The sequence below is a fragment of the Dendronephthya gigantea genome, unplaced genomic scaffold (assembly GCF_004324835.1).
Source record: "Dendronephthya gigantea isolate DGI-Jeju-01 unplaced genomic scaffold, DenGig_1.0 000000F, whole genome shotgun sequence".
Classification (NCBI taxonomy): Eukaryota; Metazoa; Cnidaria; class Anthozoa; order Malacalcyonacea; family Nephtheidae; genus Dendronephthya; species Dendronephthya gigantea.
Window position 1 is genome coordinate 881,785 of NW_021163010.1, and position 101,033 is coordinate 982,817.

Below are 101,033 nucleotides of genomic sequence, written 5' to 3' on the forward strand. Positions count from 1 at the left end.
AGAATACAAATATAAAATATTATAAAAATTAAAAATCGTCTCTCTCTCTCTCTCAATCATAATCACTCTCATATAAAATATAATCATTCTATTCGTAAATGCTTTGCTAACAGTTTCTTAAAGGCATTAATATTTTTTGCATTCTTTGACTCTGGGAGCCCATTCCATAGTTTTGATCCACGGAACACAAAAGATCTTTGTCCCGCGGTCAATCTACATTTAGGTAAATCGAAGTCTTGGGCATGCCTTGTAGCTCTGCTGTGAATATCAGATCGTTTCCTGAACTTCTGTGTAAGGTAGGTTGGAGTGCTCTCATGCATGCACTTATACATCATAACGGAATCATTGAAGAAAAGTTTTTTGTCAATATTGAGCCATCCCAGAGTTCTTAAGCCTTCAGAAGCTTCTTAAGCCTTCTTCTTTACACACCTTGCGCTAAAGAAGAAATTCACTCAGAAGAGCTGTGTCGCACCCTGGGTTATATCAAACTAGAAGAAATTGTAACTAAGCTTGCAGATGAGCCACCATCATATAGTCGACAGACGGTGCCAGCCTACATTAATATCCTTCAAATACAGATCCATTAGTTGATCGTGAAGGCAAACAACAAGATCATCAGCCAACACATTACATTGAAACCTTGTCTTCCTGATTCTGTCTGCAAGGCGTTTGCAAAGCTTCCTCAAGGTGGAGGGGGCCCCAATGATTTTAGCACAAATGCCGATTACTAAGTACGAATTGCGCGACTTACAGTTCGCCAGTTTTCATTGAATTGTTGGCACAAAGCTGTTTTATTCTCTGTATATTGTATAACGCTTGGTGCTGATAAGTTGCATGAAAAATTGCAGCGTATAACAGGAAAGTGCAGAGCGAACACGGAACACTGCACTGACGCAGCTGCATTTTTTCTCTCCAAGCAACTCGTCCCCAGATTCTTTTGAGAAACGGGTCACTGGTCCTACTTGACTGGGAGGGGGCGCAACTCGAATGGGAGGGGGCCGGGGGGAGTGAATTATGGAACAAAATTATCTCTCAATCTCGATAATTTCTTGGACGGAAACACGCACAGAAAGAGTGATTTAACGACGTTTACAGCCAACATGAATTCTCTGAAGCTTACTGGATTATTGTTGTCTATTTTCTTCTTATTAGACAATGCGGAAGCAGGCAAAGGTAAAACTAGAAACGATATTTTAGATAATTTTAGTGTATATTCCGTCTGAAGCAATACGATAAGTTTAGATTCGTTCTGACATATATCGCTTCATCTCTGACAAGCGGCCTCAAAACCTCTGCTCTTACTGAGGGTAAACAAATTAAACAGTATATAGTGTCTGTATAACAGGGTGAATGTGTTGACCATTGGTTATCAACTATTTGGTGAATAACAGATACAGAGTTGGAACTAGTCTACATGCCCTTTGTGCGCATGGTCACCCAGGTCCTTTTATACGACACAGTGAAAGCACACTTGCTACAGTATTTGCAAAGCATTTCCTGTTTATCAGTCACCTAACCCATAATACTGTAATGTTGCCATCCTTCAGCATCTTTATGCCTGGTGATTCTGGCTCTACATTTTTTTTTACATTACGTTAACTTACGATTGTCAAACAATATTACGACAATGAATGAATGTGAAACAGTTGAAGTGTCTGTTCTATATAGTTTATTATGTTGTAATAGCAATTCAAAACAATTTTTAAGTAAAATTACACTCGATTTCACATCAACCCTGAGATGGCTCACCGCGTTGGTTTATCTAAAGTCAACAACAACTTTGGTAAGACACACAGTTTAATTTTACCATTTTGCCTTTTACGAATACACTCTCACGCAGGTTTGATAACTTTAACCTTGATTCTCTATGATTCTCCTACAAACACACACCACTTTTACTCACTTCTTATCTTCATTGTTCCTTCACACAAAGCCAACCCTGCTCCCCGCTGACGAGTCCGCAAAAGGATGAAACGCCGCGTACGGGGATACTGATTCGCACGCTTGCCTTCTTGTCTTCTATTTTACTTTTCTACCTACCTCCTTACATAACCTTGACTTAAACACCACCAATAACGCTACACAACCTATTACTACAAACGCAACTACATAGTTTCTTGAAGAACTCCATCATAAACAAACAAAACCCCCTTTTTAAAAAAATTTTTATTTCATACACACCACATGGTTGGCAGTTGTCCAACAAATTCCAAACTACCCCATCTGGTTATTTTTATTTCTATTTCTACGCCCCTCAATTCGCAATTAACCATTCAACAAATTACTCATTATGTTCCCCTTTAGCCCACATACACATAACGTCCTATTTTTTTCTCTAGTTTGTCTAATTCAGACAATTGTTACAAATTAACTTATAACTATATAAGAACTACAATATGGTTCCAATTACCTATGTCAAAATATAAAATAAACATTGGCATTGGTTTGTTTTATCAACTATGCAAGATACTGTAGGCAAGATTTCTTGATGGCAGGCATCTTATACTATCTTATACATATAGTATCTACAGATGGCATCTTATACATATATGTAGCTCATACTAGTTCAACCAAACAGGATGATAACAGGACAATATGAGGAAACAGGGGCTATGTTTTGTACATAGATTGCAGTGCTATTCTACTGCAGCAAGTAAATCTTTTTATTTTTTTAGGAAACTGTACAATTTTCACATCATGTAATCCATGTCTTAAGGGCCTTAAGAACAATGTAACAATAGACGTAAGTACCCATTATCGTAGTATGATGCTTGTAGTGTGAAGCAAAACATCTAGGAATTTTATTTGGTTTAAAAAATGACGTACAGCATTCAGGGATTAAATTTATAAGTTTTGCAAATTACATGTATTTATAGCTAGAATATATCTATCTATGTTGATGTCTGTTCTAATCAGGAATTGAAAAGAAATTGTAATTTATTGGCTTTTTTTCTTAGATGGTTAGTCCTTTCTAATCCAGTCATTTTTTCTGCAAGTAGCTTGTTTTGATATATCTCAGTTACCATCTAGGCTATGCCCGAAACAGCCACCTTTCTAATATCAATTAATAAATATCCCAATACATAATTTCGTTATTAATTTTCTATTATATTAAACATTGCATAGTGTTTCTGGTGTTCTTCCACTGAGGAATGCATAGAAAAGGATGGGCTTCTCCCAAAAGGTTGCAAATCAGTTGACTGGCGATATTTTGATAACTGCACAGGTTTGTTCAAAACTAATTGTCCTCCATATGCATACGAGGTGGGGTAGGCAGGGGGAGAAATACACAAAATGTCAGCAAAGAAGAAACTAATAATCATTATACTAAGAATCAACATAATAATAGCAGGTCAAGATTAATTTTTGTATTTTTACTATTTTTGTTGTAGTACCTGGCTATGTATGGGTAATTGTGTTTCCTGTTTTGGGTTTTGTGATTCTTGTTGCTATTTCCTGTTGCTTTTATTGTTGTTGCTGCAAATGCAAGTCAGGCGGAAGAGGGTAAAATTGCAAATATTGATTTTTGTACACACAGTCTTACAGATTAATTACGATTTCCAGATGCTATTTCCTGTATTTTCTGGCAAAATTCTGGAAACTTTACAATGGGCACACCATCTTGCAACTAACACCCTGCAAAACAGTATACTGTAGGCTCCCCCCAGGTAATGGTGATACATCCTCCCTGTGGACAAATCTCTGTGTGATAATTTCAACAGTTTAGTTGGGTACTCCAACTAGGTGATCATTTCTTTATGATAAACGTCAATGGTTTCCAGACCAAACCTGATTTGGGGGAAAATGAAATATATTAAAAAAACATTTTCTATTTGTTATACAACAGTTTTTTTAGATGCATGCACTTTTGCACAACACTGAAGGGTAATATTACTAGTGAAATGGTTGTCCAGTTAACCCTTCCTGCTGTTCCTGGGTTGATATGTATAACCTTGTACTATATACCAGAATATTTCACACAAAGTTCTACTTTCACGATTCCACAAATGCTGTTTGGATTTAAAAACGTGTCATTGTCATTGCATGGTTTCAGATCCAACAATGAAGAAGCAAAGTTTCACCGCAAGCGACTGGAACTCAAACAAAAACACGCAGAAAGGTAAAGTAAAGATGGAACGATGATCTTTGTAGCCGTATGTAGATCTGTGTATTTTCCTGCCTATGTGAGAAGTAGAAGAAAATGCAAGAAATGTGATCCCTTTTCGATGTTCTAACGAATAAATGTGTATTTATGCATTGCAGAAGAGCAGAAAGAAGGGAGAAAACAGATGAAATTCGCAAGAAATATGGTATTAACTAAAATGTAGTTGTTTTTTTTGTTGTTTTCTGTAGAATTTTATAACATAGTCATAGAAAGTTTAACTTTCTTACAATAGCACGGCAACTGTAAACCCTATTTTTTTAAAACACTGAACAGTAAAGCCACAATTAGTAAACGCCGGCTCCCCAACGAGTAAATACAGTACCAAGAAATGAAAAGTGAGTTACTGTGAATACCCAGGATGGTCCCTGTGTTGGTCCCTGTGTTGGTCCCTGAACGCTTAATTGGGAGGGGAGGGGGTTGCATCATCAATATATTCGTCATGCGCCCGGCTGACTTCTTTTAGGCCGCGTTTCCACTACGTAAGCCTGGACCAGGTCTAGGTCTTAAGTGTAAACGCAGCTTTAAAAGCAATTGTTTTTACGATGTGAACATGAAATCCCGCAATTGAGCGACGAGCCAGGAAAGCAATGAAACTACAGTAGAAATGCCGTTGTAATATGCTTGCAAAGGCTGACTTTCGTACAACCCCAGGCCATTAGTGAATTGACGCAAGTGAATTGAATCTTAACTGCGGGACTGTTTATTGTTCATTATTAATACTTCCTTTTTTATTTCTTACTAAGGATTGGATAAAAGTGATTCTACCTCTAGCAGATACCAACAGTTTGAAAATGATCCGGAAGTTTAGAAATTTTGGATTTCAATTTTAGTGATAAGAATGTGCACGGAACCATTCCATATAATGTAATTAATGTATCATAGTAGAGTGCTTTTACAGCTTGAAAATCATCATAATTTCTAAATAGAAACTGAAGACGATTTCAGGTTTTTATTTAACTACAGCGTAATAATAGAATGAAACAATGCATAAGTGATAAATTCATAAATAATTTGATTAGTATACTTATTTTCTTATAATTGTATTGTATACAAGAAATCACGAAAATTACGTTAATTAGATATTGTATCCTTTTTATTAGTTTTCACGATTGTTGCTGCACTAGTATAGTTTACAAGAATATTGCTAGCGTACTGAAGAAATACACAATTTGTAATGTGTGCTGTGGTTGTTTGTGTTTAATTTGCTCAACTTTTATATATTTTTTTTATATGTTCTCACCTACATACACTACCATGACTACCAGTTAGTGGTTCGCCATTTCGTTTTGAGATTTTAACAAGCAGCTAAATCCCAGATTTTCTATCTAAGATTTGCACATTGGCGTTCATGCAACGTTCATTCCCGTTGCTCCCAAATTCATTTTTGAGCCAATTTTTACAGAATTTGACTTTTTTCGAAATTGTCACAATTTTATGGAAAATCCAAAAAAAGAAAAATGAGCTTTTCCAACGGCAATGACCTTTTTTACATGTAGTTTTCGATTGAAGCTAGTGAATAGAATATCCTACTAGAACGGAGAAAAATTATTAGCTTTATTTGTTGCAGATTTTTATGTCTTGGAATGAAATTTTTAATTTTATCAATATTATTATTATGATATGCGCGCGCAGATCAAGTGTTCTGGGCAAGAGGAGCAGTGTTCTGACTTCTGAGCAGTCAATCATCGAGCCAGTTGCTGTATGGGATTTCAATGGTATTTTTAGTTTTGACAATTTGAATAATTTTATGTGATTCTCAATACGTTGTAAGAATTGTTGGCGGTCTTTTCTTTAGCGATAGAATCATGGCGTGAGAGATATTTGTTTGCTGTTTATTTCGCCTCTTGCGACGTCTTGCTGGTAAAAATTTCGTCATGTGTTTCGTATAAATGGAAGAAGTTAATAGCGATGGCAGTGATGAAGAAAGGTTATTTTACGGTACAGTTCGTGAATATACGGTACGTTTTTAGCTGCCATTTGGTGTATTGATAATTGTAGCTAATAACGACCATCAAATGATAGTGTTTTGTTGTTACAGACCCGCAGTACTAATTAGATTGACATTTGTTAAGAAAATACTGTACGTACACAGTTGGTATAATATATTTGATATCTAGATGGCATTGTGTAAAAAAAGCCTTGTTGTTTTTTGAAGTCTGTTTGGCCAGTGATTATATATAGTGGAAAGGCATTCTTTGACCAAAATAAATAAATCATCCTTATCAATATTAACCCATGCAATACTGCAGTATCTACCTCTAACATATAAGTGACAAACCTTGATATGTGTCCACAGCAGACATTTAAATATATATAATGCATATGTATTCCCAACAATTCACAACTACCGCAACAGCAGCTATGTGTGCCAGACAAGTGACAACTCAAATTTTGATAATATGTTGTAAAAAATCAGTTCCTAATGCTGCGCTGTGCTAATACAGTCCATGGTCAATCAATCCATTTACCATAATACCATTAATATCGAATGTTACTGTTTCATAATTTTCTACATGTGAACATTTCAAATTCAGACAATTTCCAGCACTTATTTTATGAATATTCTACTTTTTAACAGATATTTTTCTTGACGTTTATCATCCTTTATGTGGTTTCTTATTGTGTGATCAATATATTTCGACAAAAAAGAGATGTCATTGCCTTAGGTAAGAAATATATGAAACATGAAATATATTGAGGGATTGTATGTTAGTATTTTCATATAAATGAAAACTTAATAAACAAAGTTAGCATGACACTTGTCAAAAGTCAAAACATTTCTATTGTAACCAGCCTGGTTATTTCCTAATTTGGTCATATCACATAATTTTGTATGATTTTATTCGTCATCTTTGAGTGAATATTTTCAGTCATTTTTTAGAAAACCCCTACTAATTATGGCTTTTAACTTTGGCTTTTTGTAGATGTTGAAGATGATTGGGTCTATCGGATTTCGTAAGTTGACTTCATCCCGTACAATAGACACTGATGCAAACAGCAAACATAAATTTAGGTTCATGGAATATGAACTAAGCTGTTGAAAACCTATTGAGTTTTGAAATCTCTAGTGTATGACCTAGGTCAAACATTGCACCTCAAATGCACCAAACAATTAGATAATCATTTATTTTCTTTAAACACATTAATGCTGTCAGATTAGTCAATAGTCTAGAAGACAAAACATTTGGAATTAAGAATGCTCTGACTGGAACATAAATTGTTAATCCTTACCCTTACTATATGTAATATGTCTCATTGTGGCCAATAAATGTTTTTTTAGTTTATGGCTGTGTACATTTACCTTGAGTGTGTCAATTGGTGCTGCATTATTACTGCCAGTTTCTATTGTAAGCAATGAACTTCTTTTAATGTACCAGAGCAGCTATTATGTGAAATGGTTGAATAGTTCTCTAATTCATGGTATGTTTACACTTTTTTATTTTATGATTCATTTCCATCTGAAAAAATAATAAACTATAAAAAAGAGGAAAGAGCCACCACTCTGCAGCCCTGAGCAATCTATAGTGTTTAGCCTAGTGTGTGAAATACAGTTTTTGTATACTGTACAGCCATAGTTTATATTTTGCCTTGTTTATCTATACTTCTAGGGTTTTGGAATTTTGTTTTTCTTGGTTCCTATTTGTCCCTGTTTGTGGCCATTCCTTTTGCATATTTCTTTATTGAGTCTGAAGGTTTTGCTGGCTCAAAAAAGGTACTGAATGGAAACACTTTATTTGATTTTTTTATTAAATGGTCCTCACATTGCTATGAGCAAAACCAATATCCCAAATGGACTTGACTTCCATTTTAACTATGTTCTTTTTAGTTAGGAGTTTCAGCTGCCACAGCAATCAGTTTTAATGCATGTTGAATTTACATGATATATAGGATTAACATTGAACATTAATTCTCATTGCTTTTTCTAGGGTATAAAAGCAAGAATATATGAAACCTTCGTTGTACTGGGGTTGCTTGTTATAGTTGTGACAAGTATTGTTTGGGTTGCATTAGGAATTGTTAACAGTGAATACGTGTTTGGTCCCAAGAAAGAGAATAGTAAGTTATGACAATAAAGCCATTTATTCTTTTTTATCCCTTATTTTATTTGGCTTCTGTCTATGATGCAACAATGAGTTGGGCCACGTGCACATGAGCAGCTAGGATTCCTGAAGTGGTTTCATTTTACTTATAGTTAATTTTCACTTATTTTGTAGGTTTGTGGTTACCATATCTTCCTTTTATTTATTCTTGTATTTCATGCATTGGAGTTTTCTCTTTATTAAGTAAGTTTGACATCGTCACATTGTCAGAATATCCTCATAGTTTTTGACCCCACATGCAATGGATCTTCATATCTTCTGTCTTGTCAAGGAGCAACACTCCCCTGAGTACAGTATCCTTCCCCAGGGTACAGTATCCTTGCGCTTAAAAATAGCCAAAATTGTATGTTTCACAGCAGCAATTATCTTTTGTAGTTTTCACTCCGGTCGGCCTAACCAGAATGTTCACTGTACTTGAAAAATATGTTGTTAAACCTCAGGTATATAATGCTTGGTAAACCGCTTGGTAAATAAGTCTGTATGGACGCTGGTATTACACGTACGCATTGACTTTAAAGATAAAACGCTTCTAAACTTTTTGTTATGTTCTTTCAATGGATTCTGTTTATAGTTCGTAATTTGCGTTGTATTAAATAAAAACCCGAAACAAAAATATGGCTTATTTTCTTTATTTGTCAGTTTCTTAGCGATATTGACGAGGAGTTGTACATCATTAAGATGGAAAAGCAGATAATCAATAAAAAATTGAGGAAAACTTTAAGAAAACGGGGGACAGATGTTATTCCTAATGGTAAAGGTAATTACTCTCTGGTTACCATATACCTGATATGATACCTCTGAAAGGAATATTTTCTCGGAGTTTCTTACTTAAATATTGGCATGTTTCGTTTAAACTGCATGCGTATATTTAAGGTACTAAGACATTAAACTTGGAAATTTCAGGACAGATTATAACATTGGTTGTTTTAGGATTACAGAATGGTGAAAGTCGTTCTGAAGTGGATCGCGAAGAGTCCTACAAACAGTTGGATGAAATGGAACTAGAAAGAAAGAAGTTAGGTAGGCTGAAAATTCTACACAGTGGAAGTGGAACTTGGATCCATCCAGTTCTTTTTAGTTTATACTGCATCAATAACCTCATTACACTTGCAATTCTCCTGTGATTTTCGTTCGTCTAATGGGCGAATAAGCATGAGAGATACACTATATATGTATAGTTATATGTAACTTAGTATGATTTTATTAGGGTAGTTATCGATATCGTTTGATGTCTCAGTAGATTTTGGTGGAATTTTCAGTGGATAAGATCCTATATATACAGTATACAGTATACAGTTTATAGCTAGTTACTAACTATTAGAGGTTTATCTCTGTTTTTATATCAGAGCGTCGCCGTGATGCGTCTTCATGGCAAAGAAATCTGGTTTACCCGTTATGCTTTCTGGTCCTTCTTCTACTTACTGTGAGTTTTATTTCTATTTGTATCTGCGCAGGATGCACACGTGCACCGCTTACATTTCCTTTAAAAAATATACCTTGTTTTCTAATATATTTTAAAATATCCTTCAACAGGCAATATCAATGGCAATGGTTGCTCTGAACTTTTTAAGTTTACTTTTGATGGATGAAGCTTTGCCTATGAGAGCTTCGGTAAGTGAATGAAAAGGGGTTATTTACAGACAGCCAGTTTCACGTATATATATACATTGCTATATTAGCTAGAGAGAGAAAAAAAACACATTACACAACTACAATTACTATAGTACAGGCATCGCAAACATGTTCTATAAAGTGATGTATAATGTGTTATATACTTTTCAAGGAGGTGGTGATCGGGAAGGTTTCGTCGTCAATGATGGGAAAATTTGGAGCGGTCTTGGAAATCATACTCATTTTGTATCCTTTAAAGAAATGTGAAAGAAAATTGCAACGATATAAAAATAAATACGACAAGCTCCTTCATTGCCGAATTTATCACTGAATACAATATCATTTTTTTATTTGTTGCAAAATAGAAGAAGAAGAGGGGTGGGGTCTCCAATCTATCTCAATAATCCCATCCACGGAAAGGCACGCATCATGCGTTTCTCAGAAAAAGAGACGTGAAGTTTTATAGTAAAGACTGATGGTTTAACGCAAAATATGTTAAATTTCTTAACCAATTTACAAAGTTATCTTATGGCTGCTTCGTTAATGGGTTTTTATAGTCTTCCATGGTTTACTAAACTTACACCAATTGTAAAAAATACGCCTATGACACAGGTATATATACTGTTTTTCTTACATTATGCACCCTACAACACTGTGGCTAGTAAAATATATATAACTCTTATGTAAGATTAACTTGTATTTGTCGGGGCAAGTGTCATTAAATAAATATTATTACAAATATTTTTTCTATATTCTTTGTCTTCCGTATTTTGTAGGTAATAGCAAATTGTGTTGTATTGCTTGTTCTTAGTTCCGCACTTCCTGTACTGGCAAGAATGTTAGGTAAACATATTGTGTAATGTATACAAGTTCTTCAGTTGTTTTAAAGTTGATTACTGTAGAATCCGTAGCATTTCGATAAGATTCGGTTTTTTTTCAATTGTAGGAATCACGACATTCGACTTAATGGGAGAATTTGGTCGATTTGATTGGCTTGGTAACTTACAATTAATATTACTTTATAACTTGTGGTTTGAAGTTGCATCAGCTCTTTGTCTCATGAAGAAACTAACGGCAACTGTACGAGAAGCGCTATTTGAACGCTTTAAAAAACCGTGGAAGAAGCTGAAGTCCTTAGTCTGACGTCATTTCGTATTTAATGTAAATATAACATTTATATACATACATAATATATAGTTTAATTATATTATAGTATCTAATTGATTGCACGTAGTGTAAATAAATCATTTAAAATTGATCATTGTATTTGATAAATCGGAAGTATGGGTTTACTTGTGTCTCCAAAGTGATATAGTTACTATGCTGGGAGAGGAACGTTTAAGAGTTCTAACTCGCCAACCGTTGAAGTCTATGACGTCAAGGGTCAAAAGCGTTTACTATCAATGATGGTGGATCATCATGGATTGTCCAGCCAGTTGATGTTTCACATATTGTTTCACATAAGAACTTTGACAGATGAGAAGAACTTATATTTGGTTTTATTACAAAATTTCAGTTTCTTACTAGTACTTTAGTTTCTTTTTTGCTCATGTTTCAATCTCGTTCGGTCGTGTTTCCGACTCTTTTCCTGGAAATACGATGTAGAATTCCAGGAAGAGGAAATACACTAATTACGGTTGTTTGAATTTGTTATTTTGTTTCAGCAGTTTCGAAATGGCAGGTGTTCAAAGCGGACAAGACGGTGCCAAGCAGAAGCGAAATGTTGATATTGAAGTAGAAATTTTAAGAGATGTGGTCGTCAGCGAAGGTGGTAAAGTTGACGCCAGCCACATTAGAAAGAAATATAAGGATAAATGTGGTAAAAGTATATCGAAAAAAACAAAAATCGCAAATTTCGTGAAGGAACATATGAGTGATGATTTCGAAGTTACTCAGGAAAGAAGTGCTACCTTTATCAAATTGAAAACGAAAAATAAAGATGAGTCGAGGAATGCTGGGTTACCGAGTTGTAAACGAAAACCGCCGGATAAAACTAAAGAAGTTCCTAAAAATCGTATGGAACGTGATATCAAAAAAACCGGAACTGACGCAGTTGTTGAAGCTCTCTCAGAGTCACACCTAGAGTCACATCAGGATGACATGCAAACTTCTATGAAGATAAATAGGACACCTCTGGCCTCAACACACATTGTGCCAAATTTACCAACTTCATTAAAAGAAAATCCAACTAGGTGCTACTCAAAGAAATCATTGGAAGAGGATACTGACTATCAACATGAATTTCCAAGTTTGCAAAATTCAGTCCAAACAATTGCAGCTAGTCATTCGCCCACATATCAGCCCTTACCAGACCCAAAACCATTACGTAAAACCAGTCGCCAGGTGCATGATATATCCTCAAAAGCAAAACCTCCAAGTGAAGCTGCAATAAAATCTGAGGTGACTAAAATAATAGATGAGTTATCAAAGAATCATTATGTTGAAGTTGATATGGTCATAAAAAGTCTTCATGAAAGATTTCAAGTGCAGTCAAAAATGGGACTTGGAAACTACCGTAAAGAGGATATTCCCGGAGTAAAAGATTTGGTGAGAAAGCAACGTGAAGTAAGTGGAATATAGAATATCAGGTCATATATTGCTTGTGATCTAACCCATCAAAGTCTTCACTCTTGTGCAATTTGGAGTATTTATTATACATTCCAACAATTTTAGAGAAAAATGATTTAATTATTGAGAACTTATAATTTTCTAGTAGCTAGGTTTTTGTAATAGTAAAATAAGATGAAATGCAGAATTGCCTCACTGACATTTACCCCCAATACTCCCTTATGAAAAGTATCAATAAAATGGTTTTTCAGGAAATATTGGACCTTGGGTTAACTTAACCAGCCCCCATTACCCCCCTTCACTACAGCTCTAATTAAGCTCTGGCTATATGTTTATGATTTGCAATGATGCTCTGCCTAATTAACAGCCCCAGGATGGATAGTTCCACTACTGTGCATGTCACCAAACAGGAGTAGTGTTTGTTGGTTATCAGTCGACATTAAGTAACAATACTTAATAAATTATTATACTAACCAGTATTTATAATGAATATATAGAAATGTGGGGCTATAAAGAGATATTTTACAGTCTTTTATATTTTATTTTACTTCAACCCTGAATTGCACACTGCTATGGATGACTTTTCCTTATCCTGGATTCTCAAGAAACAGTCACCTGTAGCCCTATTATAATGGAAAATTTCTAAACTGATTACTTCATTTTCAGATCAATGCATCAATTCAAGCATTTGTTATGGTGCGTTCAGTTTCAACTCTTCATGAACTTGGAAAATATCTAGCAAGTCTTTATTCTGGAGCTGAGGATTATCAGGACTTGAAGCTTGGTCCTCTGGTTAAACATCCTCTAGTTTATGAGCATTTCAGATTTCCATCCAATTTGGATCCACCTGAGATCACGACACTGAGAGTTATGAAATACTTAAAATTGTTTATGGGAAGGAATGGCTGGACGAACAGAGTTGATACAACCAAGTTTCTTGAATACTTGACTGAACAGATGAGTTGTGAAACACCATATGAACTTGGCGTAAAAATTGGTAGCGTTGCGTTGATAATTAAGGTAGGCCTCTGACTCTGCCGAGTCTGACTGTTTACGTCAGTACAGTAACTTTTAAACGGAGATTTCTCCAGGACCTGACGATATAAGAAATGTAGAAAATATGGGTTAAAAGAAAAAACTTAGCATCAAATGTGGTATAACAACTGCCTAAAATAGACAAAACAGACATTTTAGCCAGTTGTTATAAAACATTTGATGCTAAGTTGTTCGAAGACGCTGCCACGCTGCTCCCTGGTTATATTAAAAGAAAAAAGGCCAACTTTAAAGACTCTAAAGATTTTAGTGAGCATTGAATGAAAGGAAAAAAAACTTTGAAAATGAAAATGAGTAGTTAGGCAGCGTGTTATATTATGAAGTTTACACCATAACCATTCCCCGTCTCGTATTAGATCGAGCCATCTCGAACCGTCTCGTATCAGTCATTATGGCACTGAGAGTAAGACTGAGAATGTTTGTGACGTGAAGTATCAAAACGTATTAAATGATAATATAACTTTGTTAATTCAATTTGAAACTTTGTATGTTTCTTTATTGTTAAAGTGTATTAAAGGCTGTTGCTCCTCTGAAAGTGCAACAAGAAGGGAAGCAGAGAAAAAGCTGATGGATGAAATTGCTGACGATATAGAGCAACAGATGGCAAAAAAGAAGAAAAAATTACTTGGGTCTTCGAAAAGCGATCCTGATGCTCTAGTAAACAAATTTTTAGATCTTTCTCCAGTTGTAATCTTGCAAAAACTCTTTGCATATTGTGAAGATTTATTTCAAGGAAAAGTTAAGAAAAAAGTCACTGAGTTTGTTATGATGTGTAACAACGATAGACCAAGCCGCAAACTGTTTCAGTTAGCATTACACAAAGCTTGCAATAATTTGGTAAAACCTGTCGAGGAATTTCCACAAAAAAACGAGGCAAAGAATACAGTTGATGTGGACAAAGAGGCATCGCAGACTAAAATGAACGAAAGCTTATCTGGCAAGGCGAGGGCGGGAATTTCCTGCCCCAAATACGGTAAGTACTACATGTTCATAACACTCCGGCTTATTCATGCAATCATACGTATGTTTGGAAAATTGGAAGCAAGAAAGCTGTGGAGTGACTGTGTGGACCACAGCGCTTTATTTCAGGGACTTAATTATAGTATTTTACTTGTTTACAAAGTGATAGACGTACCTGAAACAAAGAAAGACTTGGAATTTTTATGCTGTGTGAACGTAGCCTATATAATTTTGTATACGTATTGGACTGATGCATGTGCTAAGAAAAAAAATATATCACATAAAGTATATCATACAATATTGTAGTATACATGGTAACAAGGAGTTGGATTCCAAACAATTAGTTTGAGTTTAAAAGATATATTTTCTCGCATTTTTAGAGAAACTATTCAGTGAAGTAAAGCGGTGGTTAGTTGGAAAATCGTCAAAATCTGTTGATGTAAAACAACTTGCAAGAGTGGAAGAGCGTATTCTTCACTGTTATAAAGGATTTACAACATTTAGTGAACTTGGTCACGGCTCTTTCATTCAATTTCTCTCAACGAACAAGGAGTTGGAAGCTCTAATCTGTTTTTCTGTTCAGTCTGATGATAAATTCCTTGGTATAAAGAAATCAGACGTCATCGATCTAATACAACAATGTGGTGTTGACTCTGAAAAGGTGAAGCTTACAATATTAGAATGTTTATAGATATCATGGTTCGAAATATATTCGAAACAATGGTTTGCCTTAAACTTTACACGATGTTAATCTCTCACACAGATCTCACCGGATATATTTTCTTTTTTTAAAAGAAATAAATATTATATGTACATATCAATTAAGTACTGTGAATGCTTATGAGAGGCTCCATTCGAGACTCACCGAGTTCACATCCACTGTCAACATCTCTGTTTATTCAGTAGTGAGTTTATTAGGAACTTGAAAACGCTTTCCTTATTAAGTTATTTTTATCATTCCAAACTTGGATTTCATTCCTGGATTATTGTATAGAATTAACCCGTATGGCAGTTGAAAAAAGCATTTGAATTTGTTTCTGTTGTTTGATTCAAGAAAAAAGCAACCAATTCATAAAAACAATCTTCTATTAAACTGTACTGTCTACAAACATAAAATGAATTATGAATATTTCAATTCAGAAAAAACTACACAAGATTGTCCATGCGCAATACAGAAACCTGAGTACTAGCCTGGATGAGAAGTCATTGGATGCTTTGGTTGCCCGAGCACGTGAACAAGGAATTCCACAGCATGATAAAATACCCGTGGTCTACGAAGCATGTTTGGTCGCTGAAACATTAGACACTGCTCACGTGCAAGGGTCTGACAACGACAAACACAAGAAATTCAATCAAGTCGGAGTTCTGGGGCATCAAAATTTAGATAATGTCCTCGTATGCCTGTACCAAACACCACTATTGGAAGACTTTCTTACGTGGTCTGAATGGCTTATGGTTTTTGAACCTATATATGGAAACATCAAGTCGTTTTTGAGAAAGAATTTATCTGCTCCCAACCCAATCAAAACGGGTGAAGAGATTCATCCATGTGACCTCGTTGCCATAGAGACGCCGTCAGGGTCTTTGCTACGTATTACGCGTTTGACGTCGACAGATATTTTCCTAACATGTGCCAAACGTGGTGATGTGATTGGAACTTCAGGTCATTTAGTCTCATTGGTTTTCCAGTACGGAGGAGTGAAAAAGGCGCCTTTAGCTCTGCTAGCCAGCCACATGAAAGAAGCTTTCTTGTTCTTATACGCAGAGGCTGATGAAGAATCAGCCAAATATGTCATACGTTTTGCAATAAGATGCTTATCACGTGTCCCTCGCATGATTCGTTGTGCTCTTGCAATGGAGGTAATGATTTTAAACCTGTTTATAAATCGTTATAAGATTAAAAGGCATCCAATATAATATACGAGCACGGAAGCTAGGGGCCTGAGCACTTGGGCAGTTTGACCTGATTAATAGATGTTGCTTGGTTTATATATGAAACTATTTTTTTAGATATTTATTGAGCCATTGAAGTTTGTTTTTGGAAATACTCAAACTCAAGAAATGGTTCTAAAATATTGTGAGACGTTTGATGAGAAAGCAATGTTTCATTTTTTTGGAATCAACTTCGGTGTCTTGGAATGGAAGCAAGATTTTATGAAGAAATTTGAATTTATCAAGTCATTTGACGTGGAAGAAGAGGATGGCATCATCGTGGGAGAGGAAATCAAAGAAAAGAAGTTGGAACATTTGAATAATCAGGTCAAAAAGGTAGAGTATGTTTTACACAGGGCTGGAACTAGTGCGATAATTTGTGCGTATGGATTTCTTTTGAAAAGGTATAAATGAACAAAAGAATATTCAGCCCCCATTCCAATTGTCGCAGCTAGTTTTGGCCCTGGTTTTACACAAAATTTTATCAAATACAGAGTCAGTGCGGTGTTGTGGACGAATATGATCGTATAGTCCTCGTAAACAGGGACAGTTGCGAAAATTTAACTATTGCTGCGGCCTCTGGCAGGAATTGAACTTATATAAAGAGCCGCAAAAAATATTAATATCACAATCTGCACGTGCAAAAAATCCTTAAAATATCCAACACGATTTATGCATTTTTCAGGAATCACTTACTGATGAAAAAAATGTTCCTCTCGTTGACGAAATCGTAAGCAATAATGATGATACATGTGAATTTCCCCCTTCAGGTATTGTCTGAATTCAGGCATTAATATTGTTTGGTTGTTTACCTGATAGTATTTCTATTGAAATTTGTTTCGTAGATGAATATACGGAGTGCCCAGTGAACTCAATTTCGAGTGCAAGAGAACAAGAATGCCAGGCTGTTGTTGATTCGATCCGTCGCGATGAGTTTGGTATCGGCATTGAATTTCCTCCAGAACATAGACAAATGATGGAAAACCAAAGATCTCGAGAAGGGCGTGGTTTACACAGATTATCCAGCGAGTTGTACTCAAAAGACACTCACTTTGTGCTTGAATTGGTGCAAAATGCTGATGATAATCGCTACAACGATAGTCTGACGTCTCCTTCCATCGCCTTTTTTGTCAACGTTGATCGGATCGAAGTTTTTAACAACGAAGTTGGATTTGAGGAAAGAAATATTCGTGCATTATGTGATGTTGGGAAAAGCACGAAAGGGAAGCAACGTTTTGGTTACATCGGTAAGTATTTTCTTGTGATTATATACTTTGGTCACTGCACGTGTGATAGCAAGTGTTTTGTCTTGAGATGAATATTAATTATTCAAAAACTTTCTACTGCTAATAATATTTGTGTGTTATTATAATACACGTGATTAAGGAAATTCCTTCCCGCGATTCTTCGGTATTATGTTTGAAGCTTTTTGAATCTTTATACTTATATGGTTTCATATTCTTTGATAAGGTCAAAAGGGAATTGGTTTCAAATCGGTATTCAGAATTACTGACACTCCAGAGGTTCATTCAAACGGCTACCACATTAGATTTGATGCTAAAAGTGGCCCGACAGGTTACATTCTTCCTCACTGGTGGGAAACGAAGACGGACCCTGCTCTGAATGACTGGACAACAAGAATTGTCCTGCCATTAAAAGACGACATGAAAGATGCCCAGAAGAAAACATTGATCGCTCGTTTTCACGACATTCAGCCGTCGTTGTTGCTGTTTTTAAGACGACTGAGGAAGATTAAAATACATGACGAGGTGTGCACTACATCCAACGTGACTTCTGTTGCAAGCTCTAACTTTACCAAATAAGAATACGAAGTTAAAAATTGCACAGACTATCTTATTAATTGACAATTCCACAAATCTTATTAATTGACAATTCCACAGACTATACCACAGATTATACCATACTAGACCACAGACTATACCCGCACAGATTATACCATACTACACCACAGTCTATACCATACTATACCACGGATTATATCACAGACTATACCATACTATACCACAGACTATACCATACTATACCACAGATTATACCATACTACACTACAGTTTATACCATACTATACCACGGATTATACCACAGACTATACCATATACTATACCACAGATTATACCAGAGAATATACCAGACTTATCACAGACTAAACTACAGACTATACCACAGATTTACCACAGACTGTACCACAGACTATATAACAGACTGTACTATAGATTATACCGTAAAATCTATTTTTATCAGACTATACCACAGACTATACTAGATTATACCAGACTATACCACAGACTATACTAGACTAGACCACAGACTAGACCAGATTATACCACAAATATAATCAGCTTCATGTGTGATTGTTTTTTGTTTGTAGGCCTCCAACACAACTCGTGAGATGTCACGGCGTGATTGTGGTGATAAATTGATTGAAATTACTCATTCTGAGGGGGTGGACCTTTGGTTTGTGGTAAAAAAAGAACTCTCAGCTTCAGCTGTAAGTCAGGATTATTGGCGTTTGTGAAATAAATTAAAGTGTACTATACCTAACGTATTACGTACAACGCATGATGGAAAGACTTGAACATGTTTAAAAAAAGAAGAAAATCCTTTAATTCAATTCTATTTATTTTTGGGGTTTTTTTTGGTTTATTTAGATGAAAGACGATATTGAAAGTACAGAGATAGCTATAGCATTTCCTTTACCACCTCGTCATTCAGGAGCACCTATATCGTTGGAGAATGTCAAAGCTTTCACTCAGGGAAAGGTGAGTTCAAATCTTGTGCAAATTCTGTAAATTCCTGACTGACGAGGCTTTCATGCACACGAATTTTCTACATTTATTTCTTAGTCGCTGGCCCATCATCCAGTGTTTGCGTTTCTTCCCTTGCGAAGTTATGGTTTTCGTTTCATTATCCAAGCTGATTTTGACGTTCCTTCATCAAGAGAAGACGTGGATAAGGATAGTGCTTGGAATCAATGGCTTCGACAGGAAATCGCTGGCCTTTTTGTTCAAGCTTTCGATGATTTTAAGGTAAACAACATCATTCGTTCTTTCATGTTTTTGATATTCGATTTGTAAATGTGAAAAACGTTTGTTTGGTCAGGTCGGGGGGACTTAAAAATATAACGAGAACTTCGAAATGCTGCTGTTTTCCGCGCGATTTGCTCGATATATTTAAAAATTTTGTGGTAATATATGTATGTAAGCAAGTCTCGAGAGAATATATAATCACACAACGCAAAGTTCACTACAATTTACTTAATCTACATCCCGAAAAAGTATATTACAATATCGGTGGAATTTTTATCAGTGGTATGTTTGTACTGAGGATACTGAATTATTATCATCAGGATGGCCAATTAATGGCTCTGACGTGCATCCTGGAATTTATGTCACTTTGAAAGCAATAACGTCTTACAGAATAAATATAGAAATACAGCCAGTGTCCCATCTTTGCAAATACTCTTCATAATAGCCTTTGTTTTCCAGTCTCACGAATGCTTCCTTGGCGTAGCCTCAATTGTGCAACTGTTGCAATTCATCCCACTGAAAGAAGAAATCTTAGACTTCTTCAAACCAGTTACACACACCATTCATTCAGGATTAGCTCGAAAACAATGTATTCCAGTCCTTTCCAAACATCCAAACAACAACTCCATGTTTAACTTCGGTGGTAAAACGCAGCATCCAGAAACGACGGAAGACGATGAAGTTGAAATTAAATGGGTTTTTCCATCTCAAGTTGTCATTGCTGAAGATTATTTGATAGAAGAACTCATCAGTGACGAGATTCTCAACCGTTATCTCAACAAGTATTACCTTCATCCTGACCTTAGGTTATATCTTCATGCTCCATTGTGCAGAGTTCTTGGGATTGAAACAGTTTCTTGTCAACATTTGATCGACATTGGGAAAATCGTCGCCAGCGAAATCGAACTTAGAATTGAGACACAGCCAGAGGATACCCCACAATTCTTTGAAGAATTTACAATGTGGGCTGCAAAATGGTTGTGCGGTGTTTATCGGTGTTTAGAACGCGAGAGAGATTGTAGTGATGAAACGTTGGAGAAAATTGCTCAGATTAAAATTTTTCCATTATCCAGAGGACAGTGTACGCCAATTTTTGGTCAGTCGGTATTCTTACCGCTTCAAGACAAAATTAAAGGCGAAAATGCAAAAAACAAGGGTAGGAATTTCACGAATAGAAATACTTTTGATTACAGTGTTTTTTTACTCAGTTAACGTATGTTCTCTCTGAGAAACACCGTCAAGATTTAATTTTTATAATCTCCTGAATGTAGCTTCAAGAGGAGCGTCAAGATTTAATTTTTATAATCTCCTGAATGTAGCTTCAAGAGGAGCGGCCGACATCGTGCATAGAGAGTTGCATTCACTTCATCCACTGATCTTAGAAAGTCTGGACGATATTAGAAGATCCGAAGTGAAAAAACTTCTTGAGAGATTGCAAGTCAAATGTCTGACGTCATATGATCTGATTAAACACCATATTATACCTGACCTAAAGAAAACCCAAGATAAATCGGTGAGAGAGATATACATATTAACATTGTTAATAGTTGATTGCTTCCTATGTAATTGTTGAAAAGTATTTACCATGAGCAAACCTAGGAGATACAGCTTTAGCAGAAAGCTTTGGATCGATGTATCTGGAACTACATCATCGACATCAGCTCCGTTTGTTTGAGTGAATTTCGTTGCATTTTTTAAGGCATCCCAATAGCAATTTTATTGTTTGATACTTGCAAATATTGAGATCAGTATTTTAATATTATATAGGTCAGCCGTCCAGATGTTCTTTTCAGCTATATTGTTTACATCAAAGATCAGTGGGATTTAGACCCAAGTGTATGTGATCTGCAAGAATTGCGTTCGTGCGCGTTGGTAAAAACTAATAAAGGATTTGTGAACCCTAGTTTGGAGCCTGTCCATTTTACTGTCAAATATGGAAATAAAACAAACCTTGAAAAAGACTTTTCAAGTAAGTTATGTTTGATTTAGGTTCTGGTGTATTCACCATAATTTTCGGGCCACACATTTAAACTAACTATTTGCATTGTTGGTGGGAACATCGCGTCACATGTTTGTAGAATCGAACCTCTACAAGCCTCCACAAACTGAAAACGAGTGAATTATTAACAAGCAGAAATGCAGAACTCCTAGATTGCCTGTATTTAGAACAGTATCTGGCAGCCTTAGCCTGTACACTAATAAAATTTTACATTATCTTATTACACGCGCCCAAATCTTGACTTGTTATTAATCATGAGTACATTCCAGTAAACTTACTGCGCCTCGAAGCTTCCGAAAATGCTCAGTGTTGTTTTCAAACAAAGAGATAACTATGCAGTTGTGTACCTCCACAAGGAAGATCTAATATCAATTTTATTTGCGTCAGGTGTTACCTGGACAATGATTGATAATGGCTACTTTATCTCCGCGAAAGAATTACATAATTCTTGGGAGAAATTTCTATTAGCACTGGGTGTTGTCCACTTTCTTGCCATAGAAAGAAAAGATGTTACATTGAGCAAATCCATTCAGGTGAGCTATGTTTATGGTGACATTTCAGATACTTATAACTATATAATGTGTATAGTTATCACTATTCTAACTGAAAATTCTAACTTTCCTTTAGTCTAACTCAGTTTGGTCATCCCTCAAAGAATTCTGGTCCCAAACTCCTGGAAGTTACATTGTAAAAGATTATGCATCAAGTGAACTGGAAACATTGTTATCTTTTGGTTCAGATGAGGAGTTGAAGAGGTTGGCTGAACTACTTGATCAACACTGGGATGAGATATATTCAAAATACGCCAAAGATGTGCCCTATCTTGATGAGCAAGGTAAAGTTCTTGGACAAACGTCCTCTTCTTTCTTCCTAAATCTTAAGGAGAAATCCTGGTTGCCGACCAAATCCCAATCTGGTTCTAAGCAACTCGTTAGATGTTGTCCGCGTGATGCGTTTATGCACAAACCTGAAATAATCGAATTACTTGGTGACCACGCTTTGTATGCTGGTCCTTCGCTCGTCAATGAGAATTTCCTAAAAGTTCTAGGAATCCAAACTAGTGTGAAATTTGATACCTTAGTCGCCGAACTAATGAAATGGATTGGGAAAGATCATGAGAATGAGGACAGTGGTTTCGTCACAACTCTTGACCATATGACAAACGTCTACATATTCCTGGATAAACAAATCAAAGCAAATGACGAGCGAAAAAAATACCTCGAGGTTGTCACGAAAAATAAGTCTGTTGTGTTTGTTCCCAGTGTTGATGATCCCTCTCATTCTCCATCTCAAAGCAGCTGTTGTAAGATTCGTGGAACGTTTCTGCCCTCAAAACGCATGTTCTGGGAAGATCCTTCCAACTTGATGCAAGTTTTTTGGAAAGGAAAATTTGTTGCGACCGATCCTCGAAGAATGCTCAATAGTTACTATCAAAATGTTCTAAAAAATTTTTTTGTTGATTTTCTTGGAATCGACGAAAGTCCTAATTTGAAAGAGTACTTGAACTTGCTGGAAGAAATCGCCTCTGAGAGTTCTTTAGCCAGTGGTCCAAATGTTGATAATATTATGCGCGTTTATGACGTAATTGCAACGAAGTGTCTGGTCCAAGGCTCTACAAGAAGTACAGATTTTGTCAAGAGTCAGCTTCTTAATTTGAGAGTGTTTCCAACTGAAGAGGAGAACTGGGTGTCATTGGAAGACAAGCCACTGTTTTGTGATGATAAATTTCTCAAAAAGCTATTTGGAGAAAGTAAATCCCAGAATAAAGAAGATATGAGTGAAATGAAAAAGAAAGAAGAAAAAGTTCACTTCGTGAAGATGGGTTTACTACCGAAACGTAAAGAGAAAAGGAAAGAATTTCAGAATGAGGAGAAGAAGAATTCCCGCATTCGAAATAACGTTGAGAAGTTCTTTAGAGAAGTTTGTGATATTTGCAGTCTCTCAGAATGCGTGACTTCGGAGATCATTTCAAGCTTGTCGTCGGATTGCCCCGCCTTACAGTCGTTTCTGTTTCGCTGGATTCCGTTCATCCAACGATTTATCTACACAAAAGATCCTGTATGTCACGACAAACTTCAAGAGTCCGGAATGGCTAACACTCTATCCAATGTAAAGTGTTTCGCTTCTAAAGAACTAGAAGTTGTCTATCGTCTGCGAACGCATCCGAAGATAACGGTTTCAGTCAAAAAGAATTGTGGCATTGAAAACAGTAATGGTTTAAAAATTTATGTGATTGACGAAAAACTCGGGGACACAAAAGATCTCATTAAAGAACTTGCAAAGTTTTTTGTGCCTCCAGAGAATGTTGGGAACTTGAGCAATTTTCTTGATGTCCTGACACAAAAATCGGAAAAAGTTGTAGAAGAATTCATGGAAGACCAGGAACTAGACTGTCTTCCAGACGATCTTACAGAATGGATGGTTCCCGAACCACCGCCAGTTCCAATTTCCATGACAACTGAGTCATATGACGAAACCCCTTCTCTTGATACTATGATCACTCCAGAGCAACCCACAGTGACGCAGCAAGAGACCAGTGGGGAACTGAGGGGCCTTCAATGTTGGCCTCCAAGAGCTCCAGGTACCCACATAGTTAGTGGATCAGGAGACAAGAATCCTGCAACAGAACAGGTTTTAGCAGCTTGGCCACTACCTGCTCCACCCGATGCTTATGTAAGCCCCAGAGCGGAAGCGCAGGCTCAAACTCAGCATGATCCCAGGTTGCTTCAAGACCCAATGACACAGTACAACTCAGCGATACAGCCAAAATACGTACCTGCTGTGGCGTTTGACGAAACGACGGTAGACGAGAGCCACTTACAACCTAGTCAACCCACAATACATATAGTACAGTCTCAACCAGACACCGCGGAATTTTCTACAGAAGTTATTGCTAACGTCACCTATAATACTGCTAACAACTCGATGCGAGTGTCTGGTAACGACGTCACGCACCTACCGCACCCTCAATATGTCCGTCCATTAGAACTTAATGACGTCAGGGTTGAACTGGAGGAGATTGAATTGAAAACTGCATTTAAAGGTACCGAGTTGGTCTCTTTGCCGCAAAGTGCTAACGCTGAAGAGATCGGTCGTTGGGGAGAAGAATGTGTCTACACTTTGCTGAAAAGCAATGAAAAAAATGATGAAGTCACTTGGGTTAATGAACGCCATGAGTCAGGACTTCCGTATGATATTGTTATCAAAGCGGACAGTGTAGAAAAATTCATCGAGGTTAAAAGTACCTCCACGTCAGAGAAACGTATCTTGGAAATATCATCGAAAGAAATTATGTGCGCTTTCCAAAAGAGGGAAAATTATCATTTATACCGCGTGTATAATGCAGGTAGCCAACACTATTGTCGAGTAGCAAGGCTGTGTAACCTGGCATCTAGCCTTGATGCAAAGTCCGTCTCTTTATTTATACTTATATAAAAATCCCACGATTTTTTAAATAATATTCGTATTCGATTTTTTAATATGTTACTAGGACAATCTTTATCATGCAATCGATATAAAACACAATTAGATAACATTGTATATCTCTCAGGTGCAACATAAAATGTTGGCTCTGTTTTAGAATTTTACTGGACAAATTAGTATTTTAATTATTTCAATTAGAGCCCAAAAGAAATAAGCTATTCTCTTTACAGTTTACCTTTTATTAGACTACTATGTATCAACGGTTTTTACTGAATAATTTCATTAAATTTTAAAAATTTTCCACGTTTGCACCGTCTTTTTTAAAACAGGTCAATCAAATGAATAAAACTAAGACCAAGTTGCTAACTTAGAAAATGCGAGAAGCGCGCTTTTTTAACCGTTTTCATGCTATTTTGGACCATTTGGAGGTATCCTTCCATCCTAGAAATCTGCACTAAGCCAGTGGCTCCACTGGTTGTATGTGTATACTCTGTGGTCACGTGCATGTACGGCGCGCTGCTTAAATTGAGCGGGAAGAATTTCGAAGGAAGACGCTTAGGTGAGTTTGAATTTCCCTGTTAACCAATAAAATATTCTTTCTAATATTGATAGATAACTTCATACTTAACCCTCCAAAAACATGGCGGAATGTTAAGGGCCTCCTTTTCATGGCTATACATGAAAACTACCAGAAAAGTTATTAACTTGAGAGATGTTTCTGACTTGCAGGATTATTCGATACAAGGCATTGCATGGAACTCATATCAGAGCAAAAACATGCTCACCGAATTTGATATTCTAATATAAAAGGATGAACTTCTATATCATTTATTTAAAGTGTTAAAATGGCGAGCTTTCTTTGTTGCTTCAGGAGGTTTGTTAGTTCGAAACGTTGAAACGAATTCTTATAATCTTGTACAGAAATAGTCATAAATATTTTGGCTTGCAGCATGCCAGGGTTGCATGTACAGAATCAGGCAGTGTGGGGAGGTTAACATCTCATCCCTTTGAATGTCTCAGTATTAACATTGCTTTCTAGGTATTTAAGTGGTGTTTAAACTAAAATATGTATAATTAAACATTTGGTGACTCCGCGAGGAAATGAGTATTTACATTCAGTATATTAAAGTCAATTTGAATATGAATTTCAGTGTTGGATCCAGCAAACTGAATGGTGGGATGCTTGATAATTGCCTGAAGCAACAGACAAATCTAACACTTAAAAGTATCATGATTGCAATATGGCACAGTTACATACAAACCTTAAAACTCAGGGTGACTCAAACCCCCGTATAAATCCACCACACTAAATAGTCTACCGCATTCAGAACTCTGGCTTACTTGTTACAATCCACTTTTAGTAGGTGAAGATGTAGTTAGGTACTAATTAAGATATCATTCCCCAGTCATTTCTTTTTTCTACATGATAAATACAGCCCTTCATAGCAACATAGTGATGGTTTCTTTTGAATTTTGGATGAACTATCTGTGGTGTTTTTGTAGGTTCAACATGATTGGTTTAAAGTATGCAAGAACTGCAAACATCAGCAAAAGTATGCCTCCTATAGAAACATCTAAAGAGATTATTACCCCAAAACAAAGTCATGTCATCATTGTGGAAGGCAATATTGGAGTTGGAAAAACAACTTTAACATGCCAGCTGGGTAGAAAAATGAATTACAGGATTTTTCTTGAACCAACATACAAAAATCCATATTTGGCAAAGTTCTATGAAGAGCCGAAGAAATATGCATTAAAGATGCAGTTATGGTTATTTAGAAAAAGATGTATGATGTATTTAAGAGCTGTTAAACATGCAGTAAAGTCAGGTAAACACTACTTGCAAGCTAGAACATTGTGTTTATCAACTGAAGTGTTAAGGTGTAGGAAATACAGTTGACAATATTGAATGTGAACATGGCCACTGGATATTTGGAATTACCAAATGAAATCTACCTTTCAATTTCTGTGTAGGTCAAGGTGTCTTGCTTGATCGTTCATTATTCAGTGATCAAGTTTTTGCAACAGTAAGCCATGAAGATGGCAATATATCTAAAGAAGGTACAGCTTCTACTAAGTAATTCTTTAATGAGAATGATTTGTGTTATCATTATAAATCTTTAGCACCAATGCATTTTTATTAGGTTATGATCGTTACTGCAAATTAAGAAGTCAAGTGCTAAAATTAGTTCCACCTCCAGATGTTGTAGTTTATCTTGATGCTACTCCTCTTACATGCCATGAGAGGATCAGCAAAAGAGGAAGGGTAATTTATAAAATATAAATAATTTTTTTAATTAATTAATTTATTGCCTATTTTAAATGAAATTTTTAATGGATGCTAAAAGCAAGTAAATTGAATTCTTCACTATAATATTGAAAAACACACTTTTATTTTGCTAGTATGAAACTATATGAATAAACATGTATCTCTCGAATAACCACTTTTAAATTTTGTGTTCCAGGGTTGTGAGAGTGGTATCCCAATAAAGTATTTATTAGAACTTCAAAAAAACTATGGAAATTTGTTGAACGAATTGCAGTAAGTTTGTAATATATTATATAATATTAATGCTGAATGTATCTACATATTTTTTTCAAGCACACACACTTTTCCTTTACAGAAACCACGGTAGTAAGATCATGAAATATGATTGGTCAGAGTTTGGTTATTCGTTCGAGGTACGTATGTATTAACTCACTTTCACCCAGGCCCAGCACATTTCTTGATTTTCTTCACCATATTATATATTCGATTTCCATTGCGATTTACGGGCTATTTTCCTATTTATAACGGGTTATTTAGTCTTGCGACTAAGCACTTGCAACTAAATCCATCACAGGAATACAAAAAGTGAATTCGCAGAGAATTGCCTCGGCTAATCGCGCCTGAACGTTGTTTTTAGGTTGATGAAGACATAAAAAATCTGAAAACGTGTTTACAGTCAAAGGAAGGGAAATACGAGGAAATGTGAGTGAATTATGTACTTTTTCCAGGAGTATCATCATATAGTTTTTCAGTGCTTGCTCAAATAAAAGTTTGGGGAAGATAGTTCGTAGACGTACACTGTAGAATTCGTAGAATTTCTATTATAGGCAGTTTAGTTTTTCCTTTTATATGAGAGAATACGCAAGAGAAAAGGTTTTGACATTTCGTGTATATGTCAGTCGACTGTGAAAAAGAAAATGAAGCCCCTCACGACGCAGACAAGCAAAGTTTCTTGACAAATACTTTGTCTACATTATGACAATATTTTACACCTGGCCCGCATTTTCTTTGATAAATTGTGGTATTTGTTCGTCTGCGGTCTGTATGCAATCATTCTACATACATTAGCTTAGCTTGTATGCCTGTCTTTTCAACAAATGCATTTGTCATAGAAAATTTTGATAAATGATTGTATACAGACGAGCAAATAAAATTTGTCATGGAAAATTTGTCATAAAAATATTTGTTCGTCTGTAAGGCCAAGGAGAATAGGAAAAATGAAAGAGGCCGATTATACTTACGCATAATTATAAGCAATCAAAAGATTGTCTCGCGGCAATGGAATGTAATCAACTGTGAAACACAAATGACATCTGACAATAAACAATTCAAATGAACGAGTACTTGACTTTTATCTTTGAAGGCAAAATGGATTTCAGGAACAAAAGATTTTTTTATCAACAATGAAACTTAGGCCTAGGTCAAGCTATACGTCGCATTTTGGTCGCGTCAATTCAAACAATAGATAATGAGATGGCAATAAAGCTTAATGAGGTTCATTTCCTTATCAAGTATCTTTTGTTTGAATTGCTGCATTCGACGCGACGAAAATACGACGTATATTTGTGGGAAAGCACAAGAAAATCATCTCGCTTATATACGAGTCTACATTTTATATATTTTAACCAATTTTATATTTCCAGCCACCGAGAAATATTGGATATTTTTAACACGGATGCGAACATGTGTGGAGAAGAATTTAGCGAGGAAGAAATCGATGTGAGTGTAATGAATAATTGTTAGAGTATTTTTACCTAACTATCATTGTTTTGACAAGCCTGTCCTGTTGTTTCAGGATGACGAGTTAACAGATCAAGAATTCAAATCACATAGCGTGGAGAACAACGAGCAATTTAGGAAGAGTTGAATCTTGTAATTCCTGGAATATCGCCAGAATCAATATGCATATGCTCCGAAACTCTATAAAAAATTTGACCTGCCAGCAGACTCGTTAAATACGCATATTAATTTTTATTAGAAAAGATCGCGTCCGATCAAAATACTTCCGGAATTATTTTTAAGATGTGACTTGAATTATTCCAGTTAAACTGTGAAATTATGAAAGAATCTAGAGCGCAATTAAAACGAGAGAGAAACGGTAAAAATAACATTGCCTTCGAATTTTTGCTGCTTCGTAGAGACTTAAGTAAACTCCGCAGTTCACTGGTTTCCAGGCCATATCTACCTCATTGGGCAATTTTGCTCTTCATGTTTGTAAATAAATTGCATGCCATGGATAGACACTGGAATATTTTCATGATGTGATGTGAATATTTTAATGTATACATTCGTTTTATTAAAGTTTTCAAAATATTTGCTGTTGACGTTTGCCCCAAAATGAAGATTTTCTCAGTCATTGTATATGTATCTGTTTCCTACTGGGGACCTTCCCGAAAACAACAGTACCCAATGCATGCGTAATTATTTCAGGTTATCCCGAAAAAAACCCGTAATGAATAAATGCTAAAATTAATTGGCATTAATGATCGCCTTTTATTGGGCTAAAATGCGCTCGCTATTGTTTTCAGTTACTTAAGATACTGCAAATTAGAGAACATATGTAAATTTCGTAGTCTACTTGAAAGCCGTTGTCATAGCGAAGAAACACAAAAATTGTGTTTTGCTTGAGCATAAATTTATTACTGTCGTTTCGCGTTTTGTTTTCTAAATAAAGTACTACAGTCGTCATGTCTGATGTTGATTCTGAATTCGAGGAAGATCCTGGCATTAACATTGGTGTAAGTATTAAAACGTGCATCTTTTTTATCTCAAGAGAATCGAGGAGCTGCGTGAATAGGCCAGCCTCTGGAAAAGATCAACATCTGCCTGAAATATACAACAACTTCTCGTTTCAATCCAATGCCAGATTACCTATTGATCGTGCAAAAAGACAGCGTTGCATCTTCGCCATAATTTGTATAGATTAGTATCGGTTAAGTTCTGAGATTATAAAACAAGATACACAGAGCCAGGGAAGAAACGTCTATTGACATACAGGTTTAAGTTAACTCAATATTTTCTCAGGAATATGAAGGTGGTCGCAACAACAATGATGAACGACATGGTGTAGGCAAAGCAACATTTCCAAATGGTGACACATACGAAGGAAAATATCACAACGGAAAAAGGAGTGGAAACGGAACTTATCGCTTTAGAAATTCTGCAAAATATGTTGGCGAGTATTCCAACGGGCGAAGACACGGTCATGGAACATTTTGGTATCCAGGTGTGTTGCTCGTAATGGCTCGTAAAGTTTTCTTGAAACGATAGTAACCTGGCTGAAATAGTACAAGTATTCACACTGTTTGAGGCAATTTCTAAACCTACAAGAGCCATTTTAAGATACAGATTCACCATTGTCGTTGTCAATAATTTATAATTAGAACTATATGCAGTTTGTTTTATTTTTTGACCTTTATATTGTCATCTTTCAAAATATTGTCAGGTAAAATTGAGTACTGCTAGACCACAACATGTAAGCCGTATTTTATTTCAGATGGTTCTCGGTATGAAGGTGGTTGGATTGACCATCAAAGAAATGGGTTTGGAATATATTTTTACATTAATGGTGATGTATACGAAGGAGACTGGTACGAGCATCAAAGACATGGCCAGGGAACGTACTCATATGCAGCAACTGGTACAAAATATAAAGGTACAATATGAACCATGCTGAACCATTATGGTTTGTTTTATGAATACTATGATATCTATGTTTGCTGTTTGCAACGCTATGATAGTTTTCAATTGTCGTAATGACGGTTAGGTACATTGAAGTAAAGTACGTGTAGACACAACAATAACTATCTCCAGATATGTTTTTTTATCTCCCGACAAAGCCTTGGCTTGCGAGTCTGTTGTTTAGTTTTCTTCATTCTTGTTGTTAGGTATGTGGGTACGAGGTAGACGCCAGGGATCTGGGGAGATACTCCACTCCAATCACCGTTTCCTCGGAAAGTTTCTGGACGACTTGACTGTGGGCTCTGGCAAGTTTCAGTTCGATGTAGGATGTGAACAAGTCGGTGAATATAAATTAGATCAGCTTGAGATTCCTGGCGAGACTGAAGAAGATGAAGTTATTCATTCAACTACGTCTAAATGGAAATGTTCCCACATTCAGGATATTCAAAATGCAGAATGACTTGGCCATATCACACAAAATAAGAAGAAATATTCACAATAAGTCAACAGGAAAGGATATGAAGTGAAATTTGAAAAATGGTTATATTTAGTTTAGAATCACACTCTATACTTCTTTGCCTCTGTGAAATATTTTGAATACCATTTTTAAAGCAGTTAAATGTGTGCATGATGCAGTCGTAAAACATGGTGCTTGGTTTTATGATTAGGTTCTGATCGACAAATATATTTTTGCTTTAATTTACTGAGGTATATGCAAGAGGTTTTTGAAAAAACCGTCAGTAAAAGTCTCTCATTTCCTCTGTTTCCTATACGCACCTTGATCGTATCCACAATAGTCCTGATGATGAATACTTTATGATATATCACTCATTGACGGCAATTTTTAAACCAGAGGGAAACGAATTTGAAATACCATTCACTTAATTAACATGACATTAAGATATGCTTTACTGAGTGAAATGCTTCTACACCTTGTTCTATTTTGGTCACATAAGGGAAGTCAACCTTCTCAAACTGATCAAATATAATCTATTTTTTGACTTTCATGTACGTTTTGGTGGAAAACGTTAATTATTATGAGCCAGCAAAACGTTTTTATACACCGCAGTAGTATACTTTCTATTAATCGTTTTGAATATTCCTTACTTTTCCGAAAGATCGTTGTGCTGATAGCATATTTTGCGCCTAAAAGGCAAAGTTGAAAGTCCCTATAAGAATCCAAAGAAGTTGATACAGCCTATAGTTCTGCAGAACTATGCATGAGAATACAAAGAAATTTTGATAGTTTGAAGAACGAATAGTTATCATGCACATACATCAGAAAATTCCCGCCTTCAGAACAGCGAACAAATAGCATTTGATGACCTTATTACCTTTTACTGAATTGTTGGTTGCAACACCTTCAATTGTGTAAGGGGAAAGTGCGAATAGATATGCAATTGATTTCAAGTAGCCATTTCAGTCATTTGGTGCCCATTAAACTATAGAACTGCAGTATCTTGTAATCTTGACATTTAGACTTTGATTCCATAATTGGAGACAAATTAACAACCAAATCAGGAAAGACTATTAAACCAAGATAATATACACATGCATGCTTGACCTCCTCAGTATATCGCTGTGTGGCTTCACAGATATTCAGATGAAAAGATGAGTTTAATCATTTTTCATTTGTAACGCTGTAGAATTAAGATTTCTACATTGTCTAGAATGATTTTCTGCCAATCAGTGTCTTACTCTATTAACTATATAACGTTTGGTTCACCCCCTTCCATATTTAACTGTAGTTCACCTGGTCCTTATCGATAGAAATTAATTATACCGCTATAATCTTTATATATAATTACGTCGTCGATAGCGTGCAGTGTTTTTGAAGTAAAACGCTGGATCGATTGACAAGATAGCTATTTTGTTGAAAATTTTGGTGGAGATTTCAGATGTTGATATTGATAACAATGACAATTATGACTGATGAGTCCAGGAAATACATAACGATATCATAAGACAGGAACACCTTGTACCTAAATAACAACTGCATGCATACACCTTTGCATTTCATGTTTTCTGAACTAAGTAACGTTACTAAATGAAACGGAGGAATTTTATGCAGTTGCATGCATGCAATTTTAATTCACTGGGCTCTGATGTTTGGAAACAGCTGGGTTTCCCAACAGTAGCAACGTGAGATCAGCGATGATTGTTATGTGAAGTAGCTCATTCGAATAAGCAATGACATGCAGGTTCAAACCATGAGAAAATAGTAATATACATGCAGATAAATGTAAATGAAGGCGCACAAATATATTTCTTGTCATAGTGATTATTAGTTTGTTCCATGCCCATTGCTTTTAAAACTGGGTACCAGTACTTGATATAAAAGATGAATACTGAGTTAACAATTCAAATGGGTCATGGGTTTAGTGCAAGAATATACAAGCATATCTAAGAGATCAAATCATTCAGGAGCGATATGCATATGTAAAAGTGAAAAAATATGTGGGGGGGGGGGGAAGAAGAGGCAACGTCCCAGTCGTCCCTGGCCTCATGAAGACGGATTAAACACTTCGATATATAATTTTTGTTCTAATTGTTGGAAAGTTAAAAGCGATGCATGTAGTAATCTCAACGAAAATAACAGACACGATTTTATCTTTAGTGTAGCATTTGGTGTAAATCCGGTAAATATCTGTCTTGACTAACCAAATCAAATAATAATAAATAACTGTCGTCTAACTGGAGAAGCGGCTCTCCCCAGGGCTATAATAAAAGCCCTCGGATTAACTCTAAGGTAGAAATTTATGTAATTTTGAATTGGTCAATTGTATGTTCGACTTTCAAGCAGAGACCGCGCCCCCTCCAAACTGCATCATGAGAATTTTTTTCTTTTCTTTACTGCATGATTTCTTTGGATTTATCTCACATATTAAACAATGCCTTGGTGCTGGTTTGCATCAACTGAGTTTCTTAGTTTTAGAAAAGGCATTTGGAATCAGTATATATTGCCATAGGTTACATAGCCGGAGCTGTATTGCCAGGCCAGCCCGGACATATTATCCAGTACCACTACAATGTACCACGACGCTTGTGATTTCGTGTTCAATGTAGCAATAAATTGATTACTTCCGGTGCAGAAATGTTGCAATACAGGTATTCATCAGGCGCTATTTTTATAGTGTTTGGAGAACACTACCACACAAGCACAACCGGAAACTGTGATATCGTTTCATTAACTGATACTTGCTACCATAAACACATATTCACTTCGCGTTGTTTTATTTTTTGCTCACAGGGTCTCCGGAAAGACGCGAAGGCAAAGAAGGCAAATTTTGTGTGAGGGCACTTCTTTCGTCACGCATACTAGAGAGTGTTGCAAAACATCGGCGTTTGAACTTTGTTTGATCGTATTTTCTCTTTGTTGCATGATTAATGATTTCCATGTCTAAGGGTTTTCCGCCAGACAATTGTGTTACTCAGAAACTCGTTAGCTGTGTGTTGCCTAAGGTAGATTTGTTAAGGAATTCCAGTACGATCCTTCAAATTGAAGTCTCATTTGTCCTCCTTGCCCCTGCTGAAAAAAAGCAAGACTCAAGAGGAGCAGCTGCCCCCGTTCCGGTGACCCTGCCTTTCTGCCTACACATTCCCATGCCCCCACGCGCAGAAGAGCTTCCTTGATTCTTAAACGTGCTTAAACACTCTTCTACAAATGTCATTTTATCATAACAATCTTATAATGTTATATGACAATATTGACTTTGTACCAACGTTTTTTTCAGTATATCAATCGTGCTCACCAGTTCTGGCACGGTTGATCGTTCAATCATTCATTTAATTAGTGGCGCCAAACTAGCTATTTTGCTATTATCTCTGATTAAATCTGACGCTCTTGTGACGAGGAGCTTGTTGTTGCCAGTGAATTAAAGAAATTTATGTTTATTGTTATTTTTGCTGACTGGAGTAAAATTTCGGAGCAAAAATATTGGTAAGCGTGCATTTTTGCGATAACTCTTACTCTAGATGGATAAAGCCACCTGCTTCCTGAGCTTTGAAACGCCTACTTTGTCACGCGTGTTTAGTTTTCAACACTCATACCTTGACTATCATTGTCTGCGTGGCTAAAAATGTCATATCCGTGGGAAAATAATTAAGTACACAATTTACAGCAAGGGGTATGTTTAGCCCATTTTATTTGATACATAAAAAATACATTTTAAAATACAAAACACGTAAAACGGTGTTAGTTTAAAAAAATCGTGCAATACAGTTTATCCGGTATGGTACGACACCGCAGAAATTGGTGTTTAAGACGTTTCAACCCGAAAATCTAATCGCTGGTTCACAATTGTGCATTTCTGTATCGCCCTATCAAAGAGAAACCTTTTGAATATCTTAAAAAAGTTCAATTTTTCTTCTGAATACGCATTCTGCAATCTTTTGACAGCTCATCATACACATCTGACCGCTGTGAAATGGCCATTTTGAGGCTTAAAGTATACACAAGGTTATTAATTCAGACGATTCGTTTTTACCGTGAGCAAGCTTCAAATCTTTTGTGCAAGACATATTTTCTTGAATATTTATAAATCTTTTTCCTCACCAAGTTTGAAGTCTAAGTATCGAGAATTGCGGCTAAGCCTATACCAATTTCCGCGGTGTCGTATGGTACCTACCTGATCGGGTACCAGTGCTTTGCGATCGCTGTACAAAGTCGCCAGTTAATATATACCATGCATAAATTATACTGATGATTCAAAAACGAAGTATGCGCAGAGGATAATGTGGATGTGACGATGTGACCCGCGATGAAACAACAGCTATATGATTACTTTATAAAAATGCAAAGCACATATTCGTCGTAATAATTTGAGCAGGGAAGCGATATGTTTGCGGGAGTTGTAGGCTAGAATAATGGGGCAAAGTCAGTCAGGAGAATCACGAAGTACACAAGGTTAGTCTACACTTTATTTATAAAAGAAAGCATCCCGTACAAATATGCAATGATTTCAACTTAAGCGACAATACCAGTGAAAATCTGGTGCTTTGAGTCCTGCCGAGTTTAGTGAGTTATATATGCACAATACATACTATAAATATAGAATTGTTGATGGAAAAGTATTTGGTAATCAGGATCTTCTGTTTGCTTCGAAATGGAATTTTTATCGAAAGTGCGACACTTGTTTGGATTTTCGGATTCCGAGATTATAAAGTCAATTGCTAAGATTGCCAAATGGATAACAAAATAGAGATTCCAACTTGTTAAAGGCGAAGATCTCATTCCAAACAGTTTGTCTCACGAGTCTTGTACATACCATGTACGTGCACAAATGTTGAACGAGGGGAATTTACGGAATAGAAATACTCAGTGTTGTACAATTAAACTTTGTACTTATAATTTTAATATCTCTTGTACGAATCCGATTGGCGACTAAAATGTTGATAAAGACAAGCGTTACAGAAAGAACAATTCGCCAGGCTTTCCCACTTCCCATGCCTGTTCATTAGATGTTATTTGGCATAAGATTCGAATGAATATTTTGTAAATTTTATTTACATTTGTCTCATTGTTTACACGTTCCCTCCTAGTCGGAAATGGTATTACTAACAGATGAATTTAGAAATAATTGTCAATGCTTCGCTATGATAGCCTTTGCTTAATTATATAAACATGGTAAAAGATATTTTAAAAATAACCTCAAAAGGGGGAATAAAATAAAACACTGTTGATATCCTATGCTGTCTATATGGTTATATATGCTGGGTACCATGTATTTATTTCTCCTAACACATGCGATGAATCATGTTTTTAATTGATAAATTTAAATTGGGCAATGAACTGGGTGGGAAGTAGGCTATATATTATTATACCAAAATTATCAAAGTTTTCTCTTTGGGAGTCAATTTTCTGCTTTATAATTATGATTTCATAACACTGTAAAAATCACTAGCTCTCTGGTGGAAACATGGTGTTTCAATTTACATGCATTTAATATGAGATAAATGATGGCAAGTAAATGTCAATGGTTAATACAATTTGATGAAATTCATTTGCAACAAAACATTGTTTACAATCTGAAACAACAGCTAACTATTCCATTGTAAGGCCTGCTATTGAAATGCTAGAAGTGATTATTAGCATATCAACAAGCAGTGATTCTTTACTTGTCTAAGTAAACCCTTTCCAACATTGAAGTCCTTATTTTCATTTGGTCAAATTGTATATACTAAGTTATAATGTTCTTAAAGTTTTGCATAATGAATTTATGATTTAAGTTATCAATTTGTAATAAACCCTGTGTATTTGTTATATGAAGAGCTTTTGGTCGGTTAACCAGGGTCATGTGGTGCTTATACAAGTTGGTGATTTAAATGTGTTAAATTAGCATGGTTGACTATAGATTGCGTTTTTGGTTGCACTATGTTGTATGAAGCTGTTTGTTTTCGCTTCTATCACTTTTTATTGTATATTAATAGTATTTCTATTTACAAGCTGATGTCATCAGTTTATGCAAATGCTCTGTTAAGATTTCTATTTAGGAAAAATTCCTCTTTAAAAAATTAATTTCGTAGGACCACTTAAGAAATGAGTCTAGGATTACATGTCCAGCCTTTGATAAACTAAAAAAGATGATTTATTATCTGTTTGTCAGTGCCACATAGTCTACTAGATAAAGGGTGGATAAAAGGAATTTGGTAAAGACATGAAGGCAAATAAGTATGGTGCAGTGGATGATATCTTTGTGTTAACATTCCATTTTCATGATAAACTGGAACCTGCCATAAACCAGTGGTCATGTTTTTTGGGGGGGAGGGTCACACCCTAACTGTATGATCACTGTAAACCTGTGGTGGATTATTGCAGATCTCTCACCTCTTTTTTTTAGCTCTCTTTTTTAGCTATTCCCAAACCCCTAGTAAACTAACAGTGGCTGTAGTTTTTTGGGGTATCCATTATTTTGCAGTTGTTAAACCACTTGTACCCACTCCACTGATCTCCCATGGTTTTGAAAATGATTCTAAAATAAAGTTTATTTATTTCAACTTGTTTAGAGTCTTTCAACCAAGTATATAATAATGATGACAGGAACAACAATATGTCTATGAGCTGCCTTAAAAGTCCCGATCAGGTCCAAACAGCAAGAAAACACCGAGTCACATTTGATCCAAGTTCTAGAAATAGAGATGAAGATAAAATTTTATCAAGTAATACACCTCAGAGGACTTTAAGTATCCAAACACGAGAACGCCTTATTGATAGCGGTGGGAAGAGTCCTGCTGCCAGTGCGTCGTCTGTGTTGACAAGGGCAACGGGTAAGCCACCAATTTCGACCAAAGCCGTGAATAAATCATCTTCAAAACCAACGAGAGATCTGAGCGAATACAGAAGAAGTTTGCGTCTCGCGTTGAGCAGTGATGGACAGGCAGCAAAAAAGGAGAAAGATTTTACAAAAACAAATGGATTTTTAGAAGAACTTGTTGAACAATCTGTCGATGATCCCCCGCTCCGTAGTCCCCGTCGAGCTGTAGGCTCATACACCTCTACATATCAAGTCAATGATGATGAAAACAGATGTTCATCGACATCAGATAAAAGTTTTTGGTCCAGTGATTACTCAACCAGTGTTGGAGGAAATAGTGAGAAAAGTAACGATAGCAGTGAACAAGCACAAATGAACCCAAATGAACAACCTAATCATCTCAAATTGAAACCTGAAAATTTTGAGCAATTTTTGACGAAATGTTCGAAAGGAAACCCACATGCAAACGAGTCTCTTCAAGAGAGATTAAGACAACGACTAAGTATTTTTCAACACCTTGTTCCAGAGGCCAGGACCACACCAACAGATATAAACAGCCTGTCAGAAAATATCTTACTTGGCATTTTCTCGTATTTGCCCACGAAGTATCTCTGTATTGCTTCTGGCGTGTGCAAGAAATGGCATATGCTTTGTTGGGACCCACAGCTTTGGCGAAGTATGAAAATTTCAAAGTATTCTGGAAGCAACATTGACAAAGTTTTGTACACAATTCTGTTCAGGTTAGCTCGGAGTACTCAAGGTCTGTGTCTAACACTCCAGTATATAAGAATCGTTCAGTGTGAATGCCTCTCGGACAGAGGTCTTAGTTACATTGCAAAGTATTGCATTGACTTAGAGAAACTAGAGATTTTGGCATGTCCTTGTATTATGAACCGTGGAGTTCAAAATGTTTTGGAAAACTGCCTGCGTTTGTCGTGGCTCGATGTGCGTGGCTGTTCCTGTATCAACAGTATATGCCAAAGTATGATTACAAATATTCAGTCCAGTAACGACACGTGTTTTCGCCTTACATACTTGGATATCAGTGACTGTGTCGCTGTGGATGATCTAGGCTTACGAATGTTAGGCTTTACCTGTAAACGTCTGGAAACATTACACATGAGACGTTGTCCAAGGGTGACTGATGTAGGAATGCAACATCTCGCAGGTCATTGTACGTCACTTCGTGAACTAAGTATCAGTGATTGTCATAAAGTGAGGGATTTTAGTCTAAAAGAAATATCCAGATATTGTCCGTCACTAAGATACTTGAGTTTAATGCGGTGTGCCGTAACAGATGCTGGGATCAAAATGATTGCCAAAGGTTGCAGCAATCTGCGATATTTGAACGTCCGTAGTTGTACAGGTGTTACTGATGCTGGAGTGGTGTACGTCGCTCAAAATTGCCTCAAGCTACGATCTTTGGATGTTGGTAAATGTGAAATAACGAACAACACATTGAGTGCTTTAGGCATCCATTGCCCACAGTTGAAGCGATTAAGTATTAAAGGTTGTCGAAACCTTACCGATGTTGGTATACGAGCAGTTGTTGCGCAATGTTGCTTACTTCATTATCTGAATGTCGAAGATTGTAGTATCACATTAGATACATATGAATTCATAAGAGAACATTGTCAAAGCTGTGTCATTGAACATACCACACTCGATATATGAGACCCGACAAGAATTCGTAACTTGTCGAGAACAAAACTTGCATGTAATATAAGTTAAGATAACTAAGACTAGTTAGATCGCTCCTGCGCCCATAACGAAATCACAGATGTGAATAGAAATCAAAGAGTTTGGATTTTGACGGTCAAACTAACGCATGCGGTTAACATCCGTTGCCGTTGAGACGGATTCGTATATATCTAACGTATGAATAATTATACTTTAATGAATAATTGTATATTTATAGTTGGCGATCCAACACTTGGGATAATATATTAGAAGCCTATGGCTATACTGATATACTGATAGCCCGGCAACACGTTAGGACGTGTGACTGTTTGAGTGCAGTACGAGTGCCAGTCTTCTAAATTTATTAACATACTATTAGCCTGCTAATCTCACTTAACGTTCGTGTTCAAGTTTCAACCGTTGTTTTTAATCAACTAAGTTTAGAGGAGGTATGTCCAAGTGGAATCCCCCATCTTAATGTTACATGAAAACATCTGACAATAAATTAATTACATAAATTAATTACATAAATTAATAATTACAATAAAATTTAAAATGACTATAAAATAATTACATAATTAACGTCCGTTCGATTTTTTAAACATTTCCAAATGCGTGTAGCACCACACCAAACTGATACGCCTTGAGTATACATTGCTTGGAGTTTTAGCATAGTTAGGATTGATTACATAACCATAGACTTTAGTACGGCGAACTATATGATAGGCTAAAAGTATAACAGAGTCTTGGAGGTAGTGATTCGCTGATTTTAATTTCAAACCGTGTCGTATCGATTTAAACATTGCATTAAATAACAACATCTTATTGACCGAGCACAAGGTACCTACCGAGAAATATCTGACCCAAAGAAATGAGTGAAATTCATGTTGGGAGTGTGGTAGGCATATCAGTAAAAACTGAACAACCACAAAGCATTTCAAATTTTCGCCTAAAATCATTTTCCAGTGTTGGTGAACTCTAATAAACGTTTTAGAGTTCACTCCACTGATCAGCGGAGGAATCGCGTAATCCAGATGCTTTTGTGTTGTGTTTAGCCTTGATTATTACTTGTTTCCCATTTAAATTTTACCATGGCACTAATGGCAGTGGCAATTTATTTTACTATTCCTAATATGCAGTCGGGTCACCTTTGGGTCGCCCTGTCCCAGGCCAGCGACAGGCGGCCGTGGCGTTGTCATGGGCGTGGCTTGGCGCCATTACGTTTCTCGGCTAATGCTGACCGCGAAGAATGCTGGTATTTCCCGCGTAAACATAATTTCTAAACAAGACACGCTTTTATAGTTTCCTGTCATCGTATTGTGTGTTGTCGTTGTATATAGATAAAATATTTGGTTTCTCCGTATTTTAAACCACCTTTTCTTTGGGCTTTGTATATTTGGTGTAATCTAAATTGGAAATATTCACAAAAGTAATGTCTACACGTCGATCCAATGTGAATGTTGCCAAATCAAAGCTTGGCAACCGTGAACGACACAGTCCGAGACGCACCAAGACTCCTTCTGCCAACGAGGTTAAAAACAAATTTAGTAAGTAAAAGTGTTGTAATGTATCCTTGAGATAGGATATACTTCTATACAGCTGTGGAGCGTATTGTATAAATGGTTATTCCGTTTTTTCTTACTTTTCTACACATGGTGTACATTTAAACAGGCAAGGCATTTAATTACTCCGTTGGCGTTGCTACTGTGTCCCGAAGACTGTGCTGCGTCACTATGTATATTATTTGCCAATATCAAAATAATGCTTAGACTACGTTCACACGGGACCGTGCTTGAACTTGTGCGGTTTCCTCGTGTGAACAGGAAGAACTGGTCAAATTTTCATTCGGTTTCCACAATGTGGACACCTGAACCGCACAAATTCAAGCATGGTCCAAATTTGTTCGCTCCTGTGTGAGCATAGCCTATCTTTAGCCCTTTCGTATGTTACTTTTGACCATGCTTTTATGCAAACCTCCAGGCTATATATACACATGCAGGGACCGTGGAGCCGGAGTAGGCTAGGGGCTTCAACCCCCCCCCCAATAATTTGCAGACCGAACGTTTGGGTGACCTATGGCAATCATAGCGCCAGTCGACTTATGCATTTATTTTCCATGAGCCCCCCAATATAAAAATGCTATGCGGTCCCTGACAAGAAAACATTAAGTGATCCTCAATTATAGTTCCTTATCATTTATTATGTGTAACATGTTCTTTTAAGAATTCAGTCCCAAAGGAAAGCGCAAATTGGATTTCCCCTTCAAAGGAAAAAAGCCTGGACCTCTTACTGGAAAACTATTTTATCTTGATCTTAATGGCTCCCGTTATTCAAACCAGTTAAAAAAGGCAATTGGACAACTTGGTGGGGTAAGATCAACCTCAACTCTATGGTTGTGCATCAACACCTGCATTTGTGCTTATATTTCAAGTTTTATATATATTAAAATATTAAAATCTAGACGATTGAAGAATTCTTTCGGAAGGAAGTAACTTACCTTGTTACAAGTCGTGCAGAATGTGGAAAATCTCCAAGCAGCCAATCAACACCCAGTCCAGGAGTACCAAGTCCAATAACACAAACAAGAAGGTACAACACACAAAATATATTGTATTTTTTATAGTATTTCCTGGACTATTACTTCTTTATCTTATTGTCAGGTCTGCTGCTAATGTTAGTTATGTTATCTTCTCGGTCTTGCAATAACTGCAACATTACTTTTATTATTTACAACACTGATCAATTACTCCTCAAAAAAACAGTAAAAAGCCTCAAAACTTCAACCATGATTTATATTATTACATCTTTAAATCTACCACACAAAAGAGTTTGAGGTAACATGGTTTTTAAAAACTGGCAGAAAAAACACAAATGGCACAAAACAATGTATCAAATAACCATCTTCTGACCTTACTGTACCTGCAAAGTTTGTGCAAATTAGACAAGACAGTCTTTCTATTTTACAACTGTTATTGCTAACTTCAGCTCATCAATAAAAAATTATGGAACTGCATCGGCGATGAGCACAGATTCTCCTCAAGTTATGGATCAGGTACCTAGTGGTACCATGAGAGGTAAATCAATTGCACAAAGATCTGCAGGGCTAAAGAAAGGATCTACTGATATCCTAACAATTGCCAGTACCTGGGGTGTGAATATCCTTCACGTTGATCATCTCATGAACTGGGTTTCTCAGTTGATGTTAAAAACTAAACAGCAACGTATGACAAAAGAAAAGACGTCACCTTCCAAACGTGTATCTCAAACAAGACTTCCAAAAGTTTCAGCATTGCGAGAGACCTACATCAAAGTTGAAGATCTAGGATTCAAATATCGACCTATTTTTCACGAATTCAAACTTTGGCCAGAAATTACATTTTGTGGTTTGAATGTTTGTCCTTTTGATCCTCCAAGAGGAAGAACGTCTGAGAATAGTGTTACCAAGCGAAAGATCGGGGAAAGAAATGTCAAGTAAGTAAAATGTAGCTAAAATATTTGAAAATACTGCAATGAATTGTCTCTCAACTACGTCTTGTTTTATGTCTCATGCCACGATAGTTTAAGGAATAAATAAATACACATTGTACATAATTGTGCGTTTTATAGGAAACTGCCAATACATGAGCGCCCTAAACATGGGTATTGTGAATGCTGTGAAGTTCGGTACAATGACTTGAATATGGTTAGTATATTATTTAGACCTCACAGACCTCCTACACACAGTATGTAAATCTTTGTTGATATCTTATTATACTATATATAAATATGAATAATTTTGTGATAAAATCACGCCTTGTATATTTTTTCTTTTTTAAGCACTTGAGAGGTAAACAACACAAAGAGTTTTCAAAGAAGAGTTCGAATTATACGAGTTTAGACAAAGCCATTGATGAAGGTCTCAAAATTGAAAATCTTCTGAAAGAAGTTCATCTTAAGAAATCAAGCAGTCTTTTAAACATTGATCTTACTCAGGAACAGAGCAGTTTATCTACGAGGTGTGTTCTCTATTGTATGTGCAACTGTAATTACGAATTACGGCTTGTTAATTCTCCTCGTGTTCCTTGCAGCTGTGATGACACTGGTGACTCGCTTGATGATGACATCTTTTTGTTGTCATCACCTCGCGTTCCCCCACGAAATAGGAATAAAGTTTCAAATCCCAAACTTCCAAGCGAAGAAAATCTAAACAACGACGAAAAACATGAAAAGATGGCACTCGTGGGAGATGTGGTTGTAGGCCATGGCAGTATTCAAGAAACAGCTGATGTTTCAGTACGTTCTTCACCAACAACGAGAAAAGCTAAAAATACAGAGCCTCGGCCAAATACTGGCGCAGAAGAGATGGAAAACCGAAAGTCGAGACCAGTTACACGGTTGCAGAAAGCTTCTAACCTTTCATCCCCGTGTGAAAGCAAAAAGATCGAATTAGCTAGTCATAAGTCGCCGAATAAATCGAAGAATACTATTGATTATCTAAAACAAAGCAACGATTATATTGGGGGAAACAAAGGAAAATCAACTGAAGTCGGTAACATGGAGGAACTCAATAATTTTGAAAATTTAGAAAGTTCAACAAATGGGACGCTTGATAATTCCAACGCAGTGTTAGGAGAGATGAAGAACGAGGACAATATTTCACCTCGGAGATCATCAAGAACTAGAAAATCGATTTTAAATTCGCCCATTTTGGGGAAAAAAGAAAACGAAAGTGAAACTAAAGTTCATTTATCTCAAAAAGGAGAGAATGATGGAATTGAATGGAAAAATAGGTTGAGGAGTCAAACAGTTGAAGAGAAAAACAATGGAGAACAGCCGTTGAAAGAAGCAAAAGAGAAATCATTGACCTCTAACCAGAATTCAAAATTTGCAAATAAATGTAAATATTCTGCCAATACCAAGGATAGAAAGTGCGAAGAAAGAAACAGCGGGACCAAACGACGGAAAAGAGAATCGATTAACAAGATAGGTGACAGAAATCAAACAAGCGTACCGGTGTCGGAACACAATATAATTGAGAATCGTAGTAATAGAGAGAGGGAAAACAACGACATGTTAAAAAATACTGATAATGACAAGAGTTCGTGGAAAGAGGCTGATAGACGTGGAAGAAACGAAGAAGAAAAATTAAGAGAAAACAGAGAAATCAGATGTGAAGTTGGTGATACAGATGAAGAAATGCAGCATTCCAAGGATTCGCCACGTCTTAAAACACCGTCCAAAAAGGTTTCCAACAACAATTTTGCAATGTGCCCTGGTGCCTTAATTTATGAGGAGTCAGGGACTTTACGCAGTGCTCGAAGAAGACAAAGTGCTGTAGGTGACTGCAAACTTTCGCCAATCACACCATGTAATTTAGACGGGGAATACAGTGTGCTCTCGTCTTGTTCGGAGGATATCGAGTTTCTACCGTCAGGCTTACGTATATATTCATCATTTGGCTCATCACTCGGTGATGTTTATAAAGATATAAATCACAGTGTTGATCAAATAGAGGATGGGGATTATGAGAACGAGAATGTATTTGATCCTAAATCAGACGCACCAGCAGGTTGTAGTGAAATTGCATGTAGTACTGAAATGCAAGTTTCTCTCACGTTTATGAATGTACATGCCATCTCTGCTGGTTGTGTTGGGAAAGACGAGGGCGCGAGTGCGACAACTGCAACTACTAAGAGAAAAAGAATCCTTAATGAAGAAGAAGAATCCATTACGGGAAGAAAATGCAAACGGCTATCAGTTGCTTCCGACGGCGAACAAGTTGCGCAAGAGGAAAATGGGCTCACATTAGAAATTGGAGTGAGCGATTCATTTCGCTCTTCTGTTGCAGAACGCGTCAAACTTAATCGTGCAATTTGTGAAAGTCTTCTGCAGCACGATTTACTTGTCTCGGAAGGGGATTCACCAGTGCGACCACTGGTGGGACCCATTGGTCGAAAACGTAAGAATGTATTGCAGTCGTCGCCTTTTGTTGAAATTACAAACACGGGTAAGAAACGGAAGGAACGAGCAAAATCCGAGAGTAGGGTACGAAGGAGTGTTTGTTCGGTCGTCAAGCAAAATAAAAATGGAAGAAGTAAACTACTTTCTGCATGTTTGACTCCAAACGATCCGTTTAGCTTTGACGACTATTAATTGACTAGTCTTAAAATGAATTTTTTAAGAATTTTAAAGAGTTTATATAATAAAGCATTTTTATGTAACGTTAAAGAATTGAGGTAATAACAATATGGTATCATTTTTTATTCGTCTCCCATACTCTTTTTTATTACAACGAAACATGAAGTGCAGAAACCATTTCAAAACAATAATATCTAAATTGTTAAAACTGCAGGAATTGGATAGTATTGTGAAAGAAATATGCTTGTCAGTTTCAATCGTGGTTTGCAGTACATTTTTCAGTGTCTGCTTTTAACAGGTTTATTTGGATTGCTTGAAGTCCAACTCTACTTCTGCAAGAAAATATTTCCACAAGACCACATGCAAAAATATGTACTCTGATTGTTTGAAATGAGCGCTCTTTTCCCGCAGCAAACCTAATGCAAAATGATTAAAGCCTTTGTTTGAGCTCATTTACATAGGCCTAAGTCAGCGGAACAATTTTGAAATGATGAACAATTTAATCCGTAATTGCGCTGAATAAACCATGTTATTTCCCAAAACATAAGATTCGGAAGTTTGAACAAATATTAATGATAAAGTTTAGAACTACCTATATATAGCCATGAAAATTTGTGCACGTAAGACCTTTTTAAAGCTTTACTGGCAGCCTGTGAATCCCTCCGAAATAAGATCCCACCTTTATTTCTACCATTATTAATAATTGAAAACAGGGTGGAGCCTATCAATGATCAATCAAATGATGAAATGTGCCTTGCTGTGCATCTCACTAGTCACTAAGTTCCATAAAAGCGCTTAATTTATTCTATTTCCTATTGTTATGATATTACTTCTTATATGTTTCAGAAAAACAATTGATAATATTGCATGCATTTATATTTTTAGACATGTTTAGCAGTTTTACAGCAGTATGTAATATATTTTACGACGCATGTTAACACTTTGTCATTTATATGCTAATTTGCGCTTAATGTTTTTGATATATAAATATTTATCACTCAGTGTGGACTCCCATATCAAATGTTTATGTCGAAAACTGTAGAAAACTCATTATTATTAACGTCGATTGCCCTGAATATATCAGGATTGTCAGCGTCGAAATCAAGACCGTTTTATCGTGGACATGTTTGTGAAGTAGTTGGTAAGACTAGCATGAAAGATGGCATTGTTTACACTTCCAAATTAGCCTGGCTTCGACCCAGTTAGTTTTTTCATGTGTGTTAACATGAACCCAACGTGCGTTGGGAACCGGGATAGTTTGCACAGTGCACGTAAACAAATCTTTTTAGCAATGCACAATATCTTTATACAGGCGGCCTGGGGCCTAGGTCAGCAGGAACGGGCACGTCAGACTTCAGAGAACTGATGATCAACTTGATCAACATGCACGAACAATAGCTATAAGATATAATAGAGTTGGTGCTGTAAACTTGTGCTGCTATTGAGTAATAAGAAATTGTGAGATTCGGCACCGAGCCTGTACTTCGAAGCGAAAGCGAAGTTGGTGCAAGCAGGGTATAGGCATAGCGCTAAAATTGGGGGAAACAAGTGAGTTGCTGACTGGTTTTGAGGAATTTTAAGATCAGCTTCACCCCGAGCCATCACATGCAATAATGCCTTTAGCGATTGTTGGTATATGTATCTATCTATACCCCAAGGCAAACCGTGCAGTTCATTTAATACTTATGATATGGGCCTTTTCAATAAACGCGGAGATATATGCTAATCTTATTAATGCATGTGCTTTTAACGTTAATACGCTAACAACATCAAAGACGGCAACGCCACTTATAAACCGGTTTGCATGGACCTCTGGGCGGCGAAACTAACGATGACTTTGTATGGTTTAAACTGTGGTTATAAATCATATAAACGGCTATACATAAACATGCATGAATGTCTTTTGAACGACCTTTTGACTACCTGTTGACTTACCATGCGAGGATACTAGAAGTAATTAAAATTTATATATATACATATATACATATATATACTATGTAACATTTATGATCCGTCATTGTACTGAAGGTTTCTAAATAATACACTACGCAGCGAATACATTAGGCAGAATACTTCTTAATCCTGCAAATCGAAAAGTTGGAATTTTTGAAATTTAAGATCTGGTCAAGCTGGAAAAAGGTCATGCATGCATTCATGATGATCTTTACCGCAGCTCTACGAAGCCTACACGATATTTGGGTTTCTTGGAGTAGCTTTAAATTGGTTATAAAATACAACTATACCTCTATGAATTAACAACTCGACTGTTTTTACATCTGCGCAATTTTGCTATATTCGAAACGAAAATGCGGTGAAGGCCGGTTACAAATTACACGAAAACAATGCTAGTGACATTGTCTCGCTATTTTTCGACTATAGGTATATATAGTCGCGTGACTACTGTGAATAAACCCCAAATTTTCCCCTGCCGACTCCTGCGTGTGTATAAGACAGCTGATTTCTCTGTTACGCCGGCTTTCATCGACAACTTAATTGCTAAAGGACTTTTCCTGAGGACTGCAATCCCTCTGCCACAAACTGCCGAAGCCTCAATCCTTTACCATAAATCGATACGTTATGTTCAATTATTAGCCACGGACAATTCATTCGTTGCAACTGCCAGTTCTACTTCACGCTTGCTTACATTCGTCTAATTAAACGTTCAAATGAGATGGGATCACCTCATTAGATATTATAGCCTACAGGACGTTTATCTATTAATTATTTATTTAAATTGGCAAGTCAAAAATATTATCTGGCTGGCCTCGTTTTCGCGCGCACCTGCATATATAGTTTATTGATCTTGAAATGAATATCATCTGATAGCAAAAGAAACTAGCCTATAAAATCGCTTTAGATAATCATAAATTGATTAAAATAATTCATTCTCTATATATTTTCTTCTATTATTGTCAACAAAGGACTGTAATTCCACAGATTTTCAAGACGGAAGGATAAGACGTATATGACGACCTTTTCTTAACGGAGGGTAAGAAAAATTAGAGACACGTGCCATTTCATTTATAATATTGTAAAAAATATATTCCATGTAGCTAAAAACCTGTTAGTATAGGATATTTTTCCCACAAGTTGTATTTCACTACCTCTCTAATCCTTTTTCTTCTTAATTTAACTTAATATAATCTTCATGTAACTAAATTTGCACGATATTGCTTGATACCTATTCGGCGCTGGTTTAATTTGCTCATGCACATTCATGAGAGTTTTACAAGTATTTTATGATCGTCCTCCTCCCGCATGAAATTCGCGTGTAAACTGAAAGTTTGATATATTATGGACACGTGCATGTTAATATCACATAGACCTAGACATCGTCGATGTTATATTTGCATACTTTCGCGTTGCAAGAAAAAATGTCCAACCTTAAAGATGTTTACTTATGCTCGAGTGTCCGAATATATCGTCGTTGCCTACTCCAATGGCAACGTGTTTAAATTATTCATTGTGTTACAACTTCAGAATACCGTTTTATTGTTTTTGCTTTCAGTTTTGAATAGAAAAATTGTATGTTTAATGTGTGAACCGATGTTTTCATGTATCGTCCGAAGCTATATTCAGTATTGTTCTGGGGGTCCAATTATAGATATTTTTCGTGTGCATGCGTTGTGGTTTGCCGCCAACCAAGGTTCCACTGTATTGAAATTGTGATATGATTTTTTCCCTCAGTTTTCATAAAGGTGTTTGATTAAGATTTTAACATAAACATAACCTGGTGTACGGATGTTTGCAAAATGTCGTTCATAACATTTTTTTGATAACAAATATGGCTCTTTAATTGAAGGACGTTGAAAGCAGCTGCACTCTATACCGCTGTGACAATGAAACCTTTCTCACTTTAGGAAATAATTTATACAACGAGCTGTGTTTCATAATTATAATATATAGTAATATTTGTGTTGAAGGGGGCAGCCTTGTGTATGTATATACTTAAAGATATTTAAGAACTTGTCCGTGAATGATGGTTTTCATTAAATATAGCATCTGCATGAATAACTGAACCTAAAGCCTTTAGATGAAATGAAAAAGGTTAGTATAGAATGGTGACTACTGCTGAATTCTATATTTCATGATTGCATTGCGTTATAAGATCTGTGCAGAACATTTGTTGTCAGTAATCTATCTTATCGGTATATTTAGTATATAATCATCGTTTTATGGCTAATATATTTCCTCTTATAGTTTTATGTGATATTCGGCCGCCGTGCCGATGGAGGCACATAAAGTGATATAGGCCCGAATATATCTGCATGATATGCTTTCCTTATTGAAAGAATAATGAAAGTATATGACCGAGTATAGATTTTTTATACGAAAACAACACTATACTACTATTTAGCAATGCATGCATTGTCGGGTTTGCCTGCATGATCATGGTAGAAAAATCCTCGTTCAAAGAGGGCAACTTAGCTTTAGTATGTCTTCAATCTGGGTTGTTAGAAAAGCTCAAGAAAGTTTTTGGCTTTATGGGTGTTAAAATATCGCTTATATTATGTATGCACCAGCATAAGATGTAAACTACAAAATATTATGTGTACAATGCTTTTAAAATCTGATTTCTTCATTGTTTAGTTTAAATATATCACTTAAATATTTAATTTCAAACAAACTTTTCTTACCTGCGATATTCAAAATTGTTCAATGTATCTATAGTCGTATAGACCATGTCCATGCACTTTAGAGAAAACATTTTTTAGGCAGAGATCATGCAAGAATCGGGTTTAAGGCATCGTGCATGCATGCATGTGAAACATTGCAATATCAGTTCAAGCCAGGATCGCATCACGCATGGTATAGCAAGCGATTTTGCTGCGATCAAATGCAGACTAAAAAGTTATCGTGTAAAATATTGCCTCTTTACTATAGCCCGAGAAGCCAGCTATATGACTATTTATGATTTATCAAAAAACAAAAGCAAAACAATCTTTGTCATTGATGATATATATTTGCCATGTTTCGGGCATTTTTTGCATAAGTGTACGCGTGAGTAAAATATATAGTTTCTCAGTAAATTGATTGATGGAATAACCATATTCTCAAAAATATATAGTTATAAATCGCATGGACTTGCTATATATACATATATATATATATCTATACATGCGTAGTTCAATAAAGTTTATAAAGTTTAAAATTTTGATCTTGTCTGCCTGTCAAATGTGCTTCCTTGTGTGAAGTATTAATTATTTTTATTGTCTTTTAGTTCGTATAATATTCATTTGTTGCAATTTTCATGAAATTTCAATCGCAAGCCACCCAATGTCACACAGCGACCTAAATTGTGTTTATTTTATTTATTAAAATTCTAGTATCATATCTTTTCATTTAGTTTTCGGCTTTAGTTCAACGGCAATAAATACAAAGCCGAGATGATGTATACATTCCAACTTCCAGTCCTAGCTTTTTCTGAAATCTACGAAGTATTCTCTTCTATATTATATTTGGAATATTGAGCATGCAATATCGAAAAGTAATAAAAATTATATTTCTCCGCTGCATGTTTTCTGTGTTTGACGTAAATTCAACTAGGAAGGAATTGTCCTGCTGGGGCAAAACCTGATTCAAGCAGATTCTGGACCAGGCATTAATTGTAAAGCTACGTATTTTGTCAGCATGGGGTAATTTACATGCATATATAAAAGTTTGGCAATGCTGTCTCAATGAATCAGTCATTGGGGCCACAATGGCATTACCTCATATATAATTCATACGAAGATTGTCCCATATATACATGGCGACAAAAAACTTATATAGCTACGTATAGCTGCGTGCGTGCATGTGAATTATAGGTTAACAAGAATGACCAGGCATTTTCGGACCAAATCAGTTTCTTGCTAGCTCTCACTTCAGATGTATAACTCCAGTTATAAATATCAATAATGAATAATAATATAGCCTAAGTTTATACAGCCGTTTATACTAAAATGCGGTTTTTATTGCATGGCCCACCTCCGTCAATGGAGGGAAATCTAAAATAGATATAAAAAGGAGCCATGATTTATATATTGTACGATCAGAAGTTTAATAAAAATATTTTTCACTTGACTCATTTTGAGAAGGAGGTTGTTTGTTATATATAGCTGCTATTAATCTCAAGGTTTCATCGTACGTGCATGTATGTAGGTGGTTCATGGTGCTCCAAGTGGCCCTGCGTACCTACATATAGCTCCTCCAACTCGTGACTCATGAGTAATGGTATACGACATGATAAATAAGCCTGATAAATGTTTTATATTATTGACATTATTTGCTGTACTGTTCAAATGTTGTTAAACCAGCGCGTTCTCTCCTTATAATCAAGCATTGACATGTATGCAACATACGCTAAACGCTGCCTCGTTTAATATTTAATATCATATTAACATTCTATATAGTTACATTAACAGATAACATACAGGTGTAGCTGAAGTTGTGGTTACAGATAAAAGATTATAGTTGTGGTACAGTTCATTAGTGCAATATATTACACATTGCAGTATACGTTGACAATACATCGCCTACGGTAAACGCTGAAAGAACTGCCAGATGACATGTTCATTATAGCTTAGACTGCTTAGACCTGCTTAGAAACTGGTGAGCAAAACATATTTGCATGATTTTTGAACTAAAATTCTGTTTATGACTATATACTATAAATAAAAAGTACTATACCATGACGAAAATGTAAAATTCTAAAATTTAGAGCTTTTTTTGCTTGAAAAATGTCTGAAATAATTTGCCAATTTTAAGCCATCTCAAATGAAAAGTGGCTTGAGCTAGCCTGATGCTGTATGTGACTATACGTGTAGCTACTACTGCATTTTCTACTATTAATAATAAATTAATTAAGCAAACATGACGGCCATGTTGAATGGCCCTCCCAAATCTAAAAAGCTTTTCAGTCGTTGGTGCATATGGGAAAATGTTTTCCTAAAATTCAAGAGTATTTAGGAAATATGTTTCCCAAATAGTTTGTTATCAATATCTTAGCTCTTAATATACCGGCTTTAATTAGGTCTCTATAACGTCTCGTAGTTATGAGTGTTGCTTTTTTTAGTGAATATATTATTAGCAAACACTAAATACCCGTTACTCGCGTATAACTTATTATATGCACGATATTTGCAAACCTGAACGCAGCGCTAGTTAATTAAAAAGCGAGTTTCTCAGCAGAGCTAAAAATCAGTAAATTTACATGGCCATAATAATTTTTTGGCTCCCGATCATCATTATGACCAGAACCGATGCATAATGGAATTGATATTGATTACGTCTAGAATTTTTATTTTTGGTATATTGTACGAAAAGTTATATATTCTCATGTATAATCCATGCATGACTTATAGGTATGTACATATACTCTTAAAAACAAATATTATATATATAGGGCGCTTCCTTTGAACGAAAACCGGTCGTTATTTTAATTTATAGTGTGTACATGCAGTATACTATGCTCTATAGACCAGACATTTGGACATATTATCATTTTTTATATATCTATAAATATAAATCTACGTTTTAAAGCAAATATTACAGCGTCGGCGGCATCCCGCCATCCTCCATTATCATGCAGTATACTTGTCCGCGTGGGAATGAGCAACACGCGACATGCTGCATTATAAATCTTTGATAATTTTAAATTTGCGGGTGTCAGTTTTTCTTGCCCTATGCGCTAATACTGCATGCTATATCAGTATATGAATTCGCTCTGACGCCGTGTTTATCTTTTTCATCCCAGAGGGTGCTTCACAATATTAACATTTGCAACTTTATGTCATCTTAATTAGCTTTTATAAGTGTATTTTGCGCGTTTGTTCATGCGCACGAGCTATTAATGTGTATATATAATGACTGTAGTCGTCAGTCGGCGTGCAAACATTTACATGCATGTCTGCATGGTTGTTCAAACGACGCTTTAGTTGGCTGCCCTTGATGAAAATTATACAGGTAAAAAAAGAACAGTGTAGATGATTCGTGTTCATTTTGGATACTTTATATATAATGTTGTATAACATACAACCGATAAATATTTGCCGGTGTGGTTTATGCTTATTGGGAAGTTATAATTAAGAAATAAGTGTTTCAGCGTGTGGATTTACCTGCGTAAAAAACGCATTTGAGACAGTAAAATAGCATTCATGTAGTGCTACGAGGCTATGACCTATATATATATAAGAACTGTGTTAATGAAAGGGTTTTCTAGTGTTTTCATCTTCATTCTCAGGGTTTTATATTCATGCACTAATTAATGTCTATCAGTATATATATGTAGTAAAAATGGTCGCACAGTCTATTCGGGTCAGTGTATTACATAGCCAATGACAGATGATTATAGCATGTGAATTAACCTACACATTTGTAAAAGGAAATTTGATATAACTAACGAAATCTATTCTATATACCACTTCAGTGCTAAATTGATATCTCGAGTAAAAATACTCATCCAAAACTACATCTGTGATAGCGTTTCTCAAATCTATATGAAGAATCCCTGAAAAGGTTTGCCATCTTTCCTTCTTTTTACTTAGGTTAGCCTGAGGGCTGATGCTGTATAAAATCAGTTGAAATTCGGTTATACATGCATGGCAGAGTATGCAGCGTGTGCGTGCGAAACTGTGAAACTCATGTGCATGTGATGTGAAAGATCGCAGCTTGCATGGTAAAAGTATGATTCAAATCTTTTCCGTGTGTTTTATATATGTTGTGTATTTATGGTGTGTTGAATATATATATATTTATATATAGGCCATTTTTACTAGGATGTAGCTATATATTCGTTCAACGGTCCGTTCGTATTTGGATTTCATCTTATACCATGGGATGAATGAAATATAAGAGTATATCGTAAAAGACAGTTTATATATATGTAGCATGTAATATAGAATTATTTTGATTTTTTATTACCACTTTACAAATCAGAAAGTTGCTACTATACTGAAGTTTTATGCAACTGGCAATCACTGACCAGGCAACACGGTCCGTGTCGATAAGATATAAAACATTGCGATATAACTCGGTATATACCCTGAAGGCCTGCATGGGGAGTCACATGCAGCGGCTGCTCACATGCTACATTATTAATATGACCACAAGCTTGATTTAAAATTGCTAAAATTCGCATGTTTCCTATTCAGGCTATTCTCCTTAGCATGCGTATACTGAAATAGATGCGCACATATTCATCTAGAGGTATATAACGAAACAAAGCAGTTGTTCTTAGTACGGACTGCATGTATACCTAAGCTCGTTTTTTAACAAGAGAAACATCAATGCTAACAAACTCAGCTGCGGGTCAACTGAAAAAGTATGAAGATGACTCTTTTATTAATCTCTTTTATAGTTAAAAAAACGCAGATTAAACTTATTTCACATATACCTTTCTAAAAAGTCTGCGTCATTACGAGGGATTTTGCAGACAGTAACATGATTCTGATTGGCTCAATTTCTGGCCAATCAGGAACATCTTTGTTTATCTGCAGGCTACGTCACAGCGCACTTTTTATAACAGTCTAAGACCAGCGTCCACACGTATCCGGATATTTTTAAAAACGGAGGATTTTTAAAAAAAATATAGCGTCCACACGAAGCGTATTCGAATCGTTTTTGCCTGTAAAAAACGAAGGAAATTTGATATCGCCAAGCATAGAGCATGCGCATTTCCAAGTAATATGAGCGCTTCCAAACGATCGACCGATTGTACACGTCATCGAATTCGAGAACCTCCGTTTTCGCCCGTCCACACGTAAACACGAAACCGGCGTTTTTGAAAACATCTGTTTTCGGTTGCCGAAAGCATCGGTTACGTGTGTGGACGCAACGCCGAAACGGATAAAAAAAGCTCCGTTTTTAAAAATATCCGGTGCGTGTGGACGGGGCCTAAAGCTATATAATAATATGAGCATCACTATAATGCTCGAATTATATAATAATTTAGGATTAGTTATCAGCTTATAGTTCCCCAACCCTAGTAGAATGATTGAACTGTCATCAGAAATTTTCGTAAAATCATAATCTTATATATCTGTATTTCGATATTACTTATTTTATTCAACTCATCATTTTCGAGTTTGTCTATACGATAATCATTTTCTTTAACTTGTCCTGGTAATGGTCAGTTATTTCGGTATAGAACTGCACTTGTATAATCCAAGTCTCTTGTGTTTTAATGTTTTTGTATTGAAGAAGTGCGCGCATGTTCATGTTTCTGAACAGAACATCACTTTGTCTCGAGTTTTCCAAAGCCCTACAGACGATGCATGATTCACTATTTAGCTAATTACATGTACGCATAAACCAAATGCAAATATTTTGCATAGTAACTGTCATGCGAGCATGTATGCATGGATATTTATATTTATATTTATATGCACATGATTCAAAAGCTTAGTTTCATTCGTGTTGTTTTCCTACTTAATACCGACGGGGATGTAAATTGTATAAGATAGTGGTCAAAATATTAGAATATATAGAATATTGTAAATCAATAAATCTCTCTTCACGTCGTCCCCTGAATCGCCTGTAATTTAATACTAGTAATATAATTGTAATATATTTATTGAATCTTGTTAGGTTCATTAGGTTGGGATAAAATGATGCGAATTAAGGTAACTAATTGCGAAAATGGAATTGCAGCCTAGTAAATTACTGAGAAATAAATTGCACAAAACATGCAGCACAAAGTTGTGCTATTTTTCCAATGAAATTAAAAAGCATAAAAATAGGAGAATTAACAGAAAGCAGGCTAACAACAGACTCAAATCAATATTGATTTTGTTCAACTTTTTTGCTAATATAGCGACCGCTGATAAGTGTTAAGTTCATTTGCCTACGTCAAATTTGCCTCATGAGTCATGACGGTAAAAGGCTGGTTTTCATTTCAACCGTATCGTACGGAATTACGCGTAGTACGTTTCTTTCATTGTTTCCCCAGCATCCAGGTGGAACCAATTGAAGTCGCCTACAAATGAATTTAGACATGTTTCAACCTATTTGTACATCTGTCATTTGGCTATTACGCAGTAGAGGAATGACAATATAGCAAGATTGTCGGTGCATCATATGCATGGGACTGTTTATACAAGGCGCGTATGTGTTTTCACTTTTCAGAATGATCAGAAGTCGTACGAAATATATTCACTGCATGATCGTACCCAGGGCCTTTTCGTAGGAGGGGGGGGGGGGGGGGTAGAAGGAGTATTTTTGGAGTATTCAGGTACTAGTTTGACCGAATGCTGCAAAGAACTTTCCTCCCCATACGAGAAGGCCCTGGTTACGAAGTTGATAGGTGCATTGAAATGTCAATATCGAGCCATTAGATCGATCTCTATGAAGTCGAATTGCATGTTAAACTTCATAATATTTGATGGTGCAATGATATAATTTAACTGACCTAACGTTAAGGAGGTCATATAGTCATAAAACGCCCAAATTCTTTCATAATTCATACCCTAAAATACTCCGTCTACAAAGTTGCATTCATCACTGTCTCAGTCACACATGCATGCAAGATCAGTTTATTTTGAAGGAGGTCCTCGGTCGATTGAAATCTGTTTCCTATAAATATAACATTATCTGCACAATGTGGTAGCATGTAGTACTTGTATACACAATGAAATTATCTATTAAAAAGGTTATCACAAATGACCTAAAAATTGTTGAGAATAATAAAATTCTGATTGAATGCAAGATTGAGAAAATGGACTCTTAAAAATAGACGAATATATTTAGCTATAATTATGTACAATCATGACTTGAAGTGTTTCTACGAAATTGAAATTTTTTCAGCTTTCCTGCATGTATACTAAAAATTAAGTTATAAAATCAACTTTCAGACCCACTAAGTTCGATTTGCAACAGTCAATATAATATGTGATTGTGCATGTTACTTATTAAGCCGTTCTTCCACTTGGTCTAGGCGGAATTTTTCGACAGAACGAAACTGATTTTTCGTCAGATATTCTTTTCAATTGTGAGAACTCGTTCGATCGAAAAATTCCGCCTAGTGCATGGAAAACCGGCTTCAGACATTTCCTGAGCTGTTTTCCATTTCTTATATGAGGAGGGGTAAGAACCCAGAAGACAAAAATGTTGCAGTCAGCAACAACAACATCGAACGGCAGTGAATACACGCATTTAGATAAGAAACAGCAAAATTCACTAACATATCGAAAAGCAACGATTCAACAACACAACTGAACAGCAACGATTCAACAACAATACTGAACAACTGAACAGCAAGCAGTCAACGACAGTACTCAACAGCAACGATTCAACAACAATACTGAACAACTGAACAGGAAACAATATTGAACTGCAACTAGAGTTTGAACTTCCCAATTTATATTTTGATATCGATTTTTAAAGATAAAACAGAACACAGATGTCTGCCAAATGCCGTTATGCCGGCAAGTGAGAAAAATATGACAATATATTACCATGCAGTTGTGACAGGCAACTGAAGAACAATTAACGTTTAGGTACGGAAGAGCATGTGCATGGCATGACTGATGGGCTAAATATGGATGAGGCAATAAACATGCGAATAACTATATGCATTAACGTCTGGGCACTAATTGGTAAAGGCAACAGATACTATCCATGATATATTCACATATCTATTGAACGAAATATTTTGAAGACCTAATGCATGTGATTCCATGTGTGCGTGACTTTATTGGCAAGTGGAAGTGATCAAATTAAATTACCCACACGAAGTGCGGTTTGAATATTTTCTCTATAAACAAAAGGCAGCTTATATCAAGTGTTGTTGAGTTTGGATTGTTTTTATTAAGCAGGATATATTGCACGTGATATGCACAAATGGAATTTTTATCGTGGGTTTTGTAACAGATGTTCACAGCGTAAAAGCTTTGGAGAATAATATTATTCTTAAAACAGGAAAACTAGACTTATCGCTCGTTATATAGGAAGACGAGAAAGATAGAGAATAAAAAATATGGTAATGAAATATTTATCACGTACCCTGAATGTCTTATGTCCGCTTGTGTATCTTCCCTGCATGCATGCATGTGATGAATTTAGACATCCAAATCATTACAAGTTTACCGATATACTAAACTGCACAAACGTATTTTTACTTAATAGTTTTTAATGTGGCCTCAGTATATATCTAACTATATATACATGCATGCAGCTAGATCTATATAAACTTAGGTGTTATGCAAGGCATGCATTCAATTAAAGAAAGGCAGTACTGAATAAATGTTCCATGACGATCATTCATTTTGAAATATACAGATGGGTACATACCACTGACCTATATACTAGAACCACTATACCACTAACCTATATATCTATAGTATAGGTTTGTGGTACACACTAAAGGGCTGTTATGTCGCACCTTTTGTCGATCTTATGGTTTTACAGCCTCTTTTCAAGTGCAGGATTATTTTCCGCGTTAGCGAAATTTCAGTTTCGTTAACGTGTTAACTTTACTATACTTGAATTAAAGTTTTTGGCCAAAGCTGACATGCATGCAAGAAGCAAGACATGCTCTTCCACTGTAGAAACACATGCATGCAAACGCGGCGAGTAATAGCTTCGCTCAAACATATTTTTTGATACTGAACTGTACTGAGAAAAAAGTAATGAACGAGTCAAATGTAAAGCTAATATCTCCATGCATTCAGTTAGAAAAACAAACTATAAAAATCATGCAGGTTTTTTACGAGGAAAACGTCACATGCACTGTCGTGCACAGAAAAGAAATGGGCATGCACCTGGGAAGATTGGCTGGTTTGTCAGTTAAATGTGATTTTTTGTGTGTCAGTTTTAGACCACTGAAATTAGGTTTATGCGTCGCTAGAAACGTTTGTTTATGCAAAACAACGGATGCTCAGCAAAAGTCAGAGAAGGAAATTTCTTGTCATCACGGTTCATCGCGGTCTTTCTTCATTGTTTATAATCTTTTTGCTTATTCTGTCTATCTTTGATCTTTTAGTTGTTTGGACTTATTATGGCTCCTTGCGTGGCTTAAGACCGCATAGAAATCTTAATCACTGAGTCTGATTATAGACGAAAATAGCCTGAAGCTATATAACATAAATTATTCTGTCTATTCTGCACTTGTCTAGGAAAAACGTTCGGAAGGAAATTCGCACTAAACTGCAAACGCAGTGAATATATTATATCAATTGTCATTGTTCTGAGTGTTACTAATGGTAATGCGTGCATGCATGCATTTATATATAGCTACAATAACAAACCGTTACATCGGAATACTCATCTTATATTTATGTGTTAATCATGCTAGCTGTCGCACCTACAAATTAAAGATGAAGTTGGAAATTTAAAAAATATCATTGAAAATATCATATATAATAAATTCAGCAAGATTATTTCCGTGATTACGAAAAGTCACAAAAAACAGTCGTATCAAAAATGATAAAATTGTATATAGACTATAATAGTCTATATATAGAGCTATTAATTTCTACCTTTTTTCTTTGTTGCATGGTATTAGTGCGGCACGCTTTTCTTTCTGTAACGCTGAGATTCCTATCAGTGACTGCTTGATATACTTGAATTATATTATACTTCTTTATAATATTTTTTAAGCCACGAATCACACATATACAGGCATATGCATGTACTCGTAAACTGCATGCCAATCCTAATTTTAAAATGCTTTTATCAATTTTTCATTGCTTCATCTTCGATTGGTTTGAATTAACCTCATTCATTTTGTAGACATCGCTTTAAAAAGGCGAAAAATGATAAATGACTAATGACTAATGAATGCGATTATCAGTGACATGAGATAATATGTGTTCCTTTTCTTATGCATATGACCCCCCCTGCATCGCTATTGTTCAATGTACAGTATATATGGCAATCAATATAAATTTTGGTGGATTTTCATGGGAGAATTCTTCCTGTAGGACTGAAATGCATCAAAATACTCCAATATTAAATTTTAATCAAGGTGTGAACTTGTTTATATTTCGGCTTTGTTCAGGCCGTATAGAGTTAGGGTGTCGAAAAGGTGCTAACGCAATTAAAAATTTCTTTCGGCGACTGAAAAAACGCGATGTTCTGATAAAACAGCGAAATTACTCATTATGGGGTTTTCAAAACATTAGTTCGAGTGATAAACTTTGATAGCTGAATGTGGATAGTTTTATCTCCATTCATTTATCACATTTTTGAATCTTTTGTACATACAGGATTCAATTTTTACATACAGGATTCTATATTCCTATTTCCTGTCAATGTTTAGATAGTCTGTGTTATTCAAAACCTGAAGTACTGCATAACAAACATGGATCAAACGCCATAGTCCACACGAGGTAATTCTGAATAATAATTTATAAACATTTAAGTTGTTTTTTTGCTTCAATAGTGTTTTTGTATATAGCGTGTCTGCACGTATCAGGCTCACAAGTTAGTCAGTTGTGTTTATCACTTGCATGAAGACAACATGTCCATGAGAAAATCTCATTATCGTTTGTCATCTTGAAATATTTTGTCTTGTGGCCTTCTTACATCCAAACTAAGTAATCCTGAGTTTATATAAAGACAACTTTATTGCCAGCCGTGGGTATAAATTGCATGGGTATGAAAATTTTATGAGTACACACGCATTAAGCATACTTGGTTTATATTTCTGCTATTTCTTAAGGGTAAAGGACGTGCAGGCAATAGAGAGATGATTATATCGAAAGTATTGTAGTGGAAATAAAGAGCCAGGATACTATACTGTTTTGGATCAGGTAAGGCAAAACAACAAACATCTTCATCAAGAATTATGAACACCTCATTGACATTAATATATTAACGTCGAAAATGAGCCAATATAAGTATGCATGCATGTTAAACATGTTTGCAAGATGTGCTGACGATTATTTTAATTCATAAGTTATCCGAGTCTCTCGGCCATATTGTTGTTCGTATGAACATATACATTATTCTTAATCACACACTACAGTAGCGATATATCGAAAGCATTAAAATTTAGGAAGACCTGGTTATTTCACTCAACGAGAGTGGAATTAGAACTTTCTACAACTATGGCACCTCATTAATATACGTCTATTTATTCCGGTTACTTAATTAGCACCTGTTTCAGGCTAAGCCCTCAAATAACGCCGCATCATTTTACTCTTCATACATGAATCAATTTATATGCTTCAAACTTGGTCGTATTACTGATAATCAAAGTTTATAATAAACGAGTCTCCAGATTTTATTAACACAACAATCTTAAGCTAGCTCACATTTGAGCTTTCTGCTGAGAAAAATGTCATTTGTGACAGCGTGCCATACCATCTCTCTAGTGCGCGGTGAACATTGTTCAGGCTTCGACCCTGTCCACATCAGTGGTCCACACATGCATATCCGGATATTTTTATCTTGTTCAAACTTTCGGAACAACGTGCACTTCCTCAAGAAATTTAAAGGTTTAAAATTAACTGTCTTCTGTGCTTTAAGGCCGTTTTCCACTTCAATTGTATCGTAGCGAAACGTAGCGTATCTCATTGTTTTAAAGTCATTCGTTCTGCTCGAATACTTCGGAAACAAAGAAATTCGCTACGTTACGTTATTGTTTCATCAAATGCATGTCTCCGAGCCGGTCTGGTTTCTATAGAACTACATAACAATCACTTTTAGTCCATTGGGTTCTCCTTCATAATATCACCAGAATGCATGCATAAGATCATTCATTAATTCCTAAATATTGTGCCGTCCACCCACGTGATTCAAAGAAAGATTTCAAAGAAATATATTCAGACGCACTAAGCATTTTGTCTTATTTCTTAATGGTTTAAAACCTATTCATTATTTAATGATGTTTTAGCTCATTATAACCTTTCTGACGCACACCACTGATCACACAGGATAGGAGAATATTTTTATTATTACGTCACACTCAACGCATAACATCTCCAGCAATATAAAAGCATATGGTTTCATGCCATAAAACTAGAACTTTCCTTCCCAAAATATTTTGCCTGAACTCTCTGTGTCTTGATTTACTCGCATTAATTAGGGGGGGGGGGGGAGCAAAATCACGAAATCTGTAAAGACTCGTAAATCTGTGTTTGAATCTGTAAATTTGTGTTCAGTCAGTGTGGCAATCTTCAAAGGCGTGAAGGCAACTCACCACGAGGAGCTTCAAACGTCAAACTATACCGTCTTTCTGATAAAAAAAATTAAACAGACATCATTACACATTTATAGACACGAATATACGTCAATTATGCGTCAATAATATATATATATATATATATATATAGATGTTTTGGACCCTTGGGGTCAGACTATAATGAATTAAATGCTCATGCTGTATAACTGTTACGTTATTAAACGTGTATAACTGTTAATTTATTAAACTGCAATAAACATGTCTGTCAACAACACAGTCCTTCAGGTCGTTCGACAAAGCAAATTCCTTTGTTAGGCTTATAGGTCTTAATATGTATGGTCTTCGATCAAGATCGCATTCATCGTGTTATCATTAAATATTTTGACGAGCATGTTCTATGGCCATTTATTGATTTGGCGCACACATGTAGACCCATGCATGTCTCCAGCTGTTATTAGCGCTATCTCTTTTCGAAGTAGATATGGACAGGCACATTAAACCTCGCTAGAAATGACGTCATGATTCATCAATGTTGCAGCTGCTTGTTTTTCAAATAATGACTCAGTCTATTTTACTGAGAAAGTATTTTACATTTGTATATCGCTGATCAAAATTAGTAAACGTGTATGTTAACATGCATGTCCAATATGCAGATTGACGTCAAGTATTCATACAGATTATAAAAATGAGCTCAGCTATACAAGTTTTGCTTTTCGTGTGAACAGCACATTAGATGCAGGTCACGAGTCTCATTTACTCTAATTAAATGCAAATTATTAACCGATATATCAAGCAACTACGTAATTAAAGGATATAAACCGCTCACTTCAACTATATACATCTAAAGGTCCGTGATAACACATCGTATCGAAAAGCAAATTGTATCCTGAAGCAGTTTCATGGTGTTTTCTCGATGATTTTTAAAATCATATATAAGTTGATACTTGATAGCATAGAATTTGCCGGGTCATTGTTTAAAAGGTAATACTTGTCACATTTTATATATTGATTGGATGATTTTTCTTTACTCTATTGTGTTTGGAAATTTTTTGAACCTAAAACATGTAGACTACATTATGACCGGAATATAATGTTATAAATGGATAGTAATTCTAATATGATGCATGTAATTATTTCAAGTAGTGAACTGCCTCATCTGCGCCTCTTAAGTATTTTGGTACCATGCGATGGGCATAGAGTTGCCATGCTTCCCTGTATATATTTTCTTGATTCGTATTTCCACAGTCAGTGAGTCGGGCTAGACTGACTTACCAGCAAAGACAATCCTATTATATTCAAACAAACTGATCTAGGTATATATATTTTTGCTAAAAATACTGAAGGGAAAATCGGTTCAGTATAACTTGACGTGGCCATCGAGACACTTGAAGAGTTAACACGCAGTAATGTTGAAAATATTGGGGTCTTACATTAGGTTTACACTTAACTGCTATTTTACTGGGCAAGAGCGCCACTTATGAATAGCATATGACTGACACTGAATGATATGATCTGGCTATCTAGTCCAAAGACGGTGCCATTACTGCATGCTCAGACAATTACCATCATTAAGACAAGTAACTTGTAAAAGCGAAAATTTGTTCTAGACGCTCATTTTGTTTTTACACTTGCCGACAATTATTATAAGGTTCCAAAACGGCGAATTTTCCACAAATATTTCCACTTAAACTAATTGTTTCTGCTAATATTTCCATTAGTGTAACACAATAAAAGCTCATAATTTTAACATATAAATATCTCAAAATAAATTAATCATAAATCGTAATATTTAACCACCTGATTGTAGTAAAACGTTATTAACTTTAATCACGTGGTTGGCCGTGTGCATTATAAAAGGAGTTCGAGTTAACGTTAAAAGCTGATCAAACTTTAGTTGATATTAACTATTTTCATGCCAATGGTTACATTAACACTGACGTGTTCACAAGGCGACAGCTAGTTTGAAAATGTGAAGCCTGAGAACTAGTGCCAATCCCTATTTTCTATTCTGTTTTTCGACGCAATCGACGCGACCGAATTATCGTTCACATTCATCGGGTGACTCTGAATTTATATTTCTTAGTGTATGATTTTGTAAGCGTTAGATTACGCAAACATTTCTGTAATTGTAAAAAAACAAACGATGCAGCAATCTTGCAATGGACAAACTGAGTGAAGGCGCTTATTAGTAGTACTAGGTTGAAGTTTGCAATATATTCAAATTAGTAACAAAATAACAGCACGGTATCTAGAAGTGTTATAATTGTGTATTGCGACCGAATGACTGACTGCTAAAAAAGTGAAATGCGCATTCTTCCGTAGGCCTTTTTTGTGCGTTTTTCTTATAATATTTTTATAAGAATAATGTAGAAAAGGATTAAATAATATGAATTACTCATGCCATTAAAAACGTTCTGGATAGTTTGCGGATCAAAACAGTAGTGCAATTGTCTGGGAAATTTCATCAAATTTGGTTTAAAAAAACTGCCTATATAATAGACAAATAAATTTCTCGACATTTCCACCTAAGGGTCTTCGACTATTATTCTAAAGAATAAAATTGCCAGATCAAGGCGAGCGTGGGCTGCAATCGCCGCCTTTTCTCATTATTTCACATAAAGTGACAAGATTTTTTAATTGTTGATGCGGCGATTTTTTTTCTTCATCTGCCAATTTTTTAAACACCTTGCAAATTCGAGCGCTTGAATTTCTGTCGATATCGCTCGAAAAAATAAATTCTCATATTTCAAAATGTAAGTCAATCGTTCATGAATACGATGTGTTGATTTTAGCAAAACAGTTTTCAAGCCTGGTTTCGATGTCAAGGTGATTGATGTGATAGAATATTTCTATTTGTCTGCAGTCAACGATGATTGATTTGAACACAGAAATAAAGACGAACATTTTCAGGATGTTATAAAAAGCTGCATATTTGATATAAACAAAACGTGCGCACATGTCGGAGACGGAGCGTTAACGTGGAGCGGTGTTTGATTAACTTTCTTGAAATATATCAGAAAACCCATCTTCTATTGGATTGTGAACGTACAATTTGCCACTGCAGAATATATCATTATTGTTGCACATAGTGCATGGCATGCATTTTCTTTGTGAAACTAAATTTATATCATAAATGCGTCACCTCGTGTTGAAACACATTTCCGCATTTATTCGTCAAAATTAAAACTTAATTCTGATGCATGTGTTGAAAAATCATATAATCAGCATGCTTTTCTTGCATGGATGCACTCCGCGAGGTAAAAAAATGGAGATCCATTGTTTATGAAAAGGATTTACAGGTAAACCTTACTTACCAATAAACACAAAACCATGACGAAAATAACTAAGGGCAGACTGCAAATCAAATGATCTTCGGCTATGTTTTAGAATTTTGTGATGAAAATTATATACCGCTGATAATATTTTTTGTTTACAATTCTTGTTGAATCATTGTCTGACCTTTTTTTCTTAATATTCTTTGAGTTCACCGGCTGTCTTCATTTTGAGACGTGATGTACTTACATACACAGACTATTTTTAATTGAAAAGCTTGGTTATCCAGTTTGATATCAAACACAACACACATGCGTATATCTACTTTTGTTTATATTCCTCCTGATTATTTCCATTTATTTACCGATTTTCATTTAAATTAACAGCACTTGTCTTGGAAAACGTGTTAAACTAGTTTAAGTTTGCGTTGATTTAGATAGACAAATATGGTTTGAAAAACACTCTGTTGTTGCCCACGACTGTCGTAAATGACGAAAGTACATATTCAATATATGCATGCAATGATTTAATAATATTCATGCAGTAATATACCTGGCGTATAATTTGATTGGTAACACTTCAAAACAGCGACGCATGTCGCATCGTGCATGTGTGATATTGTGTAAATACACTTAAAGACTATAATGATTTTCTGCATGCATGACTCTATTTGAGATCAACAGTTATAACGGCTAGACGTCGATCAGCTGTTTTCAGAAACTTATCAAGTCAAATATTCACTATAATTATATAGTCATATACAATCCATTTGTTTCAGGTGATTAAGTGAAAATCTCAAACAACCGTAAAATGATTGGAAAATATCATGTCAACCTTGGAATGGCTGTTCTTCTCGTTCTTCTCCTTCTTATGGTAAATAAATTAGTTTGTTGTATAGCTTGAAAACTGTTCTGTTTGTTTCTGAAACATTTTTTAGGAGTTTGTGTTCCTACCATGTTTTTTTCAGCCTTGCAGGGCTCCAAATAAAATCAATGCAGGTGTGAATTTAGGTTGTATGGCTTAAGAAGTTACGGATCAGGATATATATGAAAGTTGAAATGACCATAGAACAACGGAAATCTATACTCGAAACACACATGATTGCACGCTAAAACGGAATTCGTGCATGAGACTATATTTCAAGTGATCCTAATGCCCAGGAATTATATCATATTATGTACGAAAAGTTTATTGAAAACTGGCCGCCAATATTTAATGTGACATATTATATATGTACGTGCTATATGTTAAAAAATTAAGTTCCATGAGTTGATGACCGTAACATTCAGTGGATCATTGCATGTTATTATTATTTTTTATCCTGCTTGCTTGATTATAATTATGTGAACAAACTTTCATCTATAATATAATTTTGAACTTGTGACAGATCATGCCATACGTTAGATTTCTAAAATTTCATACTCATGCAGTGTCTAAAAAATTGTCAGCGATACAGTAAATTTAAAACGGAATAAAACAGTAGATTATAATATAGATCTGATCTAAAGAAGGACTGAAGGCGAAATTATGATAAACGTTCATGTGGCATAAAAAAGATGGTGTGTCATAGTGCACATATGCAGACATTTTTTTACCCGCCCGGCAAACAAAACTCCTTATCTATTAAATCTCGCATTTTGTAACTGCATGCGTGCGCGGTCAATAAGACGCCAGCAAAATCTGATAAAGAATCGGTACCTGAACGTTGAAATCACAGAGACAATTCTGAAATTATTACGGTAGTAGACAGGTGCATGAGGTTATAAATCAAATGAGTTTTCATGGCACTTCACTTGACGCTGCATTATTTCTGAACGATGAAAGAGAATTGAAAGCGGAAATCATACACATTTATGACTTCACACATTTTTTAGTTGAAGCTTTCTTCTCAACTTTTTCTGGCTTTAAAATTAAAATGTGTATGTTTTACACTTAAAAATTAAGAGCCTTTAACCCTTTAGATATCACGTAAATACGCGTAATTATTTTGACAAGGATAACAAAAATGTTTCACGAAACGGCGCTCACTTAGCAGACTATTTTTAGGTCGGAAATCTTCCCTATAGAGTATAGAAATCTCCTCGACATAAAGGTTGGTCCAAGGGGAAAAGACAGGACACCTTTCTTCAAGACTCCACTGAGTGATGGGACGGCTCCGACGATAACAGCCATCCAGATTTGATATGCAAATTTCGTTGTTTTCTTAGTTTTACTAATATTTGACACCGGTTTTCTCAATTACACAGGGTTTGCCAAAAACATGGTCTAAGCGTTTGGATTGGGATCGTGTCACAGAAAAGCTAAAAAGGAAATGTTTTAGCAAATCGAACGTAATGAAAGATACGCGCAATTGTAAGTAATAGAAGTAATTCACGTTGATCACTTCGACCAACCATCACGCGCATGCGCCTGATAGTTACAATTTAACGCGCAAACGGGCGCAGTTCAGGTACTGCAGGGATCCAATCGACACCTTGAGATTCCTGAGCAATGCTCTCTCGCCAACGGCGAGAGAATGTACTACCATAATAAAGCCGTCCGATACAACAAACAATAAATCACGAGCCTATCTACGTATCGTATTTTTCTAACAAGTCGAAAATCGTATCATCGTTTTTTTAGGTGAAGGAAGACTTTCATGTCCACGTACGTTTCGGGAATCGACAGATTGTTGGGCTAAAACATGTGCAGGAGAAAGTGCCAACTCTTCTTGTCCCGTACTTTTTTTCTATACCAACGGTAAATAACTCTACCAGAGAGAAACAATTTATTCATTATCAAACCATCACCTTGTTCAATTTGATCTTTAACTCACAATTTTTTTGCTAACGAGTGATGAATGTGTGTCTTACTTTTCATTTTAGTTTCCTTTGAAACCTTTTGTGATAAAAATGGAAAATGGAATTTCACTCATTTGAACTTCCTGAAAAGATGTACAAAACGCCCACCAGATAATTTGAGAGAGATTTTCGACAAATTGCTAGAGAATAAGGTATGTATACTATTCTAATCTATATTGACAATTTTCATCCGTGCTCAGCCTTTGTATTGGTGTCAATTTTAACCGTCCTGGTACATGTTAAACGGGCTTTATAGTCCTTCAGAGGTCTTGTATCTAAACCATGCACCACCATATATAGAGTCAATTCCGCGATTTCAGTAGATTGCCGTTAAATTTGGTATTTGTTTTATCAATTGTTAAAATTTCGCAAAGTTTAATAAGCTCAGGTCAATCAAACCAGCACACTATTATGGGAAACAATGTTTTCACCTTCTTTTTTTCAGGATTTAACGACGAGGCATAAGCAAATGAAGGTTTATCTTACATTTAGTTGGATATCTTTTTCATTCATGATACCTTCTCTCACCATGTTGTTTTACTTCATGTATGTTTGTTTGAATTTATATTTTAATTTTAAAAATTCTATTTGAAGCCTTTGGGCTCCGAGAAACAACGCATGCGCATGCAGAAAACTGTTGAAGCATATCGTTGCATGCATTGAATGAAGTATTTACATTGAAATGTTTATTATCGTACCGGGAGAAATTCTTATATTGTAGACATTAACCATCATGCAAAAAGTTTTCTTTCAAAATCTTCCGCTTAACATTAACTTACACCGCGACTGGGTCTAAATGGCTTGAATAATCTTAATCTTAATCTTTTTTATATAGTGATAGAAAGAATGTCCGCTTTAACTTACACAAGAATCTCATTTCTACTTTTTTGCTTCGGGTGGTGACATTTTTCATAAACTATTACGGAGGTCTTGATACGGTACGAGTTTCTTCTCTGTCAATATCCCTATGATTTTGGGCGTAATTTTTTCTATAGCTCCTTGCATGGTACGGAAATAAAACTTCGCCAAGGAAAGAGTAAAGAAAATAAGAGTGAATAATTTGTATTAATGTAACGCTGCTGACGCTGTTCTCTATCTATGTAATGTTGTTAGCAATTTAGTTAATTTGGTTAATTTAGTTAATTTTCTAAAACGTTTCAAATGGTTTTATCCTTTAGACGGCTTGTAATGTGTTCTGGGTATTTAACCGCTTCTTCGCGGTTTCAGAAGTAACGTGGATGTTGAATGAAGCTCTCTTCTTGTTGAAACTTTTATTTCGAACATTTGATGCGAAGTCGTATTTTTGGGTTTTCTTTGCATTTGGCTGGGGTGAGTTTATCCTTCCGCCAATCAATAAAATTGCACCGAAATGGTCGTAATTTTCATTAAACGTTTTAAAATGTAGTAAATGAGATAACTTAATTGGTTTCGAAAATTATACTAATGAGCGGGCAATACTTCGAGTTTTCTAACAAAATCGCCCTGTGCTGTCTGTCATCTACATCTCAGTTATCTTTAATTAAAGGAATGTAAGGTGTGTTCAATGAAAAAAAATTTTCTTTCTACCAAATATTTTAGGACTTCCTGCCGTTTTAGTGTTTGGTATTTACGTTCCTCTTATGTTGAGAGTCGTGGATACAGAAATAGATAAGTATGAAATTTGGGGACTTTTAAATATTCTGGCACTTTCTGCTTTGGTTTTTGGAATACACTGATTGGAACAATTGCATGACGATTCAAGATTTCATTTGTTTTGGGGGAATGTTGCTCCGCCGAAAAAAATTAAACGTAAAAATGAAAAATAATGAAACGTAAAACGTAGCAGAGGGAGCTTGGGAGCAACATATTGTTCACTGGTGGTCAAACATGGAATTGAAGTAACGTAATACTTTACTCAACTTCTTTAGGTGCTGGGAAACTGAGAAAGATTCATATTATATGTTCATCCTGTATGGTCCCATGACGTTAATGCTTCTGGTAAAAATTTTACTCTGTATATAGCGATGTTGTTATTTACTCTGTTCCTACTTAAAACGACCTTAATCCAAACGGAATCTTTAGAGCAATTAAAACGCAACCTTCTTGAAAATATGCGTTAAAGAAAAGAAAATCTAATTCGATAAAAGGTGGTGCCGAGTGAAACACTTCTCATGACTTTTGATAATTTTTGTTTATCTTAGCTATGCGAATTACCCAGGAGAATTAATCCCTTTTCGTTCTCCTCAAAATGACCAAAACCATTGCGTTGCCATAACTAAAATGATCCATTTCAGATCAACTTCGTGACGCTGATATATGTCATTTATGTACTTCTTGATAAACTGCGGATATCAGCGACATCCGAACTACTACGACTCAAGTAAGTTATAATTTTGTTCAAAGAGGTCGGGACTGTCTCAAATGTTTGAGGAAGGGTCAAATGTCTGAGTGTTTTAAGCCAACATGTTTAAACATTATCCACTAGTGTCCATAGCTTGTATCGTCAATACGCACAGGTGTAAGTACGGCTTGTAAAACGGTCATTGAGCCAGGCTAACGAGATAATTCAGTCAAAATATGTATAGGAAACTGTCATATTGATATTTTGCTTCCCTGTCAGTTTTCTTCATACATTTTTTCTTTTTCTTTGATTGAAGGAAAGGCATAAGGGCTGCTTTAGTTTTGATGCCTCTGCTTGGTGTTATTTATTTAATGATACTGTATGTTCCTGGTAATCCTCCAGTATGGTACAGTTATCTCATAAGGATACTTTACCCCATGCAGGTGAGGTGAAATTTAAGCATTATCCAAATCAGATGAAGGAAAAATCATGTAGCTAATGTAACTATGGTGAAAAAAAAACACTGGTATTTTAATTCCAGTCAATGTTATAAAAAAATTCGACCACAGCTACTGTATATAAGGGTGCTGTAAATATATTAGGTAATTGGTACATATATGGACTGTAGGAGACGCGTAATGTACCTGTCATAAAGTTCTCAATATACATAGAATATCTCTCATATTCATAGATTTTTGTTGATTATTTTTCATTTAGGGAACTCTTGCTTGCCTTGTTTATGTCGTGTTTAATGGGGAAGTAAGACAAGCTATAAAAACGAGATGGAATCGGTGGTTTCATACAAAGTCGGAGTTTCTGGAAAGAGTAAGGCCATATCGTGGTATTACTAGTGTATTTTTCTCCACAACAGATAGCAATACAACAACATGTGAACAAATTACAGATTTTGAACTCTTACCAAACGCTTCACCTCAAGAATATTGCACTGTACAAAACACTGTCTAAATATAAACACATAGTTTTAAAACACGATCAGCTTTCAACACACCGTTCAAAACGCTATCTGAAGTCAATTATTCAGTTTCAGCGCTCTAATATTGTACAGAGCGAGCCTGTGTTCCTTGTCAATGAACTGTAATCAGATCGGTGTTTACGTGATATTTGTGACCAATCGATTATAATAGTTAGCGCGATCAATGCGCGTCAGATCAGTGAACGAAATATATGTATGCATATTATAGGCATGCGCTTTAAAGTATTCTGAGGACTAATTAATAATTTCGTAGTAATGAAAGTACTTGAATTTCGCAAAAAACGTGTTTATAACAGGGAGTTTTTTGGGGGACTGAGTCGAGAAAATTTCCCTTTAAATCTAAAACATATATAATTCAAATATTTATGAGTATGTTAGTTTGTAAAGGCTCCATGTATATAACGTGCGAAGATGTAAACGCTGTAGCTATGTTATACAATATGTTATATTTATATTCTCATTGGATAACTGATATTTCTGATGCAATGCTTGCATAAGAGTTTTAACATTCGACATCATCTGTGTGGATATTCTCTTGGGAACTGCATTATGATAAAATTAATCCACACAACATTCTAAATGATTTTTTTTACCTCGAACTCGGGTTTCGTGTTATTTTGGCTGATTCTTTAAAGGTGCGTTGTGGGATTAAGTTAGACTAACTGAAGAACAAACTAAACGTTTGAGGAAAGACCTGACTGAACGTCGTTGTTCCCCATTATTTGTTATTCCGGCCTGATCGCATAACTTTTCTGTATTATAATTTAAATACGACTATATATAACCAGCTCTTTCAGGTACATGTATATTGTAATATTCTTGCTCTTTATATAATTACACATAACTAATCTCATGTTTGTCTTTCATCTCTTTGCAAACTAGTACCTGGGAAATTTTGTTTAAGTCCAAGATACGCATGCGTGGTAGGAAACGTTCCGTGCATGGACATCATGTGACTCCTGCCATATCATTTGAGTTTCACTATAAATACACTTACTTAGCTTTACCTTTGTCTTCCACGTTTCGTGTCCATTTTCAAACTAAATGTCTCATCGTGAAACGGTCGTCCCTCACATAGCACCATAAACAGGGGCCGTAACTAGAACGATAATTGGGGGCGGGGGAATATTCATATATCCATGCAGTTCTGCCCGACGGATTTCTTTTGTAAGCCACTGACCATAAATAACTAATTGCAAGAGGCCGTATTGAATCATAGTCATGAAATGTATCTCCGTAGAGGAAGATGCAAAGCACGGTATTTAAAAATAAAAACTGATCCTTAGCGGGCTTTTATTTATAAAATTCACTTTGTTTAAAATATTCACTCATTTGAAAGTGTTTCTTTGATGCTAATAAGTTCTTAATCACCGTGATCAACTGTTTTTTATGCTAATTTCAAAATGAACGCTAATTATGTTCGTAAAGAAAGAAGAGAATTAATATGAATGTATCTGAATTGATTTTATAAAGCACGAGAATTACATTTAAAGTTTTAAAATTACATGTAAAGCTTTCGGCCGTTGCAAGACACGACCGTTTATTTTTTCTGTTTAAATTAAACGCCTGTCTTGTCACGTTTTGCTACCAACAATGAAGGAAATGTTGCAAGACATACAGCATAGCAAATACAGATAAATTTTACATTACAAACTGACTTTTTTTACAACTAGTAAATCGACAGTCTTGTTCATGCAGTCTTTTCTACCGTGAATGATCTTCTCCACGAATCAGTTCTTCTAGAGCGCTAGGATCATTATACCGCCGGTTAACTTCATTTCATTCCACTCCGTAACGGATAGGAGAAATTGAGAAAATTTTCGAAAGAGAAAATCCTCGGCCTTTAGATCTAAAAGACATATGGAAAATACCAGTCATCTTCATTTAAGTGTCAACAATACAAATGAGCACTGCATGAAAAGCATTCAGATATTTTGTTGGGAATGATTAGGATGTTATACAAGAGATGATAAATCGTAGAGCTATGCAATGGCGTTCCAATTCTTTATTATATGTTTCCCAGCGACCCGGGCTCGCGTGTGGATTATTCAACTCAGTAACACAACTAATACACTACTAATTTACACTACTATAATTAAGAAACAGCGCATGTAAAGGACCTTAGTTATAAATGGCGGCAAACATCCGCAATGATGAACAAAGCAACCGACAGCTTTCTTTAATTGCTGTTTTTTAGCCGTGCGGTTCTTTTTGGCAAACACAGCTGGCATGATAATATAGTCCGCAATATAGGCCATGCATTAACTAATGTTATTAAATAAAAAAATGCAATGAACAACGATGTGGTTTTCTTATATAGGTTTATAAACGTTTGAGATCATTGTAGAAACTTATCTGTCTTCGTCCATTGTATTTTATACCGCTTATGACGACTACCGGCCAAGTATATATATTCCATGGCGTCATTGCTAGGTATTCTTCTAAGAGTTTGCATGATCAGTGCATAGCACGGGAATGATTATGGTCTATGGAACGAGCAATAGCTAAAAAGCATGTGGATTTGAAGAGAGACGATGAAGCAGCGTGAAATACGAAATTAATGTATATCGTCTCCTTAATAATAATTTTCTCTCAGCATGAACAACGAATATGTAATTACTGCATGTTACATTATCATATTATCATCATTACCTCGATAACTATAGTAAACGATGTATACAAGTATACAACATATTGAATTGAAGTCAGAAAATTCGTTTCAAAAAAACAAATGCGCGAGTTTTGGATGGGTGTCAAAGAGAAGTTATGGTTATCAAATGTTATTCATTTAATTATTCTTTGTGAACAAGAAATTAGTATAGCTACAATGATACTTCGTTTTATATATATATAGTGGAGTAAATGAATTAGACTTATTTTCTTTAGTGCAAACTTAGCATTTCGCATTTTGACTATCTAGTTAATGCCATAATATGCGAATATGTAATATCCTCTTACCTGCATTTATTCATATATAAATATACATACAATATACGTATATATATACGCTCATTCAGCCACGCCTCGTTCGAGAGTAGATGTGTGCGAACTATGAAAAACAATGAACAGAATGTTACTGACATTTTGAATTTTAGTAGGAGGTCTATCTATTTCTAGGAGATGCCTATTCGTTAGTAGTGTTGGTATATGCGCTGTGAATATCGAAAAATTTCAGCCTCCAGCATGCAAGTAGCAATGATGAGTACTAACACAGCATGCATGATGTCCAATATAATGATGAAACATTAATTATGGCTGCATTTTGCCTGGCATTTTTTGCATATATAGCCTATATATATGGGATTTAATTCTTTCTGGCTTGAAGAATATATCATGCAAAGTCATCAAGATGAAACCAAATTCGATACAGAGTTCATATTAGTATACGAAAGCTTTTATTGAGCTATTTCGTGTTTATAGCGATATTAGTTGAAATGCATGATTAATGATTTATTTAGAACGAAAACATGGTGCGCGAAGTCTCCTAATATCAAAACAACACGTCAGATACTTTACCACAGAAGGAAAATTCATTAATATTTTATAAAAAAGTGAAATATCGACTATTTCCACTGTCAATTAAGCTGTATATAGACTTTGCATGATTTAGGCAGAAAATCACATCGGCTGCAGGAAAGAACATTGTATGAACTCCTAATGTTGTCATGTTGGAAGCTGTTCAAAGCTCAAATGTTGTATATATTTATTTACATCACACGCGCAGAAAGAGAATAATGATGATGCTTTTTCCAGCTGAGCCTGAGGTCTTAGTTTTGTTCTTCTTGCTTAGAATAAAATTTAGCTCTAGTCTACAACTTAACTTATTTATCCAACGTATAGCTTGCATGCGTGCATATTAAATTATAGCCCTAGCTATCTTTCCCCTCATACTATATATAAATACCATGCATGGATTCTATATAACTCTGACGACTGATACAACTGACTAAATATAAGTTATGGATGTTATATATAAATTTTTGAAATATTCGTTCATCGTTGGGCGTGCAAAATGAAAACGAAAGCTAATTGCATGGCAAATTAACTATATAAGGCAAAACACAACCTTTTTTTTGAATTGCTCACAACAGAGATACGACAAGGGTTATATGCCTGAAACAGAACGTTTAGTTTCCGTTAAAGCTCGAACCTCACCGCGATCAAAGATGAAATGTATTCTAACCATTAACTCTTTACATTTATACTAATATGTTTATACTGACAAGTAATTTCTTCTTTCCTCCAATTAATCTATTTGGATATTGTATAATCGTTAATGGACTATTTGTATGTATAGATAGCTAATGCATTTGTAATTAATCGTTCCCATGGAAGATGTTGACGACGACACAACAATAAGCCTCTAGTCATGCAATGATTATTTTATTTTTCAGTACGCCAAAAGTTTCTCACTGCACCGCTGACGCATGGCTGTTATTTTGAATTAGGTTATTTCATATACACTGCTGCTGCTATATATAACATATACTATGTGCAAATAAATACACTATACCTGCATGCGTACTCCCATGCAGTGCATGTGCTATTTTCTTTAAAGAAATCCTCACAATTCATCAGCTATATAAAGCAGTCAACAAATTCAAATTCGAACTCAAAGAGAATCGAAATAAAAAAAAACATTCTCGTGTTAAAAATTACTATAGCTAAATGTCAATTTATGATTATTTATACGTGTAGAGGTCGTATAGGTACCTTTGTTGCATGTAACGCGTAAATGCGACTGTATATAAGGAGCATTCCATGATTAACATATAATTCGTAGTACTCTTTGAGCAGCTCCCTGTATAGATGTTCTTCTGAAACATATGTTCTTTGCGTGGCATACGGCTTACTCTGCTATCAAGCCACCAGCTCATTAATATAAAAAACTGATAATGAAAATTGAGATAAACAACTTTCATTATTAATACAGCAAAAACTTTTAGGACAAAATGTTCCATGCATATATTACAGCCATAGATTTTAACAATGCTTTATGTATATATGGAAAAGTTGTGGATGCAACATATACAAATATAATTCAACTGTACAACGAGGTATATGGTGAAAGAAGAGTGAAATGCTGCATCATTAAATCATTCATACTTCCATCAATACGCGAGTATTCCTCATGTGTATGCATGCATGTTGTGATTAATTTAAACATGAATTGCGGGAGAGATTGCTGCTTTAAATTAATCGTTCTCGTTAGAATTTTTGTTATCCCATTACTTCATGTGCAGGGTTGCACAAGAAATTTATAGTAAAAATATTTCGCCGATAAGGTAACATATGTTTTCATGCGAGCTGCTCACAAAACATATTATAACAGCATTGATTATTCTTCCCATAACAGTGAAAAACAAGCGTGATACCATCGATGAAATTCTTTAATTCTCATATTGCGCTAAAAATAAATTTTGTTTTTGTGTTCGCTAATTACTTTACGAGGAAAAACACCTGCAAATTGTTGTGCAAAAAAAAGCGATAGGAAACCTTGAATGGGTGCATTGTGTCTCAGTTCAACGCCAATTAAGTTTTTCTTCTACGACCCTATGGCAGAATGACTTGCGTAACTTGCAGTCCATCTGGCAAATCTACCATTAAGCTCGTAAGATACTAAATATAATGTGTCATACGTCTAAACCTGCATGTCGTGGAAATTGATTTGATTTATCACCCTATACGAAAACGTACTTTTAAGGCTTCTCACACAAAAAAATCAGATCAACTGAACTATTTAGTAGGCATTTAGCCTCATCTTGACTACAGTCGATATTCTGGCGACTGCATAGAAGATTGTCCAGTACCACTGAGCTGTATATGCTTCTCCCGTCGGTCGTCTGTGGAAAACAACACGATGCTCTGCTTCGTTACTGTGGCTTGGTTAAGTCATTTATATATATAACGAAATAATTAGTAGTATGATTTTATGACAAAGTTTATTTGCATCATTATAATTTATATATTTTTAGAGACTTGAAGTTGCAAACTTTCTGAATGGTACCCAGTTCGTCAATGATCAACAACGAGTCAATGGAAATGATATTACCAAAAAGACAGTTGTGATTAACACGGATTCTCGTGGCTTCGTTTCAAGTCATCTTACAAAGGATTGTACATCATATCAAACTAAAGCTTGCGATGAATTGAAGATGAATATTTCACCGACATCGCCTGTATTGTCTGATGGTGGAGATCAAGAAAGACCGCTTTTTCCAGTGGAAAACTGTAAAAGATAATATGTTACAGTTAGAAAATGCTGTGGTTGCGATCTTACGTTCAGATGGATAATTGCATGCAGTGGAAGCAAAGAATGCTTTTTTGAAGAATATCAAAAATACCTTGTTTGTAATAATGCCGGGTGCGGTACAGTCCTCAAGAACTGCTGCAGAGTACATCCATTATCATCACACACGCAATCTCCCTTCAGTTCCACTCCTGTCTCTTCAAAGTTTATCATTTCGTTGCTATATTTAGAGCTATGTAGCTACAAAGCGCCTACTATATACTGTATATCAGATAAGTTTCGTGTTCCCTCCGTAACTGGGTGGAAATTGTTTTATTTTTTACTCTATTTATTTAAGATTTTCATAAAAATATAAAAAGCTATTTCAGCTCCAAATTTTAAAAGCCGTAGCGTGCCCGTCAGCCAGCCAACCCAGGGTTTCCCGTCAGTCTCGGTCGCCTTCATTTCCCAGGTTTTCCTTCTCAGTCGCCTTTCCCTCGTTCCCAGTTTTTTTCCCGATTACTGAGGGATCGCCCTATAGCCACCAAGCCAAGACTAACTACGATGCCTCAAAAGATACAGTAGCTACTCGCTATCAATAAACTCACTAGTTTCTAGAATCCAATCTCAATTTGTTTCACATACGCCCTGGACCGTTTTTTTTTCTGAACAGTTTTACTTTGCATTACCTTGCATGTTCTCAGTTCGCACTGAAGAAGCCCTAAACAGATGGATAATCAAAAATACCAAGCAGCACGAATTTTTGAATATTTCTAGCACTTCAGGGTTCTTTCTTTAATATTTCAACGCCAGCGACGTATGAAGGGTTTGAGTACAATGTTTGATAGCATCCGTGTTTATTTAGCATCGATAATAACCCTTAACCTTATCTCATCTCTGTCGCAGCACTTCTGTTTGGTTGATATTAATTACGATGATTCAAATTGAAAATGGTGAAGTGACTGAAGTCTTTCTGTTTTGGATAATCAAGGTGTGTATAGAATAGGTGTATCATAGAATATCTGCGGCGCTCAATCATTCCAGACACCTTAAGGTCAGGCGCTTCACCGGAACCGTGCATGGCCGCAGACTTGATTCTTGTCAGAACTAGTCACATTTGTTGCCCCTAACCCGTCCAGGGAAGGTTTACGATCAGTATATACCACAGAGAATTTCCATCCACGTAAACATTCTACCTTCATATGAATCAATTATAGGAATTCAAGAAGAATGAATGAAATGAACTACGGCCTAGAACTATACGTCTACGAGCTGACAGCTTGTAGTTGACACTATGAAAAATGTAAATAGTACCGGTTTTACTGTTTTTTCAACAACGTTCCATTTTCACGTGTATCATGTTACCTGACAAATTGCACCCAACGGAGTATTAATTGCACGAACATTTCAAATCAAACCTTTTGATGTAGGGCAGGTGTGCTCAGATTTGATTTCTATCCTTGGGAATTACCTTCCTCCAGCTTGAATCAACATCATTTAGCGTGTGTTAAGAAACAACTGAACGTGTTTGTTGGAGCTGACATTTATTAAGGTATTGACAAAATGAATGTTGAAGGCCATATGAGACTAAAGATGTCTGCAGCGGTGTTATGTTTGTATTTACTCATCTCAATTATCTCTCTCCGAGAAGTAAGTGGACAAGGTGAGTCAAATGCATATACCATCATCTAGGAATATCATGCACAATATTATTTTATGCTCTCTACTTTTAATCCATTTGCCAAATTCATCCACGCAATATAGAAAACCACCTGAATCGGATATTCAATTCTCAGCTCCTTAACTTCAGGAATATTACGCGATCAAAGACACACACTTGAATAATAAAATAATACGCATGCATAATATGACTTTAAGCCGGACAGTGACCTTGATTTAAAATCTAAATAACGAAATCGTTTTTTGAATATTCGACATTTGAAATGAAATAATTAAGTCGCAAATATTGCCGTATGCATGTGACTTGTAAAACAATGCTCTCTTGTTGTCCTGAACTAACTTCCGATTTTTATAAAACATCAGGTGTCTCAGTCTACTCCTAACAGTTCCATGATTCTGATGATATTTACACGTGTAAGCGATTGTCTCGTGGCACTGATACCTGTCTTCATTTTACTCGTTTTTACCCGTATTACTTGGAATGCACTCGTGTAGTTGTGTAACCCTGATCAAAGCTGACTGCATAGATTTTTATAATTCTGAAAGAAAGTGGTCAAAGCCCCTTTTACACTACACTCAATTTATCGGCACGGCACGGTTAAAATTGGTATCCGTACCTAATTTTATTAGTGTTCAGGCTACCACAGATGAAATGGGCACGGGTACCCATTTTAGCCGTTTCGTGCCAATAAATCGAGTGTAGTGTAAACGCAGGTCCAGTCTCATGCATGCTTTTCCTATTTTATATTCTAGCATGACCTTATGAAGGAACATCTGGATTTTATAATGCAGCTCGGGTCAAAATGATGTATTTATAATGTACTAAAAGAAGCGTGAATTTATTGAAGCTTTTAGCCGAAATCCAAATATACTGACAGTTAAATCAATTAAACTCACAAAGGGTAGTCAACTTAGGGCCTCCTCCCCATGCAGCTATATCCAGTTTCGTTGGCCGCAAACATCAGTTGCTGCGGTTACGCTGTTAGCATATACACACAAATCTGGAGAAATCGTAGACCCCATCCGAAAACTTTTGAAAACACTCTCCGGAGTGAAAGCTTTCAGTCATTCGTTGCACTTTCAAGTGCAATCTGTATACGAGTGAACGCACTTCAACCACATGCAACGATTTGGAATCGATGACATACATCGGTGAACTTGATATACACCCACTTAAAAGTCAAGACCTACTCTTAGTTTCTAGTAATTTCTAAAGCAAAATGGCAACATTTTTAAATTTTATTTTCTATATTTACTACCTTTTCTACGAAATTTGACATGTTCACTCTCAAGACTAAATAACACTGAATGCGCGCCATTTTACATGTTGCAAGTTTTACAGCAACGAGAATTTATATTGTGGGCTCATAATTTGTTTAAGAAATTCAAAGCTCCAGCAAAAAAAGATATTCCTGTTTTCTTGATGCACTTGCTCACGGGTCAGGGTTTTCCATGCATTTAAAGTGCAAGATCATTGCGTAGATAAATTCTTAGCATACCTATCTCTTTTTCTTTCAGAGGACACACGAGTGGTGAGTATAACGACCGATAAAGATTTTTTTAACCTTTTTTTTGACAAATACTTTTCATCGCCACATTACATGAATATTTTGATGAACTTATTACTTAAGGATTAGCAGCAAACTGAGCACAAGATTGGGTTATTTATAAAATCATTCTGTTTTCAGATCAAAGGTCCTAGAGGAGAAAATGGAGAACCTGGACTCAAGGTGATGATAACGAATCATCTGGCCAGTCCTCGTTTGAATGCAGTAAAATAGCAAAGCATGACTCAAACTTGTCTTGGGATCCGGCCCCATACGATACATCGCCGCGACTTCAGGACAAGTGTGCACGTGGCTTTTTGAGGGAGCTTAAATTTACGGTTTAGAAATTTTCTATTTAGATTATTAAAGTTATTTTTCTAGGGAGTCAGCGGAGAGGATGGAAGACCTGGCGGACGAGGAAGTCGTGGAGGACAGGTAGTTTATTATATAAATATAATCTAAATAAAACATGTCTTCGTGGTATTTCTCTCCCCGCATATATTTCTTTGTTATAGAAATGATATCACTTAATTTTTTCCAGGGAGAATCAGGTTTATCAGGCAAAAATGGGAAAGCTGGATTCTCAGGTTTACAGGGTGGTCAGGGGTGGCCTGGAAAAATAGTAAGTACTGTACACGATGTTTATTGTGACAAACTGTGTATTTATTATACGCAGAACTTTCGGTCAGTTAACTCGGCCTTCATCATCGCAATTATAATTCATTACTTTGTTGTTTTTTTAAAGTTTCACTGATGAAATCCCGGGTTAACGGACCGAAAACTCTGCATATAATAACAGATTGACGGTTGATAATAACAGATTGATTATAAACTCACCATGTAAAATCTCAAGAGTACTATTTTATTGTTTTCATTGTGTATACAATTTTATTTAGATTTTACGGTTTAGCAATATTGCTTCCAAAGGCCCCAGGACTGGAACACCGTCCGTTGTGATTGGGGTAGGCGGGTTTTTTTCTTTCAAAAAATGTTTGAATTTACAGTGATAATGATATTTTAGTAAATACATGCATGCTTTAATAATAATTCAGCTAACCCTAAGGAGATGTAGTAGTACTTTGTGACCTTGTCTTGAAGCCCATAGTACGTACTTCACGGAAATATTTTCAGGAAATGTTTCCATTTTCGTCATAGTTTTGAAAGTTCGAGACAATATTATCGTCGGTCTACTCAGAGACTGCTTCTCTTGAACGGGTTTAACACCAGGGGAGGAAGAAAAGGCAGTTTTTTTACTTTGAAAATGTGTTAACCGTATTACATCAACTGGATGTTTTGTAGGGTAACTACTTTGCCCCGCGTGGACCAAGGGGAGCGACTGGTGTGAGGGTATGTAAACAGTCGAACCAGACAATTCTATTTTTGCATTTCTTAACACGTATATCTTTCTTGTAAAGGGTAAGCATGGATTGGTGGGAGAACCAGGTCCAATCGGTAGCCCGGCACCGATGGTAAGTATAAATATTTTTATTTGTTGCAAGGCGGTAACTTATTGGCTTGTTAACCAAACTCTTTTGGTCCCTGGACAGTTACTGCCGGTACAGCTATATCCACCCTTATCACATGTCCATTAGTTAAACGTAAAACTCCTGAACTTATTGTAACCGGTATAAACTTTCCATGTTGAAAATCTGATAATTACAAAGAGATACTTGGGAATTTAATAATATTGGGAAATTTATTTAACTGAAAACTAAATTCAGGACGATGTTAATATTTAATTTATTTTAGGGACCACCTGGTCCGTCAGGCAGAGTTGGATCACGGGGGTATGGTGGTCTTAAGGTAAAAAACCTTTGTATTTACCAGCTGCAAATGATGATAAAAGACGCAATAGTACCAATAAGCTCTTTATTCTATAAATCGAAAATAGTTGTATAACGGATAAGTACATTATTTTCCAGCCTTCCACTCAGCATCCAGTAAGGCGACTACGAACACATGCGTGTTGAAATCTGTAGGGGGATATACATAAATTACTGTAAAATAATTACGTTGCAGGGAAAACTAGGAAATCGAGGACACAGAGGTCGCCCAGGAAGATATGGAAAAGCGGTATTAATATCTTAATTTTGTGGGTTCTTTTCCCCATGTGTGGGAAACACGATGAAAATCACATAAGCACTCAGTGACATCATGGTTCAATGTCTTTTTCAAGGGACGTGATGGAGACCAAGGATCACAAGGCGCACCTGGTACACTCGGAAGAACAGTAAGTAGCATATCTGTCTAAATTTTTTTTCAGACGCCGCTAAATTCAGTTCTCTCATTTAGTCGTTGATATAATTTTGCGTAGGGATATGATGGTGAAATTGGTAGGGATGGTTTGAAAGGAACCCGGGGGGAACAGGTAATCAAACTATTTGAATGAATGATATAATAATAAATACATACAGCAAACGTTCAAATGGACAGGAATCCGGTGATTTCATGAAGCAATTCATTACGTCATTTTTGTGATTAATAATGGAGTTTAAAAAATCTCCTTTCATAAGTTGAAATCCTTGATGAAATCTTTCGAAATTTGCTGTTTTACAATTGGTAATACGTAGTTACTAATACGTAGTTACTGTACGTATTTTGCGTTTGGAAAAATCTGCTTGCTTGCAGTAGGAAAAATCTGCTTGCCTGCAGACAATTGAACAACATGCACATTGCATTGTTTTGCAAGGGTACTAAAGGCCGCAGCGGAGGACCGGGACCCAAAGGAAGACCGGTGAGTTTCTGGCGTATCAGAAAGTATAAATAATATGGCGTATATGTCCATTATTCTATAAACCAACTTTTATTATAAAGTATTGCATGATACTGTACCCCCTGCATCAGAAATCGACGAGGTCATACGTAACCCTGCCCACCCTATGATCCCATTTTTATATGTGAGCTGGAGGTGTTGTCCTCTCCCAATTAGTGTCATAATTATGGTTTCTCGTGAAGATTATAATTTTTTATAAATTTAAGGGTAAGAATGGTGAAACAGGACAACCCGGAGGATTAGGAACCAAAGGTGATAAGGGTTTGAAGGGACGTCGAGGATTTCCAGGAAGGTCTGGACAGGAGGTAGTTATTGACGTTACAGAGCAGTATTTTCAGTGAGTTATTGAAAAATGTTCAATCTGATAGCAGGTTAAAAAACGTGGAAACGGAAAACGAACCTGCGCTAACCAATGTGGCGTCGAAAAGGTTTCCCTTTACATCTCCCACAACGGGAAATGTTGTAGTATTCTAGTAAGATAACGTGCTCAGATAAAAAATGATCACAAAGGATTCGAAGTTCCACCCGATCTAGAGTTGCTTGAAATTTTAAACACTCATATTACCAAGAGACTGCAACTGTTTTCAAACCTATAATTAAATAATAAATTTAGTATCATTTTTGGGTTATTCAGTATCTTATTTGTATTTTCAAAACTTCAATTATTTGCTTAGGGACATCAAGGTGATCCAGGGATGCCAGGAGATATTGGCTCACCAGGGCTTGCCGGATTTACAGGATGGTGGGGAAAAAAGGGTGAAAATGGTAGTGGAGGGAAAAAAGGAGATATGGGACCTCGGGGTAGAGATGGAGACGGAGGGGTAAATGGTAGACAAGGGGAACCTGGAATGATGGGACCTAAAGGAGAACAGGTAGAGTAAATATATTGAACTTATATGAATAACATAGAGATATACAGTTTATAATTATATCTATAAAGAGAAGAAAATTGCAACACTCAATACTTTAAAGTATCTAATAAAATTCTCGTGTTTTTTCTTCGAAAGGGTGATTCGGGTGCTTCAGGTTTGGGTGCACCGTCTTCTGCGCCAGTTGGAGAACCGGTAAGGTCAACAAACAACGATGTTATATTTGTCGAAGGATTTAAACAATTTGAATGAGATTTTCTAAACCACCAACAGAAAACTACTAATTGCACATAGGTTGGTCATTAATTGCTAATATACGTATGAAACTGATTTTATCTACAATTCTAACATACAAAATTTACTCAACTTGCAAATATACAGGGAGCATATGCTTTGTCTTGTAAGAATGATGAACTGTATCAGAATGTGTGAATGGATATTAATCCATGTAAATAGTTGTATAGTGAAAATTTTGAGTGTGATACGACATAAATGTTCTGCAGACTAGTGGGAGAAGTGCTGGGGAAAATGCAAATTTGAAACCTGGGTTTCCGGGACAGGGCTTTGGTCAGGCAACCGAATATGAATATTGTTCTTTACTTTACATATAGGGAACCACTGGAGCTCCTGGTATTTCTGGAGCGTCTGGAGAGAAGGTGATCAACTGAAATTGCAATTTGTAGAAAAAAAAAGCCGGTTTCTCTTTTTGAAAATATTTTGTCCACCACAGTGGCCATAGACTTCCCACGCGGGTAAAGTGCGGTTTCTGCTAAAATAAGCCACATGTATTGTGCCTTAGATTATACTTTTAGATATATGGCCTGCGTGGTAAATGAAATCGTCTCCGAGGAGAAATTATAACTTGAACGTGAACTTTTATGCCATCATGCTATCCACAGTATTAGAAACTGAATGGACGATTACGTCTCATGAAGCTGTGTAAACGGAGCGATCTCACTGCTTACTGTTTATTGTTTCGTCACCGATAATATTGCTTTAATATTATTCTCTCAGGGAGAACAAGGTGCCCCAGGACCTCCTGGAAAAAAAGGCGAAAAAGGACCAATGGTATATGCATTATTGCATTATGCAGTTTGTGCTTGAAAAAAAAAGCCAAAAAATTACACACGTTCATTGTGCAAATAGAATAAATAGATAGTTTGTTCTATGTTCTAAACAAATCGTCATTACCCTGAACTGAAAATAGAAAGTTTAATTTTATCTTCAGGGAGATGCTGGATCTCAAGGAGAAAATGGACAAGCAGGCTCAGATGGAAAAACTGTGAGTGTTGTAATACGATACGACTGAGATTAGCCATCGTAATAAAAGGTTTACAACAAAGGTTTATTTTGCAATTTTGCAAATTAAAATATTCTCCCTGTGTCTTCTTACAGGGCACTGACGGTGATCTAGGAATTGCAGGAAATGTTGGCGTTTTAGGAACGAAGGTTACTTCAGGCACTGCAGTTTGTTTTAATGATATCATTAGATATCAATCAACCTCTTTCTTTCTGTGACGTATTTAGGGTTTCAAAGGTGATGCGGGTTTTCAAGGAAGAGCAGGAGAAGCTGGTTCTCAGGTGAGACTTAGGATCTCTCTTAACGGGTATTCAACAAAATAGACGTTTAGTAAGTCCCTGTTCAATCGATCTAGGGTTGAGGCAACTAGCTTTAGAACAACTCTAACTCTCGCCAAACTGTGGCTAAGCTGTATAACTGAGCGTGAGAGACTGAGAGTGGTGAAACATGTGCTGACATCGCTTGTTATATGCGATACAATAGGATATATATACTCTCTCTATTAATTCCACCTGGTTTTAGGGCGGTGATGGTGATGAAGGTCTGCCCGGTGATGACGGGGAAGAAGGTGATGAGGTAATAGCAGGGGTAATACTTTTGTAGACAATAGAGTGAATAGACTGTTCGGTCCGCTCGCAAGATGACGTAAAAAACCTAATGTCACACAACGTTTTGTGTACTGTACTACTGTACATAATGTAGTGTACAACGTTTCCCTTAGCTTGTATATGTGCAATAATTTGAAAAACCTTTACATTTCTGCCAGGGTGATGAAGGACCTAGCGGATTACCTGGGGCGAATGGATTAGACGTAAGAGTGACCATGACTGTATGTCTTTTAAAATGAAACGAAGCGAATGTTCTTTGATATAAATACCTAGAACATGGATATTTACATTCTTGAATACGATCTAAAATAGCAAGTACCCTATGCTATCTCGTCTGATTTAATATAGCAATGAGAAGTAATGAGATCTCTCTGTAGTTATGACTAGAACTTTTGGTTATGACAAGAACTTCCCCAGTTCCTCTCTCCAGCGACGCCACTGGAATGTATTCAGTGGAGTGTATATGTACAGTAATGTTATCTCTATAGAGATAATAATATTGAAATCTGTGAAATAATATTGAAATTGTTTCTCAATGAATTTGATTACAGGGTGACATTGGTGAACCCGGTGAAGTAGGTGATAGGGGTTTGCGAGGGGCAAACGTAAGTAAATTTTCACCTTGAATCAGGAGGTTGCATGCATGCCCATGTACTGAGCCTGCAAAAAGGCCCTGCATGCAGGTAAAATGTCTTTTAGCTATCTTTATGGCCTTCATATGGCTAAATGTGTAGTATTTTAAGGCTTTATCAATTTAGGTGAAACTTGGTTGAATGTTTTTTTTTGTTTTTCCTAGGGAGGTGTTGGTGATAGAGGAGACAGGGGAGTGACTGGTTTGGAGGTAAACAATGCATCAGCCTTGATTGGTGTGGCAGTCTAAGAGTTCTTGCTTTTCCCATGTGCATCCATTTGGTTATAAAGATCCACTCTTACCACAATAGCTTGATGGCCGGTGCATACATGGTAGTATGTATTATATATTGTGTATAAAACAATATATAATACATACTACGGTGTGCATGCCGGCTATCGGGCTACCTGTACTCTTAATTATTAAATTATGTAATCAATTGTTTTTGCAGGGTGCCCTTGGACAGCCTGGACCTGGTGGCATCTCTGGTGAAAAAGGTAAACAGGTATGTGTGATGTTAATTGTAGGTCAAATCTTAGATTACCACAAGGAACTTAAAAAATCACTCACCATGACACACATTTACTTTTTAGTTATATTTCTCCAATATGTCATTAAATGTCTTTATTTAAAATAGGGTGGAAATGGTGAACAAGGACAACAAGGTTCACCTGGAGATCAAGGAGATAAGGTACCTACATTATTAAATATAAAGTAATTGAATATATCATGTAATTCTTCACCACACTGAAATATTTTTTCCCTTGATATGAAAAGAATATTCACTAGGTGGTCTCTTGGTTTATGACTTCATTTAATGTTTTATTTATTAAATATGTTTTATTACACAGGGAAATAATGGTCCGGATGGTGATGATGGTACAGCTGGAAGAAATGGAATCAAAGTGAGTCCAACTCTATATTTAGTACTTCAGAAAAGAAACATGCTTGAGACAAATAGTGTATCTGAAAATTTGAACAATTTATTAATTAAGATGAGAATGTTTGTGTAGGGTGATTCTGGTGAGAGAGGAGAAAAAGGCGACATGGGAGAATCAGGATTACCGGTATGTTCATCTTACACTGATTTTTGTTTACTTTTTGGAAATAAGATGCAATTTATTGCTATTTATACATACTGATCAGGATTAAGTTTGATCCAAGTACTAGTGTTGTATTTGAAGGGTGAAAATGGTCAAATTGGTGATCCAGGGGTGACAGGGAATGATGGAGAAAAGGTGAAGATTAGATTATCTTCTAGATAGATTACAATTCTAAATAGTTTTAAATCAAAAGTTCATGTTTAAATGTCTCCCACTTTTGTTTCAGGGTGGAAATGGGGATCCAGGCCAATTAGGGGCAGGAGGAGAGAAAGTAAGGTTACAAAACTTTAAAATTATTCTCATATATTCCATAATTTCTAAATAAAATTAAATTTGTCAATTCACAGGGTCAAAAGGGAGATGCCGGAACAGCTGGACTTTCAGGTGATGAGGTATAACATATGCAACTGTATTGAAGCATGTTGTATGTTGATAGCTATAGTCCTTTTACATTTCGTACCCAGAGTAGTTCTTCTGCAAGAAAATTAACTGTCTTGTAAATAATGAACAATCCTGATGGATTAAGTGGAAGTGAGCATTAATCCAGACCATTATTTGCCTGTTTGCTTGTTATCGTAATCTTTCATTTTTTTTATCTCTGTAAAGTATGATTCTTTACAAAAATAAGGCTCCTGTCTGTAATTTAATAGGACCATTGTTTGTAACAAAGAACCCATTGTTTCTTGCAGGGTGAGCATGGATACAAGGGAAGGCAAGGAGTTGAAGGGATGCCTGGTGTGAGGGTAAGATTTTAGCTGTAAGAGGCAAGGGGGATGCAGCTAGCCTCTCAGATTGTTCAGAATTAAGATTAGGCAGGTAATTTGTACTTGAGAGTTGGGCAATTTTTACTGAATTCATTCTCCACTCCCCTTAACAAATACAATTGCCATGAGTAAGATACTAGACATCCTACTCTGAAATCCAAGACAAATTCTTTGAGTCATTATATTTACTAGGGTCTTCCTGGCCAGGAGGGCTCACCTGGCAGTAATGGAGAAAATGGTCTTCAGGTGTGTAGATCTTGTGATGTGCTAGTGTCATTTGGTGGCTTCATTTTGTCATTTTTCTCTTCTTTTCCTGTATTTTCTCTTAACAGGGTTCAGATGGATTAGAAGGCTTGCGAGGTCGCCCAGGAGAAAAAGGTGAAAAGGTATTACTGATATTTTTCATACTTTACTGTTCCATCACAAAGGTGAAAGTTGTAGCCAGTAGATACCCAGAAAGAAAATGATTACAAAGATTGAAATATATTGTGACTTAGCCATATACATATCAGCTGCCCACAATCACCCAAATTTTATTTCTCTTGACATTTAACACTCTTGAGTTGCTATGCTGTATGTCCCTTCAGGGTCCATTAGTTTTTCTGACAACAAAAACTTTTTATGTTTCTATGAATAGGGTGATCCTGGTAAAACAGGAGAATCTGGTAAAAACGGAAATCCTGGATCAGCAGTAAGTATAATTAATATTTTAGACTTTTAATAACACATTGGTTGAAGTCTTTATGTGATGTTTTCTTTTAAAAGTCATGATTTTTATGTTTGTGGTGTATACTATACATCATAAGAGGATAATTTTAAAATTAAAAATGTTTTAAAATGTTAGGGCTTTCGTGGAACTGAAGGCAGCATGGGAGATATGGGCTTCAGTGGTATCAAGGTTTGAAATTCTTCATCAGTTCTTTATGCTTCAGTGATTGTCAATTTCTTACTTCTTTATACATGATCCGATCTGTTTCTAGTATTTCATATTCTTTTACGATGTTTTAGGGACCCATGGGCGAGCGAGGCTCTTCGGGGAGAGCTGGCGTTGATGGATCAAAGGTAAAATATTAATTCTGGTTTTTTTTAAAAGCATCTTACTTGTACCGTAGTTAAAATCCAATGCACAACATTATTCTTTGTTAAGGGCGCTCAAGGTGCAAGAGGAAGCGAAGGTACTATTGGGAAAAGAGGTTTAATGGTATGGAGTATTTTTATGCTTCTTCGTCTTACACTATGTTTGAGTTATAAATCTAGTATGCAGCGGGTTTTGTAGGTGATAATAATGTAAAACTTGTCGATAAAAAACTGCATAAAAAATTATAAATTTTTTGGTGGTCTAAAGGAAGTGATACAGCCTATACTACCGTCTATCCTTAGTAAAAAACTGATTATTTGAACTGTGGACTGACAATGTTCTTAGGGTTTACAAGGTGATACTGGGGCCGTTGGTACGGCTGGTTTGAAAGGCCCATCGGTAAGTGAATTTATCGTTGTAAACTAAACTATCTTTAGACGTAATATAATATTTATCTTTGCAAGCAATGTAACTGTTGTAAGTACGCGGGAATATGGTATTAGAGTGGTAATGTATGGTAATACCAGTATTTGATCAAGTACCGTAAATACACACAGTGTGTTGTTTGTCACCCCTGTCTGCAGTTAAAATATATTTAAATTCCTTCAAAGTACAAGCTCCGACTCTTCGACTGGCTAGAAATTTTATAGATTACAATTTTATCATGTCCTATTTTCGTGCAGCTTATTATAATTATTGTATATTTGAAATATTTCAGGGACAACGTGGTGATGATGGTAATCTTGGAAGCCAAGGAAAGCGTGGTAAAAAGGTACATTTACCAAGTCCGAGTACTGTATTAAGGAAAATCTTTTTACCATTCATGTTTGTTCATTGAACCCGTCATTCTATTACAGGGTGAGCGAGGAAAGACAGGTGAAAAAGGTTCACGCGGTGATACAGGGGAAGAGGTATTGGTTTATTATTTTTCATATATTTGCAAATGCAGTACTGTAGTTTTATATAATTGTATTTTAATATAAGATAGTATCCCCTGTACCTCTTTAACTATAGGGTATTCAAGGCGAACAAGGAGCTAACGGTTTTCAAGGACCATCTGGTACGCAGGTACTGTATCATTTACGTACGTATTGTTATGTTAGGAGCTTTCGGAATCATATGATGTAAAACTAGTAAAGTACTGAAACTTTTACACATTCTGCTTTTTTCTAAACTGATCCAATATTATTAACCAGGGCGAGACAGGCTCTTCAGGGAAGCTAGGAGACGCTGGTGCCAGTGGTCAGAAGGTAAATTTTAATTACGCGATCGTTACGATGATTCTATCCTAATTGTTTTTCTGTCTGTCACTTTTATTATTGTAACTCTTTATTCTGCTGGACAATTTTCGTATAACTGAGTTTATTAATTCATCATGTTTACAGGGTGATAAGGGTGAAGTGGGATATTCTGGGGATGTCGGTCAAAAAGGACTTCAGGTTAGTATTTTGACACAGTATATTTTTATATAATTATACTGTAAATTGGCTTGTGTATGACCAACAGGCGATCTTAACAATGTCATTTTTGTATTAGGGTAAAACTGGTAAAACTGGGAAAAAAGGGAGTTTTGGTGATGTCGGTTATGCGGTGAGTTTATAAATACCAATATAAATGCAGCCAACTTGAACATAATAATAACGTACGGCACCAGAACGCTGGTGCAACTACTAGAAACCTTTTGTTAGATCTCCAGTTGGGAGTCTCAAAAATTAACTTTTCTTCGGGAATTTAACATTATTTTAGCGATTAGGAATTGTTATGTCTGCACCGATGCTCAGATTGTCAGTTTATGTTCTTGATTTTTTAGGGTCCCCCAGGTCAATTTGGTGAAACCGGAGAAACTGGCGTCGTTGGTGATAAGGTTAAAATACAAACATAGCAATTTGTTATTAATAACAAAATATCCACCCAAACTGTATAGCTATTTCATATTACTGATACCTTACTACCCTTACTATACTTTTATAATCAAATTTCCCCGCCAGAAACCAACCTGTAAAGTCTCTGCTATGCAAAAAGTTGTTATTAGATGATAATGAGTACTAGTACATGCGTACAAATTTGGAAGTAAATTCTCCAATCATGTGATATATTTAGGGTGTTCCAGGGTTACGGGGGGTTGTTGGTTCATCTGGACCCCCAGGTGAGAAGGTAAGAACATTCACCTTGGTTATGTATGATATTAAGATATATTAAGATATTGTATTGTATGCTGCACCTGGGCGTGGTGATAGGTACGGTTTGTGTTTTAGGGTAAAAAAGGCGATGATGGAGACGATGGCAAAAAGGGCGTCTCTGGAGAGAAGGTATACGCCAACCATACTTGCCAATCTATATCAATGTGTCTGAAGTGCAATTTGAAAAATCAGTCTTTCAAAGTAGTACGCGGCGATAAAATTGAAAAATAGTTTGTTTTTATCTTTAACGATAACGCGTGTGTGTTTCAAGGCATTGGGTATACCAATGACCTACGACAAACCGTTCTTAGTAGTAAGATGTTACAATGTATTAATGTTGTTCTTATTAGGGAGTGAGAGGCCCGTCTGGTGCGAGTGGAGATAAAGGACAGCAGGGCTCAGAGGTAGACAAAGAACCCACTATGAATACAGTATATTTCAAAAAATCTGAACTTGCTCCTAAAAAGGGGTTTCTTTTTAATCAAATATACTGTCTTAACGCTGCAGGGTAGGAGGGGATCAAAGGGAACTAAAGGTCGAAATGGGGCACCTGGAGAACGGGTAAGTGGGCATAATGTACACAGTATGAATAAATTCTGTAGTTTGGTTTACCAAAGCTACGTTTTGCTTATGATCCCAGGGAATGCAAGGCGATGTCGGGTCAGTTGGTAAAATCGGTTCAACAGGTTTAGCAGGACGACCTGGAGGACTTGGAATTAAAGGATTACGCGGAGAATCTGGTGAAAAAGTAAGTTTATCTGCCTTCTCGTCGTCTGTTACCTTAAAAACTATAAAATATTTTTGGATAATATATAGGGACCTGATGGACGGGAAGGACCTGAGGGACCTCAAGGAAGTAAGGGGATTAAGGTATGGAACATCTTCTTGCAAAGGGAAAGTTTCTGTAGAATTTGGGGATTGTGAACGTTAAATACTTGATTATAAACAACAAAGCTAAATGATTTTTTTAAATGGAGACTGTTTAACTTTACAGGGAAAAAGCGGGTTGATTGGTGAGCGTGGAATACAAGGTGTTCCCGGTCAAAAGGTAGAACCTTCACGTTATCAACATTATGCAAAGGAATGTTCTCAGGAATGTTTGAGACAGCAACTTGAGTTGAAGTTATTATTCATACTTTTTGTCGTAGGGAATTAAAGGTGAAAGAGGGGGACAGGGGCATTCTGGGCAACCTGGGGAATACGTATGTAAAGAGCTGCCATTTATTGATTTAATAAAAGAAAGGTAGCTCTGGTGTATCCATGAAACCGTTACAGCAAACCCTGTGTTAAGTCAACACTTAGCGTTTGTCTTTTGCTCTCTCCAACTTAATACTTCAGATGCTGATAGCTTTGAAAATTTGAGAGCTTTCTCTATTCTCTTTAAAGGGATATACCGGTTCCAAAGGTAAACCAGGGCTGCCCGGGATTCAAGGACCTTCGGTGAGTACATGTGTGATATATAGACGGATCATGTAAATAAAATATATCGTGCATGTGATACACGATAAATTAATATGTATATCATTTAATTCATTGCCCGCCAGAAAAGTGCGGCTGTTAGTAAAGTTTCTTCAGCTAGAAGACCGCATATGTTCTGTATTTTTTCTTAAGGGTGACACAGGGGACCTTGGAAGACCTGGCCCTCCAGGGTTGGCAGGAGGAAAGGTACCTCAATCGTTACAATTCAGTAATGCAAGGTTGCCATGAATACATTTAATCTTTAACACTATATTTGTTTTTTCTAAAAAAATTTTTTTTTGAGGGGGGGGGGGTTAATTAACGAGCTATAAAATACGAAGTGCGTTTTACATTTAGGGCGAAATTGGTTCTAGTGGATACGTCGGTATAACTGTGAGTATATTTGCATATTGTATCGCAAGGCCTTTTCCAAGTTATATCTCAATTCTGCAGTATTTAACCACAGTTAAAATTGATTAGATCATTCTTTATGGAACCCGTCGAAATTTGTTTATTATGTTTAGTTATAAGAACTATACAGTTCTGATAAGAATTTGAGATCGGATTATAGTAATATTTCAAGAGAAATTTATTGTTTTAACCGAGAAAAATGGATTTCTATTTGACATAGGTCTCGACTCTCATCATGTGAATTTACTTTCTTATTTAGGGAAGCACGGGACCTAAGGTACAGCTAACGTGCAGTATTCTGATATGAAATTCTAACATAAAATAATACTTGACTTACGACAACGATATTATAATTATCCTCAGAAAATCATTTGTAAATCACGTAAAGATATCAGTAATGATTTGGTCTGCTATTCATAACCCTGACGTTTTACAATAATCTATTATTGTTATTCTTACTTCCTATACAGGGTCCACGTGGGTTACAGGTTAGAGATTATATGAGTATTTTTATTTCTCAGAAACATTTACAAGTAGCTATAACATTGACTGACATAATATAAGCGAACTTCTTTTGGTTTGACTGTATAGGGTCCACCTGGCCGTCCAGGTCTACCAGGACCTCCAGGGAGAGGGGTAAGTCTCATAATGTCATTGTTCTTTTGTGTTTCATCACATTCCAGACAATTTACAAGTCTCCCTCGTTTTTGAAGATCTATATTTTTCATTTAATCGATTTGATCATCGACGTTTAGTCATATGATAGATCGTATTATATAGAAGCTAGCCCTAACATTATCACAGCAAATTCTCAGTCATTTTCTCTATTTCATTTTTTATATTTCATTTTCTATAGCGAGCTCGTGAAACCCGATCACCTGAATACTACCAAAGCAAAGTGGTAATTTTCTTAATTAGGAGAAAGCTTTCGAAAAACCTCAATCACAATTAGACCTATTCATCCACTCTAAAAAGCACAGAGAGCTTCCGTCCTCGTCGTCTATTACCTTGTCAGAACCTGGGCGGGAAATTAGCCTTTTTAATGTTTGCAATTCCTAAATTAGTTTCTAACCCAAGCATTTAAACGACGATAGCTTCGAAACCTTTATAGGGGCTGTTTACATGTGCCTAGTTACCTGAGGTTTAACGAAGCCAGAGTGATTTTGAGGTATTAAAATACATCACAACAAAGTTATTTTACGCTTCGGTAAATCTGGAGTAACTGGGGTCATGTGAACAGCCCTTCACACGTTGTATATCTTCACATTAATTCTAATCTTGTTGTATTTTTTGCAGTTAAGCATGATTGATGAAATAAATACCAACAGTCTTTCTTACAATACAGACGAAAGGAATATGGTAGGTCTGCTATACAATGGTCGTGTTAGAATTTGGAAGTCATATACTGTAATGTTAAGAATCTTTGATATTGAGGTATATTTGCCCTTGGTGGAAATTTCACATAAAACTGAAAGTAATGCGCAAAATATACGATAAATAGCACGATTTGGTTGAGTTCGCGGTAACATTTTACCTTATGAATCAACTACGCAGTAGCTGATATGGATTGGTACTTGTCGTTTTTCAGGTAAAGGTACTACGTGGTATAAGCAATGTTATAGATGATTTTCAGTTGTTGGCACATGTCAATGGAAGCAAACAGTTTCCCTCAAGAACTTGCAAGGATTTAAAAAATTCGCTGCCTTCGTTAAAATCAGGTAAAGTTTACAGTTGGCATGTTTATTGGTTTTTTGGGCAGACCTGGGAACAAAAGGCGCTGCCTCAGTGTCGTTACGTGCAAAATAACACCTACACAACTCTAGGGCTGTCATTCAGTATTTCGATAAAACACAAATTGTTTATTATTTTGTACTTTATGAAACTATGCTTGATACTATACTATATACCCTCCCAACTCGCCGACTCACTGAACTACATGAGTTTTTAATTGTATCAAAATACATGGGTTTCTTGTAGGGAAATATTGGATTGATCCAAATGGTGGAGTACCAAATGATGCTGTTTTAGTCTTTTGTGATTTTGAAAACCTGTCTACATGTATTTCACCAAAAATATCCGAGGTAGGAAATGTAGCTACAAGCTTTGCCGTACACATTGCTCTTTAATCAGAGCGGCTGATAACAACCATGCAATGACCAGACCAAGTAACGGAACCAGGGTAAGGCAGAATAAATTTCTACAACTTTAATTTGCCACCTCATTGGTAGATTTTCAATCAAAAATATTCTTTTGAAGTTCATCCCATCGCGCTATAAACTAAATTTAGAATAAAGCCAGGTAATTTATTCTGCCTAAGCTTGGATCTGTCACTGTCAATGATAACGATTAGTGGATTGGTTAATAATAGTAAACCTCAGTAAATTTTCTACGAGACTTTGGAGGTTTAATTCTTCAATTGCTTTATTTTCTCATTGGTAAAACAAATTTAGAAGAGTTAGAGAAATAATATGAGTTAACAGTTCCACGAATATTTTTGCGTCAACACAGGTAGAAAAGAAAAAGTGGTACACAGGTAATGATCGTTACATTTGGGTTGGAGAGGAACTCGGAAACTTTAAAAAGGTAACAAGCATGAGGCCGGGGGTGAATTTATACCAATTTGTATTCATTGGATAATTAAAGAAGTGGTGTATGATTCACAAGTTTGTATTCTTTTAAATTTATCCAATACAACTGAATTCCTATCATTTTCTAATCCCTTTACTAAAATTGCTTTGGGTTTTTTACGATTACCTCATTTTAGATTGTTTATGAACTTGATGGCAATCAAATGAAATTTTTGCAAATCTTATCAACTAAAGCATCGCAGAGTATTACTTATCATTGTCGCAACTCGTTTGCCTGGCGAAATAATGAAAATATTGAAAGAGATTATGTTAAGATGCTTGGAGATAATGGTCTTGAATATCATGCGCTACGTGCCCGAAAATTTCGACCTGTAGCCTTCCAAGATGATTGTAAGGTAGGGAATCGCTCTGATTGACGGAGGGACCGTAGACGAAATGAATGAAACACGTATAGCTTTTTTATAGGTGAAAGATGGCAACTGGCATAAAACCACAATCGACGTTAATACAGTCAATACTGTTCGACTCCCTCTGCGTGATATTGCTGTTTATGACGTTGGGGATGAAAATGAAGAATTTGGAATTGATATTGGAGCAGTTTGCTTTTCATAAACAGGCAGCAGTCTTGTTTACAGATAACAATTTATGTAAGTTAATGATTAATTTCCTTCATGGTGATACCAAACTATAAAACAGTACTGCTCTTTATTGTTGGCATTAATTAGAGCAAATGACTCCATCTTTATCCCATCATCATATAGACTGTCCCTTATAGAGTAGTTATAGTTTGGTGAAATTTGTTAATAAACGAACTATTATGCACGTAGAATTCACTATAGATTAGATATCTATATTAGTTGTTTAATAATTGCATGATATAACTGACAGTTATTTTATCATTTTCACAAAATAGTAAATTTTTAACTAATATTATTCCTCTTCAAATGTGATTTAACAATTGCCTAAAATAGACAAAAACACTTCTCGATCATTTTGAAATTCATGCTGTAGGGAGATGCCTGCGAATAAGGCTACTAAGGGCTTTCCTCTGGAGAGTTTGTATATTTCAAATAGTACTTATAACTGCCAAAAAAAAACCCTTCATCAAAATATATTTTAATTTAACTAGATTATAACTCACGACACAGTTGGTCGCGGGGCAGGGGTCGGGTATTGGAGGCAAGAAACTCTATTCAAAGAGTTTTACCCTCAGTCAGGCAGTTGTTATAATAACTGATATATTGCAACAGAAAAGGATTTTCCGGACCTTATATATCATAACGTTGTTAGAACTAAATAATTTTAAGTCAGAATTTTTTTCTTGTTTTCTATTTGTTTTTCGTGTCAAAATTTTTTTCTCTTGTACCGAAATATTTTTTTATGTCAAATTTCATATTTTTATATCAACACACGACCTGGTAGCCTTGTGGCATGGGTACGGCTACGGTCTTACCAGGCTGACAATTTTTTTTCTTCTGTCCAATTTTTTTTCTTGTGACCAATTTTTTGGTGTCCAAATTTTTGTTTCCTCTGTATTAGAACTGTTTTAGACAAATTTTTTTTTCTGACAATTTTTTTCTTGTGTCGAATTTTTTTTCTAGTGTCAAAAATTTTTTACGTGAAAATGTCTTTTCTTGTCTTCTATTTGTTATTCGTGTCAAAATTATTTTTCTTCTACCCAAATTTTTTTCTTGTCAATTTTTTTTTCTCGCATCAAAAATTTTTCTTTTCACGTCCAATTTTTTTTTCTTGTCAATTTTTTTTTCTTGTTTTAAATTTTTTTGCTTTTATGTCGACATTTTTTTCAATGAATTTTTTTCTTGTTTCAAAATTATTTACCCGTCAAAATTTCATTTCTTGTTTTCTATTTGTTTTTCGTGTCAAAATTTTTTTCTCTTGTACCCAAATTTTTTTCCTGTCAATTTTTTTTCTTGTTTGAAATTTTTTTTCGTGTCAAAATTTTTTTTATGTCAAATTTCATATTTTCATATCATCACACGACCCCGTGGCCTAGTGGCATGGGTACGGCTAGGGCCTTACCAGGGTGACAATTTTTTTTCTTCTGTCCAATTTTTTCCCTGACAATTTTTTTCTTGTGTCCAATTTTTTTTTGTGTCAAAATTTTTTACGTCAAAATGTCTTTTCTTTTTTGTCTTCTATTTGTTATTTGTATCAAAATTATTTTTCTTGTACCCAAATTAGGAAGCACAGGAAGAAGCATTTGAAGCCATTTTTAGGGTCTTTTTTTCAAAATATTCACAAGGTATCAACACACTACCCGGTAGCCTAATGGTTACGGCTACGGCATTACCAGGCTGACAACTTTTTTCCTGTCAAAATTCTTTTCTTGTGTCCACATTTTTTTCCTGTTAATTTTTTCCCGTGTCAATTTTTTTACGTCAAACTTTCTTTTCTTGTCTTCTATTTGTTTTTCGTATCGACATTATTTTTCTTGTACCCAAAATTTTTTTTGTCAATTTTTTTCTCGCCTCAAAATGTTTTTCTTCTTATGTCCTGGCAATGCAAAAAAATAGCCTTAAAAATTTCGGTATAATTTCGATGTTTAAAAAACTGTAAATGGAAAAAAAATTAAATAAAAAAAACTGAAAAAAAATTATCGCGTTCAAAAGTACTTGAAAATTGAAAAAAAAATCAAAATTAAAAAAAGAATTGAAAACATGTTCTTCTAAAAAGATTGGGCCAGCGGATTAATATCTATATCGTAAGGTTGGTAGCAACGTATGATCCGTGGCACAGTGGTTAAGGCTACGGCATACCAGGTCGTAAGGGTAGGTTCGAATCCAGCATGGGAAAGGTTTGATTTTTCCACCGAAATTACTATTTAATTTCAAATTATTTGAAGAGGATTAGGTCAAATAAAGAACAATAGCTTTCGACAAATGATGCGGTGGTCTAGTGGTTAAGACGTTCGTCTCTCACTCCGAGGACAAACGTTTCAACTCCTGGCAATGCAACAAAATTAGCCTGAAAATTTTCGGTATGATTTGGAAGCTTTTAAAACAGTTAAAAAACTTCTCGGCCATTGCGAAAGACTGTAAATTGAAAAAAATTGCAATAAAAAACCCCTAAAAAATTATCGCGTTCAAAAAGTACCTGAAATTGAAAGAAAAGCACAAGTAAAAAAAGTTTTAAAAACACGTGTCTTCTAAAAAGCCTGAAAATGAAGAACGTCAGACGGAAAAAAATTAACAATTTCCCGCTTTTAAAAAACTCATGTTTACTTACCTTATTTTTTTTTCACGAAAATTTGACAGGGTGATTTTCTCGAGGGTGAAAAAATTTAATTTTTTTCACTTTTTTGAAATTCTCTTAGATTTTTTTTTTGACGAAGATGTATTTTGTCTTGGGCTACCTGTGTCTGTCTTGGGCTACCTGTGTCTGGCTTGACACAGGTAGCCCAAGACAAA

The 101,033-nt window shown here is 35.8% G+C and overlaps 9 protein-coding genes across 15 annotated transcripts; all 9 read left to right on the forward strand.

The window, feature by feature from the left end:
* The first annotated feature begins 1,013 nt into the window (after positions 1-1,013).
* Positions 1,014-5,344, forward strand: LOC114519920 (pituitary tumor-transforming gene 1 protein-interacting protein-like). Its single transcript, XM_028540098.1, has 7 exons — positions 1,014-1,173; positions 2,676-2,743; positions 3,127-3,226; positions 3,393-3,504; positions 4,055-4,120; positions 4,264-4,310; positions 4,909-5,344. The coding sequence occupies exons 1-7, from the start codon at positions 1,101-1,103 to the stop codon at positions 4,971-4,973; spliced, it is 531 nt and encodes a 176-aa protein (XP_028395899.1). The 5' UTR covers positions 1,014-1,100; the 3' UTR covers positions 4,974-5,344.
* A 460-nt stretch (positions 5,345-5,804) lies between these two features.
* LOC114528175 (limb region 1 protein homolog) lies at positions 5,805-11,080 on the forward strand. Of its 3 annotated transcripts, XM_028549900.1 has the most exons (17): positions 5,805-5,880; positions 5,961-6,123; positions 6,744-6,831; positions 7,090-7,120; positions 7,446-7,585; positions 7,774-7,877; positions 8,092-8,221; positions 8,380-8,448; positions 8,641-8,705; positions 8,905-9,022; positions 9,196-9,285; positions 9,612-9,688; positions 9,799-9,876; positions 10,049-10,122; positions 10,398-10,488; positions 10,653-10,719; positions 10,823-11,080. In XM_028549900.1, the coding sequence occupies exons 2-17, from the start codon at positions 6,055-6,057 to the stop codon at positions 11,017-11,019; spliced, it is 1,488 nt and encodes a 495-aa protein (XP_028405701.1). In that variant the 5' UTR covers positions 5,805-5,880; positions 5,961-6,054; the 3' UTR covers positions 11,020-11,080. The 3 variants fall into 3 exon arrangements, with proteins under 3 accessions (XP_028405701.1, XP_028405624.1, XP_028405757.1); XM_028549823.1 differs by having other exon boundaries at positions 5,828-6,123; XM_028549956.1 differs by having other exon boundaries at positions 5,828-6,123; positions 8,905-9,016.
* A 470-nt stretch (positions 11,081-11,550) lies between these two features.
* LOC114518092 lies at positions 11,551-25,067 on the forward strand. The gene is made up of 17 exons (XM_028538014.1): positions 11,551-12,441; positions 13,111-13,464; positions 14,005-14,470; positions 14,838-15,118; positions 15,598-16,317; positions 16,468-16,725; positions 17,075-17,159; positions 17,235-17,636; positions 17,860-18,158; positions 18,779-18,898; positions 19,059-19,169; positions 19,254-19,436; positions 19,896-20,592; positions 20,756-20,949; positions 21,204-21,405; positions 21,823-21,968; positions 22,063-25,067. The coding sequence occupies exons 1-17, from the start codon at positions 11,551-11,553 to the stop codon at positions 24,868-24,870; spliced, it is 8,217 nt and encodes a 2,738-aa protein (XP_028393815.1). The 3' UTR covers positions 24,871-25,067.
* Positions 25,068-25,357: 290 nt separating this feature from the next.
* Positions 25,358-29,440, forward strand: LOC114517539 (deoxyguanosine kinase-like). Of its 2 annotated transcripts, none has more exons than XM_028537320.1 (9): positions 25,358-25,417; positions 26,362-26,687; positions 26,833-26,919; positions 27,003-27,124; positions 27,324-27,400; positions 27,483-27,540; positions 27,765-27,829; positions 28,771-28,846; positions 28,923-29,440. In XM_028537320.1, the coding sequence occupies exons 2-9, from the start codon at positions 26,369-26,371 to the stop codon at positions 28,992-28,994; spliced, it is 876 nt and encodes a 291-aa protein (XP_028393121.1). In that variant the 5' UTR covers positions 25,358-25,417; positions 26,362-26,368; the 3' UTR covers positions 28,995-29,440. The 2 variants fall into 2 exon arrangements, with proteins under 2 accessions (XP_028393121.1, XP_028393113.1); XM_028537312.1 differs by lacking the exon at positions 25,358-25,417 and adding an exon at positions 25,494-25,732.
* Positions 29,441-29,762: 322 nt separating this feature from the next.
* LOC114516448 (radial spoke head 1 homolog) lies at positions 29,763-32,595 on the forward strand. The gene is made up of 4 exons (XM_028535936.1): positions 29,763-29,865; positions 30,152-30,353; positions 30,624-30,782; positions 31,015-32,595. The coding sequence occupies exons 1-4, from the start codon at positions 29,815-29,817 to the stop codon at positions 31,266-31,268; spliced, it is 666 nt and encodes a 221-aa protein (XP_028391737.1). The 5' UTR covers positions 29,763-29,814; the 3' UTR covers positions 31,269-32,595.
* Positions 32,596-35,544: 2,949 nt separating this feature from the next.
* LOC114520315 (F-box/LRR-repeat protein 7-like) lies at positions 35,545-40,284 on the forward strand. Its single transcript, XM_028540563.1, has 2 exons — positions 35,545-35,714; positions 37,814-40,284. The coding sequence occupies exons 1-2, from the start codon at positions 35,675-35,677 to the stop codon at positions 39,733-39,735; spliced, it is 1,962 nt and encodes a 653-aa protein (XP_028396364.1). The 5' UTR covers positions 35,545-35,674; the 3' UTR covers positions 39,736-40,284.
* A 754-nt stretch (positions 40,285-41,038) lies between these two features.
* Positions 41,039-45,983, forward strand: LOC114521835 (protein chiffon-like). Its single transcript, XM_028542390.1, has 7 exons — positions 41,039-41,288; positions 41,965-42,110; positions 42,203-42,330; positions 42,727-43,212; positions 43,348-43,423; positions 43,558-43,736; positions 43,809-45,983. The coding sequence occupies exons 1-7, from the start codon at positions 41,174-41,176 to the stop codon at positions 45,871-45,873; spliced, it is 3,195 nt and encodes a 1,064-aa protein (XP_028398191.1). The 5' UTR covers positions 41,039-41,173; the 3' UTR covers positions 45,874-45,983.
* Positions 45,984-46,879: 896 nt separating this feature from the next.
* Positions 46,880-78,737, forward strand: LOC114521374 (corticotropin-releasing factor receptor 1-like). Of its 4 annotated transcripts, none has more exons than XM_028543696.1 (16): positions 46,880-46,999; positions 61,094-61,163; positions 61,496-61,586; positions 67,011-67,105; positions 68,479-68,584; positions 68,855-68,971; positions 69,097-69,224; positions 69,518-69,618; positions 69,908-70,010; positions 70,251-70,401; positions 70,651-70,723; positions 70,980-71,049; positions 71,346-71,431; positions 71,709-71,835; positions 72,110-72,217; positions 78,362-78,737. In XM_028543696.1, exons 4-16 carry the CDS (start codon positions 67,043-67,045, stop codon positions 78,626-78,628), a joined length of 1,500 nt encoding a protein of 499 aa, XP_028399497.1. In that variant the 5' UTR covers positions 46,880-46,999; positions 61,094-61,163; positions 61,496-61,586; positions 67,011-67,042; the 3' UTR covers positions 78,629-78,737. The 4 variants fall into 4 exon arrangements, with proteins under 4 accessions (XP_028399497.1, XP_028397979.1, XP_028398746.1 ...); XM_028542178.1 differs by lacking the exon at positions 46,880-46,999 and adding an exon at positions 48,772-48,847; XM_028542945.1 differs by lacking the exon at positions 46,880-46,999 and adding an exon at positions 53,729-53,802.
* Positions 78,738-80,000: 1,263 nt separating this feature from the next.
* On the forward strand, positions 80,001-98,659 carry LOC114520450 (fibril-forming collagen alpha chain-like). The gene is made up of 68 exons (XM_028541096.1): positions 80,001-80,278; positions 81,814-81,827; positions 81,984-82,025; positions 82,224-82,277; positions 82,384-82,464; positions 82,739-82,804; positions 83,142-83,189; positions 83,258-83,311; positions 83,592-83,645; positions 83,862-83,915; positions 84,019-84,072; positions 84,157-84,210; positions 84,532-84,576; positions 84,822-84,920; positions 85,290-85,487; positions 85,623-85,679; positions 86,096-86,140; positions 86,499-86,552; positions 86,713-86,766; positions 86,880-86,933; positions 87,012-87,065; positions 87,307-87,360; positions 87,551-87,595; positions 87,944-87,997; positions 88,189-88,233; positions 88,475-88,528; positions 88,661-88,714; positions 88,875-88,928; positions 89,037-89,090; positions 89,208-89,261; positions 89,353-89,397; positions 89,474-89,518; positions 89,816-89,869; positions 90,083-90,136; positions 90,223-90,276; positions 90,528-90,581; positions 90,735-90,788; positions 90,899-90,952; positions 91,038-91,091; positions 91,314-91,367; positions 91,687-91,740; positions 91,826-91,879; positions 91,983-92,036; positions 92,165-92,218; positions 92,354-92,407; positions 92,505-92,558; positions 92,779-92,832; positions 93,069-93,122; positions 93,224-93,277; positions 93,499-93,552; positions 93,656-93,709; positions 93,789-93,896; positions 93,965-94,018; positions 94,143-94,196; positions 94,297-94,350; positions 94,535-94,588; positions 94,760-94,813; positions 94,964-94,999; positions 95,277-95,294; positions 95,488-95,505; positions 95,609-95,653; positions 95,874-95,918; positions 96,314-96,376; positions 96,606-96,735; positions 96,995-97,098; positions 97,526-97,600; positions 97,782-98,000; positions 98,071-98,659. Exons 1-68 carry the CDS (start codon positions 80,179-80,181, stop codon positions 98,215-98,217), a joined length of 4,197 nt encoding a protein of 1,398 aa, XP_028396897.1. The 5' UTR covers positions 80,001-80,178; the 3' UTR covers positions 98,218-98,659.
* Positions 98,660-101,033: the final 2,374 nt, after the last annotated feature.

Bases quoted from the DNA above. Each gene is read 5' to 3' on its own strand.
- LOC114519920 (XM_028540098.1), top strand. From the start codon at position 1,101: ATGAATTCTCTGAAGCTTACTGGATTATTGTTGTCTATTTTCTTCTTA. The intron at 1,174-2,675 runs GTAAAACTAGAA...TTATTTTTTTAG, and splicing joins CAATGCGGAAGCAGGCAAAG to GAAACTGTACAATTTTCACA. The intron at 4,121-4,263 runs GTAAAGTAAAGA...TATGCATTGCAG, and splicing joins AAACAAAAACACGCAGAAAG to AAGAGCAGAAAGAAGGGAGA.
- LOC114528175 (XM_028549900.1), top strand. From the start codon at position 6,055: ATGGAAGAAGTTAATAGCGATGGCAGTGATGAAGAAAGGTTATTTTAC. The intron at 8,222-8,379 runs GTAAGTTATGAC...CTTATTTTGTAG, and splicing joins TGGTCCCAAGAAAGAGAATA to GTTTGTGGTTACCATATCTT. The intron at 10,123-10,397 runs GTATCCTTTAAA...CAATTTACAAAG, and splicing joins TTGGAAATCATACTCATTTT to TTATCTTATGGCTGCTTCGT.
- LOC114518092 (XM_028538014.1), top strand. From the start codon at position 11,551: ATGGCAGGTGTTCAAAGCGGACAAGACGGTGCCAAGCAGAAGCGAAAT. The intron at 16,318-16,467 runs GTAATGATTTTA...CTATTTTTTTAG, and splicing joins GTTGTGCTCTTGCAATGGAG to ATATTTATTGAGCCATTGAA. The intron at 16,726-17,074 runs GTAGAGTATGTT...TGCATTTTTCAG, and splicing joins TGAATAATCAGGTCAAAAAG to GAATCACTTACTGATGAAAA.
- LOC114517539 (XM_028537312.1), top strand. From the start codon at position 25,704: ATGGCGAGCTTTCTTTGTTGCTTCAGGAG. The intron at 27,125-27,323 runs GTAATTTATAAA...TTTGTGTTCCAG, and splicing joins GGATCAGCAAAAGAGGAAGG to GGTTGTGAGAGTGGTATCCC. The intron at 27,401-27,482 runs GTAAGTTTGTAA...TTTCCTTTACAG, and splicing joins AATTTGTTGAACGAATTGCA to AAACCACGGTAGTAAGATCA.
- LOC114516448 (XM_028535936.1), top strand. From the start codon at position 29,815: ATGTCTGATGTTGATTCTGAATTCGAGGAAGATCCTGGCATTAACATT. The intron at 29,866-30,151 runs GTAAGTATTAAA...ATATTTTCTCAG, and splicing joins ATCCTGGCATTAACATTGGT to GAATATGAAGGTGGTCGCAA. The intron at 30,783-31,014 runs GTACAATATGAA...TCTTGTTGTTAG, and splicing joins AACTGGTACAAAATATAAAG to GTATGTGGGTACGAGGTAGA.
- LOC114520315 (XM_028540563.1), top strand. From the start codon at position 35,675: ATGGGGCAAAGTCAGTCAGGAGAATCACGAAGTACACAAG. The intron at 35,715-37,813 runs GTTAGTCTACAC...CAACTTGTTTAG, and splicing joins AGAATCACGAAGTACACAAG to AGTCTTTCAACCAAGTATAT.
- LOC114521835 (XM_028542390.1), top strand. From the start codon at position 41,174: ATGTCTACACGTCGATCCAATGTGAATGTTGCCAAATCAAAGCTTGGC. The intron at 42,111-42,202 runs GTAAGATCAACC...ATTAAAATCTAG, and splicing joins CAATTGGACAACTTGGTGGG to ACGATTGAAGAATTCTTTCG. The intron at 42,331-42,726 runs GTACAACACACA...TGCTAACTTCAG, and splicing joins CCAATAACACAAACAAGAAG to CTCATCAATAAAAAATTATG.
- LOC114521374 (XM_028543696.1), top strand. From the start codon at position 67,043: ATGATTGGAAAATATCATGTCAACCTTGGAATGGCTGTTCTTCTCGTT. The intron at 70,402-70,650 runs GTGAGTTTATCC...CAAATATTTTAG, and splicing joins TTTCTTTGCATTTGGCTGGG to GACTTCCTGCCGTTTTAGTG. The intron at 70,724-70,979 runs GTATGAAATTTG...CAACTTCTTTAG, and splicing joins GTGGATACAGAAATAGATAA to GTGCTGGGAAACTGAGAAAG.
- LOC114520450 (XM_028541096.1), top strand. From the start codon at position 80,179: ATGAATGTTGAAGGCCATATGAGACTAAAGATGTCTGCAGCGGTGTTA. The intron at 86,553-86,712 runs GTATATGCATTA...TTTTATCTTCAG, and splicing joins AAGGCGAAAAAGGACCAATG to GGAGATGCTGGATCTCAAGG. The intron at 91,741-91,825 runs GTACATTTACCA...ATTCTATTACAG, and splicing joins AAGGAAAGCGTGGTAAAAAG to GGTGAGCGAGGAAAGACAGG.